General features: G+C 49.5%; 2 long non-coding RNA genes across 2 annotated transcripts; one reads left to right on the top strand and one right to left on the bottom strand.

Moving 5' to 3' along the window:
- Positions 1 to 46,791: 46,791 nt before the first annotated feature.
- On the bottom strand, positions 46,792 to 115,799 carry LOC149860846 (uncharacterized). The gene is made up of 3 exons (XR_016443281.1): positions 115,580 to 115,799; positions 68,485 to 68,698; positions 46,792 to 47,029 (listed from the first exon to the last, which is right to left on the bottom strand). It is a non-coding gene; the product is annotated as an uncharacterized LOC149860846 (long non-coding RNA).
- On the top strand, positions 99,434 to 124,187 carry LOC149860845 (uncharacterized). The gene is made up of 3 exons (XR_016443282.1): positions 99,434 to 99,566; positions 115,491 to 115,590; positions 124,069 to 124,187. It is a non-coding gene; the product is annotated as an uncharacterized LOC149860845 (long non-coding RNA).
- Positions 124,188 to 144,179: the final 19,992 nt, after the last annotated feature.

Here is a 144,179-nt window from a genome sequence, read left to right as displayed (position 1 = left end):
CTTCAATTATCATAAAATGTATTGCAAGGTATTTATGGCGGGCGCGCGGCGGGTAACCCCGCCGTGGCTCCGAGAGGCCATTCGGAGCTGAGTAGCTAATGCTTATCTTGTATAATTGCTGCTTCCTTCTTGCTAGTGAGCTTGGTCCCCACCCCCCTCCAAAACCCCCCCTCAAGTCTCCCACTTGCAAGGAGCAGTTTTATACCAAGGGCTTCGAGGCGGCTGCAAATTCATTAGCTGGGAATGAGATGTAAAAGGCAGGCGAGTGTAACATTTTAATTAGGCCTGAACAATAAACAAGCTAAATGAAGAGCCGTGAGCTCCCCGGTGGCCTGCCACGCGCCTTAAGGTGGTGAAGAATCATTACGCCTTCAGCCAATTTCATGCTGTCTCCATAAAGGAGCCTTGTTATTAAAAGGGAAGGGAGAGAGAGAGAAGGAGGGGGGGGGAAGAAGCAGGGAGAAAGATTCCCCTGCAAGACGCCTCTATATTTCTCCCCCTGCTTATGGCACTGGCAGGAGATTTCTCCCCCCCTGCTTATGGCGCTGGCAGGAGCACGGAGGAGGCAGGGGAGATAGGGGGCTTGTGGGGGGGCAAAGTTCATCCTGGTTGGGGGGGCATTTCTAATCTATAAGGTGGCCTGATTTTTTCGGGGCCCTCTGGGATGGAGGAGGCAGGGGATGTCCTACCCCATCAAGGTGGGGGCCAGCTCCCATGGGGTGCTCAGCTCCCCCATTTTCCAACCTCAACATCATCTAGGTGGCAGGGGACAGTGCCCCTCCAATACCCCCCGGTGCTCCTGCCTCCATCTCTCCCTCTCTCTGCATGCCCCCCTGCCGCATGTCTCCCTACCTTCCCTGCTCCCCCTCCCTTTCCCATATCTCCCCACCATTGCAGACTGTACAGAAGACATATTTTTTAATAAGGCCATAACATTTTAATTGGAAGCTCCTCACCAAAGACCTGACCTGCATGCATATGGCTTGGCTGGCTGTGCTCCCCAGTCCACACGGGCGCTGTGGGCTGAAGGGGGTGGAGGATACTAGGGGTGGGGGGAGGTCTAGGAGATCTGCGGGGAGGGGGTCAAGTAGCTGCTGAGCTGGCAGCGGTGGGGAGGGAGCAATTCACTCCTCTCTTCCTCCTGAATAAGCTCCTACTGCTTGGATCCATCACCAAACCCCCGAAAGGTAGCCTACAAAATTGGGGGGGGCACAACTATTAAGTCCATTACAGTAGCATACCTGGCTGCACCCCCATGGAGACCCCTCCCCTATTGTGCTGTGTATGAGCCGCAGCTGCTGAAGAGCTTGTAACCCAAATAGACCCAAGGCGGGAGGGGAAACTGAGGCACAGAGGGAGGACAGGGCTTGGTGGGAGTTGTGGTGGGACTACAACCCAGGTGTCTGGCATGCTGGTGCTGGGGCCTGGCTGGAAAGGGGAGTGGGGGAAGGTTTAAATGGGAGAATGTGAATGGATGTAACTGGAGAATGGAAGCACCCAGCCCTGCGATGGTGGTTTCTTTAGGTCCCAAATCTCCCAGCATCGGACTGGGCTGGAAGGGAACCACCGGCTATGTAGGGTCTTGCTGAATGGGTGGGTTTCCATCCCCCCAGTGAGGGTGAGGGGGGATTCTCCACTGCCCCATGGCTGAGTCCAACCTGAGCAATGGTTCTTGGGGCCTGAGGGGGCACATTGCTGGCCTGGTGCAGCCTGAGGACTCTTAGGAGTTTGGCGGCTTGAGATTTGGGGTGGTTTCAGGATGCCTGGGTTGGCAGAAATCAGACGTTGTGGGCTTTGGCTATTGCAAGTGCACCCTAGATTCAAGGAGGGGAGACTGCATAGTGTGGACAGGGTTTGGGACATAGCATGGACAGCAAATCTTGACTTGCTGGGGTTCAGATTGAAATCCTATTGACATGTCCCCTCCTCCCCATAGCCCCCTACTCTCCTGGCACCCTCCTCTCCAATATCTGCTGATATTAGCCACCATAATGATAGCTGGCAGAGGCCACAGTAGGTGTGCCATCATTAGGTTCCAGAGTGAACAGGTGACCGGGAGCTGTCATGAAGCACTCGGTTCAGGGTTTCTGCAGGGGACATGGTGGTTTTGGGTGTTTCAGTGAGTCTCTGGCTCAGGGAGGGTGGAGCGTGGTGACAAGTTGGGGACATGGGCTCTGGCTTGCTTTTCCTCACCCCCAGAAGGCGGCAAGGCCTGCAGGCTTGGGGAAGGTGTTGGGGACCAGTACAGACCTGGGAGAGATGCTGGTTTCAGCAAGAGAGAGACCCCGGACTTTTGGGTTCTACTGTCACAAGGAGGGAGAGAAGTCTGCGGGTCAGGGGACGGGGCTGCAGGTTTGATTACAGGTGCTAGGAAGCCGTGTGAGCGGATGGTTCGAACAGGGTCAACCCAAGATACCTGGGTTTGGGCCCTGGCTCTGGGCTGTGCAGTGGTCTTAGAGTAGAACTGGTGGCCCGGACTCCAGGGGCAGCAATGCCGCAGTGACAGACGCTTGCCCCTGACCTGTGCTAAGGGGCAAAGTGACCCTTGTTCATCTGCAGCCCTGGTTACCTGGCGCACACGAAGAGGTCCTGGAGTTTCCTGCCCTGGGTCCTACCCAGCAAGAGACCTCGGCTGGGCCCTGCCAGGTCCCCAGGGCCCAGAAGTGGTGCCAGGCAGGGGTGGGCAGAGACCTGGAGGGGCATCTGCTTGCCTTAGAGCTGGACAAGACAGGAGCTCGGTTTGTCTCCGGGCACCTCTGAGCCAGCTGGGCCGCCTGAAGAGCTGGGCTGGGTGGGCTAAGTGACCTGCCCAAGGCCACATGGGGAATCAGTGGCAGAGGCCAGGGCTCAAACCCCTCTTCCGTGCTGTCCCCATGCTCCCAGCCTGGCTCAGGGACGAGGAGAAAACCAGAGGGAGTGACAATGTCATGCAGCCCTCACAGGTGCCAGGGACAGAGGGCAGCTGGGGTGTGCCCCCTGCCCACCCCGTGTGGGCACCTCTACCACCCTGCTGAGCACAGAGGGCCCTAGGGTGTTATAGCCAACCCTCCCAAAGGGGAGGAGGTCACGGTCACCTGTTCGAGCCAGGAAGGGAACCCAGGTGTCCTGTTGTCCCCTCCAGGCTACTTTGCACCCACTAGGCCACGATGCCACGATGGGCTTGAAATCCCCATGGGGTAGGACTGGGGCAGGAGGCTGCTGGGCTCGGGGTGTGTGGCTAGGAAACAACCCCGCCTCTGAAACAACCCCCCAGGCTTGACTCGGGGGTGATGGGCTTGCACCCTCAGGAGCAGGTCAAATGGGGACAGTCTCATCCCTGGATCCTCCAAGAATCCTACACCCCCTATCCTGGTGCCTAATGCCCTTGGACCCCATCCTGGTCCCCCCCTTCCCACTGGCTTATTGTGCACAGAGGGGTCTCCAGCCATGACCAAGCCATGTTGCCATGGCTACCGCCGGCTGCACAGCCTTGGCGGTGGGGGGATTATGACATTTTCCAACCTGTTTCATTTCCTGCTCCTGGGTGGGAGTGGGGAGGATGTCAGGGCATGGGACCCTTGCCCAGTCACCGCTGCATGGAGCTGGGGGGTCTCCCAGCCTGGCAGGGCTCAAAGTCAGGCCCCCCAAACAGGGGGCAAGGGGGTTATCTGCCCTCCGCATATGATCAGACTGGTACAGACTGGGATGGGGGTTGCCTTCCTTTGCAGTGGGGGCACGGGCTCTGCTTGGGAGCTCTCCAGTGCATCTAATGCCCCTTGCAGTGGTGGGCACTGCCAACCCTCAGTCCCCAGCTTCACCTGGGGCAGGTTTGGGAACTCTGGGTGTCTTGGGGCAATGGGTCTTGTAGCTGGACAAACTGTGGCCTCTGGAGGGCCCTGCCAGCCTGGCATTGGCATGCTTTATAAGAGGAGCCTGTAGTGGGGGTCCAGAGATGGATAGGGAGAGGGTGCCAGGCTGGGGGGCAGGAAGGTAGCTGGCATCTGGCCCCCACTGTGGGCTGCTGAAGTCTGAAGGAGCCCTGAGGTGCCTTTGCTGAGGCAGTGCTGTCAACGGGTGGGGGCTGTGTTGAGAGCTGGGCACATCCCAGGTACAGTTTGGCCAGTAGCAAAGAGCAAACCTGTTGTGGGCTGCCTGGGAGAGGGGGAAACTGAGGCACAGGCTGGGTCCAAACCAGGGAGAAAACCCAGGAGTCCTGCATCTCATGCAGTAGCCCAGGCTGCATGCCACTGCATGGCACAAGTGGGGAGGCCTTTCTCTGAATGGGGGGGTGTGCGCATGGGTTTGCATATATGTGTGCACACATGTGCGCGAGTGTGTGCATGTGGATGTGTGTATGCACGTGCGTGCATGGGTCTGCATGTGTGTGGCCATATGTGTGCGTGTGCATGTGTTTGCATACGTGTTTATGCACATGTGCATGAGTGTGTATGTGTGGGTGCACTTGTATATGCTTGTGTGTGCATGTGCATATGCATACTTGTGCATGGGTGTGTGTCTGCATATGCTCACATGCATGTCTACGTGCATGCGCATGTTTGTGCGTGTGGGCATGTGGGTGTATTTTGCGCGCATGTGTGTGGGCGTGCACGTGTGTGTGTGTGTGTGTGAGTGTCCATATTGACCCCCCTGGCTTCAGCTCAGTCAGCCCTAGAGATGGGGTGGCGGGGGTGATACACAACCCCCCATGTCCAAGCCCCTCGGCAATGCTGACCCCTGATTCCCAGGGCGGAGGTTGTGGGCCCGGGCCCCTTCTACCCCCCGGCAGGCTGGGAGGGGAGTCAGGGAGCTGGGGTAGTAAACTCTCGCAATAGCATCTCCATCCCTGAGTCCTGCCTGCAAGCCTTTCTCCCTCCCTGGGCCCCCTGCTTCCCGTTGCCATGGCAACCCCTAATCGATGGGCTGCCCTATAGAGAGATGGATACCCAGCGCCTGGCCCGCTCTGCGCCGCGCGGCCTGTTAACTGGCAGCCGGCACCTCCCTGTGGATATTCATGGTATTTGCTGGCTGCCAGAGGAACCCGCTGGGCTGGCAGCCACTGAAAGGTTAATAAGGCAAGGTGGGAATGGGGGGGTGCTACAGGCCCACCCCGCTGGACCAGTGCCCAGAGACATGCGCCTGGGCCAGGCTGTTGGGTGGGTGTGTTATATGCTTATAAATACTGTACTGAAGATGACATAAGTCACAGCAACCTCTGGGCCTCCACTAGGTATGCTGCCCTCTCAGATCTGGGGATGGAGCCCGGGAGTCCTGCCTCCCAGTCTAACCAGTACAGCCCACTCCCTCAGTTGAACCCAGGCATCTGGAGTCCCACTGAGCTGAGCATTTCCCTGCTGGCCACAGTGCCCCTTACTGGATGCAAGGAGAATCTCCCTCTCCTGCCTGCAGTAAAGGGCCTTTGACACACACACACACATATCACAATTCCCCCTCAGAGGGCAGCAGTGCCCCCCCTTGCAGCAAATCACTCCATTGGCTCTTCCCCCACACAAAAAAACCCCTTCAATTTTAACCCCTTACTGGCCCAGCTTAATTAAAGCTGCCTTATTAACGGCCTATTATTTACGATGCCGCGATTGCCGCGGGCGGCCTTAATTAAAACCGCTTGGGCTGCCGCCCGGTGGCTGTCACCAGGGGTGATTAGCAGGCGATCATTAGCGACACGGGGGCCTGACGGGGCCGCCAGGTCCCCACAGTGAAACCCGGGGGTCCGATCCTTTCCCGGCAGGTGGAGATTTCCCGTCTGGGCTCCTGGCTGAGAGACAGAGTGAGAGCAAAGGGAGAGTGAACGGCTGATGTGGAAGAAATGAGGGGGATTAATTAGCGGTTAATGAAGTACACGGAGAAGCCTCCTGTGCATTCATTAGCATAAAGAACAGGCTAATTAACAGCTCCGGGCAGCTAAGTGGAGATGGGCTGGTTGCCTGTGTGGAAAGGGCCTATGTGATGCAAGGCCAGTGGATGCCGCAGCCAGGGGGTGCTGTGGGGCGGAGCAGGGGCACTGTGTGGCCAGCAGGGGGTGCTCTCACCCTCACTGCCAGTCCCAGGCCCAGTTCAGGGCAGCGGGTCTGGCAAAAACCCTGAATGGTCCCCCCGTTCAACAGGATGTGGGCTAGTATTATACACTAGAAAATATGGTATTATACGCTGGAAAATATGGTATTGGTTCGCCAGCAGGGCCAAACCAATACCATAGTTTCTAGTGTATAATATGTGCTGGTATTGAACTCTTAGCAAGCTAAAAACGAGGTGAGAAAAAGGCTATCAGCAGCCATTTGATGGCTTTTGGGCCACTTTTTCATTGCAGTGAAGATGCCAGTGGTCCTTGGTGTAGCAGTTTGGGGATAGAAGTTGTGTCTCAGTGGTAGGGCTCCTTTTTCTCCATAGGGCAACCAAGTATTGTATATCCTAGAGAGTATGGTATATAAGGGGGTGCTGCTCCCCCTGCAAGAAGCCAGGATGCATCTCTCCAGCCTGGCAGATCCTGCCCCTACTCCCACCCCGGACCCCAACCCATCCCCATGCTAATCCCCTGCCCAGTGCAGGAGCTACCACACTGCCCCACTCTCTGCAGGACATTATGGGAGGCGGTGTCGCCATCAGGCATGAGGCAGCTCCAGCCCCAGTCCCCCACCTTCCTTGCTCCCAGTCAGCCCAGTGAAGGCCTGGGAGCTTTACTACCACTGGATGGGAGGAGGGGAGGTAGCAGCAGAGTTGGAAGGGGGCTTTGTCATGCGCACAGCTGGATTCCTGGCCACACCTGTGCACAGCTGCATCAGCTCCAGGGCCCAGCCGTCCGCACTGCATCTGCTTACAGGATCCACCTGGTGCTGCTCAGCACAGCTGGACACTGCACTGCTAGCATTGCATCCCCCTGCCGGCTCTTTCCCTGGGGGCAGGCAGGAGCCCAGCTGCTTTGCTTGATGCCTGCCAGAGCAAGGCAGTTTCCCCCTCTTCCTTTGAGGCTGCCCCTTTCCTTTTTCCCTTGCGTCCCCTTGCTGTGCCTTTTGCAGGCCCCTGCTCTCCTCCAGTGTCCTGGTTAGACTGGTTTGGACTGGGGGAGTTCCCTGCCCCTCCATGACAGCTGGAGGCCACAGATCACATCCCGAACACCTAGGGCTGATCTAGGCATTGCAGGCACAACCCAAGGGATTTAGGTGTGATCTGCAGGGTGCACCAGGAGCTAGACCCTCTGCTGAATACTGTGCAGCTCCCTGGAGTCACCTGGAGTGGGCAGATCCCCCTAGTAACACCTCCCAGCACAGCAGCCCCTCTCATTTCTGCCCTCCTAAAGCGAGGATGGGGACATGGGATTTGGGAGGATGGTGATCACAGCCCCTGGTGTAGGGGGAGGGAGGGGGAGAGGCACAGAGAGCCCTGGGGAGGGGGTAGAGTGTAAACCCCAGCACTGGCAGAGGAGGGCTGGGCTGGGGGGAGTTCGGGCTTAGCATCGGGGTGGGAAACAAGCAGGCCAGTGCCCCAACCCTGGCTGCCATGAGTCCCTTCAGTGCATTGATGAGGACCTCAGTGGCACAAAGGAACCTGGCATGTGGTATGTCTGCCCCCAGAAACCCCTTTTGCCAGGGGAATAATGGTTAGACCTGCAGGGCAGGGGGCAACACACAGCAGAGCTCAAACCCGCCTCCTACGGGGGGAAACTGAAGCAGGGAAGCTACAGGAGGGGACCAAGGTACGGTGGGAAGCCTGTGGCAGGGCAGGTATGTGACTCTGCAGTCAGGAGGCCTGTGTGAGCACCCTGATCCCTTCCATGACCCTTCAGCTCCTGGACTCAGAAGTCACATCAGACCTGGAGCTTTCTTTAACACAGGGGTGGCCCGGCTGTGCCCCGTCACCACCAGGTCCCCATCATTGCTCCTGTATCTGCCATTGAGGGCTCCAGGCTCCAGGCTCTCTCTCCCTGCTCTCCCTTGCGGCCCAGGGAGCAAGCAGCTCAAGGGGGTGGGGGGGTCGTGTAGCCCAGCAGGGGGGCTGTGGCCTTTGGCCATCCACGAACTATCCAGCCCTGGCTTAAATAAAGAAGATAAGTTTTTCAGAAAGCCCAATTCGCACCACCGCCGGCTTCATTGCTTGGGTAACATCATGGGCTTCCCAGAGCCTGACTCATGTCAGAGCTCCTGGGGCTGCTATGGCAGCTCCATCAAAGTCAACAGTGCGGCTCCAAGCTACCCCGCTGAGACCCTGGGAGAGCCGGGGGGCGATCTCTGGTTCCCCAGCTGGTATCAACCCACAGGGCTCCATCAAACCCACTAGAGCAGCCATTTTCATTAGCACCCCTCGTTAGGCTCCCGGCCCCCTTTGGAGAATGCCAGCTCTTGACTTCCATTGTTTTTTTTTGACCAGGGGCAAAAATCTTAGAGCGATTCTTCCACGGCAAAGAGCTCAGCGAGCTCGCAGCAGGGTGGGAGCGTTTGAACACTGGGTTCCTGTGTGACAGCTCTGAGTTTCTCTTAGAATCATCGACACCTGTGCTTTAATGCGCATTAGCCTATTTTAATGCGCATTAAAGTGTCACACACACTGTGTAATTACAGGAATGTGCAGTAAAATAAGCTAATATGCATTACGAGTCATGTAAAAAGTGTGCTCTTTAGTTAATGCGCATTAAGCCAGGCTAATGGGCATTTTCCTAGGAGGTACTAGATTTTAATGTGCACTAACTAAAGCACGTATAGACATGCCCCTAGAGAAGTGGGGCTAGAAGGGACCTGCAGAGGTCACAGCTAGTCCAACCCCCTGCCCTGTCCAAGCCATCCCAGACAAACCATCATCTAAACTCAGTAAAACTACCATCAGCCCAGACATTGCACTGGACCCTGTCCTGGGGAAAGCAGGGCAGCCAACCTCCTGCTTCATTAAAAGATTGCCAATATACGCTCAAGAGATCCCAGGGAGAGGCTGTGCCCCCGCTACTGAGGAAGGCACAACCCCCAACGGTCTGTAGCCATCTGATCATGGGGTAAATTTCCTTCCTGACCCCAAATGCAGTATCGGTCTGACCCTGAGCAGAGGGGCAAGACGCTTTAACCAGGAACCTCTGGCTTTAAGTCCCATCAGGACTCAGGTGTTTGGCATGGCACCCCCTCAGCACCCTTCTCGAGTTATAGTTCCCCCGCAGCAGCAGCAGGCAGTGTGGGGGCAGACCCAGCACCCAGTATCACTACCTCAGTGTGCTGGATTTGCCCTTTTATTTTGGGTCTGACTGCTACAAAATGAGACCCAGGCAATCTGCAAGCCCCTTCCCTGCAGAAGCACCGACGCTGGGAGAGACACCAGGCATCTGCTAGGGGGGCTGATATATATTTTTTTAATGCCTAAAGCAAGGGGCTTCATTCCTGGTTCTGGATCTTGGCAGGAGTTTCACTGGGACCTCAAGGCATGTTCAGGTCCTTGGAGTCTCAGCAAGTTGGGTGGGGGAAGGACAAGCTTTGGGGGGAGAGATTTTTGCACCTCCAGACAGCTATGGTGGTGGAGATCTCAGGCTGGGCACGTGGCAAGCTGCAATTCTGCACAGATCAGCAGGACAATAAGCCTGTGACGGCAAAGGGCGGCTTCCCCATGCAGAGGCCGGGGCACCGGGGAGGGAGGGACCCCCAAAGAGGAAGGCAGCTCTGAGCAGAAATGGATGCTGGTGCCTCCCAGGTGCCAGGAGGTGGGTGTGATTCTTGTGAAGGAGGGCAGGGGGCAGTAGCAGTTCAGTTTTGCTGCTGGCGGGAGCGTCTGGGATGCAGAGCATGCCGGCATGCCAGGGTGAGGGCTGTGATGGATGCGTCTGGGACAGCCGTGCGGCTCTAGCTGGGACAGTGAAAGCTGAACTGGCGTGAGGGGTCCTGGCAAACAGAAGGACGAGGGAGGTGGAAACGACCGTGTGCCCATATGTGCAAGAGGCAGTGCACCCAGTCCTGGCCAGGGGACTGACTTACCACCATCCCCCAGCCCCACACCCTGCGGCATCTGCATCTAGGGGCCCTCAAACCTCCCAAGATCTGGCCGGGGAAATACCACGACCCCCATGGTGGTTTTCCTACTGGCAGAGGAAAACCTTGAACATGGCAGGGGGCTGTACCCTGACCGAGGCAATGCAATTAAAATGGCATTTTGTAGTGGACGGTTGCACCCTTGTCTTCTTGCAGACAGGACTCCCTACGAGAGCCTCATAGTTAGCCTCCCACTTTGACTTCCAGTGGGAAGATCTTGGCTACATGCTGACTTTATAGAAATGGGAGATTTCTCCCTAGCTTGCTTCTGCGACCATACGGCTGAGGGCAAGTGAAAGGTTAGATATCAGGAGGCGCTACTTCACGGTCAGGGCGGCTAGGGTCTGGAACCAACTTCCAAGAGAAGTGGTGCTGGCCCCTACCCTGGGGGTTTTAAGAGGAAGTTAGATGAACATCTTGCTGGGGTCATTTGACCACAGTAATCTTTCCTGCCATGGCAGGGGGTTGGACTAGATGATCTGCTCAGGTCCCTTCCGACCCTAGAAACTATGAAACTATGAAACTTGGGGGCATCCGAGCCCCAAGCCTCTGGGCTTGGGCCTGCTTGTAGGATGCCCACGAAAGGATTTGGAAATACCTGAGGCCCCAGGTGGGGCTGGAGGATGCTTGCCACTAGCAGGGCCACATGTGGTTCTTGAATGATTCACATGGATTTAGAATTGATTAGGCTGATTTGACTGGGGAGATGACAAATTTTCCTTAACAAAAAAAATCTGGCCCCTCCTGCCTTTGCTTTGCTAGGCCAAGCCCTTTCTATCTCCCCTTGATGTGGACTCAGGCTGCGGAGAGATGGAGGGAGGAAAGGGGCTGCTTCCCCACTGCTAAGTACCTCCAGCTCACGGCTGTCATCACAGGAGAGAAAGGGTGGTAGCTGGATCTCATCCAAGAGGGGTGTCGCTCCCAACAGTCACTCCTAAAACCCTTGCTGCTATCCCTTGCTACATGGGAACAGAGGTGGCCCTGGTGGGACCCTGGTGGGCCCTGGTGGGACTCCATACACTCCCTGCTCTCCATAGGTGAGAGGTGACCAGCAAGGGGCCTGGCCAAGGGGGATGGGGAGCCCGGGGGCCATGTGTGTGGTGCTGGGTGGTGCCAGCTAGAAATGCCCGTGTTAGTTCAGAGCAAGGAGGGCACAAGGGCCTGGCTAAGCAGGAGAGCTGGGAGCAAGTCCGTGGTCTCCTGGAGACCAGAACCGCAGTGATGGTCATCATGTAGGAGTACAGAGCAGTTCTCCATCCTCCCTCCACCGCTCTATGCCTGCCTGCTTCCCTTCAGCCCTCTCGAGGAGAATCATCCAGCGTCCAAGGTATGAACAGTCCCAACATGCCTGGTGAGGGATGGTATAAAAATAGGTGAGAGATAGAAACCGTCCTGCCCTGGACAGCCAGACACCTGCCAGAAAGGGCATTGCTCTGATGGGAAGAGGAGCCCATAATACTGAAGCGGGGCATGGCTACGGAGCGGGCATGAGGCTAGCTGCTGTCTCCGTCCTCTGTTTGTGGGATCTCTGCCTGCAGGGTGCAAGAGCCACCCAGGCTTGGACCCGCACTTCCCCTCTGGTGATGGACCAGGCACGTCCCCCCAGTCCATTCTCTGCTCCTCTCAGTGCGGCTGCTGGGCACCAGCCACAGTCTTCAAGCATGCTGCCATTGCACAGCAGAGTCGCCACCTGGCCTAATGCCCCTCGTGCCACAAGTCACCCCTTCCAGATGGTTTTGTGGAGGGAACACGCCAAGAGTTGTGTTGTTTCTCCATCCTTCAAAGAGCAGACAGCACATCCATGATGATGACCCTGAAAGTGGCCCAGGTCCTGCAATGGATGGGGAGTCTCTGGCCTTAGTGTTACAGAAGAGCTGGGCTGGCAGTCCTGCTCAAGGCAGGATCAGCTGTCTCCATCCGTGGAAATTTTTCAAGGCCAGGCTGGACAGACTGAGATGGTTTAGTCTGGAACGATCCTGCCTTGAGCGGGAGGCTGGATGAGATGACCTTGCAAGGTCCCTTCCAGCCCTACTTTCCTATGGTCTCACGTCTGAATCATCCCAACCAAGCGTCTGTCTAGTCCGCTCTTAAAAACGTTGAGGGAAGGGGATTTCACCACCTCTCAGGGCAGCCTGTCTCACCTTTGTGGTGAGAACGTGCTTCCCAATCTCCCACCTCAATTGTAGGAAGAAGACACTGAGTCAGATTGAGTCACCTGTTAGATGCTTTAAGTGCCACCCTGCTGAAGTCCTGAAAACCCATGGACTGTGTCTCAGCCTTCAAACCAAGTCAGAAGAAAGCACTGAGAAGCAAGACCTCCCCATGCTCTGCACACACAGCCTTTCAGGGACCGGAGCAGAAGCACGATGTTTTACTCTTCACCCACCCCAGACGGGCACCCATCCAACTTCCAACTGAAAACCAAGAAACCACTGCCCCAGACAGCTGGCTCCTTCATGCCTGGCTACTCTTACCTCAAAGTTTCTTCGGAGATGGAGCCTCCATCTGTGTTGTAGCAGCTGGAAGCCATTGCTTCCTGCCCTGCTTTGACATGTCAAGAGAAAAAGCAAAGAACTTTGTAACACAAAGGCTGCTATCCCTTCCAAAAGAAGCCCCTTGTATGGTTTTTTTTAATGTAAAACCCCCAAACTCATAGAGGTTCTTGCTATCCGTGAAGGAGCCACCTTCATCTCTTTGAGTCCTGCTGAAGCAGGTATCTTGAAACAAGAAGTTTCATGGTCCAAGAGGGAAAAATAGTTGGTTTCATTAGGTCTAAATTTAATTTTCTCCACTTCTTTGACTCTGTCCTTGCTCCTATGTCAGGGGGAAGCTTTGGGGGTGAGAGCGGGGATAGTAGATACATGGGGAGTTAGGGCTAGGATTGAAAGCTCAACACACGGGAGGATTGCACTAAAAGAAATCTCAGGAGGTTCGATAAGGGGAAGTGCTAAGTCCTGCACGTGGGATAGGACAGTCCTCTGCACTGGTACAGGCTGGGGACCGACTGAAGGGGGATTTAATAGCAGCCGTCAACTACTTGAAGGCTAGCTACAAAGAGGATGGAGCTGGACTGTTCTCAGTGGTGGTAGATGACAGGACAAGGAGCAATAAACTCTAGTTGCAGCAAGGGAAGTTGAGGATGGATATTAGGAAAAACTTTCTCACTAGGAGGGTGATGAAGCACTGGAACAGGTTACCCAGAGCGGTGGTGGCATCTCCATCCTTGGAGGTTTTTAAGACTTGGGTAGACAAAGCCTTGGCTGGGATGATGTAGTTGGGGCTAGTCCTGCGTTAAGCAGGGGGTTGCACTAGATGGGACCCCCTGAGGTCCCTTCCCACCCTCCTGTCCTCTGATTCTATGAAGGGGGAGTGGGAAGTTTCCAGTAGATGCACTTATGCTCTCAAGCCATTGGGAGTGTGGTGGTAAGGGTCGATCAGTCTTTGTGGTTCATGCTAAGTCAGGTTGAGTGGTGTAGAAACCAAGGTCAAAGCCAGGTGAGATCCAGAGCATCAAGGCAGGGTTGTGGTTTGAGCAAGCAGTCTATCCAGGCCATCTTGGAGTGTAGCTCAGGGGTGGGCAATTACTTCTGGTGGAGGGTGGCTTACTGGGTTTTGGCAAGCCATCAAAGGCTGCATGACAAGCAGCTAGGGGCAGATAAGTATTTATTTTCTAAATTTTTTAGGGGCCCCGCAGGCCAGATAGAATGGGCTGGCGGGCCGCATCTGGTCCGTGGGCTGTATTTTGCCCACCCCTGGGCTGGAGTCAGAGAAGGTTTGTTCCCCTCCCACCCCAGTGCTGCTGGTGGAAGGAAGCCCAGAAAGAAGTGTGTGTATGGGGGGGTTATAACCTTCCCACCAGGGGCTTGTGGCTCTTATGGGTCCTCTCCAGGTCCCATGTCCCCCACCCCCCAGGAACTTCAGGGGAGGGCCCAGACTAACTGGGGCTGGTGATCGGCCAGCTGCCGTGTGGTGCTGTGTTTTGGGCTGGGTACCGATGACCTGACTCCAGACCCAGCCACCCAGATCCGACCTGCAGCATGGCTCTGGGCTTAGCCATCTGCAAATGAGCCATGGCATTGCCTTAAACCTGGTACATACAGATCTGAAATGCTCTGGGTATTTATGTAGGCACTGGGGGAGGCGGGGAGCCTGAAATTAATTAAATTGAGTCAATTATTCATTGCCAATTATAGCTTTGAACAGCTCCAAGACAAAGAAGCCAAGAGCCAGAGGGGACTTGATTACTGCATGCAAGTGTCTTCCTGGGGAGGAAATGCCAGCTACCAATGGGGTCCTTAACCTGGCGGAGAAGAACTGAACGAGCACAGCGGGCTGGAAGCTGGAGACAAATTCGAATCCCAGATAAGGCCAATGAGGGCAATTAGCCATGGGAACCGGCTCCTGCGGGAAGCAGCTGGTCCATTGCCCTCTCGACATGCTCCAATGAGGTCTGGATCCAGGGGGTTTGGTCACACACGAGTCATCGGGCTGAATGCCAGGGTTGCTTGGTGAAATTCTTCCTCCTGCTTCATGCTGGCGGTCAGACCAGGTAACTGAACAGACCGTTGGGAGCCAATGGTGGCAATCTGTGCCTCAGTTTTCCCATCTGACGAATGGGAGTAAGGATATTGGCCTCTTTGGTGAAGAGATCTGTAGTGTGCCAATGTAAGTACAGAAGAGAGGCACTGTATAACAGCACTACTAAAATAGTAGTAGCACTACTACTGCTACTAATAGCTTTCATAGTTATAGAAAATGAGGGTTGGAAGGGACTTCAGGAGGTCGCATCTAGTTTAACTCCCCCCTTGACTCAGGACCATGATCTTCAGTTAGATCATCTCAGCCAAGGCTTTGTCTAGCTGGGTCTTAACATTTAAAAGACGTAGTCCAATTCTCAATCAGTAATTCTCAGGAAAAAGGTGAGATGGTATGTGAATAAATTAGTTATTATTACTATTTATTCCACTATAATTATATGTCAGTATAAAATATGAAATACTAATTAGTACTATTAATAATAAATAGTGATGAAAACCAGCAGGGCCCTCTATCCTCTCAAAGAAAATGGAAGAGGAATGAGAAGACATGAGCAGATGAGGGTATATCCCCCCCTTGGAGTCTCCAAAAACACTGGGGTTCAGCTTGGATTTGTGGGGCAGGGAGTATATATGTTTCCTGAGGTCTTCAGTGCCGATCCCCTGCCACCCTCCAGCTCTTTCCCATGTCCCTTCCCTGCTGGAACAAATAAGTAAATAAATAAAAGAGCCCAAATTAAAACTCATTCCAGTTGGAAGGGAGTAGCGCAGCGCCTCGGCCCCGGGGGGCAATCCCATATTTCTCACTGCTCTGACACTGGTATATTTTTTAAAACATTTATAAAAGGCAGTTAGCCTGTCACACCCTCCCCGGTATTTATCGCGGAGGAAATCTATAACTCCTCGGCCTTCTTATTTTGATATAGGAGCTCTCACTTCGCGTGCCTCCAGGGAGGGCCTGTTTCAAGAGGCATTCTTGGCCTCACAAAACAATGTTTCTATTTCTCCTGACTGGAAACGGTCCTTTCCCCCTCTCTCTGCAGTGCTGCTTTGCTGCCTTTCCATGCCACAGCGGTTTCTAGCAATTGAGCCCGGTCCCTGCTGGCAGCCACTTGTGTGAGTCTACCAAGAATCCAGATGGCCTCTGACAAAGTAGGTGGTTGCTGGTGAAAATCAAACCCCTCTGAACCAGTTTGTCTAAGGCAGCGGTTCAATGTTGTTAGACTCAAGGCTTCCCCCTCCAAAAAAAAGATGTCAGCTCTTAGCTTTCACTTTCTTAACTACAGGAAAATCCTAAAGCAGCGATCCTCAACCTGGGAGCCGTGTTAGTCTGAAGGCAGGTAGGGCAAGGAGGCACCTTGGGGCAGCGATTCTCAATCAGGTGCCTTGGCATCGTGTCATCGCTATTCATGTCATCATTGTTAGGTGCGCAAACATGATTCATGAGATATACCCAGAGGCAGGGCTGTCCCTAAGGGTGGGGAGGTGCGAATTGGAGTGACTGCCCCAGGCCTTGCACTTTGGGGGACCCAGAGGACAGTGCCATACAGGCCCCGCTGCAGTCACTGTGTGCCACCGGCTCTGTGCTCCTGTTGCTTGCCACCCTGCCGTCCTGCTCTGGCCGCTCGCCACCCCACAGCCCTGCACGGGCTGATATGCCCCAGGCCCCGCACACCCCTAGGGACAGCTCTGCCGGGAGGTTTCAAACAGGAATCCAAAGCATTAAATGCATCCTGACCTGCTCTGGACTTTGAGTTCTTTGTAGCAGAAAAAGTGCTCTGTTATTCTTATGTAGTTAAAGCGTGGGTGAAAAGTAAGAGCCGACATTTTCTGAGGGGGGTCCTGGGTCAAAAAGTAAGTTGAGAGCTATTGTACAAGAGCAAAGAACTCAGATCATGGCAGGATAATATGGTTTGGAAATTATAGAATTGAAGACAAAGAGGAGTGGAAGGGACCTCAGAGGGTCACAGCTAGTCCAACCCCTGCTCAAATCAAGACCAGCCCCAACTACATCATCCCAGCCAAGGCTTTGTCTCCCTGGGTCTTAAAAACCTCCACGATGGAGATGCCACCACCACTCCAGGTAACCTGTTCCAGTGCTTCACTACCCTCCTAATGAGAATGTTTTTCCTAATATCCAACCTAAACGTCCTTTGCTGCAACTGGAGCCCATTGCTCCTTGTTCTCTCATCTACCACCGCTGAGAATAGTCCAGCTCCATCCTCTTTGCAACCGCCCTGCAGGGACTTGAAGGCTGCTAGTAAATCTCCGCTCAGTCTTCTCTTCTCCGGACTAAGCGCAGTGCCCTCAGCCTCTCCTCACAAGTCAAATCTTATCTTGTGAATCATATGCACCTTGCACGTCTCACAGTGTGAATATTGTGTCGCACCCTTAAAAGGATCCTGTGGTACCCTGACTGAGAATTGCCCTTCTACAGCAGTGGTTTTCTGCTTTTTTATTTTTATTTGCAGACCCCTAAAAAATTCTGAATGGATGCACGGACCCCTTTGAATTGCAAGTGTGGGTATTCACATACCTTTGATTGATCATGGCCATCTTTTGTGGACCCCTTAGGGCCGCACTGACCACAGGCTGAAAACCACTGCTCTAAGGTATCACCGTGCCCTTCCTGACATCAGGCTAACACGGCGATCCAACTCTCTGCCCAAGAATCCCACCGTGGCTCCCTGGTTCTGTACCCTGCCTCCATCAGCAAAGCTCAGCCCCATCCTGCAGGTACTCACAGCTGTGCCAGGTGGTACCAATGCCATCCCCATAGCTGGTAAGAGCCAGTGTGTGATAGCGCTCTACACACCTGCGGCTGGCTCTGGCACCCCTCCCTACCAATCCACACTGCCGTTGTATCTACATGGGAGCCCAGGGAGCATGGAACACCCTATTGGGGCCTATGAAGCACTCACTCATGGCCCTACAGAGTGTCACGGGGGCATAGCAAACCCCCAAAATAGGGTGGATGAAATGCTGTGTTTTCACACAAACACCACACCCTGGAGATAATACAGACCTCATTTGTGAAAGGCAGGATGGAGAAAAGAAGATCTTTCCTTGTAGTAAGTAACAGTAGTAGCAGCCAGGGAGTGGACCTGCTCTCTGTTTTGTTTCCGCTGATTGTGCAAGTGTCTCTTTCATTGTTGCCCAAAACCAAGAGAAATGGTTCTTCATGTATTTCTTGCACGTCATGCCCATTGCAGTCTCCAGCACTCTTGGAGGGGGAAACAGTGCATGTTATATGCAATAAAATACGGCGTTTCCCTTCTGGAGCAAGGGAAATGGGGCACTTGACAACCCAGCCCTGATGTGGAAGTACGCAGGTACCTCCAGGCTCAAATGCAGAGGGCACTCATGGAAATCTGGGCCTGAACATTCACATCAGCTGGGCCAGGAATACATTAGTCAGTGACGCAGGGCGTTCATTGTATGGGTAACTCATCCATCTCCATCCGTCATGGGCATTGAAGGCGTGAGACAGCAAGTCGCTGAACAAACAGGAGGTGAAAAATGGGTGTGACATGCAGAATCATCTCAATGGCTGGTAGGTTGCCCAGGTACCGCGCATAATATACAGCCAGTGACATGCCTGTCATGGAGACAGCTGCCCCACACAGGCACCAGAGGGGCTGAAGGGGAGCAGAGTGAGAGAGTATGATGTCTTTCCTCCTAGGATCACAGAAGTCTCCTTGTGAGGAAAGGCAGAGGGAACTGGGCTTATTTAGTCTGGAGAAGAGAAGATTGAGAGGGGATTTAATAGGAAACTTCAACTCCCTGCAGAGGGGTTGCACAGAGGATGGAGCTGGGCTGCTCTCAGTGGGGGCAGAGGACAGAACAAGGAGCAATGGGCTCAAGTTGCAGCAAGGGAAGTTGAGGTTGGATATCAGGAAAAACTCTCCCTAGGAGGGTAGCAAAGCACTGGAACAGGCTCCCCAGAGAGGTGGTGGAAGCTCCATCATTGAAGGTTTTGAAGACCCAGGTAGACAAAGCCCTGGCTGGGATGATGTAGTTGGGGCTGGTCCTGCTTGGAGCAGGGGGCTGACTAGATGTGACCTCCTGAGCTCCTTCCCAACCCTCATGTCCTCTGATTCTAAGTCAGGCTGGAAGGGCCTCAGGAGGTCACATCAGCTCCAAGCCCCTGCTCAAAGCAGGATTAGCCCTGTCTCAACCATGCCAGATTGACCTGCTCTTAAAAACTTCACAAACCAGCCTGTCAAACAGCTACCAGACCCAATGCCCAAAGCAAACTTGCCCCGGGTAAAGGAGGAGGCCAAGGGTCCTATCAAGGTCCTGCCACTGCTAGGATAGGAAGGAGCGTGTTAAAAAATGTTCTAGAGATGCCTGGCAGAGGCCTGCACTCCCCACTGCAGAGGAAGGCGAACAGCCCCCCACCAGTCCATGCTGATCTCACTGCAGCGTAAAATTCCTCCCCAAGCCCAAATGCACCCATTAGACTGACCCCGAGTAGAGGAAGAAGATCCCCTAGGGTATTTTAGTACCAGCAGGATCAACAGCCTGGTCGCAACCCCCAGCCTGGGCTGCAGACAACACCTGATGCTGCTGTGGATGCTAAAAATACTCCCTGACACCAGTAGCAGCAGGAGGGGAAAAAATTCCCGGAGGCCTGGGAGAACAAGATCCCTCCACTCTGCACTGGAGCATGGGGGCTGTGCACACAGCTGCATGCATTGCACACCAGAACTCCCCTTCCTCTTATCCTGTTGCCCCCGTGGATGCCCCCAGATTGTATATGTACCAGGGCATAGCTTTAAGGGAACAAGCAGCCTGAGAGACAGCTTGCAAGTGGTGAAGGTTTAGTTAGGGACTCACCTGACCAGCAGCGGGCTGGGCTTGGGATATATAAGCCCTGGGCCCAAGCGGGTCAGGCAGTCCAGCCCTGAGGGTTGGGAAGCAAGGAGCTCCTGGGAACAAGGGGGCAGAGAGGGGCTTGCTTATACAGGCAAGTGGCCTTGGTTTTATGTTAAGGCCAAAGAAGGTTTGAGTGCCTGCCAGGAGGTGCATGTGATTTTAATTAAGTTGCACTTGGGTGGAACTTGCGCCCTTAAGCCTTGAGCCCTGCTGAGGACAGGCTCAAAACTGACTTAGAGTGCCGGGAGCCCCAGAGAGGCTGAGAGCGGGGCCTGGCAGGGACAGCAGGAGCCCGAAGTATGGGATTGGGGATCCATGAGCCCAAGGCCTAGAGAGCAGCTGGGAGTGTGATCTGCGGATCCAGGTGCACAAAGCAGGGCTGAGAGAGACCAAAGAAGATCTAGAGACAGAGAGTGTGTCTGAGCATGGGACCAGCAGACCCGGCAGTCAAGGACTGGCTGAGAGTTGGACCAGAGGGTCCGTGGACCCAGAAAAGGGGTGAGAGCTGGTCTAGAGGGCCTATGAATCTGAGCTGGGTCAAAAGGTCCACAAACCCAGAGAAGGGCTGGGAGTCAAACTAGAGGGTCAATGAGCCCAGAGAGAGGGGGTTGAGCATGGGACTAGGGTCTGAGAGCCTCGAGAGGGGCCGCATGTGGGACTAGGGGGCCCAAGGGCCCAGAGAGGGGGCTGAGTGTGAGACCAGAGAGTCCAGGAAGCAGCTGTGTGTGGGACCTGAGGGTCCAGGAGCCCAGAGGCAGGCTGTGCAGGTGACTAGAGAGTCTGAGAGCCCAGAGAGAGTGGCTAAGTAGAAGAAACAGGTGACATCATTGGATGATAACACCTGTGAGGCATGGGGTGTGGTGCAGGGAGGGATGGAGCCATGTGATGAGCCCTTAAGGCTCCAGGTGCCCTGCAGAGGCACGCACAGGTTGAGAAGGCCTATTTAGCTGGAGGGTGAAGCTATGACTAAGGGGGTCCAGTGGGGGGTTGTATGGATGCAAGGTCATTCTAAAACCCATGGGCTGCCTCCCTTGCATTATCTCTCTAATAAGAGCAAGGCATGGCAGACGAGTGATCCGGGCGGGGGTGGGGCGCAGCTATATTACATCCTGAGCTGGGCAGGGTTTGCACAGACATCGGGGCTGTCACAACCACTGGACCTGCTACAGTAAAATCTTCTTTCCTAAGCAAGCCAGTTGTGGAGCTCTACTTTGTTCACCTGCTGCTGGGCACAATCTTCTCTTCTAGCTGTGCAGCCCAGAGCCAGGGGGATTTTCCCATGGGTTCTGAGCATCAATCTGGGAAAGTCTTTGATGAGGGAATCTCTTGGGCTTTCTACCTGTTACTCTTCACAGCACCTTCAGGCATTGCTATGCCTAGATCACCCCTTTCCAAACCTTTCCGAAGACACTTTCCAAGGCCAGCCAGATGTCTCTTTGACAGATGTGTCACTGGCTGGATATCTTCTTGAAAACCTCCAGTGAAGGAGATTCCACCCCTTCCTGGAGTCCTGTGTCTAGTTTTGGGCCCCCACTATAAAAAGGATGTGGCAAGATGGAGAAAGTCCAGCGGAGGGCAACAAAAATGGTTATGGGGCTCAATATTATGTGTCACGGTGTGGAGTCCTAGGGGCGGCCGTGATCTCGCCTAGCGCTCCCTACCATGCCAAGTTCACGTTAAAGCATCCTCGTTCTCGCCCACCATGTCTTGATCTTTTATATGTATAAGGGAGGCTGTCGTTTGTCCCCTTGGACACGGTGCTCTGTTGTATCCTGGCCCCTGTTCTGTATTGTGTGACTTGGTGCACCCCAGCCTTATGGGCTATGCGTGGCTCCAACCATCCCTTTACCACGCCCCAAACCTCGCTGATATCCCAGACGTTGTTCGGTCTGTCTGGCTCCCTGCGCCCTCCCTAGCACTTGGGCTCTCCGCGGCCCTCGACTCTCACCGTGCCCTCTGGTGCTTGGGCTCTCCGTGGCCCTCAACTCGCAACTGCACCCCACAGGCCTCCGGCTCTCTGCCGCCTTGTCTGGCTACCCCTTTGCCTTGGGGGTCCTCACACCGCCCCCTTTGCTCTGGGGTTACCACAGCCTTGGGGCTCAGGTGGCCATAGCCGTGCCTGGCCCCAAATCTCCTCCACGGGGTCTCGAACCCCATGCAGGGCTCAGGCGGCCTCAGCCTCACCTGGCCTCCAATTCTCCGCTCCCCTTCTCAGGGCTGGGGTCGGTGCCCCCCCGAATGCTGCACCCCCTCTGGCGCTGGGGTCCCCACGCTACCGTGGAGCCCCTATGAGGCCTCCTCCAACCCCTTATAGCCTCACCCAAACCACCGGTTGTAAACAGTAAACCGTCAACACAAACTCAAAGCCCCTTGGCTGCAACACAAACTAAGCCATCCGGCTATAACCACATTCAAGCCTGCCACAGGGTCTCTCCCTCTCTCACCCGTAACAACTGGCCTCTTCCCTTCCCTCGCTCCAGCAGAGTTCCCACCCCTATGGCTGCTGGCAGGGAACTGCCTCCCTGCCCTCAGCCTGGGTTTATATATAGGTCAGGCCCCGCCCCTTCCGGTCAGCTGACTCACCGGTTCCCCGGGCAACCCACAGCTGTGCTTCTTTATTACTAGGGTGGCTGGCCTGGTAACCAGCAGCTGAGCTCCCCGCTCCCTGCTAGGGCGCTCGGCCTAGCTGTTTTCACCCTAAGGAGCAGGGCACCTGCGTGCTCCGTGACACACCTCCCCTCTTTATAGGAGCAGAGGTGCAACAATATGACTTACGAAGAGAGGCACAGGGAACTGGGCTTATTTAGCCTGGAGAAGTAAAGACTAAGGAGGGATTTAATAGCAGCCTCCAGCTCCCTGAAGTGGTTCCAAAGAGGATGGAGCTGGACTGTCATCGGTGGGGGCAGAGGACAGGACAAGGAGCAATGGGCTCCAGTTGCAGCAAGGAAAGTTTAAGTTGGGTATTAGGAAAAACTTTCCCACTCAGAGGGTGGTGAAGCAGGTTACCCAGAGAGGTGGTGGGATCTCCATCCGTGGAGGTTTTTAAGACCTGGGTAGACAAAGCCTTGGCTGGGATGACGTAGTTGGAGCTGGTCTTGCTTTGAGCAGGGGTTGGACTAGATGTGACCTCCTGAGGTCCCTTCCCACCCTCATTTTCTATGATTCCCTGGGAAGTCTGTTTCAACACTAAAGAGAGATGGGGCTGAAGTTGTGATAATAGGAGGATCCTGTACTGAGTGGAGCCAACTGGAATATGTTTCCTTGCTAAAAACCTAACATAAATCCTCAGTTTTCCAAGGGAAAAGCCAGCTTTGAGGCAGGTATTTGAATATCAAAACATTTTGCTAAAATCTAAACTGGCAGGATTATGAAACACTATAGATCTGTAGATCGGGAGGCCAGTTTTTCCGTCCTCCTCTCCCCAGGTTGGCCTCTAGCTCATGATGGACTAGAGGGGCATAGGAAATCCCTGACCAGGGTGCAGTCTGGGAAATGGAGTCCAGCCAGGAAGTCTAACTTGTAGAGGACATGGGGCTCTTAAAACACAAGCGCCATCAAGCACTGCTGTAGCCGATCCACAATGAAGTCGCTTGGGTTTTGATCCATTGGCACCATACTGGCAGTGAGGACCATCTTGAACCCTGTCAGACACTTAAGGGCTGTATAAGTCTGGGAGATGGTGAGAAGGAACATCCTGTGGGCATTGAGTTGTATCGGTAGGATGATGTCTACGTTAGGCCCAGCTAATGTGTTGCTTTCATCATCACAGGATAGTTTAAAGCAACACAATATTCTACTAGAGACCAATATGAATGGGTGTGAGAGCCACCACACCATTTAATGGCAGCCTGGTATCTATTTAAAGCAAGTTTTTTGTTAAATCTCCATTTCAGTTGTATCAAAGGATCTGGCTCCCATTTTCTTTACTTTTTATCTTAATATTTTGGAACAAAAATAGACCTTTCCCTGTCCTGATTTTACTCCCAGAATACTGGCTTTAGAATGGCAACCTGGAGCCTCTGGAGTAGGAGTTATTCTGCTGTTACCCAAGTAGCGAGAACATACACATAGGTGTGAAATACTGCACCATAAATCCACACCCTGTTGTGTCTTGGTGCTTAATTAGTACATGAAACAACATGATTCAGAAGACCCAAAATGAGAATTGCATCAGGTAACTCCATTCAAATGGAGGGGAATTAGCAAAGGGCAGAGAAGGAGCTTTTCTTGCTTCTCAGAAGTTGGTGTGGTCAGAAAAAAAGTCATGAGAGAGGGATTAAAAAAAGTGCCAACAGTCAGCAGAGGTTCCAGCCCAGGCCAAGCAGAGAAAATTGTAGGTTGGATGCTGTAATTGGGGCTCATTCAGTGGCTTGTCTGGACGAGAATAGAAAAGGGAATATTAAAATACTCTGGGAGAAGAGTTGGCTGTGATTCATCATGTTCACTTGGTTCTTCCCTAAATTCCAGGACATTGGAACCAGGGTGCACCCAGTGGGCCGAACAAGAGATAGGTTTCAAGCAAAGTATATTACCCAGAGAGGTAATGTATCTCCATCCTTGGAAGTTAAGACCTGGCTAGACAAAGCCTTGGCTGGGATGATGTAGTTGGGGCTGGTCCTGCTTGGAGCAAGGGGTTGGAGTAGAGGTGACCTCCTGAGGGTCCCTTCAACCCTGATTGTCTATGATTCTACGAAACCCACAGGAAGGACTTTGAACAACACATCGCAGACCTGTTGAACTCATTGCGGCAGAAGGCAGTAGGGGTAGAGGGTGTAACTTGGTTTGAAAGAGGATTAGACCCATTCATGGAGAACAAGTCTATTGGGAGCTATTGGACAGACCAGTCCGGGATCTTCTGACACCCAGCAATGATGGTTGATGCCAGGGGAGTACGGCAGTTCATGGATTAAAGCAGTAACCTGCAGCTTGGGTTCGAGTTTGCTCTGCCACTACCTTCCAACAGCATCTTGGAAAAACCCAAGGGCAAGGCACTCTTTGCTATCTCTACACTGCTAGTTAGGGTTGACCTTCAGCCTGTCCCCCAGCCCCTTCTCAGACCTGCATGGGTCTACACTGCAAACCATTTTTGCTTGGTTTTTATCCCCACGCCAGTAGCTCTGCTTGCCTATTCCCTTTCCTAAAATGCCTTCAGAGCTCATGTGGCCATGTAGCCTTCAAGCCCAGGAAGTCCTCCAGCAGCCATCCCACATCTTCCCCTTTCTGACTACTGGCCCCTTTGCACTCAACTTGTCTCTATGCCCTGTAAGGACAGACAGACCTGGAAGGGGCAGACAAGCAGTCCACTGGCTAATTCCTATAAGGGCTCTACACGAGAACATGGGAGACATCTCAAAGAGCAAGAAGCAGGGCATTGATGGGTTTGGTGTGGGCTACAAGACAAGAGACAGATGACTAAGACTGGTTGAAGATGACCTCAAGGTCTTCCCAATCACTAGGGGCACATGGCAGGGCTGCAGGGACTTGGTGCTAACTTTAGTGCCAAGTCCTTGCACTTGTAGACACCTGCCAAAAATCGCTTAATGTGCATTAGTTTAATGTGCATTACATTTAGTCAACCTTAAATGCACGTGTAGATGTGCCCTATGAGTCTTTCAGGAGGTTTCACTTTTCTCCCTGACCAACAAAGTACCCAACCCTTCGAGGGACCGGGTTATTGGTGATCTGGTTCTGTTTCTATTTCCTGTCCTAAGGTACCAGCATGTTCGGAGCTGAGGACCTGTTAAGGCTAGTGAGCGTGGGAGCCACTGGTCTAATCTTTTCTAAAAAAAACCCTCAAGAAACTTCTCACACAACTCCCAGGCCTGATGCCATCAAACACTCCTTAACTTTCCCGAGTTTAACCAGGGGCCAAGGGCACGGTGTTCTGCCACTGCAAAGACAAGAAAGTTTATTAAAATATGCTCAAGCGATTCAAGGAAAAACAGAGTGATCTTTTGTAGAGGAAGGCAAAACCTCTCACAGTTTCTGCATGTGTAGCAACGCGGGAGCTGTGGTGAGTTAAAATACTTGGGTGGAAAGGGACCTTTTCAAAACCCACCCTTGGCCTATTTGTTACACATAGCCCTTATCCCTGTATTTATTTGTGCTCATGATGCAGCAGGGGCTTTGGAGACTCCACTGCAGTTTCTTTGCAGGAGGTTTATGACCGAGGAGAAGACCATTCGTCATCCAGTATAAACCCGTGGCTTGCAGAGGGAGGCTTGCAAAGAGCGATGGGAAGCATTTACAATGAGGTTTTCTCTGCAAAGCACGCAGGGGTAGGATCTGGGCTTTCCACCAACATGTAGCTGGAGAGACTCGGAGAAGGAAAGGCAGGTAGCGGATTATGGTACAAGCAGTGTGGGCTGTCTGGATTTCCAACTCTGCCATCTTGGGAGCTGTGGATGCTTAATTTAAACACGCGGGCTGGATTCAGCAGCCAGACTTGTATGCTAGAGCCTCACCATGCACTTGAGGTTGGGAGCTTAATGGAATTAGGTGCCTAATTTTGGAGGCCTTTCAGGGCATCTCACATCCTTGGATTCTTTAGCAAATCACAGCCCAAGTGTTCAGCATTGTCTCCCCGGTGGCTGACCGTGTCATGGGAGTTTCTTTCACGGCTAAAACTGACCCAAATTCTCATGCCCTTTAGTTCAGTTTGCTGCAACTGAAAAAAGCCAAAACCAACAACTTATTTTTGCTTTGACTTAGAATGATGTTTTTGGTTAGGGTGAATTTGCCAGTAAACCCCTAAAAAATCCACATTTCCCCCCACCTGCACACCTGATGCTTTTATTACCATAAATGCGTACTCGGTGTCCCTGGCAAGATTGGAGAGGTGTAGTCAAGCCCAAGGATTCACATTAGGACCAGAGAAAGGGGGTTTACCTGAGTGCAAGCAGCCCAGGTCAAAGCCAGCTGTAAGTCCAATATCCAGGCTGTCTAGCTGAGGCCATGATGAGGGGTAGCAGTTGACCAAGGGCCAGGAAGTCCAAGACAGGATCAAAGACATTCAGGAACTAACAGGTAGGTCCAAACCTGTTGCCAATGCTACAGCTCAGACAAATCCCTGCAGGAAGTGGGAGGGTTTTATAGCCCTCCCACCGGGAGCTTGTGGATCTTATCGGTCCACCCAGATCACCTGGTTCCTCCCTTGGGAGCCTCAGGGTGAGCTGGGGGCAGTGATTCGCCAGCTGATAGGTGGCGTGGGAGCTTGGGGTGGCAAAACGTCTGGATTCAAATGCCAAGCATCCTGTATTACCTTGAATACAAGGTGCCTGAAAGACATCCCAGTTCAAGCCAGTCCCACCAGTCCCTCCTTCTCCAGTTCCTTAGCCCCAGCTTTAGGCACCTTCTTTCCAGTGGCTGATGTTCAGAGCATGTGCCTAGGCTGCTTACAGCAGCCCTCATAATCTTTACTAACATAGGGGGAAGAATTTCCCATCATCCTTCTAGCCAGCTGGGGAGGAGGGAGAGAGCATCTGTCTTCCTGCCTAGCCCCGACTCACGTCAGGGGGCAAAGCCCAACTTCTTGGTGCCCCTGCCAGCCACCAAGATGGAGGCTCTGGATGTCCTTGCCTTGTTTCCTCCCATGCCCACCCCCTGCCCCTTCTTTCCCTGGTGAGTAGAAGCCTTTCTGGCAAAACTCACCTCATCCATCAGTGCTCCTTCTGCTTCATCTCTCCACCCGCCATCTGTCTCATCTATTTAGACTGCAAGGCCTTTAAGGCACTAGCAACCGCATCTCCAACCCAGGTCCCACTGGATTTATCCTCAGACCGGATCAGTCGCTCACAACACCCGCCCAATGAGCTGTACAATATAGAAATGGAACCCCCCCCCCCAACAAACCCACCCCAAAAAACCAAAAGCTGGCCAGCAACAAATAGGAAGGGGAATTCTTTATGGAGGCTGTAGGGCCCTGAAGGTCTACCATCATTTCTTCTATACAGCACTCCCCTAAATAAGACCTGTGCCTTGTTTTGGGAAGTTAAAATCAAGGGGGAAAAAAAGACTGAATTATGAATGCATGGCTGAATGTTGACCAGCTCAGACAAAAACTATTTTAACCCCTTCACAGCCACGGCCAAATTGGCAGTAGCTTTTAGCTGCCCAAGCCACAAACTACTGTCAGTTTGGCAGTGGCTGTGAAAGGGGTAAAGCTCACTGTGACATGCACTCTGCCCCTCTCTCTCTGCCTTGGTAGCCATTACAATGCTTCCTGAAGCCAATGTATTATTAAGGCATGGATCTAATTTTAGAGGGCTGTTTTTGGGGGTGGGGATGTACGTATGCTATGCAGGTAAATACGGTGCCTCGTGGATGGACTGCCACAGCCTGTGCTGCCTCCTCGTACCAGTTGGGGGCACCCCGAGGCTTAGCTTGGCAGGCAGCTGCGAATCTTGCCCTCCTGCTCTCCCCTTGCAAGCTTTTAGTGGTCCTTCTCTAGGAGCGGCTGCTTCGCCCCCACCTCGGCCTGGGCGGCTGGCTCGCCCTGCACTCCCTGCTTGGTATGTGATGTCTCCGGAGAGGCCTTGCAGCTGTTGCCTGATAATTTACAAGGCTCCTGGAAAGGGAGAGGGATGCTGGCCTCTGGGGTTGCTGGCGGGGAGAGCAGTTTCGGCGGTAGCGAGCGGTCGCTGTAAATAAAGCCTGGAGGAGTCTGGCTGAGTCTTGCTGCAGAATGGCTCTGAGATACGACCCTTCCTGTCCGTCCCTGCAGAGAAAACCTGTGTCCAAGTTCTCATCCTCTTGTGTCTCAATTACTGCCGTGTCCTTTTCTCTCCCCACCCACCCTGGCTCGCTTGTGTGCATCTTTCCCCAGCTTTTTGCTTCCACCATGTCGTTTCTACTTGTGGGGGGGGGGTGACCGGGAGGTGGGGGTTGGGGGATTGGGAGCAGCCAAGGTCAGGAGATGGAAATAGAGATCCAAGAGCCAGCAGGTCGCGAGCAAGGGGTCGGGGGCTGGCCAGGCAGGGAACAAGGGGCCAGGAGCCAGCGGTCATGGATTAGGAATGCAGGCTCGAGTCAGGAACAAGGGATCAATGGGCAGGAAGCAGGAACCCAGGAGTCCTGGGCTGGCCAAAGAGGTGTCTCTCCCATCCAACCGGACTCCATTTCCCCTGGTACACCCCAGACAGGGCTCCCATGAGCCACTGCCTTGTAAAAAACCCTGGCGCATCATGGGAGTCCAGTTATAGGGAATGGATGGTCCAGGATGATACCTCCCAGCACCAGGACTTCAGAGCTGGAATAGTTCAGGTTTCCATTGGGTTTTTTTTCCTCTAAACTCAACATTTCTAGGGATGAGCGTGCATTTTCCTAGCAGCACTAAGCAGGGAGATCTACAGCTTCAGCTAAAGATTCAGCTTCTTTAAAAACCCAAAAAAAACTCCCATCTTCTGTGCTTGGCTGGCGGAGGGCATAGACAGACATCTGATTTACCACCCAGATGGACTGATGCAGCTGCTGCTGCATGAGATGCCCAGAAAGGCCTGTTTTCAACCAGGCTAGTGAAGAAATGGCTCAACCCAGAGCACTCCAGATGTCTGATGCAGCAGCAGCTCAGCTCAGAAACCAGATTGATACTGGGCCAGTTCTTGGATCCATACCTACTTGTCCCATCCGACTTGCTAAAGGGTATTGAGAGCCACATATGTGGCAAGGGGCAGCACACCAGTGCAAATCCAGAATTACTTCAGACGAAGCGATTGTAGATTTGGACCAACTGGACTGAGAGCAGGATCTTGGCTTCAGAGTCCTAGTACACAGAGGGAAATAGGAAATTAAGGTTGGGTATTTTCAAAGGATCATAGTGAAATAGGGACTTCCAGAGGACATCTAGTCTGGCTCCCTGCCTGAGGCAGGGTCAGCCCTATCTAAATCATCCCATACAAATTCATTGTCTCACTTCTTAGCAAAATTACAGTCCACCCTGACACAACCACAAGACATCACATCCGAACCTGCCACAGGCAAAACACAGGGACAACAATGGCCAGTGTCCTGCTGCTGCCAAGGTTGTTAAAATGTGACTGAGAGGTTCAAGGGAGAGGGCTATGCCCCCCTGCCATAAGGGAAGGCCAAACCCCACAATCCATCTCGGTCTGACCAGGGAGTGAAATTCCTTCCTGACCCCAGATATGGTGATCGGTCTGACCCTGAGCGGAGGGGCAAGACCGCCTGGCCTGGAAGGCTTGAGTCCCAGGAGAAGCCGTGGCACTGCCCAGTCAAGGTCTCCAGCCTTGGAGGTCCGGCCAACACCCACTGCTGCTGAGGAAGGCAAAAAAAAATGCAGCTACCTAAGTGCCATCATGGCTAACTGGGCATGTAACTCTCATAGGCTCATGGCTAGTTTTGCCCGTGCCAACCATTAAAATAACCCTAAATCCGGCCCCACCAGAAGAAATCAGCTCAGTTTAAAGATCACAAGGCTTCTAAAAATAGCAGTTCTTGGCTTCACTTCACGTCCTCACATTACGGCCATTGGAGATCGCATTTTCAAGCAACCCCGAGTGCCAGACGTTTCCTTTTTCCCTTTGGGATTGAGAACTTGAAGTCGCCCACGTCATGTGTCTTCAGGTCATTCGAACACACCCCGGCTACGTGGGACACATGATTAATTCCTGAGCCTGGCCACATTGAAGGCATCCCTCCCACTGGCGCTAACGATAATGAGGCCTTCCATGTAACAAAGTCTGGGAGCCATGTGATCCAAAGAAACTGATGTGGCCACCTGGGGAGAGACTCAGGGAGGAGTCTTTGGAAGACGGGAAGATGTTTCCAGGAGCGAGAGAGAGAATTTTTTCTCCTTCCTGTCTCCAAAGTGCCGGGACTTTTTACAGGATTTTTTTATGACAAACTTTCCTTTACACTTGACATTTAAAAGCTGATCAGATCTTTTCCCCGGGACAGCAGGAAATGGAGATATTTATTGGGGTCTTATCAGTGTGGGGAGAATGAATGAGATTTACTCTGACAGGGAGGCTGGATTATAGATACCTTCTGTCCGGCCTGGTCTGTGCCGATCAGTGGGAACATGTGTGGAGGACAGCGTGAGGAAGAGATTTATGGCAGACTTGGATTTTGTCTGAGGGGTGGTTCTAATCAGAAGAATAATGACCACAACTGCAGCCCAGCGGTTCACAGATGGTGACCTCTGGGCTTCTGACAGCCACATGTCACTTCCAACTGGGGATCTATGACGAGCGAGGAGGATGCTGGCGCTTGCTAGTTGCATGGGTTCTCAGAGAACCGCGTCTCTTCGCTCCCGGCCGCCATCCACCGAGAGGATAACAACCTCCTACTGCGCCCGCTAGTCCCATAGCTCCAGTAGCTGGTGGATCTAAGTAGGGTTGGTCCACAGAGGTGACAATAATGTTGCCTTCGAAGATGCTGGAATTTGGGTTGCTTGCAGGACTCGAATCCAGCCTCTTGGTGCTTCTCAGTGCTGTGACCCAGTCTAACTACATGATCACATGCCGTTCTTCACACTGAACCCTGCCTCATTCGGGGTAAGGCACGGACCATCAGGAGGTGGGTAGCGCTGCTCTCCACCCCTCCGCCTCATTCAGTGCAGGAGCGGGCAGACGTGCACTGGATGAGGTAGGGGCTGATGGTATCGTGGCAAAGCTGGGCTGGCAGGGCCCTCTAAAGCCCACAGCTAGTTCAGCCCCCTGTTCCAGGCAGAATCAGCCCCATCCAAACCAGCCCTGATTCATCCTTGTCTGACCTATTCCTAAAACCACACAGTTCATGTTGCATCACTGCGAGGCCCATTGCCCAAAGACACCAAGAGCCCATGAATCTGCCGCAGATAAAGCCCAGGGCTGAAGGCTGGCAGTGCCCTGCCTCTGAAAGGGGTGTTAAATGCACTCAAGAGACCAAGGAAGATGACCGAGCCCCTGGTACAGAGGCCACCATCCATACCAGTCTGAGCATGGGGTAAAATCCCTTCCTGATCCCCAGTGTGGCAATGGGTCTGACCCTGAGTGAAGAGGCAAGACCCTCTAACTAGGAACCTCTGAGTTTGATGCAGGAGCATTGGCACAGCCCAGATGAGACCCCCAGGCCTGGGCTCCAGCTAACACCCAATGCTGCTGAAGAAGATGAAAATACCCCGACCCCTGTAAGCAACAGGAAGAGGCAAAATTCCTGCCTGGCCCCATGTGGCAACCTGCAAAGCCCAGAAACCGGGGGAAAACCTGCACCCTGGGGACAGCAAGCGCACTGCTGCACACATCACCCTCTATCTGGACAGTCAAAATTCATTGTTCTGCACCCCCTCTGAGCCCGGCATCAAGAGCTTTCTAGAGTCACCAGAGCATAGACCAGGAGCAAGAAGAACCCTGTAGTCCAAACACTTGCTTTTCCTCTCCTGCTCTTCAATAAGGGAAGTGTCAGGTTTTATAAACCAGCCACTTAAGTACCAGGGAGGCATCTTGGGCACTGATGGAGGTCACAGGTGCATCCAGTCCAGTCCCTTGGAGCAGGCATGTGGGTGGCAGGCTGCAGTAGAGGACAGCATGGGTCAGATCCTGGGTTTGAAGCTGAGGGTCTGGGGTACCCGATGTGAGACTTGCTGTGCACAGCCAGAGCTGAGTTATATCTCCGGGCCCAGAGCTAGGAATGACGTAGAGGAGCCTCTGAGGTCTCGAAGGCTGAGCCATGAGTAAGGCCTGACTCAGGAGGATGAGAGGCAGCTGTTTGTCCCCTGCTGAATGCAGCGGGACTCTGGGGGCTAAAGAGCGGCCAGGACATACCCCGAAGAGCCCACTTCTGGCATGCGGCTTTTGCCTCAGGAGCCCCTTGGTAGTTAAAGGGCTACTACCCCATGCTCGGTGTTGCAGAGGAGGGGGTGAGTCTGTGCCTTGCTGGGAGGCACCGCGCCAACTTGTGCGAGCCTGGTTTCGTGAAGAATGAGGCGTGGGATGCGGGCTCCGTGCCAGGCCCCAGCGCCTGGCATCTGCCCCTCCCGCCCTGGCGCCCTTCCTTCCTTTGCTCTGTAATTAGGTGCTGGCCACCCTGGATACTGCTGGGGGGTGGGGAGGGGGGAAGATGCTCTCCCCTCCACCTCCTTCCCCAAATACAAGGCTCCAGTGCCTGTCTCAGCCTGCTAGGGCTGGGAAGGAAGCAGGTGAGACAGCCTAGGGGATTGAGGTCTGGCTGCCATAGCAATGAATCAGGGGGTATCTGGGAGCACCTGGCACCTGCTAATCTACCCTGAGGGGTCCTGATACCCCTGTCCCCCTGGCATGCATTCCCCTGGAGAAGATGCTCAGCTCCTGTAGCCTCTCCAAGGTCCCCCCTGGGAGAGCACTGGGGTGGGAAGGGGGATGCCTCTTGCTGCCATTCCCCATCCTGCAGGAAAGCTTCCCACCACGGGTGGGGGGGTCATCTAGCAAGGCCTTTGCAAAGCTGGATCTCCCCGCAGGCATTGGGCAAAGGGTTGGGGAAGTGATGAGGGTGAATGGGCCCATTTGCTGCGGGGAGGTGGGAAGAGGAGGAGGGGAATCGGTCCAGTAGAGCAGGGGGAGAGGCTCAGGGAAGCAGAAGCCCAAGGTACATATTGCAAAAAACTCACCCTCTTCTATGATGTCTGCCACTGCCAAACTTCCCTGTATGGATGCCCTTGGGGAAGACTGGACACAGTGCTGAGGACACGTCTGTATACATACGTGCACCCTGTGTGGATGTGTGTGGGTAACAGTGCCCACATGTACACGGGTTCTAGACCCCAGAGCCGGAGACTCCCCTTCCTTGGGTGCCACCCCCAGCCCGTTGGTAGCATTTACCACTAAATACTCCCAGCACTGCAGTGACTTGGCCATTCCCTATTTTATCTTCCCTGCTGTTTCCACAGTGGCCCAGAGCCCTGGATAACTGTAACCACATCCCTGGATGGAAGCCGGCACAGATCCTCCTTAAAAGCTGTCATGTTCTATCACTTTATTAGCCGATAATATATCACCTTCGCCTCCTTGTGCCAGGGCTGCTTTCAAGAGCTTGTATCATAAAAAGGCACAAATAAAATATTATTGCTGCCTCTTTATGCTCAAGCTGGTGTTTTCCAAGGATAATTAGGGAGAACTCTATGCTTGACATGAACCTTGGAGCAGGGAGAGAGGCCCAGCAGTGGCTGTGGTAGCCGGGGATGCGTTGCAAATGGCTCCCTGCCACAGTGTAAGGCTGGATCTTGGAGAAGATGCTCCTGGCCAGGGCTCTTCATGGGTTTTATGTTGTGCTCCGTGCATAAAGGGACATTTTGGAAGGGAAGGGGTCGGTGGAGGTGAGCGGCAAAGCTGAGCATTTCCAGTGACTGTCATTCTTCAGCATACTTGCTGCCTGGTAATGGCTCCTTCTCTCTTGTCGCTGCCATGAAGCTATGGTAAACTGAGGCACAGATAGGTCAGTGATGCATGCAGCCTCATCTGAGCAGGTCCCCGCTCCAATTACTAAACTAGTGCCAGGAGTCCTGATTCACAGGCCTCACCCTCTAACTGTGAAAAGCCTCTTCCCAGAGCTGGGGATCAAACCCAGGAGTCCTGATTCCACCCCTTGGTCTGCTCAGCAAAGCAGGGTGGCAGGCAAAGGCCTGACCCCTCGCACACTGCTCTAAGCACTAGGTCATACCACTGTTTCGGAGCAGCAAAGGAGAAAGGTGCCAGTCCACTCTTCCCTCTCCTAGGAACCTTGCTCTTGGCTGGACCCTTTTTTGCTGTCACCAAAATATGTGACATGAAAACCTTTCTCTACGGAGAGCGTCACCACAGAGAGGCTGTTGCTTTTACCAGGCATTGCTGCAAGAGAGCGTCGGTGCTATTTATCTTTCTGGCGGCTCCTACTTCCATCCCATTCCTTTCCACAGCTCCAGCTGGGGTAGGAAAGCCATCGGTTTGTTGCCATAGCCTTGATTTCTAACCCCTGCTGACAGAGAAGCCATTATTTTCCCCACACATTAAGTGCCGGATAAACTAAAACTTCAAATGGGGCCCTTGGGTGGAGCTGAGAACGCGGCGGGTTTAGGGAGGCCGACATCTTCATTATGATTATTATTTATGGGGAGCTGGGGATGGCACTGGAAACGCTTAGGGGAGGATTCTGCTCTCGGTTCCATCAGCGCAGCAGCGCTGGAGTTGGACGCGGCAGGGCCGATTCACCCAATCCACTGACTGAGCTCGGGGCCTGCCAAAAATTTTCCCCAGAAATTAAGTGGGAAGTTGTTTTTTTCCCCCCAATCCAATCAAACCTTTCCCCAAAGAGCACCTGCAGAATGGTGCTATTCCATCAGCACAATTGATGCCTCAGCCCCAAAGCACAACAGTGCCCCATGGTCCCTGTAGCCTCATTCGACTCTATCGACTGGATTCGCTGCCGGGAATTTTTCGTGCCATGAGATGTCATTGCAAGGAGCTGTGTTAGAAGAGGCCTGAAGAGGGAAGGAAATGATGAAGAGCATTGACCTGGGCAGTTGGAGTAGCTGACCTGAAGGATGTGGCATTTGTGTATATATATATATCTATAACTATGTAGATATAGATATATAGATAGATATAGATAGATATAGATATAAATACATAGAGAGAGCAAAGGTTTGGGGATAGATAGCTAGATAGATAGCTAGATAGCTAGATAGATAGGATCATAGGAAAGTAGGGCTGGAAGCAGCCTCACAAGATCATCTAGTCCAACCTTCTGCTCAAGGCAGGACCAACCTTGACTAAACCATTCCAGCCAAGTGTCTGTCCAACTTGCTCTGGAAAATGTCCAAAGGTGGAGATTTCACAATTTCTTTAGGTTGCCTGTTCCAGTGCTTGATCATTCTCATAGTTAGAAAGTTTAGATAGGTAGGTAGGTATAAAGATGGATGGATGGATGGATGGATTGATAGATGGATGGGTATGCATGAGTATAGATAGATAGACAGATGGATAGATATGCATGATCATCTATCTACTTAAACACAGCACAGAACTTTTGCTGGAGCCTGCAGTCATTTCCACACCACCCTAAAAACCTCAGTCGCAAGGCCAATTGCTCCAATCCAATTCAGCCTCATTAGCAGGTTTCTTAATGCCTGGCTTGCCCGTGGCACCCTTTCAGTTCACCCCCTCATTCATAAAGCAGGACCTCCTCCGAGGCCAGACACTGTGCATGCGGGAGCTGGCAAGAGTTATTTGAGGGAAGGCAAGCCAAGGTTTCTTGGAACACAGCAAAGCCTTGTACGATGCACAGAGTTGAAGGAGAGCAAGAGCCATAAATCTAAGCTGTTGCTTCCAAAAAAGATAAGACACTTGGCTTCTGGCCACGATACTTCTGGCTGCAATCTCGGTAATTATCACAAGCTTAAGTGGCAGTGAAATTGGGTCAATATCTGGATGGGAGCACTCCCAGGGAATTCCAGCGCTCCAGGGACGTGTGCTGGTGGTTCCCCAGGGGACGTGTCTCTGTCTGGGTGGGTCTTTACCTTAGAGGGTGCTGTGTTGCATGGAATGGTATGCCTGGATCAGGCTTCAAAGGCACCTGACGTGGGGGTGGGAAATGGGGCTACACATTAGCCCAGCTCAGATGTGAAAGATGGGACGGTGTGGGATGCTAGCAGAGCCTCCAAGAGTCTTGCCCAGACCCTGACAGGGCCGGGAGCAGCTAGCCACCCCAAGCTGCTGTCACCAGTGTTCCTCCACAGTGCTCACCTTTGTCCCTTAGCTGGGATGAGACAGTAGCTGCCAACCTCATCTCTGAGCAACTGCATTTGTTGGCTCTCTGTGCCCCCGTGGCATTGGAGGTGGCCCCTTGGCTCATCTGGTTGACCTGAGCCAGCTGCCTTAGGGAGTAGTGTGAGACTGACATGAGCATCCTCTCCTAATGAGAGGAACTGTGCTTGTGTCTCTGCAGCCTGGGCTGGCAAGCTGTTGTGCATCTCCAACCCGATGAATTCAGTGGTTTGCTAATGACCAGGCCAGTGCCACTGGATGGTTGCACAGGGTAAACCTGTGTTCTGCTGTACGTGGAAGGGAGGCACCACGTCAGCCCTGGTACGAGCCCAAATGCATAAGCAGCGTCTCCTAGATCCCCAGCATCCTGCTCTGTTCCCTCATGAAGAGGCTCTGGGCTGGGGCTTCGCAACCCAAGGCTCCATGGGCGCCTATAGAACGGCGACCCAGAGGATGGAGGAGCTTCATTGGGCTGGGCATACAGGGGCCAGGACACACACTCACGCAGTTCTGATTCTTCCCAGCAGAGGGCAGCAGCACTTTGCCGCTCCCTGCCTGTGACCAGTACCAGAACCAGGAGGGCCTCAATTTAAAGAGGGCACCAGCTTATGGGTAGCACATGCTCCAGCCAGTATGGCCATGCAGAAGTTGCAGCAAGCTGGCCCCGGCTCTGGCCCTAATCCCAGCCAGGCAGGGAGCCAGAGTCAGTCCTAGCCGCAGCAACAGCAGTGCAGGCTGGGGACCAACTGGCTAAGCAGCACCTCTGCAAAAAAGGACCTGGAGGTGACGGTGGAAAAGAAGCTGAATAGGAGCCAACAGTGTGCCCCTGTTGTGAAGAAGGCTAAGGGCATCCTGGGCTGCATTAGTAGAAGCGTTGCCAGCAGATCAAGGGCAGCGATTCTTCCCCTCTGTTCAGTACTGGGGAGGCCACATCTGGAGTCCTGTGTCCAGTTCTGGGTGCCCCCACTACAGAAAGGATGTGGGCAAATTGGAGAGACACCAGCGGAGGGGCAATGAAAATGGTTCGGGGACTGAGGGATATGACTTGTGAAGAGATGCTGAGGGACCTGGGCTTATTGAGTCTGTAGAAGAGAAGACTGAGGGGGGATTGAATAGCAGCCTTCAACTCCCTTCAGGGGGTTGCAAAGAGGATGGAGCTGGCTTGTTCTCAGTGGGGGCAGATGGCAGAACCAAGAGCGATGAATGGGCTCCAGTTGCAGGAAAGCTGAGGTTAGATATTAGGAAGAGCTTTCTCATGAGAAAGGTAGTAAAGCACTGGGACAGGTAACCCAGAGAGGTGGTGAACTCTCCATCCTTGGAGATTTTTAAGACCCGACTAGACAAAGCCTTGGCTGGTCCTGCTTTGAGCAGGGGGTTGGACTAGGTGTGAGGTCCCTTCCCACCTGAATTTTCTATGATTTTGTGATTCCAACACATACATCCACTGTCAGGTTAAGACCCTCTGCAATTCCTCCCTTGCCCCCCCCACCCCAAACCTCCTTCCCCTCCCCCTCTCCCTCCGCCTGCTCTCACGTGCTTGACACAACACCCTGGTCACGCCCCCATGTCTTCCCCGGGTGCAAACATCACTAGGTACATCCCTGCCCCTTCCAGTTGCCCCTGTTGCGAGCGCCCCCTTGCAGTTTGCTGATGTGTCTGTGGCTTCCCCCGCTCTGAATCTTTTTTTACCTCTCTGTGATATTTATGGCTAAATATCCCTCTGATATTTACTTCATCTCTGCAGCCCGAAACCTTGGCAGGTGGAGCAAGGCTCTGTGATGTGCTTGGCATTGCTTCTTCTAAGTCTCCATCTCTCTCACTTCAGTTGGCTGGGGCTGGACCAGGGGGTTTAGCCTTGGCCCTCTGGGGAAGCTGTTCAGGGTGAGCCTGGCCATGTCAAATCCTGATGAAGCTGGGAGGCAGCAGGGCGTTTCATGTTCTCGCAGGAATGAAAGGGGAGAAAACATAGCCATTATAATCATAGGGCAGTATGTGCAATACTTGCAGGCCTGGGAATGGAAACTGCAGCCTATGGATGGGCCAGCCTGGGCTGCAGGCACAAAGAGGCAGCTCTGGCTTTACCCTGGGTTTGGACATGGTGGGGCAACAAAGCTACACCGGGTTAGCCCTACACCCCATCGTTGTCTTTGGCATCATCGTCATCACCATGGTAGCACCTAGGAGCTCTCATCCTACATCAGGACCCCAGTTATGCTTTATAATAAGCCTCTGAAGAGGGTCTCCCCGCTCTTTCCTGCCACCTGGGTCCTGTTCCATAGTCCCTCCATCCTGGCAGCTCAGTTGTCTGGAAAGATGGGCTAGGATTGTTAACCCCATTCTCCAGATAGGGAAACCGAGGCCTGTGCAAAGGATGGTGGGGGAATCCCTGGGTCTGAGGAGGGTGGGATGTGTTGCTGGAAGGGGCATGGAGAATTGCCCTGTGGTGCTAGGTGTGTTGGGGTCCAAACTAGAGACCCAGCCCTGACAGCTCTTGCCATGGCCTCATTCTCCTTTCCACGAGCAGTCACTGATGGGTCTAGAGGACCACAGGCATCCCCCACTTCCCAAAAGAGATGCCTGAGCACTGATGGAAATGTCACAGAGATCCAGTGTGGACAGAGATCCAGTTATCCTGGGATAGTGGCTGCAGCGGGTGCTATGATAGCCCCTCATCGTAAGGTGACAGGGGAGCAGGTAAGCACTTGTCTCCCTTAAACTAATGTTTCTCCTTTTGTGGTCTATGAGCCATTGAGTTAAAAGATGTCTCTGTCCTCTTCATCCAAGGTTTTGTTCTACCCTTCAGCCCAAACAGGTTGGGGAATTTGACTCCCAAAATCTTCGAGGCAGTGGAAACCACAGTGGTTAATGGGTGGAAAAAAATCACCCAGCTCCAATGCCTGTCCCAGCTTTAGACTAGGGCTCCCTGGCTGAAGCACTGATTAATACAACTATCCATCGGTGCGGCTACAGCTCCAACAAAGGTGTCGCCAATGCAGGCCTCCCCAAGAACAGGTAGCAAGCACTTAGGCAAGATGGGCTGAGAAAATGAGATTCCTCTAATGGATACAGATGACTGATAAGACTGGTACAGGACACCAGAATAAGGATGGACAATATCAGGGTTGAGACAACCTGGGAAACACATTTTGTTGTTGGGGGGCCTGAGATATGTAGGATGTCACTGGAAGATGCTTTAGGATTCAGTGAGAATTAGGGTGTGTACGGTGTTACTGGAAGATGCTTTAGTATTTGCTGAGACCTAAGATGTGTACGATCTCATGGAAAGTTGCATTTGTATTTGTCAAGAATTTGGATGTGTACGATGTCATTAGAAGATGTAGTATTTGCTGAGAACTCACATGTATCTGATGTCACCGAAGCGTGCGTTTGTATTTGGCGTGAATTTGGATGTATATGATGTCACTGAAAGACGCTTGAGTATTCGCCGAGAACTCAGATGTGCCTGATGTCACTGAACGGTGCAGTAGTGTCTGGCGGAGAAGTTGGATATGTATGACATCATTGCAAGATGCTTTTGTATGTGGTAAGGGCTAGTGTGCATTTGCAGTAGCGAAGAGTTGTTTGGATCGGTGTATAAAGGTGGGTTTGGAAACCCCCAGTCTTTTTAGCAAGGCTTAGGGGATGCTCCATGCCAGTTGTGCCCATGCCTTACTACAAGCCTCCTGACTAGCCCACTGGCCATGGGTATTCACGAATAAATAGGTCATAAACCTGGTTGAGTTGTGGTCAGAGAACTGAGCCTGCAGTCATTCTTTCTGCGACAACAAAGTCCTCGAAGACTCATGAAGTTTTGGGCAGCCATGGCAGGATGGACAGTGGCCCAACACAGCACACACAGACCCCCCACCAAGCTGGCAACCCCTCCAACAGCAAGGCACAGGACAACTCCAGGCCAGCGGTTCTCCACTTTGATAGAGTCATTGCCCCCTCACCAGGCACAAGCCTCCCCTCCTTAGCCTCCCTTGTGAATCATGCATGTGCACCAAACAGCACCCTTAGAGGGGTCTCTGCCCATTGATCTGAGAGAAGGGGCATCTAGGGGCCCTATTGTGTGTGTGTGGGGGGGAGCACGGATGGGTAGAGGTTCATCTGGTCTAAGACGGTAATGAGCATCTCTTGATGGGAACTCACAGTATGTTTCCCAGAGCAGCCAGGTGCTGGTACCCCGCGTGATCCAGTGGGTGTCTGGGCAGAAGAGAAAACAGCCCATTTCTCATCAGTGGAGTCAGTGATGGGCAGTGTATTGTACATCCCACAAACACACGCGCTGAACAATGGACTTGAGTCACCCCTCTAGTAAAAGCCCATGACTCATGCTCTCATCTTCTCGGAGCACAAAGATCCCAGCGGTATCAACAAATCCACCCGGGAGCAGGCAGAGGCATCGAGGCTACATTGCAAGCTTATGAGTGTCCTGTCTGTCTCCACTGAGGAATGACGGCCTTCCCACAATGGCACAGTCACCGCAGGGGGTGGGGACAGTGGTTTTATATTGAGGATGAATCAAGAGGCATTTAAGGCACGTATTGATTCCCACCTGCCCCACCCACCGGCCAATCGATGTTCATTTTTTTGCCCTGATAAATATCGAGCTGGGAGGAATCGTTAAGATATCGACGGAAATGTTAGCCAAATAATTGCCCGAAAATTCATGCCTGGGGAGGGGGGATGTGTGTGTAAGAAATGCTTCCACTTTATAGGACTAACCCAAGGCTCTTCAGAAGGAACTCAACACTGGGGTCCAGGGAATGAGAGGTGTTGGGTGACATTCTTGCGAGGGCTTAAAGGATTTGGGGTCTTGATTTGCCTTTCCAGAAGTGACTTAGGTGCTGAGATAGCTTAAGAGAATTATAGAAAAGTAGGCCTGGGAGGAACCTCAGGACAGCCCACACTGCTCAGCCCTATCTAAACCACCCTAGACAAGTATTTACTTTCAGTGCGACTGAGGCTCTTCCGTGTCTAAGTCACTCGGGGATGTAGGACTGAACTTACTAACTCAGTTAGGCCTGGCATCTGACGAACTGTTGCTGAGAGGGCTAGGGGGTTTAGACACCTGGATACCTGCTAACCTTGTCCAGCTGCTTCTCCCTCTGTGCTGTTCAGCTCTGACGTGTCTGTAATGAGCAGCCCTGTCTTCTCTCAGCCTCCCCTTTGCAAAGCTAAAGAAGCCTCACTTTTTGGGGAGCCTCTCTTCAGATTTGGTAGACCTCCCCCTGATCATCCTAGCAGCCTTAATCTGGTTGGACTCCGTTTTGCATCTCCACACGAGTCCTTATTGGATGGTGAGGAACGTGCCCTGTGCTGGGTCAGTGTACAGCACCATGCACCATGGGGCTGCGGTCTGTGCCTGGAGCTATACAAATCCTATACAGTGCAAGCTTCACATCCCATTCAAGACAGTGCCTGGTGCAGTCCTATGCTCCACTGTTTATTCCTGCTGCTCACAGAAGCGCGGAGACTGCAGATCAGCCCACAGCCCGGCGGGTCCAGTAGCCCTCAGGGAGGCTGAAGAAAAGGTCATCAAGCCCCTTAATGAACAGCTCGGGCATTAATTGCCCATGGGGAAGATCTTTCTCCCCTCACAGCATCCTGCGGCTGCGAGCAACAGCCTGTAGGAACAGCCCGAGGCGCTACATTACGGAGCGTGGAAAAGGTCATCATCATTAAGACTAATTTTTATTTATAAAGCACCGACCGCCCCCATCTCCGCCGGCCGAGTCGCCAGGGGCTCCCTGCAGGCAGCTAAAAGCCGCTATTAAAAAAAAAAAAAAGACTCTCCTGGCAGTAGAGTTCACACCGTCACCTTTCCCAGCGCCGGGGATGGATGTGTTCACGTGCCCCGTCGGCATGACGGAGATGGGGAAAGGGAGCTTTGCTGGAGGTAAGGGTCTTTGTATTTGGGCTCCCAGATCATGATCAGTGAGCCCCTGTGCTGCAGTCTGTGGGCTCTCTGGCCCCTTTTTAATGGCACGTCAGTGCTGTGGGCTGACAGCTGTCCAGGAGATTTGGGATCCGCCAATCTATGTCTTACCTGCATTGCAGTGGCACTGACAAGCCCCCACCTTCTCGGTGCCACTGTAGGATAGGATGGAGGATAGGGCTGTATCATCACCATGCAATCCTGAGGTCATTGCTGAGCAACAAGGCTCTGCCCGGTCACCGGGAAATGATGCACATTTGGGATGTGCCCCTGAATCCTTTGGGCTGGGGCCTGAAGGCGTGTGGGTGGCTGTGTCATGCACAGACCCTCCCCACCGGGCAGCTGTAGGCTTCCATGGGCAGGGCTGGGACTCGGACCCACATCTTCATGGCCACAGCCTGACTTGTTCCCGCCCCATCGCCCATCCCTGCCTACATGCTCCAGGCTCAGAGCCGCGGGGTCCCAGCACCCCATCCCGCCCTGGCTCAGCCCTCTCAGCTATAGCAGAAGGCCTGTGGGCCACGCTGTGTCCTGAGCCAGCCAGTCCCTGCAACGGCTCCTGCCTTCTTCCTGCAGTAAAGCCTCCCTTTAAAAACCAGCCCATGGCTTTGGATGCTGCAGCGAGGGGTCGAGGGACCTTTCTGCGCTACCTGCAGGATCCCAGCCCTCGATTTCTCCATTAGACTCCATCTCTCTCCCCCCTGTCTCCCTGCCTCTCCTCCCTGCGATGTGCCCGGCATACAGACAAGGGTGATTTAGTCTGCGGAGCTGGCGAGACAAAGGCACAGCCAAGCTGCAGGGGCTGGGGAGGAACTGGGAGAGGAGACAAGGTGCAAAGGTTTAACAATGAGGTAATTAACTAGAGAAACAGCCTCCCGAGGGGCACGGCAGCTTCTCCATCACGCGGAGTCCTTAAATCAAGGCGGGCTGTAATTCTCCCGCGCCGCGCTCGGCTACGACTCGAAGCCCTGCTTTATTTGCCGAGTGGGACGGGGGGCCTGGGGGGTGAATGGTTGAAGGTTGAGTAGGGGCTGGGGGTGGATTTAGGGGGTGCCTTTGAACCCTTCGTTGCCTGTAGCTTGCCCCCCCTTTTTCTCTACCGGCAGTGGCGGACGACACTGTGTTCTCCAGACCCCCTGCTTTGGCCACGAGAGGGAGAAATGTGGGATCAGGAGGAGAAGAGCCTTTTACCAACAGTGGGGGACCCTGGCCAGGCCACTCTGACCCCCTTTCTGCTCCGGCACCCCTCCATCTGCCAGGCACTGCCAAAAAACCCAGTGTAGAAAAGCGAGCAAGGGCACAGAACAGGTGGCTTGGCAATGTGGTCCCCCCTCTTCATCGCCATGGGCCTTGACAGGCTGGATGCAGGCTCTTTCAGCTCACAGGTGGTAGGTCACCAGGGCTGAGCTTGAGGTTGCGTTGTGGGCTTTGCTTTCAGGTGGGTAGGAGCATCCTCACCACCCTGCATCCATCTTCCCCTATAACCTTGAATGCCAGGGCTTCGGCTTCAGAAGAAGCCTTGGAGCACAGCTTGGCACATGCCTGGTTCATAGGGTTGGGAAGTCACTGATATGCAGGCTCAAGTCTCCTCTGGGAAAGGGGACCTTATATCTGGGTCTCCAGGCTCCTGGACAAGTGCCCTAATGGGGTGGCTACTGGAGCTAGAGCAATAAGGAAGCCTCAGTGCTCTACCCAGCTCCTGCAGGGGCTTAGGTCTGTGTGCACAGAGCAGACCATGTACCTGGCCAGCTTATGCAGCTAGAAAGCTGCCACTTAGGGTGTGTCTACATATGCCTGCCCTTAATGCGCATTAAAAACAGTGAATTTAGGCTATTTGCATAAATTTGATACCTGCAAATGCAGGCACGAACAGTTGAAGCGCCTTTAGCCCCAAGTCAGTCCACGCACAGCATTAATGTGGTTTAATGCCCACAGATGCAGATGCCTGCCTAAGCCCACTTAATGCGCATTAAAATACTACTCATTAAATTTAGGTGCACCTACATGCACGTGTAGGCATGCCCTTAGATGCAGAAAGGGAAATAGGGAGAGACACAAATTGGTCTTCATCCAGTCAGCCAGTGATCATACAGCTTGGGTCTTCCAGACCTACTGGAGAGGGCCAAAGGGCTGTATTAGGGGGACAGTCCTGGATGGTGGGGGGCAGATCACAACATGCACAAAGTGGCTGGGTGTGTCTCTATTTTACTCAAACCACAACCAGCGTCTGCAGCCTCCATCGCTTGTCCTCCCTGCTGCAAAGTGAGGGAAGAACTGGTGTGGAAGCGATTTTGTTCCCCTGTAAAAATGAACTGGTTTACGGCTGTGTTTTGCTTGAACGTGCTCCAGCAGCCCTGAAGATGGACAAGGAAGTCCTGGCAATAGTAACTGGGTGCTGGTTCTTAGAGATCCTTCTTCAGCAGTAGGTCTCAAAGGGATTTGCCAAAGAGATTGGTGCCACCAGGCCTATTTCACAGGTGGGGAAACCGAGGCAGAGAGCAGAGGGCCACCAACCCTACAACCAGCCTCCAAGATCGAAAAGAATCTTGTTTTACCTGTTCCTGTAGTCCAGCTAGAAGTTGCCCCGTTCAGGAGCTAGTTCCTAAACCTGGAGAGATCCCTTGAAAAACCCAGTCTCAGTCTGAAAGCCTGCAGGGAAACCCGTACGACCCGTGCAAGCAAGTGCCGTTGGCACTGGTGGCAGCTGGCAAGGGAGCTGTGGTGGCATCCAGACCTTTTTACGGATCTGATCTCATTGGTGTAGCTGCGGCTGGAAGCTCCCAGTCCACAGGTGAGACTCTCCCAAGTGGATGATAATGTCGCCAGTTGGTCTGATCTAATGGAGGCCAACCTTGTTGGCAGGGAGGCCATAAATTAAGCCCTGTGCCCTCCGTGCATACCGCTTCTTGCTCAATCTGCTTCTCTGCTTGCTGCTCCCTGCCTGGTACTCCCTATCCCACCTGCTGCTCTGCTTTCTGCTCCCTGCTCTGTGCCCCCTTGTCCCATCTGGAGCTGTGCGCCCTGCTCCATCACCGATCTGCCGCACACCACAAGTTGGCCACCTTTGGTTCAGTCCCATGAGATGCTGCCGTGACGGTGGAGGCGGTTCGTGTCCGAGAGAGCTCAGATCTTACAAGATCCATGGACAGGCAGCAATGGGACCATGCCCACAGTTTGCTGCTTAACTGGGGACCTTTGCAAGGCAAGGACGAGCAATAGGGCTGAGAGTCTGACTGGCAGGTGATGCCTCTGGGCCGAGAGCAGCTCTTTGTCCCCATCTGGTGGCACGAGCCACGTGCATCATGAGGCTCCACGGGCCCGGTTTTCTGGCTCTACGGGTCCAGGCTGACCCAAGTGGGGGCGTCCTTCCCTCTGCAAAGCCCCCACACCCGTGCCGCAGCGCTGAGCAGTGCGTGGGGCCGCGTGGCTTTGCGAGCCCTGTCGGGATGTAACTCAAGTTTATGCCTCCATAAAAGAAGCACCGTGTGAATTCCGTGCGCCTCCATAATATCGTTGGCCTGGAAAATTTCAGGCATCGAATCGCTTTATAGATCCCGGGCACTTAACCAGACCTGAGCTTGTGGGGGGTGGGGGGAAGGGAGGGAGGTATTGGGGGGGGGGGGGGCAGAGATGGACAAGCAGAGAATTTGGTACGGATGCTTCTGGGAATGGATTCCATGGCTACGGTTGCCTGGGAAACCATCCCCCCCACATCCTCTGCACGGGAGAACTGGAAGTGAATGACAATTTGGAAAAGCAGCAGCAGAGAAGAATCTAGGAGGCCTTAAAGAAGATTGATAGGAAAATCAATGCGTCATAAAAACCAGGTGACTCGGCCCTCCTGGAAGGAGGGCGGGTGATCACCCCCACAAGCTGGCCTGGCTTAGCAAACAGGCAGCGCCGTCATTGCCGGGTGCTTTTCTTCCACACCGAGTTTAATTCACACCACCTGCCAAACTAACAGCCCCGCCGCCCCATGCCCTCCCTGCCTGCCTCGATGCCAGGGCACTGGCTCTGCATGTGCACAGTGTCTGCATGCATGTCCCTGTGCATCTATGTGTGCATGTCTGTGTGTCTGTGTGCGTGCGTCCATGTGCATGTGCCTGTAGGTCTGTGTGTGTCTGTATGTATGGCTATGTGCAAGTGTGTGTGTCTATGTCAGGTGTCTGTGTATGTATGGTTATGTGCATGTGTGTGTACATGTCTATGTCATGTGTATGTGCCTGTTTGTATGTCTATGTGCATGTGTGTATATGTCTGTGCAGGTATCCGTGTGTGTATATCTTTGCTCATGTGCATGTCTGTGCATGTATGTCTGTGCCTGTGTGCTTCGGTGTGCATGTTTCTGTATGTGTATGTCCATGTCATGGATCCGTGAGTCTGTGAATGTATGACTATGTGCATGTGTGTGTGTGCCTGTGTCTGTGTGTGTATGTCTATATTGTGTGTGAGTGTCTGTGTGTATGTCTTTGCGCACGTGTGTGTGTCTGTGTGCAGGTATCTCCATGTGTATATCTATGCACATGTGTATGTCTGTGCCTGCGTGTATCTGTGTGTATGTCTGTGTGCATGTGTGTACGTACCTGCGTGTGTACGTCTGTATCTACAATTGTGTCAACCACAGCCCAGCCAACACTGATCAACAGGATTAAGTCTCAAGCAGGTCATTTTATTTTCACCCCAAGGCCTTTGGGAGAATCGTATCCCCTAAATAACATCCCCTTCTCTTTCTCTCACCTCCCTGCTGCCTCCCCTGTCATCCCCTGGTATTTAGGATGGGAGTGCATTCTTGTAACGGCCTTTTTTGCCATTCCCCACTGGTTACAGGATCACTGGGGGATACGGTGGGTTTTGCTGGCAGCTGGCCGAGGCTCCTAAATTCACGGAGTGGCGGTTGTGGGGGAATTGCGCCGGGCTCTTCATCTGCTTTCTGCACTGCAGCACGGTGCTCCGTGGGATCGTATAATAGCCCTGCAGAATGGGAGAGCATAAAAGGGAAAGAAGGGGTTGGGCAAGGTCATTTGCTCGGGCGGTAGGTAATCCCATTTCAGGCCAATCTGTCCCTCCGGACATGTGAATGGTGGCTGTTCGGTTCCCCCCCGCCACCTCCCTTGTCCTGCCTGATCAAAATACATAAGCTTGTTGGCAAGGGAGCAGCAGCTGCCAGGGGTCTGGGGGGCCAGGACACCCCCGCAGTGATGCACCTGCAGGCTGAGCATGTGCAGCCGGGGGGCAGGGCTCCCCTCCTTGCTCCGCGATGCAGGTTTGGTGTGTGCACCCCTTCGTGGAGCATTTGACGGCCGCCCACTGCCACCCACCCCCATCTGTCCATCCCCCTACAACCCTGGTATCTACCTATCTGTCTCTGTCCCATTATGCAGCCTCTCAAGGGCAGGACACGAGTCTGAACAGGGCTCCCACGAGCCCATCTCAGCCCCTTCTTCCCTGGAGTGCTGGGGGGAACTGTCTTTGCTCCGGGGAGCTGGGTTTGAAGACAGATCCTGAGCAAATGGCAGGAGACTCGGGGTCTGTGTGCCCAGTGGGTGGGACCACAGCACATGCTGGCCAGATCTGGGTTAGCAACAGCAGCAGTATAGACCTGGGCTGATTGTCTAGGCAGCTGGACCTACCTTAAGGCTGGCTGATGAGCTCTGCCCTAGCTAATTAATTGACTGATTAGCTGTTGGAGTGCCCTCTATCCATTTAGCTCCAGCTATGAAGCAACTGCAGGCCAGCCAGCCATTCAGACCTGGCCCCTGACTGTCTTCTGGATGGCTGGTAACTCTGCATCTGCTTTCCAGACCCTGCCCCTGCACTGCGTTGTGGACTCGGTCCCTGGATTTCCCTCCAGACCCGGTCATTTAACTCCCAAGGCATGACCCAGCCCCTGCCTTCACTCAGCAACCTAGCCATTAGGCTTGGCTGCCTACCACTGAGTTCCTTTCCAAGCCCCCACCCCAGGGCTCCAGTGCCCCCTGCTGGCTGCTGGGAGTGGGTGCAGGGAGGACAGCAAGGGTTAAATGAGTAATTTTGCATGTGATGGGAGCTGCTAGGGATCAGGGGAACTTTGGGACGTGCTGCTGTCCCAGTGCACTTGGATGAGGGTATAGGATGGTGGTAGATGAAGAAGGGCATTTGTGTCTGAAAGCTTGCAGAGAAGAATGTTTCCAACTATTTAGTTGCTCTAATAAAAGAGATCAACCTTGTCTGGGATGGTGTTGTCCATCTGCAGCTGCTGTGGGCCATTTGCAGGGACTCAGATCCTATGGTTGCCCGTGTATCTTTGGAGGCGTGTGAGAACTTCCTCCCAGGCAATTTTTTTGTTTTGTTTGTAAAATAAATGTGTGTGTGTGTGTGTGTATGTATATATATAGATGTATGTATGTATATAGATGTATATGTGTGTGTGTGTATGTATTTGTGTGTGTGTATATATATATGTTGAGAAGGCAATGATCAGTGACTAGAAGGGGAGTATGAGGGAAGTGTGTGTGTACACACACACACACACGCACACCCCTTCTAGTCCAGGGGCGGGCAATTATTTCCGGTAGAGGGCTGCGTACTTGGTTTTGGCAAGCTATCGAGGGCCACATGACAGGCAGCCAGGGGCAAATAAATACTAATTTTCTAAATTTGGGGGGGGCCCCATGGGCCGGATAGAATGGGCTGGCGGGCCGCATCTGGCCCGTGCGCCACATTTTGCCCACCCCTGTTCTAGTCATTACCTTCATAACCCACCACAGGCACCCATGCACTCGTTACAGTTCTCACAACTGTGGAAGGGCCTCGTGCACACCCATCCACAAGGCATCATTAACCCTGTCAGGGTTTAAAACTCAGTTCATCCGCTGTCGCTTTTGTTGGAGGACCCATTTCTTCCAGACCTTACTTTGACTCTCCAGCTCTGTCGTGCCGCATCTCCAAACCTCCATCAGCTCCTCCCTGCCATCCCCTTTCTGCAGAGGGCATGCACACTCCGCTTTCTGTGAGCCTTCAAGGTAGCACAGCACTTCTTGGAAGATTAGGAACTATGAAACTATGAAACTCCCAACCCCCCTTTGCCTCCAAGGCTGTGTTATGTGTCAGCTCACCACGCTCTGCCCCAGAGGTGGCTGCATTTCAGGGACACTCAGCAAGTGATTTGCAACGAGCCCTGGAAGGCCAGGGGCCGTGCGCATGTGAAATATGATCGTAAAGTGTCACTTCATTTGGGATTCGTTTTCAGGCAGCTTTTCCGCTCTCTGCCTCCCGAGATGGGAGGATTTTTGCAGCCGGTGGCAACGAGGAATTTTAAACCTCCCTCGTAATTTTTCGAGATCTCACTCATTTCAATTGTCACTGCCGCAAAAGCCCCGGATTGCTTGCTCTGCTGAGCTGGAGACCTGGTTCAAATCTTTGGAGGTCTTAGGCTTCTTTTGGCTTAGAGAGAAGACACAGTCCACCTCTGCCCCTGAGAAGGCTGCAGGAACTGGAGTCACAGAGATGAAAAGCTCATTTTGGGGTGAAATCAGGCGTCCTATTTTTTGCCAGCTCTTTTGGGAGTTGGTTGAAAAATTGTTGAAAAGGGGTGGAAAAATTCCTCTGAAATGCTTCTTTTTCGGTTCATATATTTTTGGAATATATGATGGCGTGTTTTTTTTTTCCTTGTAAAAATCTCCCCTCTGAAAGGATTTGCAAAATTCATGGTTTTGGCCCTGTGTGTATGGTGGGGGGGAATGGATGGCAATACATGCTATATTGTTTGCTTTATTCTTCCACTGAAGATAAAATGCAAGGTGAGATTATTTGGATGTTAGTACCGGTGGCGCACACAGGACCGAGGTGTCAGAGATGCCGTGTGCTGGGCAAACGTAGATCAACATGTCCTTGCTTCAAATGCTCAAAATCTAAGTGGTTTTTTTCCCTTCCCTGATTGTGAATGGGTTGCTCAAATCTGCTACCAGAGGCAAGCATTGAGGAGATTCAAATCTGGACATTTAGAGCCCCTGGGATTTAGATGTCTCACTTTCATTGGCTTCAATTGGGATTTAGGCGCATAAATATCTGCGGCTATAGGTGGTCATCTCATTAAGGGAGCCAGAACTGCCCTGCTGCTTTGTTTGTACAGCAACAAGCCGTTAGGCTGTGATTCATTAACAAATTACTAGATGCTACTAGAATAATGATGGCAGTGGTGATACCATGACATTTAGACTGTTTCATGGCTTGCTCTTGGTCTCCGACAAGAATATGAGATTCATTGCTTTCTCATAATGACCACAGTGTGCAGATGTGCGCACAGACACATGTACATGCCCACTCTCAGACATTTTCAGTTTTCGAAATGAGCACTTCTGGGGCTTTTTAAAATGGTTTCCCCTCTTTGTTCCCCTCTGCAAACTCCACATGAAACTCAATTTTCTTTTTAGGGGAAATGGCTGGGTGTTTTATCAAAACACAGGTATCGGTGGAAAATGTTCAGCTGGCTCTAGAACAGGCCAGGTCCCCAGTAGTTTCTCCAGAAAATGGAAGAGGAGACATTCTCCCTCCGGACAGGCTGCATTATGTTCACTGGGGATAAGACTCGCTCATGCGGGGTGGCTTTTAAAGCGGCTGTTAAAATAGCTCTTGCCCGCAATGAAAGGCTTCTCCGATGCATTTCTGTGAGTCACTGCCAACCCGGCTGATTTTCCCGGACCGCTCAGGCCGTGACGGTTTTCAGGGCCTCGCTGGGACAGAAAGGAAGAATGCGGAGCTGAGCTGCCGTGGCGCGACCATTTTGTGCCGCAGCCGGGTTATAAAAGGGGGCTGGAGTTTAATAAATAGCTAGAGGCCTAGCAGCTCCTAGGAGCTAGGACTGCAGCAAAGTTCAGCATCTCTGAGCCTGCCGTTTTAATGGAGCGGTAACAACAGCTACCTTTTACACCAGGGCTATCACGTACTTCTGTGAGCCCACGGGATCAAGCCCTGCTCCTGTTGAAGCTAATGGGGTCCTGTTGATTTTTGGCTGGAGATGGTAGGGGACCCACCCGGGTTTCGATGCCCTCTAGTGGTCCTTCTCAGGGTAATACCTCAGGAAATGCTTATGGGTCAGCGGTTCCTCTGGCTGGATGCTGCCATCTAATCGCACAAGCAACTCTCCCTGGCATCACGGCTTATCTAAAGCATTGGCTTGCTGACTCCTTATCACTGTAATTCATGATATAGTTGCACAATGCACTTTGCGAGGTGGGGGTGGGGCTGTTGTTCTTTTATGCCCATTTCCCAGATAGGGAAACTGAGGCGCCAAGCAGGGCTGGATCCAGTAAAGGCCTTATGCCCATAGAAGTTGGGTGCTGAGGCCTGGGAGTAGGATGCCGAGCCCTGAGTGAGGTGTTTGGCAGCATGGCCTTCTAGGGGAGATGGATCCCGAATCAGGCACCCTCTAGCTTGTCCCCCTTCTGGCCCTTTGCTTCTTGGCTGCCCCACGACCCTGTCTCTTGAAGAAGAGGTCTGGAGTGTGACCTCGTGTGCTACTAGCTATAGCCCTCACCTGGGAAATGGGAGTGAGTTTAACTCCCTTTGGGCTAAGAGCCCAGACTTCCCGCACGCTGGGGCAGCCCTCAAACTACACGGCCATTGAGCCAACGGATGGGCCAGCACCTGCACTGCCCCCTCGGAGACCCATTGCGCGCCACCCCCCAGTAGGGAGATGAGGAGCGGTAAAGCAGACCTGAGCAGAGAGGACTGGCAGACACTGTGAGGCATGGATGTCCAGATGCTCCTCTGCGCTTAGTGTTTTCTGTTGGCTACGACTAGATGTCTCCAGGCTTATACAGAGTCTCTAGGTACCTGAATCACTCTGTACAGGGAGCCTAAGTGCTTAAACTGGTCAAGCCGAGGCATGAACACCACGTGCTCCCGGAGGCTGGGGGAGGATGGTGAGCTCCCGCAGGCGGTGGCAGCGCTGTTGGCGGTGGGAGCATGGCAGCGGCAAGCAGGGAGCTCCCACAGGCAGCCACGGCACTGTCGGTGGTGGCGGGGGGGGGCAAGCACCAACCAGTGGTCTGAGGCCACCTGCAAATGCCACTGGTAGTGTTGGCAGTGGCCAGCAGTGATCGCTAACCGCCTGTAGACAGTGTCGGTGGGAAGGGAAAGGGTGACAAGTGGCGACCGCCAGTGCCTTTTTGCGGGGGGGGTGCACTGCCACACTCAGGGGGTGCATGTGCACCCGTGTGCATCCCCTACACATTGCCAGTGAGCTGAGGTGTCCTCCAGAACGGGAGCGTGATATTCAGGCGCCGTCGTGATGAAATGTAGGTCTCTACCAGGCCTGCCTGGAGCCCTTCAGCGCATGCACTCACGACTTGACCATGTTTCTACAGAAAACCAGCTGTAGAGCAAGGATTTGAACCTCAGCTTGGCCACCTGGGTCTGTCCGTCAACTGAGAGGCTGCCCCTTTTCTCTCTTAGGCAAATTCCCTTGAGTAACCACCTCAACGTTTGGCTCCACATTTCCACCACAAGGCAGAATTTGGAGCTATTGACAACGTGGTGCCTCGAAAGCCAGGTGAGCCCGTGGCTACCAGGCCACACACCATGGCTGCTGCGGGCTTGGTGGCATCCGAGGCTCTGCGCAACCCAGCGGCTGCCCTCGCTACATCACTCGATCCCCAGGGCTGTTGTCATGGGCACGTTTCGGATCTGAGGAGGCCGGTGGCATCCCAGGGAGGAAAAGCCCAGGGTATTTTTCACCCCAGTCAGCTAAAAGCTACAATGGGAGGAGATTAGTTCCACCCGCCAACGCAACAATAGGGAGAAGAATGCGAGCCAAGCGCGCCTGGAAATGAATATTTAACAGAGAAGGGAACTCATTAAGATAGTTTGATTTTTATCTCCATTATGGGCCATTAAATTGGCAACAGGTCACCCCGAGTCAAAGCGGCTGAGGAAATGAGAGTGCCTGGCAGAAAGAATTGCTCCGTGAAGGATGAGGCGGCACTGGACGAAGGCCGAGGCTTAGAAACCCAAGGAAAACCAGGCTGTTGCTTTCCCAGGCTTTGGTGCTGAGTTATAATTCGGTTCTAATCCTGTATCTGCCACGGACGAGGGCTTCGGCTACTTAAGCTGCTTTGGTCATGCCAAATAGGGTCCCCCCGAAAATGCATGCATGCCTGGGTCCCGCTGAGAACACATGCATACCTATGTGGCTTCTACCTGTTTTTCTGACTTTGCATTGCTCCACTGCTCAGGAAGGGCATGAAGTGTGCCGTGGGAAGGCAGGAGCGCTCAGCTCCACGGGGATCTGGGACAGAAGTTCAACAAACTGATTTAAACCAAACCAGTTAAGTCTGATGCTACATCCATCCCCGTTTTTCTTAAACTGCTTTTGGCCATTCTGAAAGTGGTTTATGCGCACTGAACTTCTGTTGTGTTATGGATTTGAACCGGTTTCCAATCACTTGTACCGGTTTATGTGCAACTTCTGTCCCTAGCCCAACAGGCCTCCTGTTGGCTGCCAGGGGGCAGCAGAAGCCTTGTTACACACAACAGAAGGGCCAGCACTACTGGCAGAAGATGGGGGACCTCTGGATGGGGGTGGGGGGAAATGCACCCATTACCATACGTTCTCACATACAACGTGCCCCAGAATATAATATGCATCTCATTTCTCAATGCCACGATGAAGCAAAAGTGATCTTTCCTTATAGTAAGTAATTAGATGCAACAGTGGGGGAGCAGAGCCCGCTCATTGTTGTGACTCCCTGCCAGTTGCCTGCAGGCTTTCCTGTCACTTTTGCCCATAACTGGCAGAAACTGCTCTCACCGTATTTCCCACATATGATGCTCACTGCAATTTCCAGTAGCTGTTTTAGGGGAAAGTGTGCATTGTGTATGAGACTGTATGGTACTTTGCTGGTGAAGCGATGGTCCATAACCCAGGCCCTGAGCAAGCAACATGCTGTGTGTAGCAGCTTACTCTGCTTTCCTTACAGGGCACAGACTGCCCACAAATCCCAGGTTAAAGATCCCCTGGCAGTAGGATTGCTGTAAGTCAATTGTGTATAGGGAAGCTGTGCTAAGAAGTGGGAGACATGGGTTCAACCCTCTTCTGCTAGGCTGCAGATGCTAGCACGCAAGACTAGAATGGAAAGGACTGGGATTTTATTCATTTCTTTGCCACTTGCCTGGTGGCTGACCTTGGAAAAGTCACCTTACCTCTATGTGCCTCAGTTTCCCCATGTATAGAACTGAGAGGATGGCACTGATCCTCCTTGTGGATCAGTGGAGGGCCTCCTTGGGAAGCCCTTTGAAATATTTTGCCGCAAGCACTATATTCAGGCAACCAAACGCTCTCCTCTGCGTCCTTTGAGTTCATTTGGGCTGTGAATCACTTGGCACTGTTTTGGACTTGGCTACTGAATCAGGCCACCAAAACCTTCGAAACGGGGAGTAGCAAATAGCCAAAGACTAACAGCGAATAATCAAAAGGAAATAGAGCTGGGGTATCTGTGCAAATAGGTGCTGCCTGTGCAGTCATGGCAAGAAAAATCCGTCCTGGGAAACCTCTGTGAACTGTGAATACTAAAGAAATCTGAAATAAAAAACACTTTGGCCATCCAGCCCCTCAACAATTTCCACATGAAACTTTTCATGCACAGTTTGCTCATAACCTAGAGATTTTCTATTATTTTGCAAGGTTTCCTGCGACATTTTCTTCATCTACATCGGCAGCACAAATGGCACGTACCTAAAGCCCAGATTTTGGCAAGAAAAAACAGCTTGCAGTGGAAAAAGTCGATTTTTTGGACAACAAACTGAGCATAAAAGTATGACAGATCCCTGGAAATATTTTCCAATTCAGGAAGTCCTTTCTCTGTATTGTGAGTAGTTTTGCCAGTGAACAATGGCGAGTGAAGTGTTCTGCTATATTCGGCCAGCTGACTTTTCTACCCTAGAAGCAGCTTGCTAGTGTAGTCGCATGGTTACACATATACGGGCAAGCCTTTGCAGTGCAGAAGGAGCTTTTAAAGGCAAAAGGATCACTTTGTTCAATACAGCTTTCATTTCACGAGTAACTTACACTATATGGTTGTTATAGTACATCCACATGGGGTGCCATAGGAATTTCATTTAAAAAAATAAAAATCATGCATCCTAACCTACCTTGTTATACACACAAAGGCTTCCAGAATCAACCTGCCCTTAAAATGGCTGACACAGAGGATGGAGACTAAGGTATAAGCCATCTTTATCCTGGTATAACTGTCTCCACGCTTGGGGGCTGCAATAATATAATTAAATCTGGAATTATTCCCGAAAGAGAAACAGTTCTGCCCATGTGAAATCCCTATGGTGAACATCCCTGGGAAACGGGTGCTAATCTTGGGTTGATTCAGAAATCAAAATGAATTTTGCTTGCTATGACGAAGTGACTTCCCTGCCTGGGTTCGGTGACAGTAACGCCAATCTCCAGCTTCTCAGATTAGTCGTAGCCTCAGTAGCGGTGGTATTTCGATTTATATTCTACCCTATCCAGAATGGCTCAGAGAAGCTTCCCATACACGCCAAACACCTTGCAGGTAAGGAGTTCAGCCGAGCCAGATTTGGCTTTTCTGTAATACGGCTGCAGTGTGAAGTCAGTGTGAAGTCAGGCATGTCTAAAGTGTCCAGTTTTTATATGGTATTCATTCAAATAACAAAATCAAGGCTGCATCCCTAACTACAGGTGAACGCAAAATCATTTAGTAAACCAAACAACATGCATCTTACTAGCCTAAGTCATGCATGGCTCTCATCCCTGCGGTATCTGTGTCTCTCCTAAATGGATTTTAGTCTCCCCAGATCTTTGGTGAATGAGGAATGAACTAGCCCTACTCCAGGGGTAAAGGTGGATGAAGTGAGGTGCCCAAGGTCACAGAAAACATCTGTGTCGGAGCTGGCCGCCAACGTAGGGTCACTGGACTTTGTCTAGCTTCCTTTTCTGACTTCTCTGTGAGGATCTTGATGTTTTTCAGGGATTAACCCATAACACATTGGTTCTTAACCTCAGCAGACTCAAGCGTCACCCCGGCCCCACCCCCCCACCTTGCTTTCATTACCTGGAAAATACTAGAACTGCTGCGGCAAAGAAGTCAGATGGACCACAACAGGGCAAAATGGTTCAGATGCTAGGTTCCTATTAGAAATCATGGGGTTTCTCTTGTGAATCATGGGTAGGTAGTTGTCTGCCCATCCAATGGGGTAGTATTGAGAGGCAAGCTATGGCACCCTGAAAAGGATCTCATGGCACCCCAGGGTGCTGCATGGTTGAGCATCACAGACCGGACAAGTGGAGATCAGGAAGAGACTTGATGTTGGGGCTGCTACGACGGGGTTTCTCTGCCCTGCACAGGACCACTTGGTATGGACCACTGTCAGGACAGCACCCTGGGTGCAGATGGACCTCAGGTCTAACCCAGTCTGGCAATTCCTCTGAACTGCACATCGCTGCCTTCTCTCAGCAGAAGCTAATTTACTGCGAGGCCTCGCGCTGTCTCTGGAAGTCCTTGCTAGACACCGCGGAGAATGTTTTACAGATCAATAACCGATTCCGTGTGCTCCCTTTGCGCCAGCCAGGTTGCTACCTTGAGCATCGGGAAGCTGCAAGTGCAGGTTCCCATGGCAACGGCAGAAATCTGCATTTCCTCCCGTTTCCACGTAAAAGCTGCCATTTGTATGCAGGAGGGCAAGCGGCGGCTCTGAAATTCAAGCAGAAAATTAAAAGCCAAAGTCAGAAGCGCAGCTCCGGGCTTGATTATCTGGGACGGGGGAGAACAGCACAGTGCTGCTGTTATTTAGTGGCGCCCTTCTGCAGGCTTTGCAGGGAGGAAGGACAGAGACAGAGCAGAAGGAAACGTGAAGAGGAAAGGGATGGGAAGGACACGGTTTCTGCCATCCAGGGAAATTAAACCTGGGGGAGATACCTCTCTGATCTTAGGAGACAGACGCACAGAAAGGAATAACTGATCAGTTCTGGGAGGTCTTGTTCAGACAGAGATGTAAGTAGGTAGATAGGTAGGTGGGCAGGCAGGCACATTCTATGTATCTGTCTGGATGCACGGATAGATAGAGTGTATGGGAATGAATAGATAGATAGATAGATAGATAGATGACAAGTCACATCTGTTTCCATTCACACACATCTGCTTGCAGAAGTAGCCCAGTCCTGGCACTCCGACAAGGCTTGAGTCTTGTCACCATCATGGGGGACAGGAAAGACGGGGCAGAGCTGTGTTGGACCCCACCTGCCTCTGAGCTGGTTTTGGGTGCTGGTGTTGCCTGAGCCCAGAGCAGGCTATGAGCTTGGAGTTGCTGTGTCAGGTGGGTGTAGGGGCAGCATTAGATGGAGAAGCTCCTTGTGCTCTTTCATGCTGGGACTGACCCTGTTCATCCCCTGGGTGTCAGATGTATGGGTCATATCTGGCCTAAGGGACTGCTTATTTTGCCTCTCCAGGCTAGAAGAGTTGGGGATAGGGCTAGGGGCATGGCTAACCACATAACTCAGGACCTCTGGGCTCCAATGGACATAGCTGCAGGCAGCAGGAGGGGCAAATGAGGGCTGTGCAGATACAGCCCCGACTCTCTCCACTGACACTTGGTCTCCATCACCATCCCCAGACCTCTACTGCCACCCCTGGACCCCCAACACTGCCATTGGCAGCTGAGCTGCAAATCTGGTCTAGGAGAAGCCCCCATGGTCTAGAACTGGCCTGGGGCCTGGAGTTTGACATCCCTGGTCCCAGAGAGCTGACCGCAGGCTTCAGTGGAGAGACAGGGGATTGATACTGTCAGATCCCAATATAGCTGCTTTGATTCACACCCCGCACTGGGAACGGCCCAGTGGTGCTGCACCTATGACCTTTCACACCAGCAGCTGATAAGGTCCCCCTAAATGTCCATGCAATGGAGGGCTGCACCAGGCTTACGTTGTCTTCAGTGCTCCCCCACTTCCCTCCCATAGCTTGATTGTAGGGAGCTGGTTATGCTTAAATAACACTGGCGTGGGAATTCAGGGCATCAATTGCCACCCATGCCTGCCTCAGTGTCTCTCATCCTGCAGTGCCAGTGTGAACAACGCCCAAGTAGGGAAACCTGGAATGGAGCCACAGGGGGGGAAGGGGAAAGCAGCAGAGAAAGGAGTCTGTCAGGCCTGGGGGGTTTGAGGAATAGCCCCCACAAAACTGTCAGTCTTGGCCCCTCCGTGCCCTGGTTTCTCAGCTGGATCTGGCTCAGCCTGACAGTGGCCAGATCCTGGCAGTGTGGGAGGGGAAGGTGGGGAAAGGCTATCGATTGAAATGAGGTCACTGCTAATGAGCCACGCACATACTGAGACCTTCTCCCCCACAACAAGTCTGCACCTGCCGGTGTTGTGCCGCGGCTCCTGGGAGTGGAGCTGTGGAGCCAGAGCAGCTATGATTTACTCACTGCTGCTCACTCCCGAGACATCTGCCTCTTATCGAGGCTTTGCTCCTTTGTCCTGCTCTCTCTCCCCTGGATTTCAGTAGCAATGGATTGTTGCATGCTGAGCAGCCCCCTGCATAGATAGCTTCAACCCCCCCCGAGCACACATGCATTCGGTTTTGTTCTTGTCATAGCCTCTCAGCGCCAGGCCATCCACCCAGCAATGAGTGACAGAGGAGCTGAGAAACAGTACGGGGTGGACAGGGATTGATCCAGATGGGGTGGCAGTGATGTGGCCGCACCCCCCTTCAGATTGCATCACATCCCAGGGGCTTTTTTAAGTCTCCAAAACAGGTAAAAATTCCCCTCCGTCCTCAGAAGCAGGTCCCCTCCCTTCCCCCAGTTCACCTGCTCACCTGCTACTATTGCTTTTCCCACTGCCCGGGGAAGCTTCAAGGCTGCCCCTGGGTGGGCTCAGCTGGGAACAGCGACAGCAGCAGAGAAAATGTGTTGGCAGGAGGAGTGGGTTCCCCTTCCCGTGCCTGGTCCTGGAGGGATCAGGCAGGGTGGAGGAATGCACCCCCACCTATCTCCGCTGCTACCACTGTCCCTGTCCCAGCTGAGCCCAGACCCCTCATAGTCCTGCTGGAGTGGGCAGGAAGGGCATTGAAACTTCCCTGGCTTGGGACAGTGGGGAAAGCAGTAGCAGCATCTGGGAACAGAGGGGAAGCAGGGCAGGGGGGTGGGGAGTTCCTGCTTACTTTGGGGACTTAAAAAAAGTCCCCAGAGGCTCCAGTGTTGCCATCAGTACACTGGTGGGGAGGAGGCTGGAAGCAGGGTGCAGCCCCCCCTGCAAAGTGGGTGGCTGCCCCTATGCCCCCTTTTGCCAAATCCTAGATCCACCCCTGGGGCAAGACCACTGGTTGTCAACTTTTTAGATTCGAGGCCCCCCTCTTTAGGCTTGAGGCACCCCTCAAGAAAGACCAGCTTTTCTTTGTTTTCACTCATTTTTCAGCTACAGAAAAATAATAGAGCAGCGTTTCCATTGCAAAGACCTCAGAAAGACCACAGCAAGCCAGACTGCATTTAACACTATGGATTCTTATGTGAAATCTCTGGGTTTGTCTTGCAAATCACATTTGCTCGCCTAACAGTGCTAATATTATGTAGCATCCTATGCCCCCTTGGTTGAAAGTCATTGGGTTAGACAGATAAATGGGTAATACATAGGGAGAGGGAGAGGGAGCTATGTAGGAAGTTATAGACACACCTATATGCAGAAGACCATGAAATATGGGAGAGGCAAGTCTTTTTGTGGGTGATACCTTTGATTGGGCCGGTGCCACAGGTGGACAAACTTTTGATTGCACCAATTTAACAGCCTTGCAGACTGTTTTAGACTTATCTGGGCCTGCTTTTTTCTGGGACCTGAAGAAGAATCCCCAAAGCTTGGTCCAACAAGATATAACCCATGAGAAACCTGGCCTCTCGCATAGTTCCTGGATCATCATGGCTGCAGCATCCCTCCAGCGCTACCGCAGGTCTGTTATGTGAAGGCAGAGAAAGTGTGCACGGGGTTACAGACTAGACTAAGGCTAGACAGAAATGCAAGGGGACAGACACTGTGGGGACACAGACAGCAAGGAGACAGGCACTCAGCGAGCAGGGATGATTGAGTGGCTAGCGCCTCGCCCGAGCCATCCTACTGCGGGGCCGGAGGGTGCCTGGCTTTCTTCAGAGCCCGGTGACAGCAGCGTTTCTTCCGCGGTGACTTGTTTTACAGACAGGCCCTTGGCTCTGTGGTTTTCCAGGAGTCTCAGCTTCTCCGCGACTCCCCAGAGGACCTGGCTGTCTCCTCTCACCTAATGGCTGCAGGAGATTCCATTTCCCCGGGCGAGTGATTTTTGCTCTTGCCCGACGTGTGTCTGGCTCACTGGAGCCGAGACTTGGGAAGCAGCAGCAGCACGCACAGCCCAATATGGACACTGCAGGGGCTGCCCTCAACAAGGCCTCCAGCTTTAACAGGCTGAGCTATTTTGCACCTCAAAGGTACCTTCAGCCATCCGGACGCATCTGTTTCGTGGAAAGATTCCTGGCTGCCTTTTTAACGGCGATGACTTTAGCAGGCTCCTGATTTCTGTTCCAGCAGAGCTGAAAGGCCGCAAAAGAGACCAGACCCCCGCTAGGCTGGGTGACGCATGCGCCCTCAAAGGGCTCGTGGCTGGGTGGGAGGGGAAACTGAGGCACAAGTCCCAGCCAGCTCGGTGGCAGAGCGGAGAACAGAATCGATGTGGTTGCTGCACCTAATTGCTCCTCCTCCCTGCCTTCCACTCTTACAGGGCTGTGTCAGTGTGACCGGGGGGTTTCTCTCCGCATGCTGATGAGCACAGGATTAGGCCCTACCTTCTGATAGGCATCAGGGTAACCTAGACTCCTAGCTCAGTGCTCAGAGCTGGAATAATAACGAGACTAATTAGTGATGATATTTTCCAAGCACTGAGCAAACCCAAGCCAACTGGGGTCCAGCATTTGTGGGGAATTTTAGTATGTCCAAGGAAATAAGAATTGGGAAGGATTTGGGGTCTGGAACATGGACATGCTGAACTGCGACTGCATCAAAACCTTTTGTTGGTTGTTCCAATTTTTTTTCCATTCAATATTAACTTAATGTTAAATATGCGCTACTATTATTATTCCAAGACCTTGAATAGCCTGCCATTGGAGGTGGTTCAAGCACCTACTTTGAACGCCTTCAAGAGAAATTTGGATGTTTATCTTGCCGGGATCCTATGACCCCAGCTGACTTCCTGCCCTTCGGACGGGGGTCTGGACTTGATGATCTTCCGAGATCCCTTCCAGCCCGAATGTCTATGAAATCTATGAAATCTCTAATATTCAATGGTGCGTGCTATTAACAGGGTAGGGCCATTATGGTGCCTCACTGCAGTTCTGGAAGTATGAATCCAAGCCCTGCTGTAGATTGCTGCCCCCAGGTGACCCAGTTAAAACTTGGGTTGTTCAGGCTGGGGAATCAAAGACAGTTGGATACCATGCCATGCACATGCCATTGGCTACAGAAGTCAGCATGACTCAGCCACACTAGCCACAAAGGACCATTCAATGTGGTTGGCCCCCGGACTTTATAATAGCAATTTGCAGAGTAAAGCATTGGAAGAGGTTACCCAGAGAGGAAACCTTGGAGGATTTTAAGACTTGCCTTGGCTGGGATGATGTATTTGGCTGGTCCTGCTTGGAGCAGGGGGTTGGACTGGATGTGACCTCCTGAGCTCCCTTCCAACCCTCATTTTCTATCAATAATGACATTATCTCAAGTGACTGGAAACAATCCACTGGAAACCAAACCTTCTGATATGGTTGAAATGAAGCATTGCAACATTTTTATATTCACAAGCAATTGTAAGTCATTCCTGTCCCTTCTCATTTGTTTCAGAGGTGTGAGGGTAGGTAGAAAAAAATTAAAATGGACCCCAAACTTTGGAGATGAGCAAAACTGAGGTTTTGTGAGATGCGTCTGTTTGTGGAATTTCTGTATTATTAACTCCAGGCACTTAGAAATCCTGCAAATGTTTTAAAGAAATTATTTGGGTGTGTTGGTTGCAGCTGTGTTGGTCTAAGGACACAGGCAGACAAGGTTCTTTGGGTAAATGCGATCTCTTTTATTAGACCAACTAAATAGTTGGAAAGATTGTTCTTTGCAAGCTTTCAGGTACAAACACCCTTTGTCAGGCAGAGGGAGAGTCAGTTGTATTGTGCTCTCCCTCTGCCTGAAGAAGGGTGTTTGTACCTGAAAGCTTGCAAAGAACAATTTTTCCAGCCATTTAGTTGGTTTGATTAAAGAAATCCTGCAATTCTATGAAAAACAGTGCTTTTCAAATTCTTCTTCTTCATCTTGTGCTAACATCCACAGACTGCCGTCTTTCATCAGGGATAGAAAGATCACTCTTATTCCACAGCGATTGCACTCCAAGTATATTTGCTTTTTGGTGCTTGAGCCATGTCCACTTTTCCCTGCAAGCACAAAGGCCATCAGCTTGGTTTAAAGAAATGAAAGGAGGAAGGTTCCTATCTTCACATGACTCCAGAAGCTGCAGCTTTAAGCAATGAACTCATGAGAGCTGGCAGCACCATTGTGCTGTGAGCTGCAATTGGGGTTGGGTTTCTAAATGCCCTTGTCACCCAACAGTTTCTGATTGTGCTGAAATCTGGGTTTTGAAGGCCTGGGCATGAGCTGTCATTTAAGCTCTACACATTGAGGTCTCTTTGCCTTTCTTAATAGTTCAGTCTTTCTAGGTCCTGTTTTTGGAAGGAATTTTTCTTCCCTGCGTGATCTGTATCAAACTCGAAGGACGTTTAACTGAAGATCAGTCTTGCATATACGTGTCTGCATCCTGTGTTGTTGACATGCTCCTGGCAGCCGTGTTTTATGTAATGTTTCACATCCTGCTTCGACATAACTTGGCAAAGAGGCCACATTCTCATTAACGAGGGCTCGTTTCTTTATGGGGGGGAAGACAAAAAGTTGCAACCTCCTGTCTGCTGTCAAGGAAACAGAATTCATGGCAGTTGAAAGAGGGTAGGGATGACTCAGGGTGAGATGTCAACACAACAGAAAGCTCTCCTTGAGAAGAAAAAAATGGAAACATCCTCGTGGCATGGTGCCTTGCACTCGTTCTGATTAAGGGCCGTCCAAATAATTCTCTCCTTGACAAATACGTGGTACTGGCGAGCGTGGTTTTAAATGCTCACCTAGATCAAGGTTCAGCTGATGAAGCAGAAGGCACTCTTTCCAGCCCTGTCCATCAAGAGAAGTGACAGGCAAAGACCTGAAAGGACCTGAGAAAGGAAATGTCTTGCTCTTTTGCTTGCCATGAAAAAGCTTGAGAACACACGCCGATGTGCTCCCATCAGCCTGAGTCTGCAGAGAGCCTGAAACAACAGCTCCAAGTTGTATGAATGAAATGACATCTTCTCAGCGGACACCCCACTAACACCAGTTCAGCAGAGGACAGCAGGAGCCTGAAGTTTTGGGCTTCAAGGTCTGTTTAGACGGTTAGCCATGTGGCCCAAAAACTCAGCAAATTTCAGGGTCTTAGGAATAAAAGGAGGTGATAACTCCTTCTGCTCTCAATGGCGCTGCCAGCCCCGCATGTCCTATCAGCTCTATAGAGGCAGACGGAAGAACTGGTGGGTTGGTTCCCCATGAACAGAATTGCCCATGGCTTTTGCCACCACAAGCAGAGAGAAGTTAGCTGCCTTAGTCAGGCAGATGGCAGGGAAGATATACATCTCATAGATGAACTAAATAAGATACATATACAGCCCAAGCTTTCATGAACTCAGGGTCACTTCTGTCTTGTCCCCAGAAGCAGAGGAAAGCCCAGGCATGGCTGTGGTGACTTCTTTAAAGCTGTAGGACACAGAGGGTGCATCTGCATGTTCATTAAGGTGCCGTAGTTACTGTGCATTGAGTTTAGTACTTGGATGACCAAATACTAAATCAGTGTGCAGTAACTTGCGCTAACTCAGTAGCGCCGGTGCATGGTTTTTTTGGACATTAACTGTGCAGTAGCTTAATACTACTACACAGTAATGTATTAGCACAGGTTTTGCCCGGCACGTTACTGTGCAGCCTTATTAGGCTACGGAGCAGTTAGCGTCTTGTATAGACACACCCAGACAAACCCTGTGGTGCTCTCCTGATAACTGCCAAGGAGTAGAGAATCTTCCTACAATTCTGGCTTGGATTAACCAGAAGGCAGGGCAGATTTGCACCTAGTAGACTGACTAAATCAGAGACGCATAGCATATGCTTCTGTAACCTGTGGGCTTACTTCATCAGACGCTGGATTAAGCAGTTGTGGAAGTAACCGTACGAGAAGCTATCCTGACACACTGATGCTTGGCCGTGATTGCAAAGCACCAAGGGCTGATGGGTTCAAATGTCCTCCAGTTTCAGGCCTGACTAGGTGATCGGATATAAGAGGGAGCTGTTCATCTCAGGAAAAAAAATTTCGGCAGAATAAGCCTCAATGTTGCTCCAAGGGCAAAATTACAATCAGGGCAAGATTTCCCATCATTTCTAATCTTGGGGTGTGCAATGGATCTGGAAACAAGACAGAAGAGGCTGTTTCTCTAAAAAAAGGATGGCTGGCTTATCTCACTAGGGATAAATTCTGCTCTCTGGTTAGCTAATGGCCTGGAGAGTCATTTCAAATGGTAGCTATATCCCTCTGTAGCTCCACATGCCCAAACCCAGCAGACTAGCACTGTCAGGCGGCGTGTTGAGAATAAGCAAGCAGCAGACTAGTGCTACTGCATGACATTTGCTTTTCTGTCCCAGGTGACTGGAGAAGTCCTTCAAACAAGATGCTGAGATGCAATAGTGAAGTGCATAAATACTGGGCTTTATTGCTCACGGGGAAAATGTTCGTATCAGCGTCCGAGTCACCTACATTCAAAGATATTAAGGAGAAACAGGACCATTATGATCATCTGCCTGGCATAACACAGGGCATAAAACCTCACAGAGGAATTTCTATGTGAAGCCCATAACTTCCACTGGAGCTAGAGCAGGTTTTATGCTTCTGAGTATCTAAGCTGCTTTTTGAAATGGGACCTTGATTTCTGAACCACTTGGCACTTCTGAAAACAGTCCCCTGTGTGTGTGGATAATTTGTTGGTGGGGTGTGGGTGCTACTTGTCTCCCTGGGGACCCAGTCTGCAGAGGCCATGAGTGTGTTAGGGTCTCAGCTTGTTTTAGACTGAACTGAAGCAGATTATATCTTTCATTCAGGAGGTTCTGGGGATGGTCACCTCCCCAGCAGGCAATACGGCAGTCTTCCCAAGTGCTCTTCACCTGCTGAACTTAGAATTATACAATCATAGAAAATGAGGGTTAGACGAGACCTCAGGAGGTCACTTCTAGTCCAGCCCCCTGCTCCAAGCAGGACCAGCCCCAACTAGATTATTCCAGCCAGCTTCCCAAACTTCCCAACAGCTTTAATAGCAGCTTCCCCAATAATGACTTTCCAAAATTTAATAGCAGCGTGGGCTAAAACAGGATGGAGCTGGACTATTCCCAGCGGTGCCAGATGACAGAATGAGGAGGAATGGGCTCCAGTTGCAGCAAGGAGAGTTTAGTTTAGATATTGAGAAAACTTTTCTCACTAGGAGGGTAGTAAAGCACTGGAACAGGTTACCCAGAGAGGTGGTGGAGTCTCCATCCTTGGAGGTTTTTAGGACCCGGGTAGACAAAGCCTTGGCTGGGATGATGGAGTTGGGGCTGGTCCTGCTTGGAGCAGGGGGTTGGACTCGATGTGACCTCCTGTGGTCCCTTCCAACCCTCATAGTCTATGATTCTGTGATTTTAACTTGCCCAGAAAGCAGGGTGGGATGTCTTTGGCTTGGGAAAGATGGGAGTTCGAGAGGAGAGGCCTCCAAAACCTTCCATGTGAGAGTTGCGTGAATGAGGCAACTCATCTTTGGGCATGATGCCCAGAGCAAACCTATCATCTCTCTTGGGGAAGGCCAAACCAATGCAGGGATTAACAGCAGAGCAAGCAAAGATACGTTGCACGTGTTTTCCATTAGTCAGGAGATGCATCTTCCTCGTGCGTGTAGGCGTAAATCCTCCCACCTCTTCAAAAAGGGTGATTTATTTTTTGTCAGACATAAAATTTCACTGCTATCAACAAGAAACTCCCCATCTGACAAAACCCAGAGTGTTTCCTCAGGGTGCTCCCATGTAGATTCAGAGATAAAAGAGATAAGCAAACCAAGAAACTAAAAGCAAACATCCCAGAAACATGGATTCTCCGCAACCCCCCCATAATTCAAGCAGGTTGTCATCTTTCTTGGCGTTGGATGCCAGATAGTTGTCTGCACAGCTCAAAAGGGCACATTCAAATTAAGATCAAACGTGGGGGGGGTTCCTTTAAAAATATTGAGTTAAAATGAGGTTTGGTTGAAAATGTTGGACCCAATGTTGGGCTTCCAAAATTAATGAAAATGTTGATGGTAAATGGCAGCTCTCTTAGCAAATGTTTGGTAGTTCCTCAGAAGTTGCCGCAAAACTGACTTTTCAGCCAAATTCTTGAAAGTTTTCAGCCAAAAGTTTCTAGGTATTTTTCTAGGGGGAAATCCTCCAAGTTCCTATTTTAATTTCTGGGAGAAAAGGGGTGGGTGGTAGTGGGGAGGGGAACACTGTATTTTCTTGCATATAGCATGTACCCTTTAAAGAAAAACAAAAAACAATTGCTGGAAACTGGAGGGCACAGTATATGCAAGGAAATATGGTAAGCACAGTTTCTTCTGCTTGCTGGACAAAGGTGACAATAAAATTTGCACCTGACCCACGGGGACCTGAACAATGTGCTGGCTTAGCTCCCACATGGCTGTTATTCTGGGTGCTTATACATGTGCTCCAGGAGGCCAGGGCAGAGGGAGCTTTAATTAGAGTGGCTTGCCTGGAGCATCACGTGTATCAGAGTCCCCACATTGAAAAACGGAGGTGGGACTGCTTTAACTAAAGCTGATCAAATGAGCGTTAAAGTGCCCCCGCCGGCATTTTTCCGTGCGGGGACACTGATACACATGACGCTAAAGTCTGCTGGAGCATGGTAATTACCATGCTCCAGGAGACTCAATTAATCAAGTCTGCTCCGATGTGCTGTAATTACAGCACGTCAGAACAGCCTCAATGCGTGTGTACAGGCACCCTCAGTTACATACAAGGAAAGATCTTTTTCCCTTAGTGCTGCCTTTCAAAAACATGATATGCATCCTATTCCAGGGCATGTTGTACATGAGAAAATACGGTAAATTCTGAACAGATCTAGTTAAAAGCCCATGCAATGTCTGCACCAATCCTGGAGTCCCCTTGTCAGTTTCGGGGGGGTTCAACAGCCCCCCCAGTTTATATTTACCAAGTACTTTTCACTCCCTTCTTGCTCCAGCCATCGCACTCTCATTCAAGGTGCCGTCACTGCATTCATTCAAGTGATTGGCTTCTGGGAATTTATCTGTGACCGGCCCCGATGCAAAGCCCTACCTGAGTTACTGTCTTCCCCACTGCTGTGCCCCCCATGCTGGGTGGCCGGGACGTCTGCGGCATGTCCCGTGGTTCTTTGTGCCGCAGCGAGCTCAGTTGCTCCATGATCCTTCCCCCCTGAATGGTGGAAGGACTTGGGTGGCCTTCTGGGCTCCCCGAGGAATTGTGGGAAGACACTGGAGAATGGTCAGCTCTCGCAAGAATTAGCCTGTGTCCTCACTGCCTCATGGGGGGGTGACAAGCGTGGGTGAACATATAACCCAAGCCATAAGTTATAGCCAAGTTGGACCAGCAAAAACTTTGGGGCTGGGGGATACTGGCCTACCTTTTTTGGCAGGCGCCCCTCCCCGAGTGCCACTCCAAACCCTTTCCCTTACCCGATCTGATTTCTGCTCCCTTCCCTGTGGTCCCTGTCTGAGCTACTGCTCTGCTTTCTGCTCCATGCCTGTTCTGCCACAGAGCTGCCTGTTGCCCTACTCTGCCACCTGCCACACTCAGAGGCTGCCCATGCTACTTATGGTGCCCGTTTCACAGGTTGGCCAAGTAACATCCCATTCACTCAGCGATGAAGAGAAATAACGGAGCTAAAATAAAACTGACAATCAGGAGGATTCTCAGATACTTAGATTTAAAAATCCCACTTACTGGGTGCGTCTACACATTCATTAATGTGCCTGAAATACTGTGCATTTAGTTTCGTGCTTGCTTAATAATGTAGTAACTAAATGCACAGTGCCTAGAGTTACTGTGCAGTATTGCCGGCACACAGTTATTGAGTGACACTTACTGCACATTAGCCTAATAACACCGTGCAGTAGGCTATTAGCACGCTTATGCACATTAGCTTGATAACACTTTATGAGGCTAATGCACAGTAAGTGTCTCATGTAAACATGCCCAGATTCATTAAACAAACAAAATAGGAGGGGAAAAATCAGCGAAAAACACATACCTTTTCTCCAATCTCTTCCAGTTGGAGAGATTTTTAGTTGCTTCTTGTGGGAACAGTAGGTGAAACACTGGCTGACAGAAGCAGGGGCTCGAAACTGGCAGTGTCCCTTTAATATTTCATTTTTATTTCATGCAGTAACTGACAAATTGTTCAGGGTTTTATATGGTATTCCTCCAGGCAAGGTGGCGGCAGGGATGTGCTTTTTTCGTGTTACCTGAGAGAGAGAGAGAGAGAGAGAGAGAAAAAAAAAAAGTTGTAAAATAAAATCATAAAAAAAAGTTAAAATACTCCAAAAGAACAGATACTCCAGTAATGAGCACCACAGAGATGCCTATAAAAGCTGAGACAGGCTGCAAGAGAAGGGATAGCAATCTCAGATCTGAACCTGATAAACCCAGGAGCCAAACTCTTTCGAAAAAGTGCAGCCGAATTCTCGCCGGGGCAGGAAATCTCCCCAAGTTCCCACTGTGAATGAGTGAATTTGAAAGGAAATTTAGGTTTTGTGGATCAGGTGTTTTGATAAAAACTTTCCTGTTGCCTTACTTTTATATTCAGGGGGAAAGTTATCTTTCCTAAAATTGAGCTTGGGCTTATGATCAGAACAACACGGTTTAAAAGACGAGGCAGCAGGGGATGCGTCAGGTGAGGATGCATAAAGTAATCCTTCGAGGATTATATATGTACCTAAATTCCTTTGAACATATTGCCACATGCCTGCATCTGTGCATGCCTACATGAGTTTTCAGAAAGCAAGCTATCACGTGTGTGCCCTCGAGGGGGCGATACAGGAAGGAAATGGGAGAATTTGTCAGGCGATGGGAATTTTTGAGATCAGCTTCTGTTTGGAAAGGAAAAGTCCTATGCCTGGTGTGACTTTGGTCGGGGCAGGTATATCCAGATCATCCAAGTTATCTAACCGATTCCCATATCTCTCGCAGCGGGGCTTCATTAACGGTGGAGAAAGGACCAGGCTTTGTGATAACAGGAGGTCACAGCAGTATCCAAGACAGAATGAGCGACAAGGTGAAAACTAGCTTAGCTCTCACACAGCCTCCAGTTTAACTCTTGGCAGGGTTTTCTTTTTTGTTGTGATGGACTGATCGATATATTTGCTCTCTTTTCGTTCATTTGATTCACTTTGGGTGCATCTACATGTGCCAGTTTTAGGCACGATTAGCCTAAAATCGCCCATTTTTAAGGCACATGAAGGGCATGGGTCTACATGTGCACACGCTTAATGCACCTTAAAAGTGGAGAGTTAAGGCTGTTTGAGCCTAACTTTGAGACCTGCGTAAAGTATCAAATGTCGGTTCAAATAGCTAAAGTGCCTTGGCGAACGTGTAGACACACTAATGTGCACCAACATGGTGTGTGTCCAGCAACTTTAGTCCCACGTCGGTCTGCACACCTGCATTTATGTGCATTAGTGCATGCACATGCAGGTGTGCACCTAAAATCACCTTAATGTGCAGTAAGCTAATGCACATTGAGTTTAGGTGTGTGTAAATGCACGTGTAGACATACAGTACCTTTTTTTGCTTAATAATCCCCTCTTTTAGCCCATCCTTTTGGTCAGGGCAGCTGGCCCATGCTACCTTTCCTTGGCCATGTTTTAAGCCTAAATTAACTCTGGGTGATTTATCAGCCTTCAAGAGGAATGACGCTGATGGGTGGCTGTTTTGCTCTGGGGCTCCCAGTGAAGTGCCTAGCCCATACATGAAAGCGCTTCACTTCATGGTAGTTGCCTCCTCCCTGCAGAGACAAAATCTCTTCTTGCTTTATGAGACTTATTCATACTATTTTGAGCCTTTTGTAGTCTGTTTATAAATATCCCAGCCTATAAATAGTTGTATAGGCAGAAGAGAAGCCAAGAGGGCTACTTTGAACCAGAGGGAGGTCCAGAAGCTGGAGGGTGAAGCCAGACCAATTCAAATGAGAAATAATGTGCGTATGAAAGTCACTAATCCTTGGAACAACTTCCCAAGGGATGCTTGGTCAACTGCAACCCTTAGATCAGGATAAGATAGCTCTGTCTGAAATGTATGTTGTCACATGGCCAGAAGTTAATGGCTCGCTGAATGAGGTCCTGCGGCATGTGAGGAGGAGAAGGAACAGGTAGGAGCTGAGATGTTCCCTCCTTGTCAGGAGAGAGGGGAAGAAGAGGATGGGCAGAACTGGAGCCTGGCTCTGCTCTCCCGACATGTCCACACATGGCCCTGGCTGCAGGCAGGCAGGCAAACACGTATGCCGCAGCATCATTGGAGCTGGAACAGCCAGCTCCCAGAGTGCAGCTGGGGAGCACCATTTCACAGACATCTTCAAGGCATGGTGCTTAGCACACTGCCCTGGTCCCATAGGGCTGAAAGGCTCGGGCTGTCTCCAGTTAAACACAGGGGCCATGAGCTGCCCTGTGCAGGGGCGAATGCCAGTAGCTCAAACCAGGTCCAAACCCAGCTCAACCAGCCAAGGCAGGTTTCTGGCAGCCTTTCATCACTGAACTGGCATCTCGCGTGTGCCACAGACTCACGTGGACAGGGCGGATCGAGGAAAGGTAACCGAGAGAGCAAGGCAGACAAAGGATTAGATTTATCCAGGATATTTAGAACCACTGAATCATAGAGCAAGACACTTCTAGTCCAACCCCCTGCTCAAGGCAGGATCACCTCTATCCAAACCATCTCATGCCAGTGTTTTCTAAGTTATTCATAAAAACTACACAATCAACCCCTGCTGCACACTTTCAAGGCACATTGACCAACGACATCAAGAGCCCCCAGTAAAGCTCAAGGTAAAGCCAGGGGATGAAGGCTGTCAGGTCCTGCCACTATGAAGGGTGTTAAAATGCACTCAGGGGATCCAAGAAGAGGGCTGTGTCCCCCAATACAGAGGAAGGGAAAACTCCCCCAGTCCATCCCAGTCTGACCATTTCTTCCTGATCCCAAATGTGGAAATCAGTCTGACCTGGGGGGCAGCAAGCATAACTCTATTTTAAGTGCCTAAGGATGAAAATCAGTCTCATGTGGGGATTTCCAAAGCACTTAAGTGATCTAGGCACCTATAGCCCACTGATTTCAAGAGGTGCTAATGATACCTGTACAAATTTCCCTTTTGTGTGTGTAAAGATTTTTTATTTGTTAAGCAAAAAATAATGGCAGTTTTGGGAACATGAAACAAAGTTCAGTCCATAAATACTCATTTTTGATTAATTTTGAATGTAAAACGTTCTAAAATTGCAAGCAAGATCATTCAAAATGATTCATTTGGCCTTTTCAAAATGCAACTTGCTCCTTTTTCAGTAGAAAGGGACTTTTCCTTGCAACGTGTCCAGTCATTTTAGTCAAAATCCTTCCCCCCAAAATGTAAAAATTGCTAAGATCGAAACAAATATTCCAGTAAAATCATTTAAAAAATTATAATTCAGTGAAGAACAGCCCCCCCCCGAAAAAAATGTTTAATCATTTTGATCAGGGATGATGTTTTAAATTTAATGTTTAAATTGTGAAATTGTTAATGAAACTTAAATCCTTTTTTTTTATAGTGTCAAGCTGCTGGCTTCCAAAAGGTGCTTTTGAACCCCCTAACAGGGTCCTAAATACTTTTGCACGGATTAGAAAGGGTCCAGCGGAGAGTGAACAAAATGATTTGAGACCTGGAAAACATAAGGATTGTGCAATCCGGAGAAGAGACAACCAAGGTGGGATTTGGTAACAGTCTGCAAATAACTAAAGGATGATTATAGAAGGACAGGAGATGAGCTTTCCTCTGTGGCCATAGGGAACAGGACTACAAAAAATGACCTCAAACTATGGCAGAGGAAATTTAGGCTGGAGATGAGGAAAGACTTCCTCACTCTGGGGGTGGTTCGGCATCAAACCGGCTGTTCTGAAAGGTGGGGGAATCGTCATCCCCACAAATTTTGAAGAGCAGCTTAGACAGACACTTGGCTGGGATGGTTTCGTTAGGGCTGGTCCTGCTTTTGATCTGGGCACTGAACTGGATGTGACCTCCAGAGGGCCCTGCCAGCCCTATTTTAGGATCCTACAAAAGCTTGGCCTAGATTCCCACTACCAGTGTATGGCTAGGAACAGATGTCGCGCTTGTCCCTGGATGAATTGTGCCTATGTTTGCCCTGGAACAAAAATATACCAGGGTTGGCATGTACGCACATCACTCTTCCAACCTGGGTTTCGTGAGTGCCTGAATGCTACGATGCTTTTCATAGATGCCTAGAAAATGAGGATTGGAAGGGACCTCAGGAGGTCACATCTAGTCCAACCAACTGCTCAAAGCAGGACCAGCCCAATTACATCATTCAAGTGAGGGGAGATGGGCCTTAAAAACCTCCAAGGACGGAGACTCCACCACCTCTCTGGGTAACCTGTTCCAGTGCTTCACCACTCTCCTAGTGAGAGAGTTTTTCCTAATATCCAACCTCAACTTCTCTTGCTGCAACGTGAGACCATTGCTCCTTGTCTTGTCATCTGCCCCCACTGAGAACAGCCCAGCTCCATCCTCTTCGGACCTCCTGGACGGAGCTGAAGAATGCTATTAAATCCCCCTTGGTCTTCTCTTCTCCAGACTAAATAAATCCTCTTCCCTCACCCTGTCCTCATCAGTCATGTGCCCCAGTCCCCTAACCATGTTCATTGCCCTACGCTGGACTCTCTCCAATGTTTCCACATCCTTTCTGTAGTGGGGGCCCAAAACTGGACACCGGACTCCAGATGTGGACTCACTAGTGGCGAATAGAGGGGAAGAATCCCTTCCTGTGAGTGGTGATGTGTAGGGGGTGCACGTGTACCCCAAGATCACGAGTGCACCCTCTGCCTGGCCATACTCACCAGTTAGGTGATGGGCAGAGGGGGCAGGTGGGGGCACTGGTCCCCCACCCTGCAAGTGCAGGCCAGGGAGTGGGAGCACCGTGGTGCTCCCAGAAGTGGCTGCAGTCACTTCCGGAAGTGGCTGCAGCGATCGGGTACATTGCGACTGGCCCCAGTCAGCACAACTGGCCATGCCTTCCCCCCCAGTGACGGGGGGGGCACGTGCCCCCCTCAACTAGGGTAGCACCAGTTACCCATGCTTCCCATGATCTGCTGGTAACAATCTTACCAATGCAGTCCAGGATGCTATTAGCCTCCTTGGCAGCAAGGGCACACTGCCGGCTTATATCCAGCTCATTGTCCACTGTCACCCCCAGGCTTTCTGCCATTGATTCAGCAATATAATCCCAGGATAGCTATATGCTGTGGAATATCCCAGGATAAACTGTCAGTACCACCTGTTTGGGAAGCTTTTTTAGGATTTATCCTGGACGACATGGGTATCTGTATGACTATACTTTGTCTCAGAATAAAATGGCTTTTCCTGGTATAAATGTTGCATCCTTTGATTCGGAGCAGGGAATTCAAGCCAGGTTTCTGAAGGCCCAAGTAAGTGCCCGGACCCTCTGGGTCAGGACTGGGCAATTCTTTTGGGCAGAGGGCCACTTACTGAGTTTTGGCAAGCCATTGAGGGCCATATGACAGGCAGCCAGGGGCAAATAAACATTAATTTTCTAAATTTTTTAGGGGCCCCCTGGGCCAGACAGAATGGCTCGGCGGGCTGCATCTGGCTCAGGGGCCACATATGGCCACCCCTGCTCTAGGTCTTACTTCTTCCCCCAGCGATTTTGATGGCAGCAGGGGGCAGCAGGATTATCCAGAAGGTGAGTCAGCAAAGTATTTAGCTAAGCATTTAGTATTTAGTGTGAAAGCGCTATTCTTTTTGCTCTCAGCTTCCTATGAACTCCCCACCCTGCTCTGTGTAATCCCAGGCCTGATCCTGCCACTTTTACTCAGGCTGAGGAATGCTTTCCTGGCTGAACAAGCCCCGTGACTGCTTGCTGAGGAAGACAGTCATGGCATAAGCAAGCACAGAAGAATTCAGCCCTCCCTGCACTGCCCTGGAAGAGCCAGCTAGAAGCTGACCAGCAAATACTTGGTCACATCTGGTGACACATCTGGGCTTGCTGAGGGCACAGGGTTGGTTTGCAGGTTACTAGGTAATCCTCATAACCTCATTGGTATTGGTAACCAAGCTGGCTAGGTTAAAGCTAGGCCTACACTTAGGACTGAAAGGTAGGCATCCATTTAGAGTCCCTTTCCCCCCACCTTTCTTCCCACAGTTGCACCAAATGGAAACTCAGCTCTGGTGAAAATATAGTCCTTAAAAAAGCATAAGTGTTTCAAACCAACATATTTGGGATTCATTTTTCCTTTGCCTTCTGGCTTTTGGGCCTTTGGGGTTTGCATTTCCAGGTTTATCCCTGCAATTGGGAACACTAGAGAGGGACTTAACAAAATATGGAAGCTTGCGTTCTGTTGTCTTCACCTCACTCCAGGAACTTTGGCATTGAGGAAAATAATCCGTGAAATACCGTGGGATTCAGAGTTCACTTGTGGGCACTGGAGACCCATCAGTGGCCAATCTGGAAAATGCTGGCTCATGCTTTGCAAGCCTTCTGTGACTTTGCTGAATGTAGACATCATGGGTTTACAAATGGGGAAACTGAGGCATGGTTGAATGAGGTCCGAGGTCACACCCCTGAGGACAAGTCAAGAACACACCTTAGGACTCCTGATTTCTGCCTCGGTATCAGAGCATCCTCCCTCCTTAAGCATGAATCATTTGCTTGTATAAAACAGACATTCCCTGTTAGCAAGCAGTGCATTATAAATAAAGTTAATTATATTATTATTATCTGGTGTAGCGGGGAGAATTGGCTTAAGTGATTGCGGCAGTAATAGAGACAATGTATTCTGGAAAGCTGTCTCATTTTCGATCTTGAAGCTGCAACCAGGATTTCTATTATGGCAATTTCCATCTCTGTCTTTAGTCTCATTTCCTTGTCTCAATCACTCTCCCAGGATGTTTTAACCAGAATCTCTAACTTGACTAATGTCATATGCTCAACAAGCAAAATGAAGGATGGCGTTGTTATTATTATAGAAGATATTCTCCAAGCAAATTAGGAGGAGGAGGAGGAGAAGTTAAGGAGAAGCCATGCTGTGCTAATGAATGATCTGGTGTGTGCTTTTAGGGTGATGTGCGCATTGGCAATAGAGAGATGGATTGAGAGGTGCATAGAAAGACCCAAGCCACAAAGTTAGACTTTGAATCTGAGATTGCTTCACTGTCAAAGCTAAAATATTCACTGTACGGATGATTTAGACAGGCTGATCTTGCCTAGGGCAGGGGGTTAGACTTGATGGGACCTCCGGAGAGCCTTTTCAGCCTGATTTTTCTCTGATTCTGCTGATGGCGGAGAAGGAATATCTGCTTTGATGATTTAGTGTCAGCATGGAGGTCGATGGAAGAAACTGTAGGTCAGATCCAACACCTCCCGTTGCCCTGGGAACAAACTGGAAGTCAATGCAGAGATCAAGGCTTTAGCTTCAGTAACACCCCAGGTCAGGAGCTGCTGTAGAGGGGGGGAGATGGATGGTATTGTGCTGTCTGGTCCCTTCCCATCTCCAGTTTGATGAAGGCTGAACACCTGGACAACCTCCCAGATGTATTTGCTCAAGAGAGGAGGTGGAAACCAAATTGGTGAAGACATTTTAAACTAGGTGAACTTGCACCCTGGAGGGTGTGACTTGAGGGAAGCACGTATTTTTCCTGTGGAAGCGCATCATTTTTCTTTCTAATCTCAAATGCTTCTTTGCCGGCCCCTCAAAATAAACCTGTGGTTCCACCTCTACTGAGAAAGCTTAATGGGTCATAGTTTATGGAAGGGGCCTGTTCTCAAATGTAGTCTTCAGGCTGCTTGCAAAACTAAAGAGCATTTTTCCAGGACAGGTGCAGGGGGGGCAGGAGAGAAAAAAAGGAAAGAAGGGAAAAACACCCTTGCTCATCCGAACTATGATGAGGATGATGGAAAAAGAAGACCTAATTATATTTTCTTTGCTGATCAAAAGAAAAATGACTCACTCACCAGACAGGTGAGTGAACAGGATTTTATAGATCTGGTTTTGTGGAAAGTCAAGTTGCAGGAATGACATATAATACACAGATTTTTACCTTCTCTGGGTATAGTTTCTGGGCAGCATTCTCCCCTGTGATCCATGCCCATCAGCAGGGATCCTGGTTTTCTCTGATTTAAAAAAAATCCCCAATATTCAATTTTAAAACTGTAACCCCAAATCCACATTTTTCTATGATTAAAATGAAAAACCATGGTATATATCTATCTATATATTAGTGGTGTTTAGTTTAATCATGGGGAAATGTGGATTTGGGGTTACTTTTTTAAACTGAAAACTGGGGGGGTTTTTAAATCAGTGAAAACCAGGATGCCTGCTCATGTACATAGATTCACTGCAAGTTGGTTAAAGCTGCAGCTTACATTTGGCTTTTATTGTACTGGTTTCAAATGAGTTATATGCAGCGCCAGTCAAAACATTTCCAATAGCAATTCTTCTCTTGCAAAGAGCTCAGAAGGACCACAAAAGGGCAGAATGGTTTTGACACAATAGGTTTCTAGTTGCAAGTGGGTTTATCTTGTGTAGGTGTTTGAACACCGCATAGTGCTATTATTGCATCACACCCCGTGGCACGTATAAAAGGATTTCATGCTCTTAAAAATCACCAAGGATGGCTATCCCCCACTCCACTCCAGGCAGCTTGTTCTAATGCTTAACTACCAACCTGGAGTTGGAAAGCTCCTTCCAATATCCAATTTGAGAGATTTCATGGGAATACATCATTTTCAATACAATTTTTGATGAGGAAGAAGTTTTGGCAAGCAAGGGCTGGGCACATCTAAGTTGGGTCATTGGCCTTTCAACTTCCATCCCAACAGAGTTGTTCTTCTAGAGCAGAACGTTACAACAATGTCATAGTGCCGGGCTGGGCTTATGGAAAATGTTTGAGTTTGCCCAACCCATGGAACAAGTGGCTCATCAGATCTGACTAATTGATCGCCTTTGGAAAGCTTGTGGGGATTCATTTTTAGCAGGTAGCTGGGTTGTTTTTTTGGATCATGTCCAAGCACAGCTTTTCTGCAGAGCTGCCGTCTTTCATCTAGGTGTTCCCTTTGGTGTCTGCGAAGATGATTTCAACAACTGTATGGAATTTCCCCAGACCTGGGAGGGGTTTCTGTGTTTTCCACTGCAAGATCATTTTTTTTTGCTTAGCATAGCTCCTGAGAAACTTTGGTCAGGGCAAACACACTTGGATAATCTCTCTGTGGTTGAGCTGGCGCTACAATTGTTCTGCCAGGGTAGGAAGGATATTCATAAGCAATTTTCATCTTAAAACGTAGGCAGCTCAATGGGGTGAATGTTTGTAGCCTACAATCATGCATCCCCATCTTAGCTTGTTTCGTCTTGCTTTGTGCATACTTTGCAAATGTGCGGGGAATGTTTCCTCTGCCATTAAGCACTGCTAGATCGACCAGAGGCTGTAAAACAATTAACTTCCCTCTCTCTCTCAAAGTTCAGGCATTCTTCCCCAAAGGCAGCCCCTTGTCATTGTACCCACTTGCATGCGTGTGCTCAGATGTCTTTCCTAGTGCCAATGAGCTTCTCACTTTCTCTGCCTCTTCTGGAGCAGTTACACCTCTGAAGTGCAAAGCAGATGTAAAATGCAAGGATTTTGGTCCTACCAAATTGTCTGTTCTGGGTTATCAAATAAGATGTCAGAACCCTGAGTTCCCAAGGGACCCATGAACTATCCTGTGCTTTTATATTTGCTCATGGCTAATTCCTGCATAGACCAGAGGGGATTTTTAAGGGAGGAGGAAGGGGTGGGTTCTGATATGGAAATCAGGGTCATGATATGGAAAACACGTAAATATTTACATGAGGAGCAGGGCAATGGAGATTCAGGCTTCTTGTGTCACGTCTGGTGAGTGCCACTCTGACACGATTTATTAAGAGCGCCTTTGCTATATTTGATATTTTCTTTCCTGCAATATTTTGTCCAAAGAGGCCCAGACTTCACTGCAGACATTCACTCCCCAGAAAGTTCCCAACCACTTTTCCTTTTTGCATTAAAATAAAGTTGCAGAGTGCAATTATAGCTTGCATAAAAATTAGCATGGAATTAGCAATGGGGATTATAAAGCAATCTTACAGACTGATTTACCTGTTAATTTAACTTGCAATTAACCATATAATGAAATTAAGATAGGGTGTAATGTCATGCAAAGCATAACACTAGTCTTCCAGTAAACTCTATTGATTTGAATTGGCATTTTTCCCCCCTCATTAGGAGAGTTGTGAAAGTTTTGGGAGGGGTGTTTGGCAAGCAAAATATGTTCTCATTCATAGCAACAGTGAGCAGTGCTTATAACATGAAGTTCTCAGAGTGCTTTACCAAGCTAGGAGGAACAAAATTACTTCCACTGAAGCTCAAAAATAACACAGGGAATTTTTCAGATTTAGAAAGCAGATTCAGGGATCGAATCTGTAGGGCTATATATTTCTACAATTGTTCTGCAAGTGTGTGTGTGTGCACATGTGTGTGCTGAAACTTTACATTTCTGGGGAAGCTGTCAGACAGGAAAGAAAGATGCCATTTTGGGGGACAAAATCCATGCTGTGTGTTATGAAGCACACACACTGTGCTTGAGCTTTGTTTCTTCTGTAAGCCCTATGTCTAAGAAAAAAAGGCTTCTACAATGGTGGCCTATCAGCACAAAACAGTTCAACATGGCCTGTTTTGGGCAGAAGGGCAGTGTAGATAATCCTATGGTGCTTTCTGGTCTTCAATGCTTTGAATCAAGAGTGCAGCTACATAACACACTAAATGTGAAGCAGACTAATCCTATTGCACATTAGCACATCCCAGCAAAAGCTGTGCTATTGTGCTAATGCGCCGTAGAATTAGTCTACGGCACAGTAGCATTACTTAAAAGGTGCATGCCAGTGCTACTCTGCAGTAACACGGGTTACTGTACATTTAGTTAATGCTTGTTATTACAGGTGCTAAATTTACTGTGCAGTAACCACAGTGCATTAATGCATGTGTAGACGTGTCCAGTGAAGCATAGAAAATAGGACATCTGAGTTCAGCCCTGGTGAATGTCCAGTCTGAGGACAAATCCACTGCTGCCCGCCCCTCTCTGCAGTGTGGTTGGAATTCATCTAGATGCCACATGCCTCAAACACAGGAATTTAGTCAGCAGCCATCCCACAATTCCCTGTTCCTGACTTCTGATCCATCTGCATGTGGCTTCCTGTCTCTACCTGAGTGCAGTCTCTTTACTGCTTCCTCAGGAACTTCCTACTGAGATTTGTTGGGAATACAACTGCACTTTGGCTGCATTTTCCCCCCGGCCTTTTATTTTATACACACCCAAATCCTGGGGCAGTTTGGCCAACCTCCTCCTGGCCCCAGCCAAGCAGACCAGGAAGGACACCAGTCTGGCCATTTAAGTGATGGCAGACAGCCCTGGGGTAGGAGCCCAGCTGTGAGTGATTAACTGGCCATTAAAAGCCTGAGAGAGAGAAAGAAACTGAGCAGATGGAGCTGGCAAGGGAGAAGCTTATGGCCAGGAAGCAGACTGAAGCCCAGAGGAGCTTGCTTCTAGGTCGGGCTAGAGCTAAACGGTCCTCTCCTGCCACCTGAAGAAAAGATTGTCTGGTTAGGGGTTATTGTTTGTATCATGGACTATTGCTCCAACTTGCTGAGGCGTTCCTAAGAGGACGAAGCCTACCTGCATGGGACCAGGCATGTCAACCTGCTTAGAACCACAAATAGAATAGCAAAGACCTGCACAAAAAATAGGTCTCACTTTATTGCCTATAACAGGGGTGGGCAAAATGTGGCCCAAGGGCTGAATGCAGCCCACCAGGCCATTCTATCCAGCCTGTGGGGCCCATAAAAAATTTAGAAAATTAATATTTATCTGCACCTGGCTGCCTGTCATGTGGCCCTCGATGGCTTGCCAAAACCCAGTAAGCGGCCCTCTGCCCAAAATAATTGCCTGCCCCTGGCCTATGAGGACCCAAAAGGAGAGAGAAGTAGTTGCTCCTGGAAGGGCTCTGCAAGGAAGCTTGGGATACTTCTTAGTGCCATGCTTAAACACCATATAGGTAGCTTTGGTGCAGGCTACAACTTGCAACATAGGCAGGGAATGGTGTCAGGTTGACCCTAAATATCAGTGTAGACAAACCCGACTGAGAGGTGAGTCAGTTAAGCATCCTTGTCGCCTGCTTTGTGAAGGCAGATGTCAGGGCCGGCCATCTGGGGTGCATGTGAGAAGCAGGAAATGTCTTCTGTATTTCCTTTGTCTGCTAGATTGCACGCTTCAAGCCCCGTGATGCAGAAGAAGCATGGAGGCTGTAGCCCTGCCCTACTTGCCATTCTCAATCTTGGGGCCAGCTTGGGTGTGTTTGCTGGGGACATTAGTAGAATGGGCTCGGTTTACACAGAGACGAATGTTTAGGGTCCTTGGTGGAATCCACAGCCCTTTCTTATGCATGTAGGCTTCCTTCACAAAGCATGGGAAGTGTTTGGTACCTGGACTTCCTATGCAAAGGACAAGCAGTTAAGTGCCATACTCTCATTCATGAAGACCTAAGCTAGTGAGGGCCAATCTTTCTAGAAGATGAACTACAAATTAAGCCTCCTGTCCTCCCCAAGTGCCTTCCCCTAGGCGCTTCTACACATTCATTAATGGCGCATTAAGTTTAGTACCTGTAATGTCATTTCAGTAATGACAAGAACTAACTTAATGTGCCGTAATTGGCACTATTGCTTATTAGTGCAAATGAACGGTCTTTTTGTGACATTAACGTGCAGTAGACCAAATTTACTGCACATTAGCATGGGTTTTTGCCCGGCAAGCTAACGTGCAGAATTAGTCTACTGTGCTCTAAGTCTCATGTAGACATGCCAACAATCTGATGTGCTGCTCTGCTTTCTGTTCCCTGCCAATCTGCTGCTCTGCTTTCTGCTCTCTGCCCTATCTACCGCTCTGCTGCCTGCCCTGTCTTCAATCTGCCATGTCACACACAGAGGCTGCTTGTGTCACTTGTGACACGTGTGTTGCAGGTTAGCTACCCCTGGGTTAAACGGCTGTGGTTTAACATCCATTTACCATGCACCAAGAGCATTCACACCAGCATTGCCAGATCTGAAAAATGGACATATACCAAAGCCTCAGAAATGGCCCAGGGGAAGGAAAAAGTATTATGCATTGCAACAATGTAAGAGTTTTAAAATGTAATTATGTTTGTCCTTCATATAGGATCATCTGGCTGTAAACAGCAACTGTTTGTCTCCTTTTGCTCACGGTCACCTCTTAGCATTGTAACCACCTGACACTACAATGACTGTCCTCTGTCATGGTGCACGTGCTGGTAGAAGCCCTTCGGTCACACAGAGATCACTGAAGATGGAAGATTGATCCAATATAGAAATTTCCTTTCAGACAGCAATGCTCTTTGGATCTGTCTAGCCGTTCATATTTTTTGGCTGCTTGAAGAATTGTCTATCATATAGGGGTTTACTTTACCATACAAAAGCAAGAGTTATTGGAGGTCAGACATCAGTGGTGTGTACAGGTCTTGAAGAAGATGATGTTGAGTAAAACCTTCCCCATTTTTCATGGGATCACAGGACAGTCAGGTCTGGAAAAGACCTCATAAAGTCATCTTGTCCAGCCCCCCGCCCAAGGCAGGATCATCTCAGACTAAACCATCCCAGCCAAGTGTTTCTCCAGCCTGCTCTTGACATTTTCCAGGGATGGAAATTCCCAGTTTCTTTAGGTAGCCTGTTCCCATGCTTGACCACTGTCAGAGTCAGACAGTTCTTCCTAATTTCCACCCTCAATTTCCTCTGCTGCAGTATGAGGCTATTACTTCTCGTCCTGTCCTCTATATGGCACGGAGGAAAGTCTCCATCCTCCCTAGAATCACCCTTCAGGTATTCAAAGACTGTTATCAAATCCCTCCCTCAGTCTACTCTTCCCCAGATTAAATAACCCTAGGTCTTTCAGCCTTTCCTCATAAGTCATGTTTCCTGGGCCTCTAGCCATTTTGGTAACTCTCTGCTGAACTCTTTCCAATCTGTCCACATCTTCCTTGAAGTGCAAGGCCTCGTAACTGGGCACAGAGCTCCAGATGAGACCTTCCCAGTGCTGAATAGAGCAGAAGAATCACTTCCCTTGATTTGCACATGACACGTCTGTTAATACAACCCAATATGCTGTTGGCTTCTGTTGCAACAAGAGCATGCTAGTGGCCCATGGTTAGTAGTTTACTTGCTCGTACCCTAGACCAGGGGTGTCAAACTCACCCTGTACTAGACGGCCAGAGGTTAGATAGTAGATCAGTGGCAGAGATGGGTCTCGAACCCAGGTTCGACTGAGCCCTATAGTAGTTATATACAGTCCTTGGACTGCATTGGCTCAATGCCTGACTTTTACAGTGCCTGGGAAAAACTAACCTAGTGATAACGAGCAGAAGCGCTGCTATGTCATCGAGGATTCAGGAGATGGCAGAGCAAACTGTCCCATCCCTGAGGAATGGATCCCGCTAGGAGCAGATGGCTGCGAATGCCGGATGAAATCAGCAAGCAAGCAGGACACATGGCACCGTTTAGGCGAGGGCCATAAATCACAGCGACTTGCTGAGTGGGAAAAGGACGCGGCGAGCTCCAGTCTGCAATGGGGCTGCAGCCAGAGCATTTGCCGCTGCCTCCGACGACGCTGGCTCATTGTACCTCCCTGAGCACTGCTTGGAGGAGCTGAGCTAAACCTGGGCCTGCTGTGCTAGGCAGGACAGGGACTTTGCCAATGGTCCCAATGGCAGGTCAGTCGCAAAAGTAGCACAGAAAGAAAGCAAGCGCCATGCCCCTGACCTCAACCACCTCATGCTTCCCATTACACCCCAGCCCCTACGCCCATACCCTGGCATAAACCAGCTTTCTTGGTTTCCAGCCAAGTGGGCAGACCAGTGCTGTAGCAATGAAGTTTGGTGGGGCAAAGCCCGCAGCGGCAGCCCACCCTTTTCCTGCACGCAGATCCAGGGGGCATATGCCCCTCCCCATTCTTGCCTGGGGGTGCATGCAGCAGGAGGAGCTGCCCTTCCTCTGTCCCTGTGCCCCCCCAGATGAGCTCCATCCCGTGCCCTGCCCCAGTTGGGCAGTGCCTGTTGGTGCCCTTTTGCTTCGGTGCCGGGGCTGTTGCCCTGCTCATCCCTGCCCCCACCGCTGCGACATGGGGTCAGAACATATGTTCATTTTGCTCCGTCTTCTAAATCTTACAAGGGCAGATAGAGCAGGAGCGGGCACTTATTTCGGGCGGAAGGCCGCTTTCTGAGTTTTGGCAAGCCATTGAGGGCCACATGACAAGCAGCCCAGGGCAGATCAATATAAATTTTCTAAATTTTTTAGGGGTCCCGCGGACCGGATAGAATGGCCTGGCAGGCCAAATTTTGCCCACTCCTGAGACAGCGGATGCTGAAAGGGAGAGTGAACTGGGTTTTTCCCCCCCACTGCTCCTCTCTCACTTGTAGCCTCCAGCATTTAAATGCTTTCAATCGGGGGGCAGTGCAAGGGATGGGCATGATGCTTTCATCCCCCATGTGACAAAGCTTCATCACAGAGACCCCCATTCTTCCCTGCCTGGTTTACAGGCACAGAGGGCTGGAAATCACAGCCTACTCCTGCCATACATGCTATGAACGCTAGATGGAGAGAGAAGAGCTTTGCAGGAAGGCTGCTGCCTAACACAGAGCATTGTCCCTTGGCTCTGTCTGGATGTCAGTGCTGGCTTCCTCTGCCCCAATCTGGTTTCTCATCCACCCAGGGACAGACAGAAGTTCAGCGCATCTGAATTAACTGGAGGTGCTGCTTTCAAGTGGATCTGTTTACATTCTGTTTTCTTAAAGTCTGATAAAATAAAGAGTCAGAAGTCAGAGAATTAAAGGGACCTTCATTTGATTTTTCCTTTGTTCACATGAAACAGCAGAGTCAGATCCAGGAACAGGTCAACTATTATGCCTGTTTTCAAAATGATGCAAAATTGGAGTTGGCTTTGAAATTGGCTGCTGCTTCTATTTTTATTTTTTATTTTTCTAAATGAATTTTTTTTTTAAAGGGTCAGTTCGAGGTCATCCCAAAACAACGGGGGTTTTTTGTTTGGCTGGGGGAATAAAACCCAAAGCAAATAAAATTACTTTGGGTCAATTGGAGGTGAATCTCATTTTTGGGGCTGAAGCAAACCAAGCCATCATTTGCACAGCCCCAAATCAGGCCAGTGTTATGCTAGGTGCTGTACAAACATATTGTAGGAGGCAGTTGCTGCCCAGATTGATTCCCAGTGTAGATCAGTTAAAGGTGGCAGGGGAAACTGAGGCAGGGAGGGAGGCTGTATCTTAGAAAAGGACACATAGTAGGTCAGGAGAACCCAGCTGTTATGCATGCTAAACCTGCCCCTGCTCCAATGCGCTGCTTTCTCAGAAGGCAAACGGCATTTAGGGTATACACGTGCTTATCCTGGGATAAGTGGAAGTTAAATTGCAGTAATTTACCCCTCTTTGATTGAAGGCTAAATTACCCTAATTGAACTTTCATTTAATGTGGGGTAGGAGTGTACACAGGCAGTTGCCACAGAACATCTCTTTTCTCCCATAGTAAATCGTTGCCACGTCCATACCCTTATTTGGAAGTGAAGTTTGTCCTCGAATGGAAATCACTCTTACTAGATGCATAAACTAAATTATTAGATCATCTACTCTGATCCCTGTCTACCACAAACCATAGAATTTAATCCGATTATTCCCACAATGATCCCAACCACTTCTGCTTGACTAGAGGGTGTGCATTGTCCAGAAAGGCATCTACCATTTCTTTAATTAGAGCAGTCTCCCTGCCTATGCATAGGCACCTTGAAGGTGTGGACACACAATACTTTTACACAGAGTAAACTTGATACAATAGTAAAAATGGAGCAGATGCATGATGCACAGCCTTACAGTAGTAAACTTACTCAGAAAATGAGGTGGAAAGATATGCAAGTGTCAGTTATGTTAGTACACTGTTTGCCTGTCTGTTCAAGCTGATTTGCTCCCCTGACACCTAAGGGCACACCTACACATGCATTAACGTGTTTTAGTTAGCGCGCGTTAAACCTAGTACCTCCAGGCACTTTTACACGTGCTCTGGGGGCACAAGGGGAGGTGGGGGAGCAGCACTTTAATTAGATCAACTCTAAGAGCTGCTCTAATTAAAGCGCCACCATGTCTCTTGTATCAGCATTCCTGCGCTTGAAAATGGCAGTGGGGGCACTTAAACTAAAACTCGTTCAACAAGCTTTAGTTCAAGCACCCCTGCTGCCATTTTTAAGCGTGGGGATGCTGATATATGAGATGCAGGAGGCTGCTAGAGTGTGGGAATTGCTATGCTCCAGCATCCTCAGTTAAATTAAGTCTGCTCCAACGTGCTGGAATTCCACCGTGTTGGAGCAGCCTTGGCATTTGTGTAGTGTCGGAGCAGCCTCGGCACCTCCATTGGGAGTTATTAGGGAAAAGTACATTAACCTGTCTTAATGGGTATTAACTAAGGAGTACGTTTTTTAGTGACGCTTAATGCACATTCACCTATTTTAATGCGCAGCAACTAAATAGCATGTTTTTAGTGATGTTTTAATGTGCATTAAAATAGGCTGATGTGCATTAAAGTGTATGTGTAGACGCACCCTAAGTGACCAAGCATTTTAACAGCACTTACTGCAGCCAGCTTGGAACAACTGGTCATGTGTCCATTTCTTACTACAAAGTAATTTTACTCCGGAGTTAAACCCAAAGTAAATTAATGCTCAGTAATTCAAACATACATCTGCATCTTTAGCCAGTTTTTGGCCCCTCTCTGTACTCTACCTGTGTTTTTGGCTCATTATTTCCAAAGCACGGACCTCAGAACTAGGTCTAGAGGATTCTGTGGGATATAAGATTGTGAAGACTATTCTTCACATTTTAAGCTTTCCTGACATTCAGGAATGAAAGAGCAGGTAAGTGCCACCCAAATAAAAGCAAAGGCATCTGTGGTGAGCTAGGGCTGCTTGTGAATTTTTGCATGGCAAGCTCTTTCACCAGTGCTTGAAATTCTTTGTGGAAAACAGTGATTTCAAAAAAATGCAAATTCTCTTGGGGTCAGGATAGGCTTTTGAAGCCAAAAAGAGAGGCACTTCCAATGCCCCAGAATGGCCAGGAGCGGGAGGAATGCACCTGTGATGTAGGAGGCTCAGGTATGGTTCGTCTTTCTCTCACTCACGACTATTTAATCATCAAACCATAGAAAAGTCAGGCTAGAGGAAACCAAGAAGTCCAACCCCCAGCTCAAGGCAGGACCATCCTTTTCTAAACTGTCCTATGCAAGTGTTTGTCCAACCTACACAATAACCTTCTCAAGCGACTACCAGGCTCAATGCCTGGGAACATCAAAGCACACTAGCTTGCCCCTGGTAAAGCAGGGGAACAAGGGCACTGCCAATAAAAGGACAGGAAGCAGTCATTAAAATATGCTGCAGACATCCAAGGAGGAGGACTGTCCCCAAAACCCATACGGTCCTTGCCAAGCTGTTCCCCAATCTGGTGATTGGGTTGACCCTGGGGGGAGGAGCAAGACCCTCCATCCAGGACCCTCCAGTTGTTTAGACCAAGGAGACCAGCCCCAAAATAAGGAACTGATCTTGGATCTGGCGAGGCTGCCAGGGTTGTCAGCATCCCTGGTGGGTGCCCAAACCACTGATCCGTTGATGGTGTAGCTGGGTCAACTAGCTGGCTGGCTTTCAGTGGCATTAATGCTCTCCTAAGGTCTTGCTTTTGTTCTAGGGAAGAAGAAAACATTTCAAAACCTCCACCTTCTTTGCAGACCAGAATTCTTGTTTCCCAGCCAGAGTTTAGTCATGCCTTGGAATTCCCAGGCGCGGAGGGCTGGATAATTGATACGACCTATCATCGTATTTGTGGTTCTTCATGTTAAGATAAGGGCTAATCAAATCAGATGCTTCTGGGTGCCAGCCAGATGCCCGCAGGGTTTAGGAAACCGTATTCCTTTGTGAACAACTGGCTAAGGCCATAGCTTTCATGTCGTTGAGAGGCTGCACTCTTATCTCCATTCCCCTGGCATGAGTTACAATGAGCAATAAAAAGAAAATCAGTGCATCAATGCCAGTCAGCCTGACTAATCCAAGACCTTGCCTATTAACTGCTGAAGAGAGCATCTATCTTTGTTCTCATTAGAAACCCAGCCAACTATCCAAAGAGTAAATCTTTCCCCACGTGTGGCCCAGTGGCCAGACTAGGGGATCTGGAGCCGGGCCTGCTTGGTTCTGTTCCCAGACTGGAAATAAGCTTGTGGTTAGAACAAGTGACTGGGAATGAGGACTCTTGTGCTCTGTTGCTACCATGGGAAGCAGGCTTGCTAATGGTTTGCATTGGAAGTGGGGACTATCTCCAGCTCTGGGATGTTTAATGGGTAGAGGGGACTGTGAGGACCCCCGGGGTCTCTTTCATTTCCAATAAAGAGGTGATGGCTAATGTTTACAGCAGAGAGAGAAGCAGGGAGGATTTCTGGGTTCTAGCCCCAATGTGGGGAAGGGAGCGGGTGGCAGTAGTTATAGTAGCGGGAAACTGAGTTGTATTTCCGATGCTGAGCATAATTTTTAGCAGATCAGAAAATACCAGTGCACTCTTTCTTATTTGAACTCCCCTGGGTGCTGAATAGCCCAAAGGAAAGCTGAAGTGCTCCGTGCTACGATGCAGGCAACATACTTGCTGCTCTTCCATCCTGTGCTCATGATCTTCGTTTCATCAGCTAGGTTAGATAAGGTTTCTGCCTCTGCTGCATGGGACTGGGGAGGGAAAAGGAGATGGAATTATGAATGAATAAGGACTTCAAGAAAAAAAGCCATTGCGAATAGCTTCCACCGCCTTGCAACTGAATGGCCTTCCCAGGGCTGTTTTCACGATGAGTAGAGACAGGAGCAGGGATGATCAGGCATTTGCCATAAGCCCTCCAGAAATCCAAGCCGTCCAGAAGCCATCCGCTTGGGTTTCTTATTCTCCAGAGGTTTGTTCTGTGCTAGGCAAGGGCCTCATCCACCCTTTAGCAGAACTAGGCGGTGGGAAAAGACAGCTCTCACCCCACAGGAGACTACGACCTGGGATAGGAAGGGAAGCTGAGGCACTAAAGCGGGATGTGACTTGTTCAGAGCCGCACAGCTGGTAGCCGAACACAAGGTCTCTTGCTTCTCCAAGCTCATACTGCATCCACGAGACAGCGCTGCCCTCTGAAGACCCGCTCCAGCTCGAACAAGCCCGGCGTGGCTTGGCAAGCTGGCGCGCGTCCCTTCCACTCACTGAAGGACGAGCCTGTTTAACCAAACCCATGACATTCACACGCGTGCCCTTCTTGGCTTCGTTTTCTGCTCTCTCCATTAATCTCCAGGTGATTTATCCTTTGGGGTTATTTATATTTCCCCCTCTCTTTTGACAGGCTGAGCGGGAAGACCTGCACCTTTTTTATGAGATAATAAAGCACACACAATGAAGAGTGTTGCTTTGGACTGGCTGGACACGAGAAAAGAGAGGCGGGTTACTACCAGAGATTGGGTTCTCCTCTATCACAGTATGCTGGAGGCCCGTGTCCTGCTTTCCTTGAGATGAGATTGCTGGAGTGGGGGGGGGTCTCCTGTCTTCCTACAAATAGACCTTTGCCCTCCAAGACTGTTGGAGCTACACCAAAGTCCTCTTCACTGATGTCAGCCCCTGCCACTGTGTATTGTAGTGAGCTCTCTTCCCTTGGGTGGGTGGGAGACATTTGTAGGGGCAGATAGGGAGGGACTTGCCCACCGCTGCAGATGTCTCTGGCTGACCAGGCCTGGGGAAGCCAAGACCTATCCTGCCCCACTCTGGCTGAGGACTGCAGAGAATGACTGTGTGGGGTGCCAGGCTCTGCCAGGGACACCAACGGTGGGTCCATCCCTGCTCTGACCTAGGAAGGTCATCACACTGCCACCCCACCATGGTCACAGTGCTGGTCAACAGTGCTGCACGCCCCTGTTTCTAGCTCCTAGATGAGACTATAGCAGTAGCTGCCCTTTTTATCCTCTATGCCAGTGGTTGTCAACCTTTTGAGACTTGAGGCACCCCTTAATAGACTGAAAGCACCCCCTTATAGACTCGAGGCACCTCTCAGAAAATGCCAGCTCTGAGTTTCCACTCTTTTTTTTATTTGAGTACAGCCAAATAACCAAACAGTTCTTCTGGACTCAAAGACCACAACAGGTCACAATATTTTTAACACTCTGGGTTCCCGTTTGAAATCTCTGGGTTAACCATAGAATGAAAATCAGGGTTGGAAGGAACCTCGGGAAGTCATCTAGTCCAACCCCCTGCTCACGATTTAGCTTGTGAATCATGTTTGTACCCAGTGATGACACGAACAGCGACGACCTTATGCCTCAACACCCTGGTTGAGAACCACTGCTCTCTGTGAACTTTATCCCAGACATATTTCCAGCAGGCCTACCTAACGCCTCTCAGCTTGGCCAATTGGTACCTGTTTACGCTAGCAGTGAATCTGGCTCTGGGCATCAATCCATCCAGCCGAGGACAATTTTATAGCTTCTGTGAAAGTCATTGGAGGGGATGGGTGGGGGACTGGAGTGTCACCACTCGGGGACAGGAGTTTCTGGGGGCAGCATTTTCTTCTCCCTTTCTTTCAGTCTGGCTGAAATGGGCTTCCAAAAACTTCCTATTTGTGTTGCTGAAGGCCAGAACAGAGCGTTTAGTGATCTGGACTGGCCCGTCCACATATCACATGGTTAATTCAGTTTCCCCTGCTTTAAGCCCATTACTTTGTGCTTGGCAAACTCATCTCTTTCAGAAAGGACACCCATCTTGACCTGAAGACAGGAAGACTGAATCCACCACTTCTCTTAGGAGCTTTTTCCAATGATTAGGCCCCTTCCTTGGTAAATCATGCCTTGTTTTTCAGTTGAATTTGTTTCTTTGAAACCAACAGGAATTAGGCACTTAAATATATTGGAAGATCGGGGCCTCAGGAGCCTGTCTGATTGCCCTTCACTTGGAAGCAAGCTAGGAAATGCCGGTCTCATTTTGAAAATGGGTCTTAAAATGCCATAAGCCCCTTCTGCAAATGTTACCCCCAGCCTGCTGCTCAAGCTACTGCAAAGAAGCTGCATCCTCTGCCTCTCGGAGAGGGATTGTCTGGTGTATGGGCAGGTGCGTGGTTGCATTGTGAAGGACCTGGCGCCTCTCCAATCCGCTGTTCTTTATTTTATTGCAAGCTCCTTGCCAGCATCCGGCCTTGGGCATAATCATTGGTCTGCCTGAATCAGAATCAGGTGCTGGAAAACGCAGAGTAAGGGCCCACCTGGGACTGAAGCGAAGACCTAGGGGAGCCAAATGAAAAGAGCATTTTGCATTAGAAGCCGAGTGAAAAGCAACTGCTTGCACAATAGGTCTCATTTGGAAAGATAACGAGGACCTTTGCAAAGTGCAGGACACTCAGGACCCCCTCTACAGAGGAAACGCGCTTAGCACTTTGTAGGAGCGGATGTGCGACTAGGGTTGCTGAGCGGGGCAAGAGGGAGAAGAAGGGCTCAGCAGTTGTGCGCGTTCATAAGTCATTTAACTCTTAGGAGACTGGAGCATAACCCCTTCTTCTGCCAGCGACCTTGAGCAAGTTACTTTGCTTTTTTCAGCTACTGATCCCCAGCTGTAACTTGGGATCCACCTGCTTCCCCGCAGCTCGGGGGCTGGGTGGATCGATGCATTAAACCCAGCGAGGGGCTCGGCCTGCTATGGGAATAGGGGCTGAACAAGTGAAGATAAATAGAATTCAGCTCTGCTTCTCTCTGTCAAACAAAGACCCATGTGATCTAATCACGGTCCCCATTAAAGTCAAGGGGATTGATAGAGATTACACACAGCCCCAAATGCCTTGACCTTGGAAGGATGGTCATTTACCATCTCTTGTTTTGCAGAAGTGCAGGAGCCTTCTAAGAGGCAGGGGTGGCCTTATCACTCTTGCAAGCTGGATTGTTTTGGGCTATCACCATAGCATACTGTACCACTTTAGCTTTATAAGGATGGATGGCTAGATAGAAATCATAAAGAACGAAGGCACTAAATCTTTGCAAGACACGCCACAGCGCCTGATCCGAAAACACGGCAAGCGCTCTATGTGTTTTTCATAATTTGTAATTACTTTTTTACAGTTCCAGCCATAACTCTGTCTATCAGGCCAGTCAAACATACATCTGAGGGCTGCTTGGAGGGTTGAGGGGGTTAGTGGGGTGGGGAGGAGAAGTCATAAACTGGAAAAACAAATAGTTTGTCTTCTGGGATATTAACATGCCGTTAAAAGGTCCATTTTACCGCGCTCTCCATGCCGTCGCCCAATTAGCTCCTCTAATGGGCTCCATTTTATATTTGATTTTATTTCAGTTTGCAACTGGAGCAGTGCTACCAACATGCTTAATTGCAAGCACATGATCCTTAATTGTTTGTATCTCCTGGCGTCACTCCAGAGGTATGCATTTCATCTCAGCGCATTGTGCAATAGGCACCTTGGTACAAATCCAGGTGGGAATGGAAAGAAAAATGATCTCTTATGTCCAAGCCTTGATGGTACATGCAGGTAGAAAGTGTGGCCCTTTTCACTTTTTGGACCGTCTCTCCTTTTTTTTGAGCCCAGGACTGGAGAACCCAATGCCCCTTGCAAAAAACCTACCCCCAAAAAATCCTTCCAGTGTTTCCTTGGAAAGTGTTTTAGAGAGTCCCGTTCATGGAAGCTGGAAAGGGGTCCTATTAGCTTCTCACAGTAGGAGCCAGTGGTTTCACTTTTGGCTGTGCTCTGAGACAACATACGCTTCACTTGGAAGGGATTCAGGACGGGAAGAGTTGGGGGCAGGATTTTGTACTCCAGAGAGGGAACCAAAAGCCATTACTCTGCCTTCAGGAGATGTATTTGAAGAGCTTTCCTCACCGACAGTGTTGGAAAGTGGCTCTGAACAGCCAAAAGGATCATCCCCTACTAGAAAACCATCCTTTTCTGGGCTCTATCCATACAGGACTTCAAATCCAAAATGATGGCACTGCTTCAGGGGTCAGACCTGCATTGGGTTTTTACGGTGATTCCCTCCAGCTCCCTCGATGGGAAGCGATCCATTTGACCAAGGATCTGCAACCTCTCTTGGAAACACTGAGTCATGGCAGAAGGTTTTGGAGCCACCCTGGGCGGTTCCTGTTCTTTTATCTCCAGGGAGACAACACAAAACCAGGGCTGTGCAATTTGCTAGGCCCTAAATGCCAGATCCAGACTCTGGGGCTCCCTCCAGGTGAGACCCAGACCTGTCTCCGGGGGGGGGGGGGGTGGAGCTGTGGGGGGTAACACAGCCACTGTTTGCCATGCTGTTCCTGAAACATGTCCCTAGAAAGGCTCCTGGATTTCACCAGCAGGATCCACCCATGAAGTCTTAGCCCCTCCAGGAACCCCAGGAGTGGGATGTCATGGCTCTGAGCCCCAGATCCAACCTGCAGACCATATCTTTGGCACCCCTTGCCTATGCTATTCATTTGGGAGATCTGTCAGGGCTTGCAATGGAGCAGGATCTCAGCCACAGGCAGGGGAGGACCTTCCTTCTTACAACTAAGTCAGTTCGGGGCTGGGGAGCTGATGAGCCAAGGATGGCCCAGTGCAGCATGGGGTACCTCCTGGCACGTCAGCTAGCTGCCGCGGGGAGGGAGGACTTCGGAGGAGAAGGACTTTGGCTTGGCAAGTCCTGTGCAGCCTCTGTGGCAGGCGAGAAGGGTAACCAAACCATGGGAGGGGTCCCACGTAGAGGAGTAACTGTGCTCCCATAGCTCCTCAGCCTTTGCTGGCTCACTCCAGTTGGCCAACGAGGGCCTGTTGCCTGTTTTCAGGGCAAGGGCTCGATTCTGCTCTGATGCTGGCTTGCTGCTTACAGCCAAGCTCCCTGTAGTACGGTCTGTTTGGGGCAATAGGTGAGCAGAGCACAGCAGCTCGCAGGAAGCAGCACGTCTAATGGCCAGCACAGCAAGTTAAGACTTAGCTGCCCTGGTTTCTAGACTCATCTAGCAGACAAGGCCCTGTGCCTCACTCTTCCCACCTGTGAAATGGGTCTAAGGATACTTCCATCCTTGGCAAAGGGCCTGGAACTCCATAAATGGGGAAAGCTGGATAGTCTTATGCAGGGAACTGGAAAAATCCAGGCTTGTCAACTGAACTTCTGAAAATGCTCGGAAAAATAACCTTGAGCATGTGGGAAAAGGGAAGGAAAATCATTGTGATGAAAAGCAAACGATGGTTTAATTGATTTAGCTGCAGGTCTGTGCCGTGGGGGCTGACACAGAGATCCCGTCAAACGAGAAACACAGCTGTGATGCCTGGTGACCCGCTTCCAGAATGGGTGAGCATTGCAGCTGATTCAGCTCGGCTCTATTAAAAGCGACAGCCTTTTATAAATAGCCGCCGACAGCTCTTGGACAGGAATTTGCCCTCCTCAACACAGCTCTATTTATACTGGGAGTTTTGGCAGCTTGTGCCTACACAAAGCAGCACCATCTAGGATACCCGCCGCCAAAGATGCTGCGGGGAGGAGGGGCTGGAGGTCAAAAGTCCAGTCCAAACCAGTTGGCCACTGTCTCACATGACATCTGGAACAGGACAGGGACTCATCTCTCCCAAGTGCCCATGATGCAGGGTGAGACCTATAACAATACTGCAGCAAACCCTTTACCACATCAAGACAGCTCAGTTATCCCCATGGCTATGATGAATGTACCACTCCTGGGAGTGAGATGCTCAAGCACACTGTGCTACTGCACCTATGCTCCATAGCTCTGCAGCGCTAGGGGCTGTGTTGCTCACTGTGGACATACCGAATGGGACAGCAAGGGTAGGGAGAAGAATCTCCATGGGGGGCTGGCAGTATTGGGCCTATGAGGCTGGTGGTTTTCCATTCAAAAGAGTCCAGTGCCTCCTAGCCACAGAGTAGTCACATAGCTAGCACATGGGTTACTCTACTGGCAGCATCTTTCCCTGAGAAATCTGGACCAGGCTGCCTTTCAACATGAGGGTGCTCTTCCAAAAAGGCTTGCAGTTGATCACCTTGCTGTTAGGACAGAAAGAGGCCAGATATACCGGCCAGCTGTCCCATGCACCAGTACAGGCTGGGGGCTGACTAGGTGGGCAGCAGCCCTGCACAAAGGACCTGGAGGTTGCAGTGGACAATAAGCTGAATATAACTCAACAGGCTGTCCTTGTTGCCAAGAAGGCTAATGGCATCCTGGGCTGCATTAGTAGGAGTGTTGCCGGCAGATCAGGGCATGTGATTATCCCCCTATTCTGCACCGGTGAGGCCACATCTGGAGTCCTGTGTCCAGTTTTGGGCCTCCCACTACAGAAAGGATGTGGACACATTGGAGAGGGTCCAGCAGAGGGCAAAGAAAATGGTTCGGGGGCTGAGGAAAATGAGCTATGAGGAGGGGCTGAAGGATTTGGTTTTATTGAGTCTGGAGAAGAGAAGACTAAACGGGGATTGAATACCAGCCTTCAACTCCCTGCAGGGGGGTTCCCAAAAGGAGGGGACTAAATTATTCTCAGTGGCGGCAGATGACAGAACAAAGAGCAACGGTTTCAAATTGCAGCAAGGGAAGTTGAGGTTAGATATTAGGAAGAACTGCCTCACCAGGAGGGTGGTAAAACACTGGAGCAGAGGTTGCGGACTCTCCATCCTCGGAGGTTTTAAAGACCCAGCTAGACAAAGCCTTGGCTGGGATGATCTAGTCCTGCTTTGAGCAGGAGGTTGGAGTGACCTCCTGAGGTCCCTTCCAACCCTCACTTTCTGTGACTGTATGATTATTTATGCATGGACAGCCCATGGGCATTGAAGGAATCTGGTTTTGCAGCACAGATTCATAGATCCCAGGGTCAGAAGGGACCTCAGTGGGCCATCTAGTCCGACCCCCTGCCCCTGGCAGGCAAGAAAAGGGTCACCAAACCTGGGGTCATGTGATCCCAGCTGGGTGCCTGTCCAGATGCAGAGGGCTTCCAAAGTTGTCTGGGTGCATGCTAGCTTTGCCTGTTTACAAGGCCAGAAGGACTCCCATCAAGGCCTTCTTGTTCCTCCAGGAGAGCCCATTTAGCAATCAGTTGGCCTGCTGTTTGTCTCTCCTGCTGTGCTTGGCTCTAAGCACGGGCGCAAAGGACAGGAAGTCAGCAGTGGGAACTGGCAAGACTGCTGTGGTTGGACTGCCCATGTCTGTGGCCTGCAGGCCTCAGTTCTGCTCCTAACCCCCTGAAGATCAGGGCTTGGGCTAAGCACTGGGTTTGCATTCCAGATGGTCTGAATGTATGGCTTGAAGGTGACCCAATGTAGCAGTGCTGACAGATCCAGAGAGCCTCATGCTTCGATCGCCTGAATTGCTGAATACCTGCACTTCCACTGACATTGAAAGCCCACGGGGGTAGCAGGGCTGGAAATAGAGCCCAAGTGCCCTGGCAGCAGGTCAGTGCACTGAGCTGTGCCACGGCTGTTTTTAATCCTGCAGCGGAGGGCACCTGAAGTGCCCAGATGAGCTCAAAATCCCAGTTCCCTAGGCACGGTGGGAGACAGCCTGACCCAAAGTCCTTGCATGTGAAGGCCAACAAGAGTTTTACTGGTGTTACTATGCAAGCTGGCAGGAGTTTTTTTTCTGGGTATATGCTGCTGGGTAGATGCAGCAGTACTGCTATAAAAGTGCTCATAGCTTATTTTGCTTCCTGATTCCTACACTGATATGAAGTTATACTGATTGCCCTGCATCCGCATTAAGGGTGTAGTCTGTGTTTAACGGCATTGGTGTAATGTCAAGCAGTAACATTTTCTAGTGAAAGCCAAAGCTTCCTGAACAAAGGCAAAGGTGTTGAATTATAATTACACAGCAGGCCAGCTGTAGAGGTGGGGCAGTGGGAACTGTATTTTCTCACATATAGCACGCACCTTATTTTTCCCCCCCAAAATAGCTGCTGGAAATTGGAGTGTGCGTTAAATGTGAGAAATACTGTAACAGGCAGTTTCTGCCACTTGGGGGGTAGTAGCAAAAGTAAAATCAACAGAGAGCAGACCAATGAGCAGGCTTGGCTCCCTGACTGCGACTACTCAATTACTACAAGGAAAGCTCTTTTGTGGTCTTTACTCTACCTTTCAAAGGCAAGGGGTGTATTGTATTTCAGGGTGCACTTTATAACAGAAAATATGGCATGCATTTTCTAACTCACAATCCTACCCCCAGGACAAACAGCCCATCATCTGCTTTAAATGGGAGTCGAGCACCTCATTCCCTTTGGCTTCTTTACTAATCAAAGAGTGTGGATGGAGGATCGCACTGCAGCAGGCTGCCGAGGTTTGGAGTTACCATGGAAAAGCCGACACTTTAACTGCCTGCTCTTCTCCTAAAGCAAGTTGGTGGGAAAGCTTTCCCAGAATGCAACTTGGCCCCTAGGCAGATGGGCAGTTTCTGGGCATCACTTGCTCCATGAGAAGTTTCTACCCGCTGCTAGCTCCTGCGCTTGCTCATCAATCCCCTTGGGCTGCAACTCTTGTGATATACACTGGATACAAAGGAAATTCCCAGTGCATAGGATCTGTGTTATAGGTTATATACCATGTTACTCTATATCAAGGGTGCCCTGTCTATATAATAAACCTTCCTGGACTGCCTAATTAGAGGACTGGACCAGAAAAAAAAATCTCATGAAGTTCAATAAGGAGAAATACAAAGTCTTGCACTTAGGACAGAACAATCCCATGCACTGGTGCAGGCTGGGGACTGCACTGGCTAAGAAGCAGCACTGCAGAAAAGGGCCTGGGGGTAACAGTGGACAATAAGCTGAATATGAGCCAGCGGTGTGCTCTTGCCGTGAAGAAGACTAAGGGTATTCTGGGTCGTGTTTGTAGGACCGCTGCCAGCAGATCGAGGGCAGCAATTCTTCCCCTCTATTCAGCACTGGTGAGGCCACATCTGGAGTCCAGTGCCCAGTTTTGGGTCCCCCACTACAGAAAGGATGTGGACACATTGGAGAGAGTCCATCAGAGGGCAAGGAAAATAATTGGGGGACTGGGGCACATGAGTTGTGAGCAAGAGGTGGAGGGAACTGGGCTGATTTAGTCTGGAGAAGAGAAGAATGAGCAGGGGTTTAACAGCAGCCTTCAACTCCCTGCAAGGTGGCTGCAAAGAGGACGGAGCTGGCCTGTTCTCAGCTGCCACTTCACAGTAGAGTCGGCATCACAGTTCATACCCGCTGATGCTATGTAGCGTCTCGTGTAGACGCTCCCAGTGGTGGCAGAAGACAGAACAAGGAGAAATGGTCTCAAGTTGCATCAAGGGAAGTTGAGGTTTGATATTAGGAAAAACTTTCTGATCAGGAGGGTAGTAAAGCATGGGAACAGGTTATCCAGAGAGGTGGTGGCATTTCTATTCTTGGAGGCTTTTAAGACCTGACTAGACAAAGCCTTAGGTGGGATGATCTAGTTGGGGATGGTCCTGTTTTAAGCAGGTGGTTGGACTAGATGACCTCCTAAAGTCCCTTCTAACCCTGATTTTCTATGATTCAATGTATCCCTTTACCTGGACTCATTTTTAAATGGCACAGAACAGTGTTCTCAGCTTCAAAGGACAAAAAAACCTCTTTGTTAGACTCATGCCCCCACTCAGAAAATGCCAGATCTTTGCCTTCACTTTATTTTTTAACAACGAACAGTTCCAGAATCACAGATAGGGACCTGCTTGATTTGCGGTTTTGCAGCTTTCAAAGAAACCGTGAAATCTGGGATTGTCCCCAAACTCAACGACAACAACAAAAAAAGGGTAATAAAAATAAAATGCTAGCTTCCCAGTGGGAGCCGGCGGTCCTCGCTGTTGGGATAGGAAGGTGCCCACTGGTGGGGTGGCACGAAGGGCAGCCAAAATGACAGCTGTCCCCCTGTCCCTCTGCCCCCCCACCAGGGCCACCTCGCTGCCAATCAGCACTGAGGGGCAAGGCCTCTCTGTCAATTAGCAGCCGGGGTGGGACTACCATGAAATAACTGCAGAATTAGAGCTTTAGGCCACAATCAACCACTGAAAATTGGTAAGACCCCCACTCCGTGATTCAGGTAGACCCCTAATCATAGAGAATCATAGAGAAGTTGGGCTGGAAGGGATGTCCCGAGGTCATCTAGTCTAACCCTCTGCCTGTGGCAGGATGATCCCCATGCAAACCAGCCCATACAATTCATAATTTAAACTCTTTGTAAAACTACCGTCAACCCTGACAACGCTAGAGCAATTCTTGTCTGACAAGAGCACTCGACAAGCCCACAACAGGGCAGCATGACATTGCCACTCTGGATTCCCACTGAAAATCTGAGTTGATCTCATGAATCATGCATAGGTGTTTGCACACCTAGAAGTGCTCATATTGAGCAGCCATGGCAAATCACTGGCAGAGAGGGACCATGGCAAGAGGGAACTCCAGCCTCCCTGCTCCTCAGGACAGCCTGACCTCACAGACATGGCTCCTTTCCCCCCATCTCTCCTGCTTGTATGGGCTACGCTTGGCCAACACGCACCAACAGGAGAAAACCTTTTCCTGCCTTTGCTTACCGAGCAAATTTTTTTTCTCCCCTGAAATCTGAAATAAACCTGTTTTTAAAATGTACCTTTGGAGCAAGGAAATGTATTATTATGGTAATTGTCTCGTGCTAATTATACTTATTACTATAATAACCATTTTGTTGTCACACAAATAAAGTGGATTACATCATTTGTTAAGTGCCAGAGGCAAACAGAGGCTCCAGACCAGGCAGGCAGGCAGGTTATGTGGGTTTTCTTCTTCAGCTTGGCCAAGCGGTGGCTCAGAAGCAGGCTGCTTTGAGATGGAAGTCCAGGCTTAGCATGCAGGCTCAGACAGCGTACCGTCAAAGCTTCAGGTCACATCTCTCACCCTGCATCTGACGCTACCAGAAAGGAAGCCTGGGTCCCTGAGGGTTCAGCTGCTAACTTGTGAGTTATGGAGAGGTAGGTTTGAATCCTTGCTGTGACTCAGCCTTTCTGTGTGATCCTAGCCAAGCTGGGTTTTTTTTTTAAAGTATTCTGGTGCTCAAAGTTTGCTACTGGCATTCACCAAAGCACATGGGTGTGTTGGACGCCTACTTGATGATCTATAGTGAGTTAGGCGCCTTGTGCACCACATAAATATATAAGCCAGGCCCCTCTTCTCTCTCTACCTCTGCAAATGTATTTCAAATCCCACTTCACAGATTCACACCGATTCACAGAAGTTTAGGGCTGGAAGGGATCTTGTGAGATCTTTGGATCCAGCCCCCCTTGCTCTGGGCAGGAAAGACTGCTGGGGTCAAATCGCTCCAGCAAAGTGTAGGCAAATCCTCGGGGGCTCCACCCAAGTGGTCTGTAACCATATTGGCATTATTTGTCCACCTCTCCAATAAATTTTGGATGCAGAATTTTCCTTGTTTGCTTAGGAACCATTTGCTTTTAATTAGCCAGTAATTGGAAGGTCCTGCTGGCCCAGCAGCTCACCTGAGCTTGTTCCTGTTCTTTTCTGGAGGGACTGATGTTTTTAAGTGGGGCAAAATAAATCGTTGCACACGGAAACCAACCGTGGGAGAAACATCACAGCACTGTTCTCTGTTCTTTCTTTTCCTAAGCAAACATACAGAAATTGACCCAGGCGCTCTCGATCAATTAAAATGCCCATTAAAAAGCTTGTTTATTTGATTATTTTTGCCTCCCCAGGGCCAGATTTTCAAATGCTCTAGGCATGCCGTAGCATGTGCGATTTACATGACTGAGTGCAACGCAGGCGGGTTGGGGACGCTAATGACTACCTGCATGTTCCCAGTTCAGCGTGTGCAGTCATGCCAAGCGTTTGCCCAACTTTTCTTTGGAGATCAGCCTGCCTGCTCATACAAGGTGCCTGACAAAATCTCTAGGCTTGTGGGGAGATTGTTTTCAAGTTTCCTCAGTAGAAGAGGGAGTGGGAAACTGGATTTGTGGCTGGGGGTGGCTTTGACTGTATTTTCCAGTGTCCTTTTGGCTTTCTACAAGACTTTTCACCATCACATATGTGTGTATCAACAGTCAGTATGTAGCTGTATTGCTGTGGTTCCCAAATACTTTACTCATGCCTCATTCTGCTATTGCTGTACAAATGCAAAGTATCAAGGACTCCCTACTCCAAAGGGCTTTCACTTAAGCAGAAAAGTCCTACTCCAGTGTTTTTAACATGTTAGAGTTAGAGTGAGTACAACAACACTGAAGGCAATGGGGTGGCTGGGGCCAAGGGTATGGGTCACAGCAGGCTCTGAATCATGACCTCCTGTCTTGGAAAGGGCTTTGGCTCTACAAGTTTATTCTGCAGATGACTATACAGCCAACTCAGTTGGATGCCTCATGGCAGGACATGACTAGGATAAGCATAGCCCATTAGTGAATTCATGTTATGGATCTACCCTGGGCCTAGTCTCAAACTGTAGCAGCTCATAATTTTCACTTGGGACACTTCCATGCCAATCTCTGGCCACAGTGGTAGGTGTCATGTGAGCACCATTTGGTTCATGAGCAAAGGGAGACAATGGGAAATGCAGAAGAAGCAGATGGATATTTGTCTTCAGGATAGGGAGGGGTGGGCTGGGTGGGAGGTCTTTCAGGCTCTTCTCCAAAACAGCCTTATGGTATTTCTGGTGAAGGGGCTGTGCCTAGCATAGCAATGGCATTAAGGACCTCTACAATCACAGCCATCACATCATGCCAGGTGCTGGTTGGAACTTGGAATTTCTGTTCAGCAGGAACATCATTTTCAAATGTCCTTCCTTCCTCCATTGGAAGGAAAAGCCCAAATTTCCAAATTTACCATTGATTTGGATTTAAAAGAAATTTGCCTTGGAAATATCAGCATGACAAGTGATCCTTCGTACCCATTTCATTTTGATGAGGTTGAAGGGTTTTGTTCTAGCATGTTGTGTTAGTGGAAGTAGAGACATAACTAGGGTATCCAAGTAAACCATTTTGAAATGTTTCCATGAAACAGATGCAGGCAATGCATTCCCAAAACATGTATGGATGTTGTCCATTGTTTTCACATGGAAAACTGTTCTATCAGAAAAGCGCTTGATAGGATCTCCTAAGTAGTCAAGTTATGAAAAGCCCATAGACTTTGCCAAAGTGTGCTAGACATTTGTGTTAACTGGGCTCTACACCCTATTTGTCTTGGGCATGTCATCCAGCATGATTCCTTAATCATCTATTTGACTCCCTTTGGAAATACCATGTTTTCCTCATACCAGACACCCCCAGATAAGACATGCACCTTGTTCTAGGGAAGCAGAAAGAAGAAAAGAAGAGGTGTGGCTGAATGCTGACTGCAGGGGATCCCGACTGCAGTGGCTCTGGCTGAGAAAGGGTTACTAGTGTAGCTCTGACCCTGAAGGGTAAAATCTACCCCCCCACACTACTCCCTTCCAAGCCTGGCAGGGCAAGACGCACAGGCAGCCCTATGGCAGCATCCACAGCCTTTGCCTCCATTAGACGGCTGAAAGTTAGCTTTTCTTCATTTTGGACGGATGACTTTGTGGGGAAAGGTGCATGTGGTATGCTAGTAAATATGGTATTAAGGGAGGAGAGCCATCAGCATTCCTTCACCAGCCTAGGCTGCACGTAGCAACTTCTTATGGTAACACCCCTCTGTACATGGACGACGGGAGCTTCCAACATAGCTTACTCTACAAGAGTCCATTAACATTCAAACACCCCTGATCACTAACCTGCTCAGGCCTGCAGAAGAGAGGTCTTTGCATTGGTTGAGTGAAGATGCTCAAGGTCTACTGAATGAAGACACTGTGGGTGGGTTCAAGTAACCAGTAGGTCCTTCCACATGTACTATGGAGCTTGATGGGCCTGTGAATTCATCCTTGTCCAACTACCGCACAGTGATCTCACCATGCCTGGATGCACAGATCATTTTCTCCTGTTTACATGCACTAAAGAGAGTTTGCTTTAGCCGTTCCCAGGTGTACAAGCCCAGATCTGTGCTTTCTGAACACCATCTGATTCGGTCTCTTTCCTTTTTGCTCACATTGCTGCTTTACACACCCAGTTGCCTCTTCTTTTTGCATACACACCAGGCCTCGCTTTGCTCAGTTCACTGCACCGATGCCCTACATTGCATACCCAATCTTCCAGTCCATTCACACCATTCCTTGCTTTGCATACCAAGATCCCTGCATGTCTGCAAGCTTAGACAGGGATGCCAGTCTTAGTGGCTCTCACTAAATCAGGGGCTCAGTGGCTTGGAAGCTGAGGTCAAAGCCAGGTATCAGTCCAAGTTCCAAAACATCAAACTGAGGGTCAAGACAAGGTCCTGGTTTGAGCAAACCATCAAGGCCAGGAGATCCAAGATTTAAATGGAGTCAGATCACGGCATCCTGAACAGATGCTCTGTATAGTACTGTGGATGGGATAAGGCCCTGTTGGAAATGGGAGGGCTTTACAGTCCTCCAGCCCAGTGCTTGTCGCTTACTTTGGTCTTCCCAGATGACCTGGTCCTCTATTAAGGGCCTTATTGAAGGGCCTGGGCTAGGCTAAGGCTGCTGTATGACTTGATGCCATAGTCTTGGCTTTTGTCTGTGGGCACCAAAGACCTGGGTTCAAATCCCAGGGTCCTGCCAGTTTTCTCCACCGTGACCTGACCTGTATAGTTTATTGTTCATTGTGCGCACACACCCAGTACCTAGTTTTGTAGGTTCCTCATCTTTGCTTTGAATTGGCAGTACCTTGCTCATCTCATGTCCAGGGCCCTGCCTCACTCACCCAAGTCTGCTGCTTTGTAAGCACAAATCCCTATCTTGTACATACATTGACCTCTGTAGCGCACATGCTCACAGGCTTCCCAGAGGTGTTTGCAGTGTGAAGCCACACTCTTCTTCATCCCTTTGATTATAATCCCCATATTATTGTCCTCAGAAGTCAGTTCACTCATATTAAATCTTTTCCCTTCCAACCTCACTAGCAACATTTTAGAAAAAAAGACACCAACCCACAATAAGAAGATTCTCTCCATCCATCTCACTTGGTACACCAAGGCATTTTGCCTTTGTGTGTGTGTGTGTGTGTGTGTGTGTGTGTCTGTGATGGGCCCCTGGAGCTTATTTTATACGAAGGCAACACAGGTTGATGTATTTTTAAATGGCTTGATTTTATCACCCTGGTTAATGATTTGTCACGTTATTTATTAGACAGTGTGATATCCAGAGGGATTCATCGCATTAACGTATAAATAATGTGGCAAATAGTTCAATAGAGCTATAAAAAAAGTGATTTAGAAATAAATTGACCTATGTTTGCTACATGTAAACTAAGGTGGTGAATGATAATGTGTGTCATGCCCTTAAGCATGAAAAATAGGAGGCCAGGAATAAAGCAGAAAGTTTCCTAAATGGTAAGAAGCTAATGAGAAAAAAAAGATACTTTGTTTTGTTACACTACCCTTGTCACCCTGCTGATTGTCACCCATTGCACTTCACAGTGTCAGCAGCAAGGGGAGAATTCAGATCTACAGAGGAATCTCCATCTGTATGGGAAATAGGACACATAGTTGGGCAATACTGCTTCTGCCCAGTAGAGGTGGATTTTTGTCCAGGGTACGGTGTGTGCTTTATACAGTGAGATTCTGATGCATAAAACCCCAAATTTTTATGAAGGACAGACACTGCAAAGGATTAGCCTTGATTCCCTAGCATCAAAGATATCTACACTTCTTCCCTAGGGGTGTCCCATCTACCCACTCCTGTTTCATACGTAGAAGACCTGGAAGTAAGGCCTTGAAGCCAGCCGGAGAGTCTTCCCTACCATTGCTCTTGAAGGTCTGTCTCTGATGTGCTCCAAAACAGCCATGAAGGGCACCCCCATCCATGTCCCCACCTCAGTTCTGGGATTGGTACGTACACAGCAGGGAAAAGGACATGCTCTATGGCCATGAGCTTCAGACCGTTGTAGGATGTGGTATAGCTCAAAGGTCGAGATTGGGAATGTCAACTGTGAATGGCACCATTTACTGGATTACACATTCCCCCTCCCCAAATCAGTCCTCCAAAATTGGAGTGCATGTCTTAAGCAGGGAAGGTGATTTTAAGGACATAAGGACAAGTGCTAAATGGGGTTGAATCAATGGTCCATCTAGCCCAGTATTCTGTCTCCAACACTGGCAGAAATGGATACTAAAGAGGGAGAGCATTGAATGGAATACCTCTCAAGTGATCTATCCCTTGTTCAATACCCTCCCTGGCATTATTGATTTAGAGATGCCAGAGGAAACATTGGCAGCCATTTTGTTCAATAGCCATTACTAGATGCATCCTCCATAAATTCATTTGCTCCCTTTTTGAACCTGGCGATGCTAGCTGTTTCCACCACCTCCTGTGGCAATGAATTCCACACGTTAACAACACGTTGGCTTTAAAAAGTCCTTTCTCTTACTCACTTTAAACCTGTCACCTCTTGAATTTCAGTGGGTGCCCCCTAGTGTTGGTATTCTGGGACTTGGTGAACAACAGTTCCCTATTCACTTGGTCCATACCCTTCATGATTTTATAGACCTCTATCATACCCCACTTCAGTCTTCTCCTTTCCAAACTGAAGGCCCTAGCCTTTTTTAGTCTCTCTTGGTATGGCAACTGCTCTAAGCACCTGATCATTTTGGTTGCCAGAATAGATTTTCTTCACCAGAATAGAAGCATGGAGGAATAGAAGCAGGGAGATGCTTTGCTATAAAGGCTGCCATTTTTTCTAGGCCAGCAAGCAGCAGGGTCAGAGTCCACTGTTAACCCTCTCACAGCCACTGTCAAATTGGCAGTAGCATTTGACTGAGCAGCCAAAAGCTGCTGTCAATTGAGCAGTGTCTGTGAAAGTCACTGTAGCTTTTTCCTGGATCTGCCCTAAGCTGACTGAGGTCTAGAGTCTCTCTGAAGGCCCCTGAGCTGCTCACATCCTGGTGGATTGCCAGGCAGGGAGCCAGCAATTCAGGGACCTGGGAAGTATTTTATGAGCTAAAATAAAGCTCATAGTGGGCACGTCTATACATGCGCATTTACTGTGCAATAATCAAAATGAATGTACAGTCTGGGTGAACGTCTACATGTGAACACCTGTACTGCACAGTAAATATGGTGACTTATGCCAACTTGAGTGTAAATTTGATACCTGCATCATACAGGTATCAAATTTATGCCCGATTAATTACTGTGCAGTAACACACGTGTAGATGACATAATACTGGGTCTGTGGCCTGACTTGGGACTAACTTTAGTCCCAAATCAGTTCACATACAGTGTTAATGCACTTTAATGCCTGCATGTGCAGACGCCAGCCTATTCCCACATACTGCACAGTAATTTACTGTGCAGTAAATTTAAGCTGGTGTAAAAGCACGTGTAGACATGCCCAGTGTGTAGCGTTTCAGCAGTAGCATAATTAGGGGCAAACAATCAAAGCACCAGCTCTGGCCAGGGGCAGGGGTGGGGGAGGAGGAGGATGCTGATTTTAAAGGGGTACAAAAATAGCTGATCCAAGCCCAGACTTGGCTGCTGCCATCACTGCCACCCCCGGCCCAGCCCTCAGTGCTGCCCAGCAAATGGAAACTAGTTAGTATACCTCGGTTGTCAAGGTTTCACAACCTGCTGTGTTGTGAGTTAAAAGGCTTGAACAGGCACGAAACAAAGATTTGTGAAATTTCATAGGAAACTTCAACATGGAATTTTTTTTTTGTCAGGGAAGGGAAGGGGTATTCTATTTTGGAGGGAAGAGAAAAATATGAAGTTAAGGAGTTTCCTGCAAAAATGGAAAATCTAGTTGTCACTGAAAAAGGAGTTTTGACATAGGGGGTTTTTTTCTTAGCAGATGAAACCTTCTAAAAAAACCTCATAGTGATGGATTAAGGATTTATAGCATCAGTCCATTCCTGTGCAGTTGTCTGCACTAAAAATGTGACACTATATCTTGTTTAGGTCCAGAAAAACTGGGCATCTTTCCATTGTGAGCTCATGAGTTTGCCTAGAATGCCAGGAATTTGAAATGGGTACTGAATTATTTTTTCCCCCAAGAACCAAGGCCTATTTACTCAATATTGGTTTGAAAATATATATCCAAACCCCTTCAGAATATGGATGCCCAGGGTCTGTGCCAGGAGCAAGTGAGGGCTAGAAGAGGGATCTTCCATGATGGACAAAGCAATGAGTCCAAGATGTGTTGCAAAGACAGAAACTATTTCCTGGTTCTAAGCTTTTATAAGTTCTTCACCTCCCTGTTTTCCACTAGGAATTTGCAATAGGGGAGGGTCTGTGATACATTTAAGGAGCCTGTTCCTTATCGAAAGGACTGTGTTTCATCTGATCCTTTACAGCAGTGCTCAATCTTTTGCCCCCATGGGTCGGATGAGTGGTCCAGGGCCAGTTTGTGGGCCAGTCTGCAACCCACGCATTGGTATCAGGATCTATGAGGCCCACACATCCAGCCTGGGCCCTGTGGTCTCAGCTGGATGCCAGGGTCAGGTTAGGGTTAGGGCTAGAAGAGGGATCTTCCATGATGGACGGGGAGCCAGATGTGACCCAGGTGCCATGGCTTGAACAGCATTGCTTGAAGCAATAAACACAGGGGGGTCCTGACTCCTGACTGAAGCTTGGCGGTGTGACTGTATAGATCAACTGATACGACTGCCAGGTTGCTACAGATCGATGAATAAACAAACTCATTACAATTACAAACTCATTACAAAGATATTGGGCCTGAGTCTTGCCTACACTCCAAAGTCACATTGCTTTAACTATATTGGTACTGTTAGAGCAGTATAATCCTTATCCCCCCCAAAAAGTTATACTGGAAAATATACCTGTATACTGGTATAAGGTACTTTTATACTGGTGTAGGACGCCCAGTATCAGAATGGTACTGTGATAGCTGCACTGATAAAATATCACTCCCTGAACTAATATAGTTAGTGCAAAAATGTGTATAGATAAGAGCTAACGGGCCCCATAGGAACGTAGGAAGGGACCTCACAAGGTCATCTAGTCCAGCACCCCGCTCTAGGCATGATTGTTCCTAACTAAACCAGACCTGCCAGCTGCCTGTCCAACCTGCTCTTGAACATTTCCAGGGATGGAGATCCCCCAACATCTCTAGGCAGCCTATTCCAATACTTGACTACCATCAAAGTCAGAAAGCTCCTCCTCATCTCCAGCCTAAGTTTCCTCTGCTGCAGCTTGAGACCATTGCTCTTAGTCCTGTCCCTCTCCATCCTCTCTAATAATCACCCTTCACATAGCTGAAGACCATTATCAAGTCTCCCTCAGCCTTCTCTTCTTTAGACTAAGTAACCCTCATTCTTTCAAGTCTTTCCCCATATGCGTTTGTGTCCTAACCATTTTTGTCTCTCTGTGCCAGACTCTTTCCAAACTGTCCAAATCCTCCTTGAAGTGTGGGGCCCAAAACTGGAGACAGGACCCCAGGTGAGGCCTCACCAGAGCTGAAAATGTGTATGTAGAACTAGCGAGTAAAATGACTTGGAGCAGTGGTTTTCAACATTTTTAGGTTGAAAGCTCCCTTCATTAAACTCTAAGACCCTTTCAGAAACTGCCAGGTCTTGGCTTTCACTGATTTTTTTGACTATGGAAAAATACTAGAGAAATTCATCTGCTGCAGAGTATTCAGCAAGCCCAAGTCAGGGCAGAATGTTTTTCAATTCCTATGTGAAATCTATGGATTTCTGTTGTGAATCGTGCATGAGTTGTGAATTGTAACAGTGCTAATATTGAGGGGCCTCCCTTAGACCCTTGAGAGGATCTCACGGCACCCTGCTCGAGACTCACTGCTCTAGCAATTGCTAAGGGCTAAAATAGCTTTCACCCCAACCCTGGACATTACTTTGGCTCAGAGGAGCAGGCACCTTGGCTTTGCCAGAAGGTTATTTGATCTTGCAAAGAGTGCCAGGCAATTTTTAAACTGCAGGTGTAAGACACATTGTTTCTTTTTTTACAATGTGCTACAGTTTAATTATTTAACACTGTGTGGGCCAGGAAAACAATGTAGGGGGTTGCAATAAAGGTGGGAGAAGAGCGTGGTGATTGATTCATTGGGTGACTAACTGGTAGAAGTGAGGAGCAAAAAAAGGTATGTTTTTATGGGAAAGTTGGCCCGAACCAATCAGAGAGCAGGTTACAAAAATGAGCTAGCCAAACCCTCCCTGCACCCAAATCCAACTAGATGTTCGGGCTGATTTTGTGTCTCAACATTCACCTGCTTTTCATTCTGTCTGCATTTCGCTGTGAGGTTGCCAAACTTTGATCATACACAAGCAATGATTCCCTCTCTAGTGTTATCAAGGGCAAGTTTCTGGCCAGGCCAGAGTGAAGCAGTGAATCAAGCCACCTCCTGAAGTTGGGGAATCTCCTTCACTGTAGGCTTTTAAGTACAGGTTAGACAAGCAGCTCATGGATGGTCTAGGTGTGTTTGATCATGCTTCCATACAGGGGGCTAGACTAGGTGATCTCTGGTATTCTTTTCCAGCCCCGAGTTGTAGCAAGGTAGCATCGTTATCCATCTGCAATTGGTAGAAATCCTGGAAACTCTTTACTGCAAACTCTGTGCTGGAGTTGATGGAAGAGCTTCTGAAGGTAAAGGCCTGGGTTGAATGGCTTGTGTTTCTTTCATAGTCTTGGAGTGATGTCGTAGCCAGGGATTATATGAAAGAAGGATTTTTGTGGGGGATCTCTTTTACTGGACCAACTCAATGGCTGGAATAGACTTAAGACAAACTTCCCACTGCAATCAGCATCTCCCACAAGAAACCCAGCAGAATCCATGGATCCTACACAACTATCCCCAGACGTGATATATCTGGTCCAGCACATCAAATGTCCTTGTGTGGGTGAAACTAGACTAAAACTATGCACCACAGTAAATGACCACAGGAAAAAGATTAAGGACAGAGATATGAGGACGCTTGTAGAAAAACGCTTGCATAGAACAGCCATTCATTTCTAACCTCACTATCCTTGTGATCAAGGGAAATTTAGAAATTACCTTTGAAAAGAAAGCCTGGGAACAAATATCAGGAGCTGCCTATACAGTAAGAACCCAGGAGTGAACATAGATACCGACTTCATGGCTCACTATAATCTACCTGTCTTCAGCTAATCTTATTCCTACAATGGACAATAACAACCCTAATCCTTTTTGACAGGTCTTGATCTTCCACGAATCAAGCTAGCTTTTGTTGTCTGCTAGCTACTCCAGGGAATTTCTCTCTTCTCCAGTTTAACAGCCTGGCAGACTGTTTTTGTCCTTGATGTGCATGGACAGATCTGAAGAAAGCTTGTCTGAATCTATCCTGACCATGCAGTTGGTCCAATAAACGATGTCACCCACAAAAGAAGCTTGCCTTACATACGGCATCTCTTTAGCACCTTTCAATCCAAATGGCTTTGCAACCACAGCTGGGATCACTTGCAGGGAATGATGGATACTGTGGAGAAGGTCAGGCTCAGGACACCAAATCTCAATCCCTGCCCAAACCTCTGTCATGGAACTTATAACATCCACTCTTCACAGACAGGGCTTTGGCATTAACAAGACAGGTCTTCAATTGCAAAATAGCCTCAATAACCCAAGGGGAAGAACTAGGGTCTTGGTTTGGCCTGTTGTGAAATTAGGGGTTGTGGATAATATTTAGATCTGGGTTTACATGTGAACACTTTGCTGCCTTTGCCTCCTCTGCCATAGGTTAGGGCTGCCTAGATAGAATTGGCACTGGGCACATCTGGAGTCCTGTGTGCAGTTTTGGGCCTCTCATTACAGCAAGCATGTGGACAAATTGGAGAGAGTCCAGCGGAGGGCAATGAACATGGCTGGGGGGTGGAGGGACATGACTTCTGAGGAGAGGCTGAGGGAAGAAGATTTATTCAGTCTGGAGAAGATTAGACTGAGGAGGGATTTAACAGCAGCCTGCAACTTCTTGAAGGGTGGTTGCAAAGAGGATGGAGCTAATCTGTTCTGAGTGGTGGTAGATGACAGAACAAGGAGCAATGGGCTCCAGTTGCAGCAAGGGAGGTTTAGGTTGGATATTAGGAAACACTTTTGCACTTGGAGGGTAGTGAAGCACTGGAACAGGTTACCCAGAGGTGGTGGCATCTCCATCCTTGGAGGTTTTTAAAGATTCAAATAGACAAAGCCTTGGCTGAATGATGTAGTTGGGGATGGTGCTGCTTTGAGCGGGGGGTTGGACTAGATGTGACCTCCTGAGCTCCCTTTCAACTCTCATTGTCTATGGTTGTCTAAAATGGTGCCAGTAGCACAGGACTTAGTTTGCCTGAGGGTGAGCAGCATGCTCCAATGGTTAACACACTTTAGTGGGAGACAGAAGACCTATTGTCTGCCATAGCCTCACTGCAAGACCTTGGGGAAGTCACTCAGCTTCTCCATACTTTGATTTCCCTGTCTCTGTCATGGCTGCAATGATATCAAAGCACCATTGTTAGAACACAACATGATCCATGGATCAGACGTGCAGGATGTGATCCATTCCTGCCTTTGAAGGATCTGCCTGAGAGTTTTCACAGGATTTGAAGGGAGGCAGGCACCCAACTCCTACTGAAATTCACTTTCTTAGGCTCCTGGCAAATCCTGGGCATTATGTTTAAGGTTCATCCCACTGAGACACCCTAGGGACCCTTCAGAAGGTCAACGGGCACATGAGCCTGGTATCCTATTGGGTTTTTTATGGCTTAAGTACGACAATTCCTGTATCCAGTGGCACACAAGTGTGTGATATAGCTGGCATCACATCTGCCTGGCCAGCCCAAATGCCCAGGTACCACTCACTCTTGTGACAACTGGGGGCAGCATCTGGCATGAATCCAGAGCAAGGCCGACATTTTTACTGGCCTGGAACTGAAACCAAAAGACTTTCACCACTTAGCCACTCCCCCATCCCCCCACCAACCCATCAGAAAGTTTCACCAAGAGGAAAAAAAAAAATCTCATGATTTTCCTTTTCCTCAATGATGGATTTATACAGGGCTCTTGCCCTATGCAATTGCTTTTGCAGCACAAAGGTGCTTTCTGTAGGCAACCATCTTTTAAGATCCTTTTTTCCCCAGAGCAGAGGAAGAGGGGAGGGGGGAACCCCATTAAATTCCTGGAAATGGCCAGGAGATCTGTTGTCTAGGGGGAGAATAAATAAGAATCTTGCAGTTTCCTCACCAGGAACCGACGTTCTTTTTTAGTAGCCAATTTGATTCACTTTTCAAGGAACAGGTTTTCATGCTTTGTGCATTTATTTCCTAATTTTATTATGCCATTTAATTAGATCATGCACATTGGTTTTATTGTTAAAACATGTCCTTGTTTTCTTTATAACTGGATTTCATGGCACTACAGGGACATTTAGGAAAATATCATATGAGCTGCATTCCAGCATCTACAGTGGAAGTCAAACCTCGATCTCAGCCGCGCGGCTGAGCCATAAATCTCGTCACAGATGGAAAAAGCAGAATATTATTCACAGTGTGCACAGCGCCAGCAATTCCAGTACAGTTAGGGACACCCCCCCCACCCCCAGAGCACTTAAATTACAACCCTGGGAGGAATGGAGCGGTGCGGTAACTCTTCCTGGAAGGACACTGAGAAGTTGTTTGCAAGATCCTCTTTTACAAGCTGACAATACTGAGGAGCAGGCCCCCAGAGGCTCCATATTTCACATTGTCTGCAATGCTACTGAGCTTGTCTCTTTCCCTGTCTGAACTGGAGGTCAGAAGACACTTTCCATGAGAACTGCAGGTATCTGGAGGTGGGTTTCCAACTTCCAGGCAGACCAGTCTGATTTCCTTTGACATGTACCTTTTGAGGACCTTTGCTTCAAGAAGCCATTTCCCCAAGTTCCTTGCAAAAACCATGTGTGATCTAACCTGGGTGGATTAACGCTGTTTTAATGGTGGGTTGGGGAGGGAGTTCTTCTTGACTTCTGAAAAAAAACAAACACCCAAAAAACAGATGGCTGCTAGAGAAGAACAGAAAAAATATATATTTTAAATCAATGAGAAATGGTTCTGGGAATTCCTCCAGGGACAACTGAGTTTAAACAGAAAGTGTAGACTCTTGATCAACTGCACGGTGGTTGAATTCAGGAAACTGAGAACTCTGGGGTTTTGCTCTCGATTCAGAAGGGCTGGAGTTTAACTGGAGTTTGAAAGAGAACTGGATGAATACATGAATCAATTTGTACTGGGAGAACCTGAGATGGGTTAGACAGATGTAGACACCTGAAAATTTTGATTTGTGTAAAGCTGCAAATCGTGGCTGTGTATAGAGCAGTGATTCTCAGTCATGGGATAATGAGATCCTTGCAAGGGTGCCACAAGGTGCCATGCAGTATTAGCTTTAAGAGGTGTACAGAAATCTATGCATGATTCACAAGATACACTGAGATTTCATGTAGGAATCCAGAGTGTCCAAACCATTCTTCCCTGCTATGATCTTTCTGAGCTTTTTGCAACACAAAATTTGCTTTATGTAGTGGGTTTGGGGTTATTGCTTAGCTCCAACAGTCAACTTAAGTCTCTCACACCATACATTTATCCCCAGGCACCTTTGCTGTACAGGAATCAACATAAACCAGTCCTCAAAACACCCCCATAAACACAGTCCATACAGGGCAACTCACAGTCCTGAGGTTTCTCCCCAGACCTGGAGAACGTGCTGCTGGCCTTTTGCTGCTCCTTCAGTTGCAGTTTAGTCTTCCTTCTCTCTCTCATGCAAGTTCCCTCTGCTGGTCTTGGGGGGCTGCTTCCTCCAGCCTCACAGCCCTGGGTCTCTTGCTAAATCCTGGGAGAGTCCTTGGATTTGTTTTGCCACCTCTAGGCAGGCACCCTCTCCCTCTCTTAGTCTCCTTCCCCTGGCTTCTCTTGCCAGGAGTTTGTTAGTTTCTTGCGGGCCAGCTAATTATCCTTTGTAGCTGGTCCACTTCCCCTAGGCAGCCTGTAATCAGTGCCTACTGCCTTCAGCTCGACTGTAGTCCCTGCAAACCTGTAGACTCCTAGGCAGCCTGCTACACTCTAGTATTTTTCCATAATTGAAAAATGAGGGAAATCCAAGAGCTGATGTTTTCCAAGGGGGGCCTTGAGTCTAAAAAGGATGAGAACCACTGATACAGCATCTCCATGGTTTTTAGCTGGGAGAAATCTCAGGGGTAAAGACATGTCTCTCATTGTTTAGCTAAAAGGTTAATTCCATTATTTAGAAGCCACCTGAAACTACCTACCACCAGAAGCCTTGATCTCAGACACACACAAAGCCAGTATGCAACTAAAATTTCTATTGTCTCTTGGGCCTGGGAATCTGAGCGGGCTTTCTAGTGATGTTTTTGGGTGTTATGAGATGCTGTGAGAGAACTGGGGAGCCAGTAGATCAAAAGTGACCTGAAATTCAGAGTAAGCATTATGACTTGAAGTGGGAAAGAAATTTCTTCTTTTACCTAACACCTTCCCTATAAGGAAGGAAGTGTCCCCATTAGTACTAATAGCAAAGAAGGGCCTTCACATAGGAAGACGAGTGGATACTAAAGGCCTCTTTAGTCTACTAGGGATACAAAGAACAAGAACCAATAGCTGGAATGAATTCTGGACAAATAAACCTGAAAGAAGAGGTATATTTTTATAAGCAAGTGTGCTTTGACCATAGGAAGGGAAGTAAAGGATGCCTCATCACCTGAATTTCCTGTTCAAGACTGCATGATTTTCTGGACGAAATAATTTAGCCAAGCATCAGTTATTGGACTCACAACAGGAGTAATGGAATGAAGCTGTAAGGCAATCCTGTGTTTGCAATCCCATTTCCAACCTTGTTCCCATGTCTGGGCCAAGCCACCTTTCTCCAATTGCTGGCAGCCTCACTTGCTGGGATCCCACCTGGGGTCATGACCCTGAGTTAGGGAACCACTCCTCTATGCTTTATGGGATAGAGAAAGTCAAAATACATGATCTGTGAATCTCTGAATCACACCCATAAGCAAGACAGCTCCAGTGTTATGAAAGTTTGGCCTGGGTTCAATGGAGTGTTGTAATCCAATTAAAGAAAGCGAAGCCTGTTTTCTGCAAACGTTCCCTAGAATTGTCCTATGAGTGCCTACAGGCTGTTCTTGGAGCTGGTGGTCCCTGGACTGGATCTTCCAAGGAGCCTTTGTGATTTACAGAAGAGTCTAACTGAACATCTAAAGAACAGCTGGATTTTCATAGCTGCTTGCTGTGTACCAGGTAAGGAGGAGCCGTTCTGAAGGTCTCAGCCCCTGAATGATTTTGGACGTGCTGACTGCTTGAAAAGCTACTCCAAAGTTCATTTGAAATTCTAGCCCTGTGTTTTTGCTTTCTATGCTCCCTGGAGCAGTCTAGTTTCACTGGCACAGATGCAAACAGAAGCAGAATCTTTGCTAACAATAGTAATAATAATAATATTACTATCAGCAATAATAATTTGGAGAGAGTTCAGAGAGAAGCCAAGCGAATGATTAAAGGTGGGGAAATGTGCATTAAAGTGAGAGAGAGAGTCTGTTTGCTTATCAAAGAGAGGGTGAAGGGGGAACCCACAGGCACCTACACTGCTTTTCAGCCAGGCAGAAAAAGGTATAACCACCCCAACTGGTTGGCAGCTGATGTGAGACAAAGTCAGGCCAGAAATAAGGTGCAAATGTTTAACAATCACAAGGATGAGCCATTGGAGCAGCTTACCAAAGGCTGTAGGTGCATTCTCCATTGCTGACTATTTTTCAGTGCTGCAGCTCAAGCAAGAATTACTTTTTGGGCCATGCTATGGCCTGGCTTATACAGGAGGGCAAATGAGATGGTCACCCTGGCCTCTTATAGAGCCTTTTTACCTCCACAGATGTCAAAACATTTTACTGAGGGAAGCAAACATCATTCCTTCCATATTACAAGTGGAGAAACTGAGGCATGAGAAGAGCAGTGACTCACCCATTCTTCAGGTAGGCAGTAGACCCACTCCAGTCCTTCCTCATGCTGCCTCCCTGCGCACCCGTTTCTTCTAATCTGGGATTGGAAATAAGAGGATGGTGACTTTTCTGCCCAGTCACAATTCAGCAGGTATCACAGGCATTCCAAGTGCTCACAACCAGTCCATACAGCAAAATACATTCACAAAGAATGAGAATGACCGACCAATTCGTTGAGCTGATCATGGAAATGCAGCTAGCAGAAAAAGAGACTCCAAAGGTTGGCTAAATTATTTGCTGGAAATTATTCATTTGGCTCAAATTTCAATCTGCTCTTGGAATGTCTTGAATTCGTTTAACATCTTACTACATACCACAACTATGTCAGGCTTTTCCTACATATTGATTGCAACACCTGGAAGTTGTTTTTTGGCTAATGTCTGGCTGAGTTGGTGCCATCTGCAAAGGTTGCTTCTCCGTGTGGAGAAGGCAATAAGCATTGCAGCTGCTTTGGGTTGGTAAGTACCCATAAGTCTCTGCTCCCTGCCAGGTACACTGGTTTAGATCAATGCAAATGACTTCTCAAGGTGGTCTGGACAGACTCGCCACAAGGGAAGCTTCAAAAATGACTTGTGTGTAGCAATGCAGTGATATCTGCCTGAAACAACAGCACCGAGGACAGATAAGGAAGAGTCCAGACGAGAGCGACAAAAGTGATTAGAGGCCTGGAAAACAGGACATATGAAAGGCTGAAAGAATTAGGATTGTTTAGTCTGGGAATTAGGATTGTTTTAGAATTAGGATTGTTTAGTCTGGGAATTAGGTTTGTTTTAGAATTAGGATTGTTTAGTCTGGGAATTAGGATTGTTTTAGAATGAGGATTTTTTAGAATGAGGAGTGTTTAGTCTGGAAGACAGAAGAGTGGGGGGATTTGATAAAAGTTTTCAAATATATGAAGGGTGACTATAAAGAGGATGAAGACTGTGGCCAAGACCACAAGCAGTGGCCTTCAACTGCAGCAAAGGAAATTTAGCCTGGAGATGAAGAACTCACTACAACCATGAGTCACCATTAGAACAAGCTACCCAAAGAGGTGGTAGGATCTCCATCCTTGGAGTTGGGTTTTCTCTGTGGCCGTGGGGAACAGGACTAGGAAAAATGGCCTCAAAGTGTAGCAGAGGAAATTTAGGTTGGAGATGAGTAGAGACTTTCTTACCCCCAGAGAGTTAAGAGCCTTAGGAACAAAGAGACTTAGGAACTGGACACCTGAGCCCCTTTATGGACTAGGCTTTAATGTCTTTGGGCTTTTATACATGTGCTCTAGGACTGTGTGTGTGGTGGGGAGGAACTTTAATTAGAGTGGCTCCTAGAGCCACTCTGATTAAAGTGTTTGGAGTGTCATGTGTATCGTCAAACGAGCTTTAGTTAAAGCGCCCCGCCATCATTTTTCAGCACAGGGAAGCTGATACACGTGATGTTGGAGTCTGCTAGAGCATGGCAATTACCATGTTCCGGCACACTCGATTAATCGAGTTTGCTCCAATGTGCTGTAATTACAGCGTGTTGAAGCAGTCTCCCTGCATGAGTATAGGCACCCTTTGTGCCTCAGTTTCCCCTATCTGGAAGATGAACATAACAGTATTGGCCTGCAGGAGCCACGTCAACACCTAGCACGGGGAGACATTTGCAGGAGGAGAGGTAAATACTTTATGCACTCCGCATTTCTGTGGTCATTGCGGATGTGCTGGAGATGCGATGTATTGCAGCCCTCCTCTGAGATGCAGCCCCCGGAGAGAAACATCTCCTTTATTAGCCTCTTGATGCTTGAGTGCCAAGCTCCTCTGGATTCTCACCTGCACCAAAGCTGCTTTTCCACCCCTGAAAAATGTGCTGAGTTGGATGGTGTCCATCTTGATTTATGCCTGGCTCAATAAACGGGAGATTTCCAGGCCCTGATCCTAAGCCCTGCTGTATTAGTGTATAACAGGCCAAACCCGAGCCCTGCTGTTCCAGCAGAGAGGAATTTGGGCCAACTTGTTTAAAATTCCTTTCTCCGCACAGAAAGCCATTTGCTGCGAAGTTTAGCCTTGGGGAGATTTATTTCCTTGTTAGCTGTGGATTTTCCTATTAGCCCATCTCGAAGAAGCATGAGTGAATTCTACAGTGCGCCAGCTGTTTTGCTCTATACAGGTACATATTACAGCCGTCATTAAACAGCCTGTCATTCCGAGCTTTCTAATTACCGTATGAATAGAGAGTGCCTTGAACAGATCAGTGGATTGTTCCATTGTGACTTACAAAGGGAATCATAAATGGAAAAGATGCAAACATTTTTTTTTAATTTAAAGGGAAACCCGCTCATCAAATACAGGCTCACGTTTCATAAAGTGAACTTTAAAAGGCTTTTAGAGAAAAACAAATCTAGAATATTTCATTCTCTCCCCCCTTCTTTTCATTGCAGTTTTTTTTTTTTTCACATTTTCATTTAACTAAGCAACAAGAAATCAGCACAAGATAGAACCACGGAGCCAAGACATATGGTAAAGGAGATGGATTCCAGTATTCCAATAAGCAGTAATATACTGCTAAGAGGCGCAGTGCTAGCAGTCAGCAGTTTTCACCGTAACAATCTGCTCCTTTGTTGTAGCCAGTTCAGAGTTTTGTCCTGTTTTTCCAGAGGAAAATGAAGCATTTCTGCCAAGCTGTTTTTTTTTAAACAAACAAACAAGCAAACATTCCCCTGGCCCATGCAACAAAATGTGCTTTTCCTCTTGCTATCGGCAGCTGAGCACCTTTCAATCTTGAACGTCTTTGTCCTCGGAGCATCCTTTTATCTAGGAAAATTATAGCATTATTTATTCCCATCTTTTGAGTAGGTGATGAAGGCATGTTGACACTGAGATCCAGGGATCACAAGAGATATAGGTGGAACAATACCTAATGTATAGCAAGCTAGAGTGGGTCTCCTGTATTAGGGTCTCTGCTCAATGCAGAGGGAGAGTCCGGAGTCTCACGATAGGAAACCAACGTGTCCCAGAGCTGAAGCTGCCCAAAGTCATCATGATGAACATGTAGCCACCCAGTGAGAACACTGAGGACAGGGGGGTGTCCAAAATCTGGCCCCTTACTCAGCACTACCCATTGGTGCACACATCCGCTCTCAACCCAGAACTCAAAACCTTCTACAGCCTTTTTTGGGAGTACTGAGATGAGCTCATTCTTTGCTCTGAAAGGCTGGTGGTGCCTGTTTTGTAGCCTAGTGGTTGGAGCACTCTCCCAGGAAATCAGACACCCAGGTTTCACAGATTTCATAGACATTAGGGCTGGAAGGGACCTCAGAAGATCAAGTCCAGCTGCCTGCCCCAGGGGCAGGAAGCCAGCTGGGGTCACAGGATCCCAGCAAGATAAGCATCCAATTGACTCTTAAAGGAATCCAGAGTTGATGCTTGCACCACCTCCGGTGGCAGTGTCTTCCAGGCCTCGGGGGCTCGGACAGTAAAGAAGTTCTTCCTTATGTCCAGCCTGAAACGGTCTTGGAGAAGTTTGTGACCATTTGACCTTGTCATCCCATGAGACGCTCTGGTGAACAGGTGTTCCCACAGATCCTGATGTACACCCCTTATACACTTATAGGCAGCCACCAGGTCCTCCCTGAGCCTGAGCTTTTCCAGGCTGAAGAGTCCCATAGTTCTCAGCCTCTCATCATAAGGCCTGTTTTCCTGACCTCTGATCATGCGCGTGGCTCTCCTCTGGACTCTCTCAAGCTTCTCCACACCCTTTTTAAATTGTGGAGCCCAAAGCTGGATGCAGTACTACAGCTGCGGCCTCACCAAGGCTGAATACAGTAGGAGGATGAGATCCTGGGATGTGCTAGACAAGCATCTATGGAGGCAACCCAGAGTTTTCCTTACTTTGCCGGCTGCAACATCACATTGGTGGCTCATATACATCTTGTGTTCAATCATGACCTCCGAGTCCCTTTCAGCCATGGTGCTAGCAAGCGTAGCACTGCTGAGCCTATAAGCGTAAGTCAAGTTCAAGTCCCTCTTCTGGCTGAGGGGGTTCAAACCTGTATTTTCCCTTAGATCATCAGCTAGTTTATGTTGGGGGTATTTTTCACCTCTCCTGGGGACACTATATCACTATATGGAGAAGAATTCCTGAAGTACTGGGCAAGGAAGATCCCAACCAAAGCCACAGTATGAACAACCAAGTCTTCTGCAAACACAATGTCATGCTTAATGCAAAATGCATAAATAATTAGGGGAAATGGGAACACAGGACTCTCCCAGGAGGCAAATGCCCACCCAATTGGACTACAGATTCATGTTGACTGTTGTCGGGTATGCTGGTATACAGAAAGCAAGAAACCTACTAATAATCATAATGAGATTTGAAAAATCACTTCTGGATTAACCCTTGACTCCCACAGGGAAGTGATGCTGATTGACACTGTGGAGCTGTCAGTGGGAACAGATTGATACTGGGAGTAACCCTGAGGATGACCTTCAAGCGCTCTGAACAGTCTGTCACCCTCACCATTTACACTTCATTTGGTGGCCCACACCAAAGCCACCCACAGGGTGCTTCTTCTTCCTTAAGCGGAGCCTTTCTAGGGATCAGGCTGCCCACCTTCTGTGCTTATATCTAATCATGAGTAGTAGAGACAAGAAGTGGGGTGCAGAAGGGCTGGCAGCTAGCCACAGGGAATTTTGTGATTACTGCTGGGGGGCTAAAGTTTCGGGATTACAAGGGGATTACAAGGTCCACCTCAGCTCTTGAAGAGTGTCCTTCGAGTCGTCTTTCCAATTGCAAACTCAGAGATCTGAATGCATTAACAGCAGTCCAACATGAACCCGACCAAAACTACGAAGACACTGAAGGCTGCAGAATAAATCACTGGGAAGGTAATTTTCCTTAGCTTTGCAATCAAGCTTCAGACTTGGCCTTTGACCTTGATGTCACAATAAAGTAGCCATTCGTAACGGGTGGAATTTACCCGGCGCAGCGGGCCGCAACTGGCCATATGACCCACATCAGAGCCATCAGTGGGCCATAACCTTGTGACAGCTCTCTGCAGATAGGTGAATTCACCTAGTACTGTATTTCCTCACACACAACATGCCCCAGAATAAATTATGCACCTTGTTTTTGAAAGTCAGAATGAAGGGGGAAAAAAGGGTCTTTCCTGGCAGCAAGTAACTGAGCAGTTGCAGCTAGAGAGCAGCACCTGCTCATTGTTTTTCTCCCTGTGAGTTGCGTGACGCCTTTACTTTCACTTTTGGCTAGTAAGCAACAGAAACTGCTCTTACCATATTTCTCATGTATAACAAGCACTAAAATTTCCAGCAGCTGGTTTTGGGACAAGGTCGCCGTTGTACATGAGATAATACATTATTCACTCTGCAGACTGGTACCTCTAACGGTCTGCATGCGCTAATGGTGTCTCTCATGGAGGAGGTATAGGGCGTGACAAACTCACCTGTGGCCCCAGGCTGGATCTGGAATGCAAGGAGCCTCCTAGGCCTGATCTGGACCTGGTAGCAGTGCCCATCAGGGCATATGTTTGACCCCCCCTGCTTTATACAGTAATAACAGACTTGTTTCCAATTTTGCCTCCAGAAATACCTGGTAACTTTAGTCTCTATTTTCCTCCTTCCACCACCCTTACCCCTTGCCTTTCTCTTGACTGATTGCTTGCATTTATTTCCTTTTGATTTAGACTCCACAGAAAGCACCCCCCGCTCCACATATCCCCCCCCCCAACTCCACACTGGCGCGCCACACCCCGGCCATTCTTTACACTGAAAAAAAGCCAAATGCCGTCCGAGCAGCTCTTTCTGAATGAGCCACGGCTCAGCGTCAAACCTGACCATTTGCCATCCATTTACTTTTCACATTGATTCTCCTGCCTCTCCTCGAAGGGCAGGGGAAAGAAATGAGCTTTCTAGCCTGCCCTTGAAAATGGCAAATCCAGGCTATTTTGGATCAAGGACACAGACAAGTAATAGCCTCTGGGCTCTTCCACAGAATACCTTAGCAATCACTCCCCTCTGTATTGCATAAAGCATCAGGGCCTCCACATCCTTCACATAAAGCAGTGTTTCTCAGTGCACAAGGAGAGGCAATCTTTGCAGTAGACTGCTCTTGATCCAAGTAGGTTAAGGCAAACACCTTATGCTCTGTCCAGCACCCTATATATCACCGGTGCAATACTCATGGAGGTAGCTATTCTACATGAAACTCCTTTCAACTGGAATGCCTTTAGGGCCTTTCAATCTATCAGGGAAAGGCATAACATGAACCAGCCTCCAGGAAGCCAGATACAGTCAACTTAGAAATCAGGCATGATTTTTTTATGGGCAGGAAGACCCTGACCCACCCTACCAACTTAATGGTGGATTTTTTCAAAGATGTCTTCAGATTGTTCTGGTAAAGGTCCTTTAGGATAAAGTGACATATTGAGCTCAATAATGGGGGCAACTGAGTGAAACTCAATGACCTGTGATATTCAAGAGCACAGACTAGACCGTAGTGGCTCCCAACCCATGGCTGTTACCCAGCATGTCACCGTGAGAGCCTCAGAGGAAATTAAAAAGTGAAAACAGGGAAAGTAAAATATGACATTATCCTCAGCATGTAACTTGCTCAGGATCGTTGGCCAAGGTTGGGGACTGCTGGCCTTGATGAGTGCAAGGTCCCTTTTTGACCATAATGTTCTGCCTCTACAGGTGACAGTAGCTAATTCAGACTCCCCTGCTCTAGTTTTCAGCTAGATGGCTCAGCCACAGGTAGGAAGCTGGCGAGGGTAAGGTCGAGCTCAGTGCAGATGAAGAACCTGAATCTATCTGGCTTCTTCACAGGCTTATAATCATAGGAACATCAGGCTGGAAGGGACCTCTGGAAGTCACATCTAGTTCAACTCCCTGCTCATCCCTATCCAAACCATCCTGTCCAAGTGCTTGTTTATCCAGTTCCTAAATCTGCACAGTCAGCCCTGCTGTACACGTGCAAGACATATTGGTCAAAGCCCCCCAAAGCCCCTTAACTTGCTCCAAGTAAACCAAATGGGGGAGGAGGGCTTTCAGTATTCTGCCGCTGCAAGGGGTGTTAAAATGCACTCAAGATATCCAAGGAAGATATCCATGCCCCCTTCTACAAAGGAAGTCAAAAGCTCTAGGGCAGGAGTGGACAAAATGCAGCCCTCCAGGCTATACTATCTGGCCTGCGGGGCCCCTAAAAAATTTAGAAAATTAATATTTATCTGCCCCTGGCTGCCTGTCATGCGGCCCTCAATGGCTTGCCAAAACTCAGTAAGTGGTCCTCTGCCTGAAATAATTGCCTGCCCGTGCTCTAGGGTCTCTACCAATGTGGCAATCCATCTGACCCTGAGCAGTGGGCCAGGACCCTATAACCAGAAATCATCACACCTGAGTCCCAGCAGGAGCACTGGCACATCCCAGGGGCCTTGGCTGTAGTCAGCATCCACTGCTCTTGAGGAAGGCAAAGAAACCCCTGGACATCTGGATAAGAAGGGGAAAATTTTTCTTCCAGCCCCATGTGGCAGGCAGGGAGCTGGGTCTGGGGCCAGGGCTGGGATCTTGGGGTGGTGACAGTGCTGGGCCGGGGCTGAGGGCAGAGCTGTGATCCACTGCCCACACAGCCCTGCATGCAGAACCCATGCCCCTCGCAGGGAAGTGGATTGTGGTTCTGCCCCAGGCCCTGGCCCCATGCTTTTATTGCCCCGCGGCCCCATACCATGATCCCAGCCCTGACTATCCATCCCGCTCCCGAACTCTGCTCCCTGCCTGGCCATGGCCCCATCCCATCCACATACCCTGCCCACCCAGGTCCCACCCCCTGCAGGGGGTGTGGGTCAGAAGGGCTGGGGTGCCTGGGCAGTGGGGCCGGGTCTGGCAGTGATGGCAGCTGGAAAGAGCTGCTGGAAAGTGAGTCTGGCCACTGCACCACCCCAGCCCATGGGTGGCAGGACCAGCCCCACACATCATGGCTCAGGCTGCCCCCTGCTCCTGCGTTGGGTGGGACTAAGGGACCTACAGCAGGCCAGACAAAATCCCTTGATAGGCTAGATCCAGCCCATGGGCCAAATATGGCCCACCCCTGCTCTGCTGCATGGCCATAACTCCCCTGCATCCCTTGCATAAACTTATCCCAGTTGCTTTCATCTTTTTTCCTAACTAAGCCAGTTGGGGAGCTCAGGCTAATCCCTGTCCTGCCACTGCTATCAATACCCAAGACAGCTAGTTTAAAACTACCTTAGGTGCATCTACATTGTAGAAGCCTACTTCCTAGCTAAAGATCCAATCATTTTTTGCCAATACTTTGGTGTTTTGAGTGCCAGTGCCCATATGGTTGGATTCTCCAAAGACAGTCTGCTGAGAGAGCTTCCCCAGCTTGTATCATGTTGTCGACATTTCTCTTTCCCCCTTTGCTCTTTATTGCAAGGGACATAAAGAAGATTAGTTCTTTTGTTTGTTTGTTTCTCATCAGCTCCATCTGCCCAGCTCCCCACCTGAAGTCGGCACGGTCCTCTGTGGCATCTCAACTGGTTTCCATGGAAACGATAATATCACAAAATGAAGGATTATGACTTTGAGTGGGAAGGGAACAGCAGGAAACAGCTTCCATGCAAATATCCATCGCAATAAAAGGCAAATAAATAAACAAATCAACTTCCCCCCGCCAAAAAAAAAAAATGGCAAAGAAACGGGGGAAAACGGAAAATAGAAATAACTCTCCTGGAGGATGAGCTTAACAGCTCTCCATGAGGAGCCAGTGGGTCTTGTAAGCAACGCGCTTTTTAAATTGATCTTTCTTTGCATGATAATTGCAAGACCTGAACTTGGCACAGTCTGACATGTTTGCCCGGCACCTCAGGAGTTAATTGCCCCTGAGCCGACTGCACATGGGTTAATTGGAATACAAGATACCTGCTGAGTTCATATTGGCTGAATGGGCCTGGGAGAGCAATTAATGTGGTGGCACTGATGAGCTTTTGCAAAGGATGGACCAACTACTGCCATGCATGAAGGAGATGAAGGGAATGAGGTCCTGCATTTACCACCTTGACTGCAATTGCAAAGCAGCAGGGCAAGATATTGCAACCATGCTGGCAGTGCCTCTGATGTTAGCGGGATGATCACTCTGTTTCTTACTGCCATAATTCAGCCTATTTGGTTTGCATGAAGGATGCAGTTGTCCAGGTGGCAAAAGCCAGGTTAAGACACATCAGCATGGGCTGGAAAAGTTCCAACTAGTAGGGGAGGGGATGTTCTGCTGATGGAAAGGTCTGGAGATAATCTTCACCATGCCCTATAGATTAAGGAGAGGGGAGAGAGACTGGAGGTGGTAGAGCATGTGAATAGAATAATTAACTTAGGGGCAACTCATTAATGTGAGAAAAATCATCCATTTCCCCTCTCCTCATTGTTGCAGAAATGGCCAGACCAGTTTTTGCTAAAAGTATGCCACAAGATTCAACTCCAGGCATGGAAAGCTTCAATCTAACATTTGATGATGTTATGAGGCCCCAGGATCTTATCATGGCACGTGCTGAGCAATCTTTGCCATGTAGTTGTTGCTACTTGCAGCACCTAGGAGAAAGTCTCTTGTCCTTCTTCTCACTGTGACATGAAAAACCCCCACCACTGTACGGTGAAGACCAGTGCCCATCACACTGACCAATATCATCTCATCACTCCCTCACACTTCCCCATTTGACTGTATCCAGCCATTGGGTGGGAGCTCTATATGGCAAGCACCAAGCCCAATATAGTGGGGTGCTGGTCCATAACAGGGCTGCTAGATACTATGAATAATAATAATAGTAGTAGCTGTAGCAGTAGGAGAAGCAATTAGTAAAGGCAAAGCAGGTGTGTGTTTGTCTGGTCCTAGGTGATTCCAGTTTAAATTCTTGAGGCTACAGGTGTCTTATTGAATGAGATCCACCCTGGTATCTGCCTCCCTTTCTCAGCTTCCACCCACAAGACTAGAGCCCAGACTCGCATTGAATCTGGGCCTATGCCAGGAAACAAACATTAGAGCCCAAATCCTCTAAGGCTTTTAGCTATGACTTAGGTGCCTGACTCCCACCAAAATCAAACTAGACTCCTTCATCACCAACCCCACCCTTATTTGACTTTCCCTGGTCCCAAGCCTGAGATATGCTCACTTGCTCTGGCAGGATCACTCTGACCTGCTCCAGAGTTTGTCTCTGCCTCACCTCAGCCTGGTCCCAAAAACGAAGGGCAGACGAGGCCTGAATGAGTGTGCTGAGATTTCTCCAGGTCTGGTGCATAACTAGGGAGCCCTCATCTTAGAAAGTGGAGGGCAGCATGCACACGTCTTCTGAGGAGGGGAATTAAGGGATGGGAGCAAGGCAAGGAGATGAGTAATGCGGCAAGCGGGTGGAGGTGAGTCAGCATTCAACCCCAGACCAAACGCCTCCTGCAAAATGGCTGCTGGCAAGGGAAGGATGAACAGCTTTCAGCGTGAAAGGTTTTTGTCAGCATCAGAACAAGATGCTGAGGCCTGGTTTGCTCTTTGGATTCAATCAGGACAAACCTACCCCAGGCTGGAAGCATTCACATTGCTCATTCCCATGAGTGACTGGTGCCACCTGAGATGGGGGGGGGGAGGGCGCAATTTGTGGGCAGCAACATCAGTGGCATCGGCAGTGGGGTGGCAAGTGGCGACCTCCTGCAGAAACTGAAGGCGGCGGCAGCAATGGGTGGTAGTGGTGGTGCGGGTTTGAGAGCGGTGATCATCAACCACCCGCAGAGGCCATTGTCAGTGAGCAGCGACCACCCGTAGAAGCTGGTGGCAACAGCGGCCAATCTCAGGTGGGGCATGTGCCCCCCCCATGCCCTCCCTATGAGTTGCCTGTGCTCATTCCCATCCTAGGAAGAGTTCTAGAGTTTTGCATTCCTAGCAGGCAGAGTATGGGATTGGGGATTGAGAGACCTGAATTATTTTCCCAGCTCTGCCCTTGACCTTTTTTAAACCTGTGCTTCAGTTTCCCCATCCATAGCATGACCCTGAGGACCCTGTGTTTTTTGTCTGAGCACTTTGCAATATGGAATCTACTGAGGGGGAAAGATATACTGTATAAAAGACCACTGTTATCATTTTAGCAGTGCACAACACCTTCATATCATGATACGTGAGGTTGCACTGGTAAAATGAGATTTGTAACCTCAGATCACCTCAGCTCATTCTCTCCGGACAAACTATCTGTATCAAGCTGGCCTTGGACACACTGAAACCAGGAGCTCGAAGGCCAAAGGGAATCTGGAGGGTGTGAAAACAGTAATGACAAAACTCACTGCAAAATCCAACCCTTGCACTCTCCCTGATCAGGGAAAACTACTTCAGCCTTCCACCTCCCTTTATTAGCACCACCAGTACAAGGACAAGGGTAAATGTTACAAGCCCATCTTCGATGGGAGCTGTGGAGGGGTGGTTAAGACATTTTGCAACAGCTTGAGCTTGAGTTGAAGGCCGCTCCCGGTTGACCTACTCAGTCATACAGATCACCCAGTCATTTGAGCTCTCCTATGGGCAACGAACCACAGCAACTGGTGAGCTCTCCTATGGGCTTCAAGCTCTGGAAAGACCTTTAGCTTTTCATGACCAGACGCTGTAGTGATGGGTAACATGAAGACAGAACAGTGGCCTACATCTTTCGAAGCTCATCAGCATATAGTTCGTGTTTGACTACTAGAATTAAGTGGCTCGGTGGCTGCCAACCGCAGAAAATCAGGTATGTGTAGCTCTGTTTTGGTCTCCCTCCATATTGGCTATTTGCTGTCTTCAATGAGCAAATTTTATACCTTGTGGCAGGTTCCTGAAGTCCCGCTGGCACGTTGTGATTGGCCACCCAGGATCAAGGGGTGTCGTTTCTGATTCCTGATTTGACAGAATGGGAGAAGCTGCTTTGTTCTTGATGAATTCTTCAACTAATTTATCATGCAAGTAGTGGAAAGCAAAAGAGCCAAGGAGAACCATGCAGTATGGGTGTCAGGGCCAGGAGATGGGAGGCTGGAGTAGGTTTTAGGACGGGGAGGGAAATTATTGCAGGCAGAGGGCTGCTTACTGAGTTTTGGCAAGCCATTGAGGGCCGCATAACAGGCAGCCAAGGGCAGATAAATATTCTTTTTCTAAATTTTTTAGAGGCCCTGCAGGCCAGATAGAATGGCCCAGTGGGCCACATCTGGCCTGCGGGTTGCATTTTGCCCACCCCTGTTTTAGGAGGTCTGTGGTCTCCTGGTGTTCTGGGTTGCAGTCCTTTGGATAACATCACTCACATCAGGGTCATTTCCCTGTCCCATGCCTCAGTTTCCCAACCAACAACTTGGGGCAATGGTGCTGACCCAAGCCCTTGAACAACGAGGCCATTTCAGGTCCTCCACAAACAGCGGGGATAGAAATCCAAGCAGATTGGAGAGGAAGTGTCCATGAGACAATCAATCTGTAAGGCATGTTTTGTGCTATAAAATATGGGAGTCTTCCACTCCTCTCCCCTCCTCCCGCATCCTCTGTGTGGTGTGCGTTTCCCCAAACCTCAGCTTCTCTAATTTTCCTTTTCAAAAAACCATTAGGCTTATACAACCACATGAAGGGGCACCAGAGAAACAAGAAAGGACATGAATCCGTCCTTGCGTCATCCCCAGCTCCAGAGGAATCTAGACAAGGTTCCTTTGTAGCTAACAAGCCTGAGACACCTTCGCTAGCGAGCTCCACATTTTTCCTCCCAATATATTTCCTTTGACAGTTTGTACAGCTAGTTAAGGCACCATGTAATTATCATCACAGCTAAAAGGCAAGGAATGATTAATTCCTGACAAGCATCACCTTTGTGAGACGCCACCATTAACACGCGGAGGGGGTTTTGTTGGGTTTCTTTGACGGAGAGGAGGGACAAGAGCAATTATGTTTCTGCCCTATTAGATTTTCTCTCTTGCCCCTGAGGTGTGAAGCCCAGAGATGGCAAGGGAGATATTTATCTAGGCCCCATCTCCTCCACCACCATGCCTGGAAGGGATCTGCTTTTTATTTTTTCGCTCCCATCGTCCTTTAAGCTGGGATTGCCTAGCATGTGAACAAAGTGTACACTTATTTCAGGGCAATTGGAGTGCCCGACTCCACACCCTGAAAGAGCTGATTATAGCTTGCAGAGCCTGGGCGAAGCACCAGCTTCAGCAAACAGATGTGCCAAAGAGGCTTGTTGAAAATGCACATTCGGCTCTCCGGGTTGTTTCATTTGGTTTTTTTTTCTTCTTCTTCCCCTTCCCTTCCTCCCAGAAGCAGCTTTAATAATTGCTTTCACATGGCTCTCAGCAAGGGAGGAGCTGAGGTGAAATGCTCTGCATTGCAGCCATTTGCACGTAATTTTGTCTGCAGGGAATGGGCACCTCTTTAGCCACACTTGTTACTCTTTTGCAGGAGAATCCTTTTGAGTAGAGCAAAAGTCTTGCCTACCCGAGCAATGCAGACACCTGGTTTCCACTTGGCTTTACACCTGCACTTCTGGGGATGATCCTCTGTATGTGAAGCAAACCAGGGCTGCATGAGTTGCTGGGTTATGATCCAACAGCTCAAGTGTAGCTGTTTTTTGAGGCGGGAGGGAAGTGGGGTTCAAACATATGGCGTGTTCAAACATAAGGAACCATTTCACTCAGGCCATGGGGCTCCAAGAGGGGCTGGGAATTTGGAGAGGCTTGGCCTGCTCTTCTGCTCTACATACAGTATTTCGATAGCCCCATCATACCAATATTGCAGCGCTGCTTAGTATTAAACTGAGATTAACACTAAACTACAATGATTCTTAAAGTCAATCTGATGTCGCTCTCAACCCTAAAATGCCATACCACATTTGCCCACATACACCCACCAAATAAAACATACACCTAGGGTTGCCAACTCTGTTTGAATCTATTCTGGGAGGCTTCGTCACATGACACAATGACATTAATGGCCAATCTACCGTACTCTAAAACTCATCTACTACGGTGCACAGACTTTACATCAGGAAGGCCAATGCACATTACTATTACATTTTAAAAACCCATTGGACTATTGTATAAATTGGACGCAGCGTTTAATATTTATTTTAATGAATGGTCTATCATTTGTCTCTCAGCAGTCTCCTGGAGGCTTATATCTAACTCCTGGCGACTCCAGGGCAACGCTGGAGGGTTGGCAAACCCTGCATACGCCTTGGGTTCTTCCAAAATCATGGCTGGCTGCAACATAGAGCAAGTCCTCCTGGAAAAACAGTGTGTCCAGGAAGCGTGGCATCAGGAATTTTCTGGTGTGGCAGACTATCCTTTGCAGTGCCAAACTTCCTGGATATTCTATGATCCTAGGAGGACTACTCTGCCCATACCCTTGCAAAGGGCAAAAGCGAGATGCATTTATTTGCTGTGAATAAATGCGGTGCTATTTCCCCAACATAAGCCTCATCAAGATACTGCCAACAGTTCACTTGCTGTTTCGGGCACAAGCTGCAGTGCTCAGCCAATAACTGTGGCTGTGAGAGGATTCATGCAAAACTCTGCCCTTTCTGCTTGCTGAATAGACACAAACGATAGCCGTCCTGGCAGCTACATGGTTTGCAGTGCCTCTAGGAGTGCTTCTCCTCCAGCAAAGAAAACAGCTTCCTGCTTAAAACATTCACCCCAATTTGGGGTGGAGAATGCATGTTGTATGTGAAAAAATATGGTATATTGATTCCCCTGGTGCAAAACTGAGATTAACACTAAACTACAATGATTCTTAGGGTCAATCTGATGTCGCTCTCAACCCTAAGTTGCCATCTCTGTGTCTACAACATCCTTGCTGCCCATCCCAAAGCTGTCCACATGGTGCCTATTGATTTCCCCAGCATTGTCAACCACAAGCGTTTCCAAAAACCGTGAGTCCCTTGCCCGAATCACATGAAGGCATTATAGATAAGTAGACTTTAAAAAGCTCCATGTTTTTCCCTCGTTGTGTTCTGGCTTCTTAGGACGGCTTTCATTTTTGCCAGGATGGAAAGTCTAGGAGGAGCTTTGATTTAGCTATGTCTTTGGAGAGCTGCCCAGGCAAGGCTGTCCTAGTACAGATAAGCTTGAATCTTGAGCACACACGAGTTTGATGCTTAGTTTTTTGGCTGGAACGAGGTTTAAAACCTTATATTTGGCATAGAGCAAAAGCAAAGGGTCTCATTGTAAAACCAGGCACTTGAGACCATCTCAGGACACAGAAGCACAAGATGTGCAATGAAATACAGAGAGCTGGCAAAGTGGTTGGGTACCTCCTTGTCTTCGGAGAAGTCCCTAGAAGCCATACACCTCAGTGAGGGGCTTGATTACCAGCTGCCGGCTTTGACGATGCCGTCAGTCCTTTGAGATGCAAAAATCCCCTCTAGAATTGTAAATTACTATGATTAAAGGGACAACATAATTTTAAAAACAAGCTGTACTGGAAAGCTTAGCATGGAGCAACTCAGCCTGTACTAGCTGCAGGAGGCAAGAACATTGCTGGCTCGGGAATGCAGCGGCTGGAAAGGATCCACTCAACTGAGTCTTGGCTTTGCTTTAAAGGGAATTGTACTGTTTGGGGGGCATTAAGCAACAATGGGCACGTCTACGTGTCGCCATACAGTGAAGTTGCTATGGCGCCACGCTTTAGTACTTACTTTTGGAAGTACTAAAGCCCGGTGCAGTAACCACCCGTACTGCGCTGTGCGCACCGTGCACTGTTAGATTTCGCTGCTATGTCACCATAGCCGCACACTATACTGGGGGAACGCGCCGCTCCGGCGACGTAGCTGCCTATCACGGGTAGACCCACATGATCGCTACGTCTCCGTAGGGTGACGCGCCCAATAGACAGCACCCACTGACATGACAAGAGGCACTGGGAGGAAGAAGCCATTCAGGACAGCTCTGCGGAGGCAGCGTGGAGAAGATTGGCCAGGGGGGATATTATGGGCTACAGATGGTGAAGATATTCCATAGATATCCAAGATGTTCAAGGGGGCAAAACACTAGATGTGGAGAGAGTAGATCAGGTTTCTGGTCCCTCTACCGCTGTGACTGCCTACATCTCTATGCCTCAATTTCCCTTTGTGTCGCATAAAGACCTCCGAGCCCCACGGAGGACTGGTGCTTGCAGTTGTCACCAAACTTCTCACGCTTACAAGCTACCTCCAGCCTTAAGGCTTAAGAATGAGGCAGCAGGTTTGTAGCCACGATGGTCCAAGGAGTATACAGGAATAATGGCTTGTGTTGTCTGGGCTTATTCGTGGTCATCCTGTTGCTGTTGCCTTCACCAGGTGTCAGCACTGAAGTCTCAGGAACTGCAGTGTTGACAAGTCGCAGCCACGAGATTTCAACATCCATCTTCTTTTAAAGAATGACCAGTTCGGTGGCAAAGATTTGGCCAGGTTTACTGTCTGCAAGCTCAGCTCCAACACGTTTTGGCTTAGCAAGCCCCTCAGGACACAGCACCACGTAGGCTCCCCCAGGATGCTACAAAATTCCCTTGCTTCCCAATTTTCTTTTCATACAATGATCAAAACAAATGATGTATTGATTTCCATCTGTATCCTGAACTTCTCAAGCTGTCCGGTATCGTGGGCTGGTTTCACATTCTGAGTTGGGCGCCCCCTTTCCAGCCTTGGCATCCTACCTTATACCATCATAGCCCCCTCCCATCTCTTGGCAGGAATACACAACTGGTTCAAATGCCAAGTTTTGTCTATGTGAGGAGCTCATTCATTGGTCAGGTTTCCTGGTGAAGCCTGCTCATGTCAGTGCTGTAGCAAGGTTGTTGGTTGTAGCCGTGTTGGTCTAAGGACACAGGCAGATGAGGTTCTTTGCGTAGACGTGACCTCTTTTATCGGACCACCTAAATAATTGGAAAAAATGTTCTTTGCAAGCTTCCAGGCACCACTTTGCCTGAAGAAGGGCATTTGTGTCCGAAAGCTTGCAAAGAACAATTTTCCCAACGATTTAGTTGGCCTAATAAAAGATATCACATCTACCCAAAGAACCTTGAGTGCTGTAGCAAAGCCTTTGTGTGAGCAGCGTATATCGATCAATGCTCCAGTGAGGCCTACAGCTTGTTTCTGTCCAGGAACACAGGACTGGAAGGGTCCCCGTGGGACATCGAGCCCAGTCCCCTTCCCTCCCGGGATATTGATAACCTAAGGAATCCTATCTATCCATCCATCTCCATACAGCCCCCACCCCATACCCCCATCTCTCTAGCTGCCTAAGGGCCTGGCTGTTTCACTTAGCTGATCAGGTAATGCAAGATCTCCTCCCAACCTCCTACTCAGTCTTGAGGCCTGGGCTGGCATGGAGCAAAGTCTCTGCAGAAATCCACTTACTGACTTTGCCTCTTAGAAGATGCCGCTTTCCAGCTGCCTCGGCAGCAGCAGCTCCACCTACCCCACCCCTCTGCACCCTCTCCTGGCCCACTTCCACTTGCAGGGACTGGCTCCGACTGCTTTCCCTGCAGCAACGGAGAGAACCAGAGAGCTAATGAGAACTGAGTCACAGTCCCTGCCCTCCTTGGCTCAGGGGAAGCCGCCTTGATTTGGAAGAGCCCAGTGGAGATGACTGGCTCTGTTTGCTTCTCCACTCTACCACTGCAACAGAGAATTGGGCCAGTATAACAGCATGACCGTGAACTGGATCTCTCTGGTGCATATCCCTCTCCGTAATGCTGAAAGCGATCTAAAAGCACCGGAGGAATCAAATCGGTATGTGGCAGGGGTGGCAAAGACACCACCCGCAGGCGGGACCCAGCCTGCAGAGACATTTCACCTGGCCCAGGAGGCTGAGAGGGGGGCTGGAAATTTTGGGAGTAGAGCCTGCTGTTGAAAGCCCTGAGCCCCGGTGTGTATGTGCGTCAAATGGTGGTAGGGACAAGCGACAGCTGTGTTAACCCCCGTGCCGCTGCTACCACCCACCCAGCCACCACTGGTCCAGAGCTGGCCTAAGATGCTCCTCACAGTCCAGACCCAGAGGGACAGGTGAGTTTGGCACCTCTGGTATATAGGGGCTAAAGCTAAAGCAGAAGGTAGATGAGAGCAGCCAGCTAGGAAGCATGGCTGGACCCGGATCGCTCCTTAAGTGCGAAGAAGGGACATCGATACATTGATTTCCATCTGTATCCTGAACATCCCAAGCTGTCCGGTATCGTGGGCTTGTTTCACATTCTGACTTGGGCGCCCCCTTTCCAGCCTTGGCATCCTACCTTATACCATCATAGCCCCCTCCCATCTCTGACTTACTGACTTACATGGGCAGTGGGGATCCGCAGGGCTCGGTCCTCGGGCCCGCACTTTTCCACATCTTCATCAGTGATTTGGACGAGGGGGAAAAAGCACCCTGTTCAAGTTTGCTGATGACACTAAGATGTGGGGGGATGTGGGCACACTAGAAGGAAGCAACAGGCTACAATCAGACGGGTGAGCAGATGAGAATAGGATGGGATTCAACACAGACAAGTGCAAAGTGATGCACCTGAGGAGCAACAGCCGGCACCATACCTACCGGTTGGGGAACTCCCCTCTTGTCAGCACGGAGGCGGAAAGGGATCTGGGGGTCATCATTCACTCCAAGATGAACATGGGCCGGCAGTGTGGGGACGCGGTCAGGAAGGCCAGCCGCACCTTGTCGTGCATCCACAGATGCATCTCGAGCAGGGCCAAGGAGGCGATCCTCCCCCTCTATGCGGCATTGGTCAGGCCGCAGCTGGAGTACTGCGTCCAGTTCTGGGCGCCGCACTTCAGGAGGGATGTGGACAGCATGGAGAGGGTCCAGAGGAGGCCACCCGCATGATCGGGGGCAGCAGGGCAGGCCCTACAAGGAGAGGCTACGGGACCTGAACCTGTTCAGCCTCCACAAGAGGAGGCTGAGGGGGGATCTTGTGGCCTGTTACAAACTAGTCAGGGGGGATCAGCAGGCATTGGGGGAGTCCCTGTTCCCCCGAGCACCGCCAGGAGTGACCAGGAATAACGGTCACAAGCTGGCAGAGGGTAGGTTTAGGTTAGATATCAGGAGGCGCGACTTCACGGTCAGGGCAGCTAGGGTCTGGAACCAACTTCCAAGCGAAGTGGTGCAGGCTCCTACCCTGGGGGTGTTTAAGAGGAGGTTAGATGAACATCTTGCTGGGGTCATTTGACCCCAGTACTCTTTCCTGCCATGGCAGGGGGTCGGACTAGATGATCTGCTCAGGTCCCTTCCGACCCTAGAAACTATGAAACTATGAAACTATCGCTGGAAATAATCATGTTATATAGCATCGCTGTCATGCCTCAGGTCTTCACCTGTGCATAGCCCAGAAGTTTGGTTTCATAAACGGGTTCAAAGTTGCAGCTGGGTCTATTCCACATTGGAGTCTGAGCCAAGGCTGTTCAATTCTCTGCATGGGGGAGTCCAAAACCAGTGCTGCTCTCAGTTAATTAAGAAGTTCTGTTTGGAGCCAGCTGGAGACGTTTTGATTGGTCTGTTTAAATTTATTGTAAAATCAGACAAGTTGGGCCCAGAGGGACCTGGGGGATCATAGGAAAGTAGGGCTGGAATGGGACATAACAAGTCCAATCGCTTGCTCAAGGCAGGGTCATCCCTGACTAAGCTATCCCAGGCAACTGTCCAGCTAACCTACCCTTGAAAATTTCCAGGGATGGGGATCCTACAACATCTCTATTGCTGGGGTCACGTCTAGTCCAACTCCCTGCTCAAGGCATGCCCATCCCTAATTAAATCACCCCAGCCAAGGGTTTGTCTGACACTTGTACTGTGTTATAATGCATAACACAGAATACAAAGATTTGGCATAACACTTTCAAAGTGAAGAGCTGAAACTCTTTGTTCAGAAACAGGTTTGCATATTGTCAGGATTTCTCCCCTCCAGTTTTCTTCTGAAATGCAGTTCTGGCAAAACTGAGCTGACTTCATTAAGGGGCTCAGGGTCTATGAAAAGGTGTATTCCTGTGATTCTCAACCTGTTTAGACTCAAGGCCTCCCTTGGAAAATGCCAGCTCTTAGCTTTTACGTGTTTCTTGACGTCTACTACAGCAGTTCTTCTGTTGCAAAGAGCTCAGAAAGCCTACAGAAGGTTTAGACACCCTGGATTCCTAATTGAAATGTCGGGGTGTATCTTGGGAATCACATGCAGATGCTTGTACAAATGATACCGATACTATGTGGCACCCGTAAAGGGATCTTGTGGCACCCCAGATGAGAATCACAGGTATATTCTAATGGAATAAGATTTACTCCAGGTTGCTCCAACCAGCGCTCACTGTGACTTCGTGGATTTGACATATGAGCTTGAAAACACTCATGCTAGCTTATGATGATGAGAATTATTTGCGCATATACAACATCTGGGTGATGTTTGCATGAAGCCTTCCTGTATACCTGTGATGGACCTATAGGCTCTACGCAGATTTCTTTCATCTGCAATCTAGCAGGACTGTGTAGGGCTAAAGAAGTGAAGATGAATCCATAAGCAATGGGGAGGTGGGGGTGCAACTCAATGAGAAAAAGAAGTCCAGGTGGCTGAGTTACAGTGTGGTGACCTTGGGTTTCTTAACATGCTGGGGGGTGGTGTGTGCGTGCGCGCATGCCAATGCCCTCCTCTTGATGGATTTAGACCTACTCAGTACCAGCTATAGAAAATAAAAATTCTCGTTAATCATCAAGGGGAATGGGGCCTTTTTTTTTTGGACCTAACTGTCTTGGTCCCGTGACGTTCCAAATAGCTGTAGCATGCATGTGCCGTGCTAGGTGTGCAGGGGTAGATCCAGGGGGTGCAGCAATGTGGTCACATTCCCCTTTGATTCATGGTCCCTCCAAAGTTTAAAACAACCTGCTTGGCTGCGGCATTTCTATTCAGGCAGCAGTGAAGGGATCACTTGACTTGGTGGCTCATTATAATTTACCTGCTAAATCTTCATTCCATGAGTGTTAACGACCCTCTTACCTTTTATAATGGTCTTAATGTTCTGCTGGTCAAACTATTCTTTCTTCTGCAGGGCTGCTGTCTGTAGCTGCTCCTGGTAATATAGCTCCTATTTCACAGCCCTGCAGGCTGGTTTTAAGTCTAACTCAAAACATTAATGTAGGTGTGGAAAAGTTACATTAATTCAGGCGTGGAAATAAATTTCAGTGAAGCATTGAATGCACTGTGAAGATGCTCCGCAAGGCTTGCTTTTGCTTTATGAATCTGAAATTTCACTGTAATAACAACAGGACTAAAGGCACAACATTTAATTAAAAGGAATACATGTAATTGTAGTAAGCACGTTTAATTTGAAGTAACTGATTTAATTCATCTAATTATTTGATCATTAATTGGTTTAATTAATGTTGATTAAATTTCATTGTAATGCATACATTTAATTGCAACGAATGCAGGACTAAAGGAACAACATTCCTCGAGGACTAAAGGAACAACATTTTGGGGGCAGGGGTTTGCCTGGTTTGCCGTGAGGGTTTTTTTTTAATATGTAATGTATGATATAACAAATGAATGCACTTTTCAGTAAAGTTATATTTGTTTTTGTTTCCATCTTAAACTCCCTAGCATGTTAGTAAAGCTTCTAGTTTCTTTTGACTTGGAGACAAATGTATGTAGTATTATATGTGCTGATATGTCACATCAGTTGCACCCCGCTTTTCAAAATCCCAGATCTGCCTATGTAGGTGTGCTTGTCTCTCTTGCTCTTCAGCGTTTCATGTGGCTGGTTTTTAGGCAGCACATAGCAGGGTATGGGCCATTCATGGCATCAGGAAAGTTAAATGTTAGGTTCAGCTCTCTCTTTGCCTGGATCAGCACTTTTTTAAGTGAACTTCAGTTGTCAGCACCTTGTCCGTGTGCTGGGCTGAATCAAGCCATGGCCATTGGGAAGGTGCTCTGGTCTGAGCTCCTCTACTCTGAAGAAGCTGAAGGTCGTGTCATGCCATGTGTGTCACCGGAGAGGCAGTGGCCTCCTCTCCACAGTAACAGCTCAGCTTCCAGCTGTTGTGCAAAGCCAGCATGAAGATCTGAGAGCTGTGTGCTTTAAAGGACATCGGTAGCTACATCCGTGTCCTACAGATGAGACTGAGGCACAGAGCGGGGAACAACACTTGCAGGTCAGAAACGGAGCTGGAAATAAAATCCAAGTCCCTCAAGTCCTCCTTCAGCCAGCCATCCACCAGGCCACACTAAAGCAATCACCCTCCCTACCAACTTCATACATACAGTGTGCTGGCTACGAAATATAAAATTGATGGATTCACGGATTTGATTCTACACCCTTTGAACCAGCTGCTAATTGAACCGAGGTTTTCTTGTGTTGATTTACAAACATGTTTAGCTTTATTATGCAATCAAAATATAAACACAATATGTGCAGTAATAGCATAGTATAATGGAAACAGCACGGTATACATGGAAAATTGGCTCTATACATCCCTCAGAAAGCAGCATTCACAGTAACTCTAAAATGTGAGGAGAGGGGAAGACTAGTCTAAGCTCACTGACACCTGAGCTTGAGCTGCACGAACAGTTGTGGATATATCTGATATACCAAGCAGTGCATGGATCAAATAATAAGAAATGGTTGCCACAAACACATTCATCAGCAACTGGGTGATCTGAGATGCCTTTGTTTTTTGGCTAATCATTGAAACGCCTTGTAGAGAGAGGTCTGACTGTGAAAAAAACAATGAGCATCCACCCTCTGAAAATCAGGTATCTCCATCTGGAGATCGAATCATCAGGCATCTGGGGGAAAATTCTTGGCCTGGGGCTCGATTGTGCGAGGGGCTGTAAAGCTGGTGACAAATAAGATTAATATTGTTCCTCTGCTCAGCTTGATTATGTGTATCATACCTCCACTGGCAGGGACTTGGTAGACCTTGCCCGTCTCCAGACAGGAGTACAATGCCAGTGATCAAGTCAGGTCCAAAGATGGGACGGGACTTTCTTTAAGGTCTATGGCTGAAGACAGGACAGGAAAGGAGCCTCAATCTCCTCGCTATTCCATGCAAGCCCCCTCGCAATGAGGCCCCACTGCCGCTGAGCTAAAATGCTACCGTTGGCCTGAAAACTGTGCAGCTGCAAGTCCAGACAGCACCGAGAGACATGGAGTACCTGTGTTAAATTTGCCCTCTCCCAGAGCTCTCTCACAAGCCGTCCCGGCAATGCAGCCAAGGGGAAGGACGCTGAGTGGCGAAACCACATGTTTATGGCCTGCCGCTGAGCTTGCTGGAATGCTGGCTGTGGTTGGATCCTCTCTCCATCCAAGGGAGCAGAAAGCAGCCAGCTCCCAGAAGGCCTTGCCAGGGATTTCTGGGACAGGTTTTTGGCAGGGTCCGCCAGCGAAGGCAGGCCTCCGGTCACCACAAAGCGGCTCGTCCGCTTGCCCACATGTTATTTACTGCACTCGCCCTCCCCAGCATCGGAGCTGGGCAGATGCAGCAGATTGTGGGTGGGACCACACCACATGAAATGCTAGACCAGAGGACCACAGCAGTGCTGAATCATTGAACTTCCTGCCATCTGGTTCTGTCCCCCCTTGTAATGACTACAGTAGGCAACCACAGGCCAAAGCATCCACCCAGGCTTTGAATCTCTTGAGGGACCGGATGCTTTGTGGTCTCTTGGTCTCCCTCAAAAGGAAATCCTTGGTTTGGCTGTTGTGGAGGTTTGGGGCTGAGCCTGGAAGAAGAGGACAATGTGGGATCAAAGAACTTCTATGTTCTCCACCTACCTTCCTCCAGGCGCGTTGGACAAACCAGGCGAGAAGTCCTCTTGTATAATTTATAATGATCATATTCATTGTGATGAATTTTCACTCGGATAGAGGCCATCTCACACCTCGACATGCACCGCACAGGGAAAATTGGGAGTATGCAACCGCCACCTCAGATCCCTCTGAGATGCCAACCCCAGACTGGGAAGAAATTTTAGGGCCGGGAGGCCATGGCCTTTGAGGTACTTGGAAGCAGAGTGAAATATCCTTGTTCTTTTGGCACTACAAGACTGGGGCATCTTCTCAGCCTCCTCAAACCTCAAGACTCACCAAAGGCTTTGACTCGCTTTCTCACACGCAGACTTCAGGCTGCCCACCCTGAAGGCAACACCAAGGCTCCCTGCTTACCTCTCAGTTCACCGGTGGTGGCTTTGCTTCAACCAGCCCCAATGGTGCATTTTACATTTAATTTCTTCCTTAAACCCTCCTGCTGTTTAGCCTTGCTCCCTTTCTTTGTCCTTCAGTGTTGTTTTGATTGGATGGATGGATGGATGGATGGATGGATGGACGGATGGACAGACAGACAGACAGATGGACTGGTCAATTGATCTATCTATCAATAATTTCTGTCTTATTTTTAATCACCTTTTTTGGTTTTCTATTCACTTTAACCTCCAACGGGGCTAGACAGGAGTCAGTCAACATTTGGCTGGAACAAAACTATCTTGGCTACACTGATATTTGTGCATCTACCTGTAAAACCTCGTCAGAACAAAGGAAACAATGTCCCTACCAACACAAGTAGAAGTGCCCTGGAGGCTGTAAGCAGAAACCCTTGTTGCACTTCAAGGAGGTAGCCCTATAAAAAACCTATAGCATGTGGAAGGATTTCCTTTTCCTCTTCCCCACTTAAATGGGTCAGCAAAATAGAAAGCCCCTCCGTGTAAAGCCAAGGGGAAGAAGGAAACTCTTTGCCTCCCAGTAACAGACCAGAAAAACACCAGTTTGGGGGAGGGGGGGAAGGATATATTATTTGTATAGATGTAAAGAGAAGTGTATTGATTAGAGAGACAGATGGCTGTATATGAGGATAGATAGATAGATAGATAGGAGGGTTGGATGGAAATGGCTGGCTGGATAGGGGATAGATAGTGGGTAGGTAGTGGTCATATTTACAGATGGGAAGTTTTACAACCCCCTCCTCCCCCACCAAAAAAGCCTAGATGAATTAGAAGGCAAAATCGCAGCTCCCCAAGTGATTTAGGTACTTTGTGATCTGAGTCTCCATGAAAATAAGTTGGGTTCGGCTCAGTTCCTAGATCACTTGTCATGTTTCTTATTGGAAATTGTGCCCGGTGGAGAGAAGAGCTGTTTGCTGGGACAGTGTGAGCTCGAGCAAACACCAGGACACTCCTGGTTATGATCAAGGGCCAAGAAGGGGCCGGGACCTGAACCGGCTTTTAGTGACCGCATTGCCGGGGCTTGGGCTGAACCGGCACCAGCTGAGGATGGTGCTAGGCATTTCCCTTCCAAATACTCCAGCCAGGTACTTCTATCCCGGAGCAGATGCTTTTCATAGAAAAAAAGGGTTGCAATTCACTGAGAGCAAAGGACTTTTTCTTTCTTAAGTCCTTTCTCTTGTATGTATTTAGCTAGCTAGTTAGTTATTGCGGGGGGAGGGGGGAGGGGAGCGAGGATGTGACCAGCATTTTCAAACGGCGCATGAAAAGTTTAGCGTTTTCAGATGAAAAGAAATGAACGGGTCCAATAAAGTTATGATCCCATAAATGCCACAGTAAGACGTGACATTTCCTGTTCAGATGAGGATAAAAGTTGTTTTCTCGGTGGGGCAGAGACTGCGCCGGGAGAACAAGGCGAAGCCTCAGATCCAGAAAAACCAGAAAGGGAAAAACCTCGCCTGGTATTGCTTGAAGATCGATTTTCCCCCGGGAGCAATGAGGGAGGGAAGAAAGTGACTAAGGTTTCCAGGAACTATGAAGGCTGGGTAACGAAATCGTGTGTTTGATTTCTCCTCCCCACAAATGTGCGACAGGGAAGTGTCCCAAATGCTCCAGGGACATGACGTTTTCCCGAAGTGTGACATCAGAACGAAAGGTCCAGGGGCCTAAAACATTTAGCACAAAAAAAAAAAGTTTTGAAAAATTGGAGCTTCCAGGAAAGAGGAGGAGAAATGCAACATGTCTTTTTACGGAACAGTTGGTTGAGCTGAGCTGAGCTGAGTTTCGTTGAGTTTCGTTGAGTTGAGGCGCATTGCATTGTTGTGTTGAGCTGAGCTGAGTTTCGTTGAGCTGAGTTGAGTTTTATTGGGTTGTGTTGCGTTAAGATGAGCTGAGTTTCGTTGAGCTGACCTGAGTTGAGTTTCCTTGTATTGTGTTGCGTTCAGCTGAGTTTCGTTGAGCTACGCTGAGTCGAGCTGAGCTGAGTTGTGCTGTGTTGCGTTAAGATGAGCTGAGCTGAGTTTCGTTGAGCTGAGCTGAGTTGAGCACTTTCATTGCGTTGTGTTGTGTTACTTAAGATGAGCTGAGTTGAGCTGAGTTGAGTTGACTTGAGTTGAAACCTGCCAGTAGTACAGTGTATGGGGGAATTTGTCAATATTTATCCACTTCGTTTGTCCTACACATGGAAAACGTCAAAGTCACGTGAATAATTTCAGTAAACCTCAAAATCCTGCTCATCTCCAGTTATTTGACACACAGCCTCGCGTGGAAGTGTTATCTTCATTTTGCTGCCAGAGGGTGGGATTATTTTAAAGCATCAGGTTTGATTTGGGGGGGTCCTTTTTCTTGTTTTGCAGGGATCGAAAATGATCGGAGGAGATCGGGCAAGCCTTGGAAGGAGACATGTGACGGCAGCAGAACAGGGACGGGTTGCAGTAGATCTAGCGGATGGGCTGATGAGGCTAAAAATGTGCCGTAACAAAGCCCGAGGAGCAAGGAGAGGAGCTTATAAAGCTTCCGAAAACGCCCATCTCCCCTTCGCACGTGAAACACGTGTCTCCCGGCACCTGGTAGGCAGCAATCTCGGCTTAATCCGGGTTATCTCCCGTGGTGGTGGCAACAGACAGCGGATCGATTCCGAGGGAGACCTGGGGGGTGGACTCGGATCGACTTCGCTGCGCAAAGCTGGGAATAATCCGAAATCATCTCGCCCGTGGAAAATCGAGAGACGGCTCCCACGGGGAGTCCTTCTTTCCACTTTCCAAACAATAAAAGGCTAGGAACAACAACCCAAAATACTCTCTTGTTCCCTCCAGTTTCTCAAGGGTTTGCGGAGCAGGGTTACCCGTTGTCTCCTACCAACGCGGCTGATCTGGAAGGGTTCATTATGGGGCTTCCCCCCCCCCGCCCTTTCCTCGCCTTTATGAAGCGCGGGAGAGCGAGGTTTCCATGAAAAATAATCGGAAATGGTGAAATCCTGTCACAATATCCGTGGAGTCACCACGCGTAGTGACGAGCATACCTGATCCCTCTTGAACTACTTCCCTGCTTGCCTTGCAAATGAGGTGGGGTTTCTCTCCGGGCCAGCTTGATGCCGGGATTTAAACTATTTTGATTTCTTAGGCAAAGTGCGGGGGCACTTGTCTGGAACAACAGGCGGGCTCCATCGCCGGCGCGGGGAGGATATTTCCCCCGTGACTGTGAACAGCGAGGAATAAGCGGATTTGGAAACGCTGCTGCTTCGGGATGTTTCCCCCCGTGTGGGTGGGTGGGTGGGTGTGGAGCGGGGTCGTGGTGTGGGTTGGGGGTGTGGAGCGGGGGTTTAGTGTGAGTGGATGGGTGGGTGTGGAGGGGGTGTGAAGGGGTGTGCTGGGGGTGTGCGTGGAAGGGGGTTGCGGTGTGGGTGGGTGTGGAAGGGGGGCTGCGGTGCGGGTGGACGGGTGGGTGGGTGTGGAGTGGGGGGTGAAGCGTGGTTTGGTTCTCGCTGCCTTTTTTCAAGGCTGGGAAGACGATGAGCAAGTTCTTTTCACTTCTCGCCTCTTTCCGAAAGGAAGAGCCAGACTTGCTGACACAGCCGGAGGGTTTCGGTTCCTTTCTCGCTTGGTGATTTCTGCCTGCTCCGGGGGAGCCTGGAGGGGACGTTGTGCCCACACACGAGCGGGGAAAGGAAACCAAACATGCAACACAACCTGGTTTTTTCCCCCCCCGAGTAATTACATGTGTAAATACACACCTACCTCTCTCTGTACAGATTATACGTGCATACATACATACACATACGCGTACACAGCCACCTCTTTTTATATATATCATACACACGTACCGTATATACACGTGTGTGTGTATATGTGTGTACATCTATGTGTGTGTGTAAGTATGTACAATAGAGAGGTAGTTGCGCGGCTAGAGAGAGAAGTAGGTGCGGTAATAGGTGTGTGTGTGTGTGTGTGTACATGTGTATGTATATACAACCATGAGAGAGAGTGCTGTGCCTGTATAGATGTAGTTTATATATTAAAATAATCGAGGAAAATAAGCATATCTGTCTGTCGGCTATCTACATGTGTGCGTGTGTACCTGATTAACAACATATATAAATACCCACCCAACTCTTTCTATTTGTATCATACATACTTACATATATATGTGTGCGTGCGAATGTGTAGTTTATATAGCAATAAACTATATTTATTCATTCATCTGGGAAAATAAGCACGTTTGTCTGTCTATCGATATGTGTGTATACATACTTGAGTAACTACATGCATAAAAGTACACCCACCCACCTCTTTCTCTATATATTACAGATACATAATACATACTTACATATATGTGTGTGTATGTGTATGAGAGAGTCAGTGGCATGTGTGTATATAGGTAGTTTTTATGTTAAATTACTC

Source organism: Crocodylus siamensis, chromosome 6 (assembly GCF_052110815.1).
Source record: "Crocodylus siamensis isolate JL-2025a chromosome 6, ASM5211081v1, whole genome shotgun sequence".
NCBI classification, from domain to species: Eukaryota; Metazoa; Chordata; order Crocodylia; family Crocodylidae; genus Crocodylus; species Crocodylus siamensis.
This window is presented reverse-complemented; position numbering and strand designations above follow the sequence as displayed.